The sequence below is a fragment of the Salvelinus namaycush genome, chromosome 15, assembly GCF_016432855.1.
Source record: "Salvelinus namaycush isolate Seneca chromosome 15, SaNama_1.0, whole genome shotgun sequence".
Taxonomy (NCBI): Eukaryota; Metazoa; Chordata; class Actinopteri; order Salmoniformes; family Salmonidae; genus Salvelinus; species Salvelinus namaycush.
In genome coordinates this window covers 28,618,551-28,762,729 of record NC_052321.1, presented here as the reverse complement: position 1 = coordinate 28,762,729, position 144,179 = coordinate 28,618,551, and the positions used below count along the sequence as shown (strand labels likewise).

The 144,179-nt window shown below is 42.2% G+C and overlaps 3 protein-coding genes and 2 pseudogenes across 3 annotated transcripts; all 5 read left to right on the top strand.

The window, feature by feature from the left end:
* The first annotated feature begins 25,441 nt into the window (after positions 1-25,441).
* LOC120060033 (uncharacterized protein C14orf132-like) lies at positions 25,442-51,854 on the top strand. Its single transcript, XM_039009097.1, has 2 exons — positions 25,442-25,519; positions 51,621-51,854. Exons 1-2 carry the CDS (start codon positions 25,442-25,444, stop codon positions 51,852-51,854), a joined length of 312 nt encoding a protein of 103 aa, XP_038865025.1.
* A 10,624-nt stretch (positions 51,855-62,478) lies between these two features.
* LOC120060031 lies at positions 62,479-119,279 on the top strand (annotated as a pseudogene).
* A 5,600-nt stretch (positions 119,280-124,879) lies between these two features.
* On the top strand, positions 124,880-125,917 carry LOC120060030 (B2 bradykinin receptor-like). Its single transcript, XM_039009096.1, has one exon. The coding sequence runs from the start codon at positions 124,880-124,882 to the stop codon at positions 125,915-125,917; it is 1,038 nt and encodes a 345-aa protein (XP_038865024.1).
* A 4,322-nt stretch (positions 125,918-130,239) lies between these two features.
* LOC120060029 lies at positions 130,240-131,848 on the top strand (annotated as a pseudogene).
* A 4,876-nt stretch (positions 131,849-136,724) lies between these two features.
* Positions 136,725-137,699, top strand: LOC120060028 (psychosine receptor-like). Its single transcript, XM_039009095.1, has one exon. It carries the CDS (start codon positions 136,725-136,727, stop codon positions 137,697-137,699), a length of 975 nt encoding a protein of 324 aa, XP_038865023.1.
* Positions 137,700-144,179: the final 6,480 nt, after the last annotated feature.

The window sequence follows — 144,179 nt, the reverse complement described above, 5'->3', positions numbered from 1 at the left end:
TAACGCTGACAAGAACTTGTGAAATCAATTAGGCTTTTAATACAAAGTATATCAAAGCCGGAATGGCCCGCGGAACACACACCCCGTTTCCCAGCCCCGGCTACAGCATTTATACACAAATAGCATATGGGTCCACCCCATATGCAAATAAGCATACTTCCCCTAATTCTTCCTGCCATCATTATCTTTTTAGTTCAGGCTTCCTGCTTGTTCACGCCTACTAACGCCCATATCTGCTTTCAGTTAGATTATAATAGTGGCCAGACCCGTGCTTGTCTTAAAAATAATATATGTCCATCTATCCTATAGGCCTATGACTTAGCCCTGTATTTAACTCAGTGCCTCAGCATGTTCTCTGGTATGTGTGCCCTTATTGGAATCGGCAAACTATGTGTCTCTTCTATCATTAGTGTGTCCAGTTGCCTTAGGCGCCTATTTCTCTGGTATGTATGCTCTTAGTGGAATGGGCAGACTATGTGTCTAGTCTGTCCAGTTGCCCTAGGTGCCTATTTCTCTGGTATGTGTGCCCTTAGTGGAATCAGCAGACTATATGTCTAGTGTGTCCAGGTGCCCTAAGTGCATATTTCTCTGGTATGTGTGCCTTTAGTGGAATCAGCAGACTATGTGTCTCTTCTCTTCGTGTGGTCTGTTTTTTAATGTTCAGCTGTCCTATGCCTTTATGTGTCTCATTTACTCCTACAAATCCCTCCTCTGGGGCTAATTAGCCACATACATTATGCAAATATGACTTTGGAATGGTAAATGAGAATACCTATGAAAATAAACAAACAAAGTAAAACATATAAACCAACTGGACCAAACATCTCCAATTTGTTAATGTGAAATAGGAGTAAAAGATCCAATCAGAAACATTAAAGAAAACCTAACTAGACCAAACATTTCAACATTATCCTCCCTTGCAGACACCTACCAACCTTAGATGATTAAAGACATGGTCCATAGACACTTGTAACCGGAATACCCTCTGTTACCTAACATGTTTTTGTAAAATGATCCTATTTTTAGAAGGCAAAACTAACTTTAATTAAAAGAAAATATATATGTTCATCGATATATATCTAAAAATTCAAAGAAACATACAAAGAACACAAAGCATTAGGAAAAATAAAAATGCTAAAACCCCATTATCTAGGAGCACAGTCCTCATCCTTACAAATAAGACAATCTCCTCTTTGACACTTGGCACAGAAAAAAGGTTCTGGGTGATGGTTATGACCATCCTCATGAATTTTTGTACACCACTTGCAATTGTGACGCAAATGACACTTTTTGTGGACATGTATAAGTAAACATTCATCTGAACTGGGTAATTGAACATATACATGGAAACCATCCTTACGAAAATCGTGACACGCATGACCACCCCCCCCCCAATCACTTCATAGAGACAGTTAGGGTTACCAAAGGGGCAGTCAAGAGGTCCTCCAACCGCATTGCAAGGCTTTCCATACTTATTGGTATAATTGCCTGGGCTTCCCGGTACAGGATCAATCACCACAGGAGGGTCATCTCTCCTTACAGACATCTTTTTAACTGTTGTCTGAACCACAATTGACTTTACCAGGGGTATAACACAACAAAATGCAATACCCAGAGCCAATAACCCTCCTCCCAACATGATGGCCATCCTAGCAAACATGGCTCCCCACTTTCCTAACGCTAGGTCCAACCAATCCCATACATGAGAGTCTAAACCAGCATTAGCCTTTACTTCTGCTCGTAATCCTTTGAGTTTGGCCATAGCAATATTGGGAATAAAGGTGCAACAGTCATCCCCAAACATGACACAAACTCCACCCTTCTCCGCTAAGAGCCAATTGAGAGCCTGTCTATTTTGCCAAGTCTTTTTACTGGTAGCCTGTACCTGTTCCCCCAACGCCGTTAGAGTCAAGTCAGTATAGTTAATGAATCTCTGTTGGTTATAGTATATATAATTAATCCACTCTAAGTTCTTATTTGGTGTTATCCACAAGAATATAGATTCAAATCCTGATTTAACCTCATCTCTGGCCTTGAAATCCCGAGGTACACCTCTAAGCAGTCCAATTGCATTAAGGTATACCTCAAGATCCTTCCCATAAGCCCTTTTAACTCTAGGTTTAACATAGTCATCATGGGGTGATTTAATAATAGTAACCTATTTAATTGCTCTAACTAAGGGACCAATCCATCCATCAGACAATACATTCAACAGTTAGTTTCTGAATGTGTGGAAAGAACAATCAGCAATACCTCTGTCTTGATTTTTCAACATAGTAAGAGATGGTGCAACCTGAGTTATTTTACCACACAACCCTTTTCTATTCATTATCAACCCTTTATCATTATTTCTACGTACTCCCGTAGTCTCTAGCACCCAAATAGTATCACATTCTACAGTGGTGTTTCCTACATCAATTCCTTCGGTGTCATGGCTGTAAAAACATTCATATTTTCCTTTAACCACAGTACTTCTGTCTAATTGAGGTCCATTTGATTCAGTTCTAATGTTATAGGCAGCACAATCATTGTCTCCCAGCATGGTCTCATTCAACATAGTTTTACCCCTAGTGCTTACCCATAGCAATCCTACATTCTATGTCACACAAGGGAATAGAATACTTTCTATTCCCAGCATGGTCTCATTCAACATAGTTTTACCCCTAGTGCTTACCCATAGCAATCCTACATTCTATGTCACACAAGGGAATAGAATACTTTCTATTGGTACAATGGTCATTTTTCCAACTTACACAGTTTTTAAATGATGCTGGTTCAGAGACTATTAAAAGATCAGACAAAGGTGATTTTCTACACAAAATACAATTATCCATTCTGTGTTTGTTTGCCATATACTTAGCCCATTCGTATCACTCATTCGTCACTCCTTCTCGTGTGGTGTCCTTGAGTGGTTCTGATTCTGATATATCTAATTCTGTCGCTTTTTCAATGTTCTTATCTTGAGGTAGATCATTAGAGTTTATCAGAAAGTTCCAAATGTCAGTAAAAAATTCTCCTGACTCTGATGTCTCAGGTTGCTTTGTGGGTACGGTGGTCTGCTTGGTAAGGGAGGTCGATGTCATCTTAGTGGTAGCTACTGTGGTCGTCACAGCAGCCGCCACCCTTGTTGTTGTCACAGGTTCTTCCTGTTCAGGTGCAGGGGTAGGATCAATCTTAATGACCGTGGTGCTACTCCCTTCGGTCACTGTTGTTCTTGTTATTTCAACTATTAATTCTTCACCTTCAACTGGTTCAATCTGATTCATGATGAGCACCCTCTCGTCTTTTTCTTTGATTAATGTCAGGTCACATCCTTTCGGATCCCAAACAACTTGTCCCTTTGTTTGGTAATGGGTCCATCCACAGAGTGCCATCTCCGGTAAGGGTTTGATCCTTATGATTGAGATAGACTTCAGTTCTCCTGCTTCTGTTATAAGTTGAGGTGGAACAGAGATTCTAACCTTGTCAGTCTTTTTGGATTGTTCGGCTGATTCTTTTCTTCTCTTCCTGCTTCCACCATACGTCTTGATTGTGCATGAGTCTGTTGTTTCTATACTAGCATTCACTGTTACTTCTGTTATGTCAATGTCATTATTCTTTTGTTGTTCTAACTTCAATTGTCTAAAGGAGACCATTCAAGAGCCGAAAAGTCAATTGTGGGGAAATCCCCATTTTCTTCAGCTTGCGGGACTTTTCCTCCTCTTTCTTCACCTGAGGCTCCCTCCTCAGGCAGGACTTAGTTTCCATCTGGAAGGGTTTCAATTTTTAGGGAAGAGATGTTCTCATTCTGTTCCTTGTGAGGCCTCTCCTCCTCTTCTGGGTGCATTAGTCGGTGCACCTGTCACATTTTGGCTTTCACTTGATTTGCTGTTTTCTTGGCTCCTCCCTGGTGAATCAGCATCCTCTGTGTCCTCATCTCTATATGGTTGTGTCCTTCTCTCTGTTGGGACTCAGGTGCAGTGGTTCAGATGGTACCACGTCTGGCTTCCTTTCACTTGGACGGCCGTTCTTGTTGCTTTGGCCACCTCATAGGGTCCTTCTCTCCTCGGTGGATCCCACTTCCTCCGGAACACTCGAACGTGGACTAGATCTCCTGGTGTCACTGGGAGAGGTCCTTCTGGTCCCCTTGGATCATCAGACGCGGAACCTCTCGTCCTGGTTCAGGTTTCTGCCTTCTTTCTGTGAGGCATTCATACTTAGAGACTTATGGCCTCTGTTCTATGATTGCACCATACGTCCTCTTACTTCCATCACTCATCACACAACAAACTGACATTCCAGCTGAAGCTGACGAACCCCTCTCCTTCTTGTTTCCTAAACATAAGACTTGGAAAACAACAGCCAAAGCATAACAGTATTGACAATGTTATGTGTTATGCATAAATATATTCATGAAAACTGAAATCTGAGACCATGACAATTCCCACTCTCTCTTCACCTGACTCTATGCCTCCAGGATACTTTTCTGCTGGACTCCACAAAAATAAAAGCCCTAAAAAGCTTCCTCATGCTTCCACCCAGTCTTCCCCTTTTGGCCCCAGGTTCTGAGAGGTGTTCCCAAATCATGTCATTTTTTACTTAGTTTCCCATCTGCTCCATTTCAACTGATAATCATGTGCATAACCTTAATCAACATTATCTCTTCTTGACGTAATTCAACACTGTATATGCTTTCACATCAATTCCTTTAACATGTTTGTTTAGAGTATAATATCCTATCATCTATTCTTTTTCACATGATGCATTAAAAAATGAAACAAGTAGCCCCCAAACTCAACCCAGTATGTCTATAGTGGAATCTAGTCTCTCTCTCTCTCTCTCTGTTCCACGTCCTCTGTCATGGTGTTTTCAAGCTCACCCATTATTCAGCTGGACCTCACTTCTCGTGAGACTTATGCACCCACCAAAGAGAGACATGAAGATCTTTACCACTGCAGTGTTGTAAGAAGTATACCACCAGCCTGGTGTATCTTGATGTACACTCAGTCTCCAGAATGCAGCCCAAACCCTTCCATTTCTGGCTGTTTTTTCCTGAGGACATACACACTAACACATGGGTTATTTCCTGACAACAGACTTTCTTCTTATAGCAAGATCACTAAATCTTAATTTTTAATAACAACCCTATGTAAACATTCTGCCTCAATACCTGGCCTCCTGCCACAGAAATATTCATAATGATAGTCAAATGATGGTCCCTACAGCAACTGCTGTAAAATAACATGTAATCAGTCAATTGTCTTCCAGTTGGATTAATATCCAATCCTAACAAAACTAAGTCATAAGTTTCTTAAACTTTTGCTCTAGTGTTCAAAATGCCACCACTTATTATTTTTACCATTTTACCATTTTTTACCATTTTATCATTATTTTATTTTTACCATTTTACCATTTTACCATATGTGAATTGTTCTATTTACTTTAGAATTGTCCCTATATTTTACACAGCCAGCTGTCTTTCCTTTTCTGTGAATTATCTCTATTTTTATACATAGTTTCTAGAAATAACACCCCTTCACTACCATTACCTTCATTTATGACTCCCCTCATATCCCCAATGTAGTCACACTTTTTCTAACCCATAACAGCCATTGTTTGATACATACTTAAAACATTCTTAAATCAATTTATATATCATTTATATCAGTATCAGTCCCTCCTCAGGAACATATACACAACCTTATGTTCCTCAAAACAAAAATAAATTGACCAAACGAGAAAAAAATAAAAAAAATAATAATAATAATTGCACATTTGCAATATTACCACTATTTGTAATGTAATTAAACCTGGGGAAAACGTCCATCCGTTTCATTCTATGCCAATGTTATTGTTGGTCTCTTTCTTCTTCATCATTGGGTATCATCGCACAACAGACTACCTTTTTATTCAATTATATTATTACATTTTTATCATTACAATTCCAATGACATTATAAAACAAAAGAAACAAAAAACCTTATCTAATATTCTGTAAGTTTTGTCAACCACCTTGTCTCAGGATTAGTTTCCAGAGCTTCCCTAGGCCTATTAAATTTAAACAGTTCTATATCCAAATAACTAAACAGTTCTTTTTAAATACATTTTCCAACCCAATATTCAGGATAACAGTCCTTAGTGTTTACTTTAACTCAAATTTGACCTTATCTATTCAATACACTTCATCCCTTTAATAATTAACATTTATACTAAACACTTTTATTACCAGTATTATCTATTTTCCCAATAGCCCTTTTGTCTCAGTTTTTCTCTCATGAGTGGCCTGGTAATAAAAGGTCAGTACCCCAATTCCTTTAAGTCATTATTCTCCCAACAAATATAATTTTAGCATGTCTATTTTTAGATACAGTTCACAGGTCATGAGACAGTTGTCCCTCACTATTCAATCGGTTAGGGTGGGTTTGAGCTCCACACCCACTTGTGGTGATATTCTCTCCCATGACTTAAAGCATTCTGACGTCACCTTCCATGATAACTCCCTTATTCTACTGGTGATTTCTCAGACGAATTACAGATGATGTATTTATCAACATAACCCTCACAGAGACCCACACTCCAATAAACCCTTTGGAGTAACTTTCATCACTTTTTATATGCAGAATGAACAAAGCACATTTGTGTATTTACCCAAAGACCATAACCCCAGGGAACTGATATTTTTTCAAAGTAATTATACACTTTGAATAGAGTCTGGTGTTTCTTAATTATTTTATAATTAAATCCCACCTGTTCCAACAATTTCTAGTGAATGTGATCAGTCTTTCACAGGAAATTCTTAGGATTCAGGGCATTTTGACACCATTCAAATGTTTCCACTCCCCTTTCTTTAGAAACAACTTAAATACATTTTTAAAAAATGTTTCCATCCTTCTGCATACCCAATTTGAAACTGAATTGGAAAAAACCCTTCCAATAAATCTACTAATGCATATTCATTCCCAGTACATGGTGTACTTACTAGTGAACCATAGGCCAATATCACAAAGGGACTGGACTCTCTTATCCAGAACTCCAATTTTTAGCCTTATCCAGATATTTTTATTTTTAAAGCGGCTGACTTTAACTAACTGCTTTCCACAGTAATGCAGTCTCCAATGACATTTTGACCAGAGAAGATTAAAACCCTTTTTTTTTTTTCTGGAAAAGAAAGTGTACATATCGTTAATATTCACAATGTTACCTTTTAATCAGCAAAACAATAGTATTACTTATACATAGATTTTATTCTATATGCGTCTTAACCGTTCCAGAGAATGGCGGTATAGAATGTCTAACAATTAAAATTCCATCGATACTCTACTAGAAGTTAGGTAAAAACATGATCTAATACTTTTTTCATCACATATAAACTGTAATCTCTATAAACCACTCATTGATCAATCAGAGACTATACACCGCCAAGTGAAAATTCCATACCTACTAACCTCAAACCAATTAGTTGTTTGTTATTTTGACAAGGATACAAACTCTTGTATAGCGTCATTTCCTGCTATTGCACTAAGTTCTAGTGTCACCTTACACTAATTTTCCCCATACGCGAGATCACCATATGCAAAACAGGGAGCTATTTTCTTATAGGTTCTTAGATATTGTCAATAGTTCTGCTAATCACCCGCACGTCTGCGAGGACGAGTGGAACCACATTTGTCTTTTATAGTAATGTATTTTCTGATGATAGAATGTTACCGGGTAATGGCGTCCCCCATTATCCAGTTTTTTCATATTCAATCCGAATTCGGTAGAACTAATGTGCGCTTCTTTCAGTGACTCCATGGCTTTTTAAAAAATCCCTCATCTCTCTATGCTATGGAGAAACAGTCCTTTTGTTTTCATGCCACTATTTATTTATTTTTCCTAAATACTCCCATGTATTATACACCTTTTATTTACTATTTTTCCGAGGTAGAGCTAATCCCCTTTCCAATTAATAATTCATTTGTCACATCACTTAATTTCTCTTATCAAAGCCTACTCTATATAGTACAGACATTATTTCTGAATACTACAGATGACTTAATGTCTTATTCTAGTACAGTACTTCAAATATCACTGTGTTTTTCCCTTTACAGATATCATTATTTATTCATTTTATTCGTTTGGTTTGTTCTGTTATTACAGTTCTAATCAATTTTTAAGATTACATTTACATTACATTTAAGTCATTTAGCAGACGCTCTTATCCAGAGCGACTTACAAATTGGAAAGTTCATACATATTCATCCTGGTCCCCCCGTGGGAATTGAACCCTGGTCCCCCCGTGGGAATTGAACCCACAACCCTGGCGTTGCAAGCGCCATGCTCTACCAACTGAGCCACACGGGACCACTGCCCGCTCCGTTAAGATCTCTATCTAACGTCTTACTTTTACCTTTATTTATTTATTTTGTCTATACTTTCTTACCTCTACTCTATATTCTTATTGTTTGATCCTATGGTCAATTTAGTAGTGAGGCAAGCCTCAGTATTTTTTACACCCCTCTCTGCCCTTCAGACTATTTTTAGACCGTAGTTTCTGTGACCACAGAGTGACTAGCGCCTGTTTTTTCCCCTTACTCCGTTTACACTGTTTATGAATTCTTAATGTGTCCTGGATTTTACCTATTTATCACTCTTTATCTTAGCTAACCTAGATTCGTTTTAACGTTATAGTACAATTTCAGTTTATTGGCGATTCTGTTTTCTCTTTTGTTACCCACTGCTCTATCCGTATTATACTATTCGGTTAACGCCTTTTTAAGTATTTTTATTTATTATTTGTTTTGACACCTTTTTGTTATTCTTACCGCGGTCTCTTACCACTTTATCACATCATTGTTTTTACCTCAAAACAACTTACAGTCTTTCTTTCTTGACTTAATTCACTTCCTCCACATAAGCCTAGACTGCTAGGATTTCTACAATATGACGAGACTACTGTCTAATCGGATCAGCCTGTCTTCATATCATATTCACCCACCCCGTACTGATCTCTATTTTATATTAGAGCAATATCGTGGCGTGACCTACTGAATTACAAACCCCCGTTTAGCTAGACGGAGCGTTTCTTATTCGTAGGATTTCGCTTGCAGTTGAACGCCGCACAATCGGGCCAACGTTCTTCCTGCCTTCTAAATATTCATCCGTTCAGTCCCCCTGTTTGGGGCGGTAGCCATGAAATATTTATTTACTAAATATTCACCCACAGACCGTCCTGCCGTGAATATCCCACCCAAGCAGACCCCTTTAAAAATGTTCCTTTTTTAAAGGGCGGTATCGTGGCTTCCTAACTACTTATTTATGCAGTTCTCTATTATTTTTAGAGCCGTTATTCATAAGTAACCTGTCCAAGCATTCCTTCTACTAATTTTATTGAAGAGGTATCACAGGATTTTCTACCTACATTATCTGTTTTGACCGTATGGGCTGTCCCACATTATAGCCAGCCATCTCAGCCAGATAGCGCAAACAACCGCATTATTTAAGCTACACATTCGAACGATCCGATCAGAACGAGCACCTGCCCGCTCCGTTAAACACCCCAACACAAGCAAAGTTCACAGCGCCTATTCACTCAGTCTCTATACATGCGCATACATTTATATTTAATACAATTCCCTAAATTACACATACATGCAAATTCATTGAATTCAAAAGTTCTTTAGTATTTACTGGTTTCTTTTTAGGAAATTTGAAAGAGAGACTTACATGGCGCCCCTCTCGCTGAGACAGGATCTCTGAAGCAATCCATACAAACATTTCAACTATGTAAGAACAAGCTTACCTTTTTATAGTTGTGGCCATATTGTTTGCAAGATTGTCCAAAGAAACTATCTCCAGCCCTGAACGCCATTCCGCAGTCCCTGTCCCTCCTGGCTAAGCTCGCCAAATTATGTCGTAGACAATCGGTTCAAATATAACGCTGACAAGAACTTGTGAAATCAATTAGGCTTTTAATACAAAGTATATCAAAGCCGGAATGGCCCGCGGAACACACACCCCGCTTCCCAGCCCCGGCTCCAGCATTTATACACAAATAGCATATGGGTCCACCCCATATGCAAATAAGCATACTTCCCCTAATTCTTCCTGTCATCATTATCTTTTTAGTTCAGGCTTCCTGCTTGTTCACGCCTACTAACGCCCATATCTGCTTTCAGTTAGATTATAATAGTGGCCAGACCCGTGCTTGTCTTAAAAATAATATATGTCCATCTATCCTATAGACCTATGACTTAGCCCTGTATTTAACTCAGTGCCTCAGCATGTTCTCTGGTATGTGTGCCCTTATTGGAATCGGCAAACTATGTGTCTCTTCTATCATTAGTGTGTCCAGTTGCCTTAGGCGCCTATTTCTCTGGTATGTATGCTCTTAGTGGAATGGGCAGACTATGTGTCTAGTCTGTCCAGTTGCCCTAGGTGCCTATTTCTCTGGTATGTGTGCCCTTAGTGGAATCAGCAGACTATATGTCTAGTGTGTCCAGGTGCCCTAAGTGCATATTTCTCTGGTATGTGTGCCTTTAGTGGAATCAGCAGACTATGTGTCTCTTCTCTTCGTGTGGTCTGTTTTTTAATGTTCAGCTGTCCTATGCCTTTATGTGTCTCATTTACTCCTACATAAGGCGCTACAGAAGGTAGTATGTACGGCCCAGTACATCACTGGGGCCAAGCTTCTTGATCTCCTATATACTAGGTATGTCAGAGGAAGGCCCAAAAAATGATCAAAGACTCCAGTCACCAAGTTATAGACTGTTCTCTCTGCTACCACATGGCAAGCAGTACCAGAGCGCTAAGTCTAGGACCAAAAGGTTCCTTAAAAGCTTCTACCCCCAGGCCATAAGACTGCTGAACAATTAATCAAATGGCCACCCGGACTATTTACATTGACCCCTCCCCTCTCTGTTTTTACACTGCTGCTACTTGCTGTTTATTATCTATGCATAGTCACTTTACAAATTACCTCAACTAACCTGTACCCCCACACATCAACTCGGTACCGGTACCGACTGTATATAGTCTCATTATTGTTACGTAATTTTGTTATGTTACTTTCTGATTTTATTGAATTTTTTTACTTTAGTTTATTTAGTAAATATTTTCTTAACTCTATTTCTTTAACTACATTGTTGGTTAAGGGCTTGTAAGTAAGCATTTCACGGTAAGGTCTACACCTGTTGTATTCGGCGCATTGTGACAAATACAATTTGATTTGATTTGATTCAAATAAAAGTTTGTCACGTGCACCGAATACAACAGGTGTAGACCTTACAGTGAAATGCTTACTTACAAGCCCTTAACCAACAGTGCAGTTTTTAAGTAAACAATAGGTATTAGGTAAACAATAGACAAGTAAAGAAATACATTTTAAAAAGTTAAAAATAACAGTAGTGAGGCTCATAGTCCGGGTAGCCATTTGATTAGCTGTTCAGGAGTCTTATGGCTTGGGGGTAAAAACTGTTGAGAAGCCTTTTGGTCGTAGACTTGGCGCTCCGGTACTGCTTGCCATGCGGAATATGACTGAGGTGGCTGGAGTCTTTGACAATTTTTAGGGCCTTCCTCTGACACCACCTGGTGTAGAGGTCCTGGATGGCAGGCAGCTTAGCCCCAGTGATGTATTGGGCCATATGCACTACCCTCTGTAGTGCCTTGCAGTCAGAGGCTGAGCAGTTAGTTGCCCTGCCATGCAGTGATGCAACCAGTCAGGATGCTCTCGATGTTGCAGCTGTAGAACCTTTTGAGGGTCTGAAGACCCATGCCAAATCTTTTTAGTTTCCTGAGGGGAATTGGCTTTGTCGTGCCTTCTTCACGACTGTGTTGGTATGTTTGGACAATTCTAGTTTGTTGCTGATGTGGACACCAAGGAACTTGAAGCTCTCAACCTGCTCCACTACATTACAGCCCCTTCGATGAAAATGGGGGCGGGCTTGGTCCTCCTTTTCCTGTAGTCCACAATCATCTCCTTTGTCTTGATTACGTTGAAGCATAGGTTGTTGATTCGATTTTGGTGATAGATGGGGGTCATTTACTCCTCGTCGTAGATACTGAGCCTTCCCTTTCCTGCATCTTCTCACTGGTCCTGCGTGGCGTGCTGGTACGAGCCTGTGTCACTGGAGGTTCAGCTGGCTGAGCTCCTGCTTGGCCTCAGGTCAGAGATGAGTCCTTTGCATTGACAGCTCACGGAAGTGAGTGTTTAAGAAGAACTATTAGAATATGGGTGATGAACAGTGTCTTCAGAAAGTTTTCACACCCCTTGACTTTTTCCTAATTTTGTTGTCTTACAGCCTGAATTTAAAATGGATTAAATTGAGTTTTTTTCTGTCACTTGCATGCACAAAATACCCCATAATGTAAAAGTGGAATTATGTTTTTCAAAGGTTTTACAAATTAATAAAAAATGAAAAGCTGAAATATCTTGACTCAATAAGTATTCAACCCTTTGTTATGGCAAGCCTAAATAAGTTCAGGAGTAAAAATGTGTTTAACAAGTCACATAATGGCCTCCCGGGTGGCACAGTGGTCTAGGGCACTGCATCGCAGCGCTAGCTGCGCCACCAGAGACTCTGGGCCGCGACCGGGAGGCCGCGACCGGGAGGTCCGTGGGGCGACGCACAATTGGCCTAGTGTCGTCCGGGTTAGGGAGGGTTTGGCCGGTAGGGATATCCTTGTCTCATCGCGCACCAGCAACTCCTGTGGCGGGCCGGGCGCAGTGTGCGCTAATCAAGGGAGCCAGGTGCACGGTGTTTCCTCCGACACATTGGTGCGGCTGGCTTCCGGGTTGGAGGCGCGCTGTGTTAAGAAGCAGTGCGGCTTGGTTGGGTTGTGTTTCGGAGTACGCATGGCTTTCGACCTTCGTCTCTCCCGAGCCCGTACGGGAGTTGTAGCGATGAGACAAGATAGTAATTACTAACAATTGGATACCACGAAAAGGGGGTAAAAAAAAGAAAAAACACATAATAAGTTGCATGGACTCACTCCGTGTACAATAATAGTGTTTAAAATGATTTTTGAATGACTACATCATCTCTGTACACCACACATACAATTATCTGTAAGGTCCCTCAGCTAAGCAGTGAATTTCACAAAGACCAACCACCAAGACCAGGGAGGTTTTCCAATGGCTCACAAAGAAGGGCACCTATTGGTAGATTAATTAATCAAATAAAAAGCAGAATTCAATATCCCTTTGAGCATGGTAAAGTTATTAATTACACTTTGCATGGTGTATAAGTACACCCAGTCACTACAAAGATGCAGGCCTCCTTCCTAACTCAGTTGCCGGAGAGGAAGGAAACCGCTCGGGATTTCACCATGAGGCCAATGGCTGTGATAGGATAAAACCACAGGATGGATCAACAACATTGTAGTTACTCCACAATATTAAAGAGTAAACATCCTAGAGGAAACCTGGTTTAGTCTGCTTTCCACCAGACACTGGGAGGTGAATTCACCTTTCAGCAGGACAATAACCTAAAGCACAAGGCCAAATCTACCATGGAGTTGCTGACCAAGAAGACAGTGAATGTTCCTGAGTGGCCGAGTTACAGTTTTGATTTAGTCTGCTTGAAAATCTATGGCAATACCTGAAAAGGGTTGTTTAGTCATGATCAACAACCAATTTGACAGAGCTTGAATAATTCTGAATACAATAATGGGCAAATGTTGTACAATCCAGGTGTGGAAAGCTCTTAGAGACTTACGCAGAAAGACACAGCTTTAATCGCTGCCAAAGGTGATTCTAACATGTATTGACTTAGTGGGCTGAATACTTATCTAATCAAGTGTTTTATTGTAAATGTATAGTGAGAATTGGTGTTCCACTTTGACATTAACTTCTTATGGCTGGGGGGCAGTATTGAGTAGCTTGGATGAATAAGGTGCCCAGACTAAACGGCCTGCTACTCAGGCCCAGAAGCTAAGATATGCATATTATTAGTGGATTTGGATAGAAAACAATCTGAAGTTTCTAAAACTGTTTGAAAGATATCTGTGAGTATAACAGAACTCATATGGCAGGCAATAACCTGAGAAAAAATCCAACTAAGAAGTGGTAAATCTGAGGTTTGTAGGTTTTCAAGTTGCCTATCCAATATACAGTGTAAAATGTGGTCCGATTGCACTTCCTAAGGCTTCCACTAGATGTCAACAGTCTTTAGAACCTTGTTTCAGGCTTCTACTGTGAAGGGGGAGTGAATAAGAGCTGTTTGAGTCAGGTGTCTGGCAGAATGCCATGAGCTAAGTCTCGCGCGCGGCCGTGAGCACGAGCTCTGTTCCTTTTCCTTTCTAAAAACAAAGGAATTGTGCGGTTGGAATATTATTGAAGATTTATGATAAAAACATCCTAAAGATTGATTCTATACATGGTTTGACATGTTTCTACGAACTGTAATGGAACTGTTGTCTGAACTATGTGCCTGCGCCTTGTGAATTTGGATTTGTGAACTAAACGCACGAACAAAAAGGAGGTATTTGGACATAAATGATGGACTTTATCGAACAAAACAAACATTTATTGTGGAACTGGATTCCTGGGAGTTGTTTCCGATGAAGATCATCAAAGTTAAGTGAATATTTATAGTGCTATTTCTGACTTCTGTTGACTCCACAACATGGCGGGTATCTGTATGGCTTGTTTTGGTCTCTGAGCGCTGTACTCATATTATTCCATGGTGTGCTTTCGCTGTAAAGATTTTTTGAAATCTGACACAGTGGTTGCATTAAGGAGATGTATATCTTTAATTCCAAGCATAACACTTGTATTTTCATCAACATTTATGATGAGTATTTCTGTAAATTGATGTGGCTCTCTGCAAAATCACCAGATGTTTTGGAAGCAAAACATTACTGAACATAACGCACCAATGCAAACTGAGAGTTTTGGATATAAATATGAACTTTATTGAACAAAACATACATGTATTGTGTAACATGAAGTCCTATGAGTGCCATCTGATGAAGATCATCAAAGGTCAGTGATTAATTTTATCTCTATTTCTGCTTTTTGTGACTCCTCTCTTTGGCTGGAAAATGGCTATGTTTTTCTGTGACTTGGCGCTGACCTAACATAATCGCATGGTATGCTTTCGTCGTAAAGCCTTTTTGAAATTGGACACTGTGGGATTAACAACAAGTTTATCTTTAAAATGGTGTATAATACTTACATGTTTGAGGAATTTTAATTATGAGATTTCTGTTGTTTGAATTTGGCGCCCTGCACTTTCACTGGCTGTTGTCAAATCGATCCCGTTAACGGGATTTCAGACGTTTAAAGAGTATTTTGTGTAGATGATAAATAACATTTAAAAAAAGACAATTAAATATATTTTAATCCCACTTTGTAACACAAAAAATGTGGAAAGTCAAGAGGTGTGTATACTTTCTGAAGGCACGGTAACTGCTAAATAAGAGCAGGTCTTTTTAACAATGCTCTTCACAGACTCATTGGATATGGTAGTCAATCATGGCTGAGATGTCATGCCTTGACAAATGCATTGGGCTGAGATTTGTCATCCATTGTCTCTGGCCTACTGCAGTACATATAACCATGATATAAGATTCTATATAAGATTTTCCTCATCATCCAAATCCAGGCTTTGCTATATTCTGCCACCAACATCTCATCTCTCAGGCTGCCTGCCCTGTTCATGCTGGCTATGGGAATTTATCATTATAGTACTGCCTGCATGGAGACTGTGCCTGTTTCTTGTCCATTTCATTGTACCTTATGGAGTCTCTCCTCCCATTACTGAGTCTCAGCAAATTAATATCTGATTCATATCTGCATCAGCTTGCAGAATGGAGAGAGGAAGGGCTGACTATCACTTCAATATTTACCCTCAGCGAAATTATATGACCACCTCTCTCCCACTGTCACTATCATTATTAGCCTTGTATAAATATAGGACAATGCATCATTTTCAGAGATATAAACACCACATTTGGGAGTTGTTGATACCTAGCTCCCCTCTCTGTACCATCTAGCAGGGTACTGGTAAAATGATCCAACAGGTATGTGACCTGTGAAGGACCCCTCTAATGGAAACAGCATCAGAAGAAGATAAACCAGAGAAAGAGGACTGAATCGCTCAGTGATATGTGATAATTTTCCTATTACCCGGAGACAGAGAGAGAGAGAGAGACACCAGGTGTCTATCTCTTCTTGATATGATATAATTCTGTCTTTCTTTCTTTTCTTACTTTTACCCCCTTTTCCCCCTGAATTTCGTGATATCCAAATGGTAGTTACGAGCTTGTCTCATTGCTGCAACTCCCCTATGCACTCGGGAGAGACAAAGGTCGAGAGCCATGCGTCCTCCGAAACACGACCCTGCCAAGCCGCACTGCTTCTTGACACACTGCTCACTTAACCCGGAAGCCAGCTGCACCAATATATCGGAGGAACACCATCTAACTGACAACCGGAGTCAGCTTGCAGGCGCCCGGCCCACCACAAGGAGTCGCTAGGTCACGAGACAAGGAAATCCCGGACGGTCAAACCCTCCCCTAACCCGGACGATGCTGGGCCAACTGTGCACCGCCCCATGGGTCTCCTGGTCACAGCCAGCTGTGAAACAGCCTGGGATCAAACCTGTGGCTGCAGTGGCGCCTCAGCACTGCGATGCAGTGCCTTAGATCGCTGCACCACTCGGGAGGCTAATTCTCTCTTTCTATTGCATATATAATATGCAATCCCTTTGCGTAATCGTGTTAATGCAACGTGATGTCTTCACATGCAGAACGTCTGGATTTCAAACTTCCGAGCCATTTTTCTGTCTATGCTTAATGGCAGATTTGAAGGAAGTAATAATGGGTATTCTGTACTTTTTCCCTACAAATCACTTTCCCTCCAGTCCTTTTCCCTGACTCTGTGCAGACAGGCACCTTTCTTTGAAGTCTGTGATCCTTAGGAAGAACATGTTCAGCAAACCTCAGTATAGCAACTTATCTTTCAGTGTAAGACTTTTGGCATGGCACAATTGACTTAATTTGAACATCGTTGCAGTCCTTTTGCAAACATCATAGTGGATATCAAAGTCTGACTTATCACAAAATATAGCGATACTTAAAAGGGGGATATCAAACACTTAAACTCTTTCCTCTCTTGGTTTGCACAACAAATCTGATAACCTAGCCAAGGCGATCAATCTGTTGAGCAAGGTGAAGGATTCAACCCATATTCTTCTGCACTGCCTCTGTTGTGGAAGGCAAACTGCAGGTCGGAGTGGTAGTAAAACTCATGCCGCCCAGTGTTCTCATTTCACTATTTCATGAAGCTCTCCTCATAGGCTACAGCAGCTCACTCTTTTATGAGAGTGGAGGAGGTGGCAGCTGATGCCGGGGTATTGTTAATGAAGAAGAAGACAGCGAGAGCTCTAGAGTGATTCCTCACGAAACCAGGACATACAGTAAAAAACATGATTTTTTTTTGTATTTTAAATAAATGCAATCCATAGAATGTTCCAAGTTTGGATGAAATTATTTTTAACATGTACAGTATGTGACATTGGTATCTAAAAGCATAATTGAGAAATATGAATTAAAGTTGGTATATTTATGACATTTTGGCCTTACCCAGGCCTCCTTTAAGACTATAATGTTTCATCTGTAACAACCGCTTGTAGAACTATTTTTGTTTGTTTAAAAGATCCTTCACGTGTGATAGTTTCTCTATCAGAGCAGAAATATTAAGCTTTACTGCTTGCTCAGCAGTATGAGTAGTATTTTGTTTTCAATAACAATTTTGTCACACGGAGCGGAACAGGTGAACCCAAGAGCAGACGAGGAGACTGGGATGAGATAACCACGGTATTTATTTAAACACATGGAGAAGATGGGGTGCAGGCCAGGGGAAGGTCGGCGGTTTGCAGGAAGCCCGGAAGGAGGCTGAGGCTGGAGCGAGGGGAGTTGGGACTGGGTAAGCAGGTCCGGAGAGGAATCCTATGACGCAGAGGAGTATGTGTCCAGGATAGAGTAGCAGGACTGACGAGACGTGGGCCAAAGTCCGAGCAGGCAGAACTGTAGCGGAGAGGAAAACAGCGTCAGGCAAGGGAAAGCAGGCATATCACGACAACAGGATCTAAGCAGGAACAAATGGCTAAAAACCACAGAACGACTGAGCATAGGTTACGATCTGGCAGCGTGGAAGTGGCAGGGCTGAGTATTTGTAGAGGTCTTGATTATGGAACAGGTTGCAGCTCGTGGGGATCTGCTCTGCCTCCAGCACACCTGTCTCCGCCCACACAATCATGCACACACACAGAGAGGAAGAGGGAGAGTGCACTGGGAGAGTGGCGGCAGGTTAGGGAGACTCAGGATGAGAAGTAGAGGGCGTGGCAGGAGCAGATGTAACACATTTTCTTACATTAATATATGAAAATTGAAAAATAGTAACATGAATATTGGAAATATACATTTTTAATTTGGCATATTTGTCAATACATTGTTCAACAATATACTATAATATCATTCCCCTCACTCGTCACTTCCTGTCGTCACTTACAAGCTAGCTACCATTTGAGTTTGGATCCTGCGACGCGGTTGGTATCAGTTGCTGGGACCGCTACTATCTGTCCAGTGATCCTGCTGACCAAGGCTGGGTCTGAGGAGCTGTTTTGCGTAGGAGCTAGCCTAGCTACTAGCTAGCTGCCTATCAAGCTAGCAGGGTTTTCTTGAAGGCTTGAATGCAGCCTGCAATGTGGTTAGCCATTATGGCTGGGACTGCGGATTGTCCGGGGCTTGTGGCTGTTTAGACCCCTGCTGTTTGTTGTTGTTGTTTTCAATCTTGCCTGTGACCTGCCCTGTCTGGAACTGTGAGGAGTAACAGCGTAACCTACTGTTGTTACCATGACAAACACCAAAGCCGGCGTGAGTACCGTTGAGGACAGTGGTGTTTCTCTATCACAGGTGAAGGATCTTTTAAACGAACAAAAAGAGTTCTACATGCAGTTACAACAACAAGTAAATAGCTTCAAGTGTTTTGTCCAAATACTGGTGGAGTCCACTAATAAAATAATGGATGACCTGACCAGAGAGGTCCAGGACCTGAAGAACAGTTTGTAGTTCTCCCAGAGTTAGCTCGATGAGTTTAAACAGGAGAACGGCAAGACAACATCAATATGTAAGTCATTTGAGAGAGGACATCAGTTCTGTATGTGAATTCATGATAACAACGATGGAGACATCAGATTATCCTGTCTGGGAACGGGGTTCCCCAATGAAATTGCAGGCGCCAAATTCAATCAACAGAAATCTCATAATTCAAATTTCTCAAACATACAAGTATTCGACACCATTGTAAAGATTAAATTCTCGTTAATCCAACCACAGTGTCCGATTTCAAAAAGGCTTTTCGGCGAAAGCAGAACATATCATTTTGTTAGGTCAGCAACTAGTCACAGAAAGCATACAGTGATTTTCCAACCAAAGAGAGGAGTCACAAAAAGCAGAAATAGAGATAAAATGAATCACTAACCTTTGATATTCCTCATCAGATGACACTCCCGGGACAACATGTTACACAATACATGTATGTTTTGTTCGAGTTCATATTTATATCCAAAAACCTCAGTTTACATTTGGCTTTGCCTCCAAAACATCCCGTGAATTTGCACAGAGCCACATCAATTTACAGAAATACTCATAATAAACATTGATAAAAGATATACTTCTCCTTAATGCAATCGCTGTGTCAGATTTCAAAAAAACTTTACGGAAAAAGCAAACCATGCAATAATCTGAGTACGGTGCTCAGACAACAAATCAAGCCAAACAGATATCCGCCATGTTGTGTAGTCAACAGAAGTCAGAAATAGCATTATAAATATTCACTTACCTTTGATGATCTTCATCAGAATGCACTCCCAGGAATCCCAGTTACACAATAAATGTTTGATTTGTTCAATAAAGTTCATCTTTATGTCCAAATACCTCCTTTATGTTCGCGCGTTTAGCCCAGTATTCGAAATTCATGACGCGCGATCACTAGGAGCAGACGAAAAGTCAAAAAGTTCCGTTACAGTCCGTAGAAACATGTCAAACGAAGTATAGAATCAATCTTTAGGATGTTTTTAACATAAATCTTCAATAATGTTCCAACCGGAGAATTCCTTTGTCTTCAGAAATGCAATGGAACTCAAGCTAACTCTCACGTGAATGCGCATGGTCAGCTCATGGCACTCTGGGAGAGACCTTAGTCAATCCCCTCTCATTCGCCCCCACTTCACAGTAGAAGCATCAAACAAGGTTCTAAAGACTGTTGACATCTAGTGGAAGCCTTAGGAAGTGCAATATGACCCCATAGACACTGTGTATTTGATAGGCCAAGAGTTGAAAAACTACAAACCTCAGATTTCCCACTTCCTGGTTGGATTTTTCTCAGGTTTTTGCCAGCCATATGAGTTCTGTTATACTCACAGACATCATTCAAACAGTTTTAGAAACTTCAGAGTGTTTTCTATCCAAATATACTAATAATATGCATATGTTATCAACTGGGACTGAGTAGCAGGCAGTTTACTTTGGGCATGCGTTTCATCCAAATGTGAAAATGCTGCCCCCTAGCCCAAACAGGTTATCTCGAGGGACAATCAAGGTGGAACAACATCTTTGTGGATGGAAAATGATCTTGGAGAAACTGAAGACGCCTACAGAACTGGAAAACCCACCACCGGCCCAGGTGACAGGCCCAAGCCGATAGTGGTCAAGTTCCTGAGGATCAAGCAAGGGCGCAACTTTCACTGGGGACGGGGGACGGGGGCGCTTGGGGACATTGCTTAAATCCACTATGACAGGCTCATTGTCCACCCTCCCTCCAAAAAGCCTGGAAGGGATGAGAGAGCCAAGCCTATGGGTTTCGTAGCTTCAACCCCACAGCACACACACACACACTTACACAAACCAACTGATTAATGGACTGCTGAGTACAGTGGCTTCGGAAAGTATTCAGACCCCTTGACTTTTTTAACATTATGTTACGTTACAGCCTTATTCTAAAATTGATTACATAAAAAAATCATCAGCAATCTACACACAATACCCCATAATGACAATGCGAAAACAAGTTGTTAGAAATGTTTGCACATTTATAAAAATCTAAAACATAAATATCTTATTTACATAAGTATTCAGACCCTTTGCTATGAGACTCAAAGTTTAACTCAGGTGCATCCTGTTTTCATTGATCATCCTTGAGATGGTTCTACAACATGATTGGAGTCCACCTGTGGTAAATTCAATTGATTGGACATGATTTTAAAAGGCACACACCTGTCTATATAAGGTCCCAATGTTGACAGTGCATGTCAGAGCAAAATCCAAGCCATGGGGTTGAAAGAATTGTCCATAGAGCTCCGAGACAGGATAGTGTCGAGGCACAGACCTGGGGAAGGGTACGAAAACATTTCTGCAGCATTGAAGGTCCCCAAGAACACAGTGCCCTCCATCCTTCTTAAATTGAAGAACTTTGGAACCACCAAAACTCTTCCTACAGCTGGCCGCCCGGCCAAACTGAGCAAATGGGGGAGAAGGGCTTTGGTCAGGGAGGTGATCTAGAACCCGATGGTCACTCTGACAAACAACCCCCCCCCCCCCCCCCCACACACACACACACACTTATCTCTCCCACCAGTTATGACTGGTTGTAACTCTGCCTTTGGGGTCTGCAATATCAGATTGGAATGTGTGACTATGGAACACAGAGAGACACTTGGCCAAACTTTAACATCAAAAGGTTGAATAATGAAACAATATTTCTGTAATCCAAACAGTTGAAATGGTCTGTGGGTACTTAAAGAACAATCATGTCAAATTCATTACTAATTTGTGATGTAACTCAGGACAGTAGAACAACATAACTGTATCTCTGAATGTGTATATTTCCCAGTGATCAGATTCACATCTAGATGTTGTGGAACTTATATGGTTAAATATGAAACTATTTTGAGAAGATGTAATGTGAGGTTAGCCTTCTAAATGAGAGAATTGTTTTTCATATGAAGTGACCACACCCAAGTGAGCACAGACATTATGTCAGCGGAACGCCCCTTTTCCCAGAGTGCATAAAACCCACTTCTAGCTAAATTAACATTAGACGTGAGGACGTGCGTCCACACGCTGAAATGATTAAGACATTTTAAACTAAAGACCAGCGGGACCGACAGCGTGAGCTGGAAGGTACGCAATGGTTAGACACTGAAACTTTCAACAGAGAAGAAAATCTCTATAGACCAGACAGCGTGAAGCGGTGGCTACATGGCTGAAAAATGGTTTTAAAACTAAAGCCCAAGCAGGCGGATGGTGTGATCCGGACATCACGAATGGTTAAACTCTGCAAGACCAGAGAGCATGGAGCTGTAGCTACATGTTGAAATGGTTGGCAATTTAAATGGCTACCACTCTACAGACCAGTTATGTGCAGCGTCAGCTGAATACGTTACAAATGGTTCATTTTAGGGCTAGGCGTCCCGCTAGCAACTTCCGGTGAAACTGGAGGGCGCACAATTCAAATAAATAATCATAGAAATTAGGGATATTAAACATTTAAGTATATATAAGTGTTTTATATCGGTTGAAAGCTTACATTCTTGTTAATCTAACTGCACTGTCCGATTTGCAGTAGCTATTACAGAGAAAACATGCCATGCCATTGTTTGAGGATGGCACCCCACATCAAAATATTTTTCCACCGGCACAGGTTTCATAAATTCACAAATAGCGATTAAATTTTCACTTACTTTTTGAAAATCTTTCTCTGATTTTTTCATCCAAAGGGTCCCAGCTATAACATGTAGTGTCGCCACTGGTGTGGCTGTTGAACAAGTTGAGGAGACTACATTACTTGGTGTTTCCTTAGATTGTAAACTGTCATTGTCAAAACATATAGATTCAATGGTTGTAAAATTGGGGAGAAGTCTGTCAGTAATGAAGAAATGCTCAGATTCTTTGACACCAGACTCTACAAAGCAAGTCCTGCAGGCTCTAGTTTTATCTTATCTATTATTTTCCAGTCATATGGTCAAGTGCTGCAAAGAAAGACGTAGTTAAGCTGCAGCTGGTCCAGAACAGAACGGCACATCTTGCTCTTCATTGTAATCAGAGGGCAATTATTAATACTATACATGCCAGTCTCTCTTTTGACTAAGAGTTGAGGAAAGACTCCTTGTATATTCAACTTACACACAGCACTGACACACACACTTACCCAACCAGACATGCCACCAGGGGTCTTTTCACAGCTCCCAGCCCCAGAACAAATTCAAGATAACATACAGTATTATACAGAGCCATGAGTGCATGGAACTCCCTTCGATCTTTTATAAAACGCAAGTAAACAGCAAACCTGGTTTAAAAAATAATAATAAAGCAACACCTCACGTCACAACTCTTCTCCCCATGTGACCTACTTGTTGTGCGTATGTATTGACATCTATGTGTAATTAATAGATGCACACACACACACATGTTAATGTTTTTAAATGGATGTAAATTGTAAAGTCTTTTGTCTGTAATGTAGTTTTTGTTATACGTCGGACCACAGTAAGACTTGCTGTCGCCCTTGACGTTGACTAATGGGGATCCTTATAAATCAAATCAAATACTCTACTGGCATATCAAAGTTCCAGAGTGGAATTGATGTAACCCTATTTGGCAGGTCTCCATAAATAGATGATGTTCACTGCAGGGGTTGAGAAGAGGCCGGCCTCTTTACAGCATTGCTTCCTCAGTGTTTACTGGTGCTTGATGTTTCCGCCCTTAGAGGCGAGAACACAGAACGTAACATAGAACACATCAAAGTGGGTGCTGGGTGCTGACTGAGTCCCCGTCGCAATGGATCCTGGGTGATTGTATCTGTCTTTGCGAGTCAATGGGACGTAGCCATAGGCAACCACTGCAGGTCGTAAAACGTGGGAGTATCGAGCAGCCTGATGTTTAACCCATTTCCTGACAAACTGCGAAATCTTTATCGTCCTTGCATGGTGTCAATCGACCCTCCTATATATTTGGATGCTCATTCTGATGGATGAATAATGCATTCATATTAATATTCTACTTCACACCTATTGTTTTTATTTATTTTTTGCTGCACCTTCAACTCTTCATTGATGCTTTTTAGAGTAACATTTTACTGTGTAATGGAACATAGGTCATCCACAGCAGACTTAGTGTTGTGAGGTTTTCTCCACTTCTTTCAAGGATGTTTTTGCTTCCTTCAGCTCTGCCTTCACTGACCTCCAGCTGTACCTGCTTTTCCCTGTAACGTCGGTGCACAATAAATACTGTATATGGTATACTGTACTTTGATACTGACAAATAAACACTGAATAGCTAAAGTGAAGTGGGTATTGTATGAGAGAAAAATAATGCTCAAATCCTGGCAACTGAGCTAACTATATTCTTTATCGTGAAATATCCTCAATTTCAACAATAACCTTGACGATTCAATAAAACCAGCATTTCAGAATTAGTGAGCAAACCCCTTTTCTCCCTCCACCATAGATTTACAGAGTGAAGCAGATCCTTGAACGCGACCTTGGAACTATTCAGAGACACTTAGCCTAAAGCTGTAGAGAGAAAAGTTAGTTTGGTATTCCTAACTAACTCTGTTCTATCTGAACAAATGAGGTGGGAACAGAAGCTTGTTTACTGTTTGCACAGCATAGCCTCTCATTCTTCAGAGTCCACTCACAGCCCAATGTACTGGTGATGATTGCAGTGTGAAATGGGAAGCCAATGCTTTGTTCTGGTATTGTTGTTTTTACTGAAGTTCTGAAAGCAAAACCTTTGGTGCAGGCCTATGATTGAAACAGAGGGTTTTTTCTAGAGCAGTGGTCACCAATCGGCGATCGCGATCGACTGGCCGATTTCCAAGGCATTCGTAGTCAATCACCAAACATTTCAGTTCCAAATTGTTTTTTGGTTTAGCGCTGTGGGCGGTAGGTGCATTTGATTTAGCAGCTCTAGCGCCGGGAAGGCAAAGTGTTCCCATTTTGATCCATTTCATGTGTCTGAAGGTAGAACTCTGCATATCCGGCAGGCCCAAAGAGCAAATCTAGTGCACCAATAGGCCGAACGCTGGCCAATCAGATAGCTCAGATCACAGTTTCTTCGAGCCATAGGCTGTAAAAATGAAGCCTCAAGCGCACAATAAAGTTGATACTGTGAGATTTCCAAACTTTTAAAATCATGACTAGAGAGACTCAATGAATACAACAAATAGGTGCTGTTTTTAAAAGTAAGTTCATGTTTAAGTTGTTATTCATCACTGTCAACAGTTTGTTTAACTCTTTTATAAGCCATAAAACGTGTGCTCCCTACTTCCACACACACTACAACCAGCACTGCAGCTGCAATGAATGAGTATAGAAAAGTGTTTCGATAAGCTTGCTGATTGTGTCTTTTGTAATATTAAGGAATATTTCACTTTCTCTGGTCATAGAAGTAACAACAATGAATTGGTGCATGAAGCAGAAATAATGCAGTGTGACTTGAGTTTCGCCATCAGTTGGAAGAGAGGCAGCCTCACCTCGGCTTCCTCCCTCCCCATCAGTCCGGTAAAGTAAAAGAATAACAAATGATTATGCTCACTCAGCGGTGCCTCACAAGTAACACAACAAATGATCTATTACCAGCGTGATCATATACAATTTAAAAATATATATAATTTCAAAATTTCAGGGCAATTCGAGCATAGCCAATATGCAGCGATAATGTATTGGGCCAATAGCCTACTGCACAAACCTCATTGCTACAGAACTGTTTTTAATAGGTTAATGTTGCAAAGGATTTCGTTTTTTAAGTCATGTTTTTAAAACGCGATTTGGACTCAGTATTTGGTATCTGAAAGCCTGTTTAATTTCCACTCAGTTTGACCATAGCTAGGCCACAGTCTAGACTTGTGGTGTGGCTTATCTCCTTCTTTTACTCAATCTGTCATTGAGTAAATAAGTCACTTCCTGTGGCTGAGGCAAACTGAGGGAACATATTGTCCTTCCTACACTCCTAGAACTATAAAGGCTTCTTTGGATTTCCCTGAAGGAGATCCCTAGGTAGAACCGAAGAACCAAAGAGACAGCCCTAAAGGAACCCTTTATGAACCCTTTTTTTCTGCAAGCGTAGTCTATAGATCTACTTCTCCCATAGCACCGCTGTGTTGATCAAATAAATAAGACCCACCTTTGTTTACTTCGTTTAGTCATTTTTATTGTAATGCTAACTGACACAAAACATTTTGCCTTCAACACAACTCATTCTATGATGCAGAAACTATGTAAATACTGTCAGTATGAACAATTTATTATGGAAATCATTTTGAATGCCACATACTATGTATACTGTGTGAGCTGATGTTCTTCACTTCAGCTGAAATATCACAATAAATGACAGTAGGCTATTTTATTTCCACCCAAAGACTTGTAAATATTTATATGGATTTATTAGGGACACAGTTATTAGCCAAAGCTTATCTTTGTAGACATATGCCTCCACTAAATACCCAATATTGTACCAAAACTCTACTTTCACTTTCTTGTCTCCCTAGCTGAGCCGGTCTGGGCCTATGAGCCTCAGCTGGCACAACTCGCTCATCTTATCTCTCTAGGTTGGATTTCATTACAATTCATATCTTTCTCGTATATTGTATTTCTTCCATCTGTTTCACTGTTCTGCCCTCCAGCTATTTATAGGAGTAGTTCTGCCAGCGTTTTTCATCGAGCCTTTAGGCGTTTGGCGGTCTAGGTCTTGTGAAAATGTTGTTTTCATCCTTGGATAGAGCTCTCTCTGGCACAGTGAAGGCTCCTCAGAGGAAAAAGGGGAGTACCATCCTACTCAGTGAATTGAATACAAATTTAAATAGTGAAACATGAAAAGAAGTTTGGCTAAAACTATGCCAAATATTTTCACATCACCAGGTCTACAGTAGCCTCAACAGCACTTTCTTGGGTAGCACAATGGTGTAGCCCGGAGGACAGATATTTTTCAACCTCCTCTGGGTACATTGACCAAGGAGGCTCATGGTTCTCACCCTTACCATAGACTTACACAGTAATTTTGACGACTTCCAGAAGACTTATCAGAGCTCTTGCAGTATGAACTAATATCTTGTCCACCCAATCGAAGGATCAGAGTATTAATTTAGTACTGAAAGCATAAGTTACAGCTAGCTAGCACTGCAGTGCATAACATGTGGTTAGTAGTTGACTCAGAGAGAAAAAGACAATAGTTCAACAATTTTGAACAAATTCATTTCTTCAAACTTTAAAGTATCAGCAGTGATATAAATATGATATAAATACAGTTGAAGTCGGAAGTTTACATACACTTAGGTTGGAGTCATAAATACTACACAGTATATTTGTGCTCTGTCAAATAAGCTGTGTAAAAAGGAACTTATTCTAAAAATTAGTCCAAACTTTTTCTTACTTTAGAGAACATTATTTAAGGTTGATGTCCGCGACCCTGTGGAAATCTAATTAGCATAATGAAAAATACCCATAAAAATCTGTCAGTTAGAGTTAGAAATATCTGTTATTTTGCTTTCGATCCACCGCAACGGTTTTGCTCTAAGACCTCCACAAGTGTCAGAAGATTCGTCTGAAGTCGGTACAGCCGATCTGCCAACATAGCATCTAAACTGTTGGGGCTACTCAATGATATGTACATGTCGGTTGTACATGTACATGTCAGTTGTTGTGCTCTAGGACGCCCACAGGCCTCTCAAGACTTGTCTGAAGGGCTCCCTGTACCAGTTGAAAAAGTACAGTATATGGAGACTGTTTAATACCAAAAATATGGTGTTAAATACATGTTTAAAAAAGTATAATTATCCCGCTCTTTCTTACAGTTGAAGTCGGAAGTTTACATGCACTTAGGTTGGAGTCATTAAAACTCGTTTTTCAACCACTCCACAAATTTATTGTTAACAAACTATAGTTTTGGCAAGTCGGTTAGGACATCTACTTTGTGCATGACACAAGTAATTTTTCCAACAATTGTATCCAGACAGATTATTTAACTTATAATTCACTGTATCACAATTCCAGTGGGTCAGAAGTTTACATACACTAAGTTGACTGTGCCTTTAAACAGCTTGGAAAATTCCAGAAAATTATGTCATGGCTTTAGAAGCTTTTGATAGGCTAATTGACATCATTTGAGTCAATTGGAGGTGTACCTGTGGATGTATTTCAAGGCCTACCTTCAAACTCAGTGCCTCTTTGCTTGACATCATGGGAAAATCAAAAGAAATCAGCCAAGACCTCAGAAAAAATTGTAGACCTCCACAGGTCTGGTTCATCCTTGGGAGCAATTTCCAAATGCCTGATGGTACCGTGTTCATCTGTACAAACAATAGTACGCAAGTTTAAACACCATGGGACCACGCAGCCATCATACCGCTCAGGAAGGAGACGCGTTCTGTCTCCTAGAGATGAACGTACTTTGGTGCGAAAGTGCAAATCATTCCCAGAACAACAGCAAAGGACCTTGTGAAGATGCTGGAGGAAACAGGTACAAAAGTATCTATATCCACAGTGAAACGAGTCCTATATCGACATAACCTGAAAGGCTGCTCAGCAAGGAAGAAACCACTGCTCCAAAACCGCCATAAAAAAGCCGCCATATCGACCATTGTTATGTTTGGAGGTAAAAGGGGGAGGCTTGCAAGCCGAAGACCACCATCCCAACCGTGAAGCACGAGGGTGGCAGCATCATGTTGTGGGGGTGCTTTGCTGCAGGAGGGACTGGTGCACTTCACAAAATAGATGACATCATGAGGAAGGACAATTATGTGGATATATTGAAGCAACATCTCAAGACATCAGTCAGGAAGTTAAAGCTTGGTCGCAAATGGGTCTTCCAAATGGACAATGACCCCAAGCATACCTCCAAAGTTGTGGCAAAATGGCTTAAGGACAACAAAGTCAAGGTATTGGAGTGGCCATCACAAAGCCCTGACCTCAATCCTATAGAAAATATGTGGGCAGAACTGAAAAAGCGTGTGAAAGGAAGGAGGCCTAATATCCTGACTCAGTTACACCAGCTGTGTCAGGAGGAATGGGCCCAACTTCACCCAACTTATTGTGTGAAGCTTGTGGAAGGCTACCCGAAACATTTGACTCAAGTTAAACAATTTAAAGACAATGCTACCAAATACTAATTGAGTGTATGTAAACTTCTGACCCACTGGGAATGTGATGAAATAAATAAAAGCTGAGATAAATCATTCTCTCCACTATTATTCTGACATTTCACATTCTTAAAACAAAGTGGTGATCCTAGCTGACCTAAGACAGGGAATTTTTACTGGGATTAAATGTCAGAAATTGTGAAAAACTGAGTTTAAATGCATTTGGCTAAAGTGTATGTAAACTTCCGACTTCAACTGTATATATGTTTTGTTGTATTTTTTTTCTTAGTTTATCACTTTAACTTACTTAGCTAATTTATCCTACTCAACAACCTGATACAAACGGAGATTAATGCTACTTATGCTAGCTAACTGGCTAAGGCTATACAACATTGCAACTCTTCCAAGTCAAGGTAAGCTTTCGGTTGTAAATGTATTGCCACCTGCATAACTTACATTACTATGAAGCGGCAGCCGTGGAGAAAGACTTTAGGCTACTATCAACAAGAGGGCATTGTGTTGGAGCTTATTTTTAACTATTCAAGAAATTAGAGATCAAATCAAATCACATTTTATTTTTCACATGCGCCGAATACAGGTGTAGACCTTGCAGTGAAATGCTTACTCACATTCCTTAACCAACAATGTAGTTTTAAGAAAAATACCTAAGAAAATAAGAAATAAATGTAACAAATAATTAAAGAGCAGCAGTAAAATAACAATACCAAGGCTATATACAGGGGGTACCAGTACAGAGTCAATGTGCGGGGGCACCGGTTAGTCGAGGTAATTGAGGTAATATGTACATGCAGGTAGGGATAAAGTGACTATGCATAGATAATAAACAGAGAGTAGCAGCAGCGTAAAAGAGTAGGGGAGGGCAATGCAAATAGTTTGGGTAGACATTTGATTAGATGTTCAGGAGTCTTATGGCTTGGGGGTAGAAGCTGTTTTGAAGCCTCTTGGACCTAGACTTGGCTCTCCGGTACCGCTTGCCGTGCGGGAGCAGAGAGAACAGTCTATGACTAGGGTGGCTGGAGTCTTTGACTAGGCATACCTGTTTGACAAGCTAAATTATAGTCTACTATCCATAGATTTTGTCAGCCAATTCCTTCAGTCACCATGCACTCCTTATCTCAGTATCAGAGAGGGGCTTGGTGTCTTAAGTGAAAACCAGGGCTCGAATTCAGGGGGGTATTTGTATTTGTATTTATTATGGATCCCATTGGCAGAAGCTACTTACTCTTCCTGGGATCCAGCAAAATTAAGGCAGTTTATACAATTTTGAAAACATTACAATACATTCACAGATTTCACAACCCACTCTGTGCCCTCAGGCCCCTACTCCACCACTACCACATATCTAAAGTACAAAATCCATGTGTGTATAGTGCATATTTTATTGTGTGTGTATGCATGTGCCTATGTTTGTGTTGCTTCACAGTCCCCCCTGTTCCCTAAGGTGTATTTGTTGTATCTGTTTTTTTAATCTAATTTTACTGCTTGATGTTGAATAGAGTTCCATGTAGTCATGGCTCTATGTAGTACTGTGCACCTCCCATAGTCTGTTCTGGACTTGGGCACTGTGAAGAGACCTCTAGTTGCATGGCTTGTGGGGTATGCATAGGTGTCCAAGCTGTGCGCCAGTAGTTCAACAGATAGCTCGTGCATTCGACATGTCAATCAATACCTCTCATAAATACAAGTAGTGAGAAAGTCAATCTCTCCTCCAGATTACAGCCAGAAGAGATTGACATGCATACTATTAATATTAGCTCTCTGTGTACATCCAAGGGCCAGCTGTGCTGCCCTGTTCTGAGACAATTGCAATTTTCCCAAGTCCCTTTTTGTGGCACCTGACCACACGACTTAACAGTAGGTCCAGGTGCGACAAAATTAGGGCCTGCAGGACTTGCCTTGTTGATAGTGCTGTTAAGAAGGTAGAGCTGCGCTTTATTATGGACAGACTTCTCGCCTTCTTAGCTACTGTTGTATCAATATGTTTTGACCATGACAGTTTACAATCCAGGGTTACTCCAAGCAGTTTAGTCACCTCACCTTGCTCAATTTACACATTATTTATTACAAGATTTAATTGAGATTTAGGGTTTAGTGAATGGTTTTTCCCAAATACAATGCTTTTAGTTTTAGAAATACTTAGGACTAACGTATTCCTTGCCACCCACTCTGAAACTAACTGCAGCTCTTTGTTAAGTGTTGCAGTCATTTCAGTCACTGTAGTAGCTGACATCTATAGTGTTGAGTCATCCACGTACATAGACACACTGGCTTTACTCAAAGTACTCAAAAGTAAGGGGTCTCGACAGCTGCCCTGGGGAATTCCTGATTCTACCTGTATTATGTTGGAGAGGCTTCCATTAAAGAACACCCTCTGTGTTCTGTTAGACAGGCAACTCTTTATCCACAATATAGCAGGGAGTGTAAAGCCATAACACATTTTTCCAGCAGCAGACTATGATTGATAATGTCAAAGGCCGCACTGAAGTCAAACAAAACAGTCCCCAAAATCTTTTTATAACCAATTTCTCTCAGCCAATCATCAGTCATTTGTGTAAGTGCTGTGCTTGTTGAATGTCCTTCCCTATAAGCATGCTGAAAGTCTGTTGTCAATTTGTTTACTGTAAAATAGCGTTGTATCTGGTCAAACACAATTTTTTCCAAAAGTTTACTATGGGTTGGTAACAAGCTGATTGGTTGGCAATTTGAGCCAGTAAAAGGGGCTTTACTATTCTTAGGTAGCGGAATGACTTTTGCTTCCCTCCAAGCCTGGGGGCACACACTTTCTAGTAGGCTTAAATTTAAAATATGGCAAATAGGAGTGGAAATATTGTCTGCTATTATCGTCAGAAATGTTCAAGACTAGTGTCTTGTCATCCACACTCACTTTACAGAATTCAAAATTACAATGCTTGTCTTTCATAATTTGGTCAGTTATACTTGGATGTGTAGTGTTAGCATTTGTTGCTGGCATGTCATGCCTAAGTTTGCTAATCTTGCCAATTAAAAAATCATTAAAGTAGGCAATATCAGTTGGTTTTGTGATGAATGAGCCATCTGATTCATTGAATGATGGAGCTGAGTTTGCCTTTTTTCACAAAATTTTATTTAAGGTGCTCCAAAGCTTTTTACTATCATTCTTTATGTCATTTATCTTTGTTTAATAGTGTAGTTTCTTCTTCTTTTTATTCAGTTTAGTCACATGACTAAACTGAATACTTTTGCAATACTTTTGCCAAATTATTTGCAATACCTTTGCCAATCGGTTCTGCAGCCAGACTTATTTGCCATTCCTTTTGCCTCATCCTTCTCAACCATACAATTGTTCAATTACTCATCCATCCACAGGGATTTGTACAGTGATTTTCTTAATGGGTGCATGCTTATTAGTAACTAGAATATGCAATTTCATAAATGTGTGAAGTGCAGCATCTGTTTGCTCCTCATTACACACCACGGACCAACAAATATATTCTTTACATCAACAACATAGGATTCACTGCAAAACTTATTGTATGACCTCTTATACACTATATTATTGTGATCACTACACATGGATCTGGATACTGCTTTCAAGCAAATTTCGGCAGCATTAGAAAAGATGTGATCAATACATATTGATGATTTAATTCCTTTGCTGTTTGTAGCTACCCTGGTAAGTTGACTGATAACCTGAACCAGGTTCCAAGCACTGGTTACAGTTTGAAGCTTTTTCTTGAGTGGGCAGCTTGATGAAAGCCAGTATATTTAAATCACCCAGAAAATATAACTCTGTTGTCATGACTGTCCACAAGACAGTCGGGGGGGGGGGGGGGGGGGGGGGGGAGAGAACTAGTGGGGATTAACAACGTCCTGTTGTAAATCAAGGGGAGAAGATTCAGGTCTCCCTCCCCAAGATTCACACAAGATTCACACATTCAAGGAATGTGCTTTGCTGCAATAGACTTTTCCAGATGAAATTCTAACACGTTCAAAAGTGAATACTGGAACAATATTGCTAACCTAGAACGTGAGGAATGGTCAGAAGTGATCTATATAACACTAATGTAATTTGTTTGTTATTTTGTGATGTCATGAAAAATGTTATTAAGTAAATACTGTAACTTGGAAAGTAAACCCACAACACGCCCCTGAGTGAGGTCAGAGTGTCATCCTGACAGAACCGCCCCTTTCGAACAAACTGTATAGATGATGGGTTATGTCACGTTCTGACCATAGTTCTTGTGTGTTGTGCTTGTTTTAGTGTTGGTCAGGACGTGAGCTGGGTGGGCATTCTATGTTGTGTCTAGTTTGTCTGTTTCTGTGTTCGGCCTAATATGGTTCTCAATCAGAGGCAGCTGTCAATCGTTGTCCCTGATTGGGAATCATATAGAGGTGGCTTGTTTTGTGTTGGGATTTTGTGGGTGGTTGTTTCCTGTCTCTGTGTTTTGTCTGCACCAGAAAGGACTGTATCGGTAAGCCACGTTTGTTATTTTGTAGTTTGTAAGTGTTCACGTTTTCGTCTGTCATTAAATATGTTGAACACGGAATACGCTGCGTCTTGGTCCGATCCCTGCTACACCTCCTCTTCAGACGAAGAGGAGGAGGGCTGCCGTTACAGAACCACCCACCAAACTCGGACCAAGCAGCGTGGCTACGGGCAGCAGCAGCAGCAGCGGCCCACTACACAGGACTCCTGGACATGGGAGGAAATTCTGGAGGGAAAAGGACACTGGGCTCACATTGGAGAATATCGCCGCTCTCGTGAAGAGATGGAGGCAGCTAAAGCCCAGGAGCGGTGGTATGAGGAGGCAGCACAGTAGCGTGGCTGGAAGCCCGAGAAGAAATCCCAAAAATGTATTGGGGGGGGCTAAAGGGTAGTGTGGCGAAGTCAGGTAGGAAACCTGCGCCCACTTCCTATGCTTACCGTGGAGAGCGGGAGTACGGGCAGACACCGTGTTATGCGGAAGAGCGCACGGTGTCTCCTGTACGTGTGCTTAGCCCGGTGCGGTACATTCCAGCTCCACGTATCGGCCGGGCTAGAGTGAGCACTGAGCCAGGTGCCATGAAGCCGGCTCAACGCGTCTGGTCTCCAGTGCGTCTCCTCGGGCCGGCATACATGGCACCAGCCTTACGCATGGTGTCTCCAGTTCGCCAACACAGCCCAGTGCGGGTTATTCCACCTCCCCGCACTGGTCGGGCTACGGGGAGCATTCAACCAGGTAAGGTTGGGCAGGCTCGGTGCTCAAGGGAGCCAGTACGCCTGCACGGTCCGGTATATCCGGCACCACCTTCCCGCCCCAGCCCAATACCACCAGTGCCTACACCACGCACCAGGCTTCCAGTGCCTCTCCAGAGCCCTGTTCCTCCTCCACGCACTCTCCCTGTGGTGCGTGTCTCCAGCCCAGTACCTCCAGTTCCGGCACCACGCACTAAGCCTCCTGTGCGTCTCCAGAGCCCTGTACGCACTGTTCCTGCTCCCCGCACTAGCCTTGAGGTGCGTGTCTCCAGTCCGGTACCACCAGTTCCGGCACCACGCACCAGGCCTACTGTGCGCCTCAGCAGGTCAGAGTCGGCCGTCTGCCCAGCGCAGTCTGAGCTGCCTGCCTGCCCAGCGCCGTCTGGGCTGCCTGCCTGCCCAGCGCCGTCTGAGCCGTCCGTCTGCCCAGCACCGTCTGAGCCATCCGTCTGCCCAGCGCCATCTGAGCCATCCGTCTGCCCAGCGCCATCTGAGCCACCCGTCTGCCCCGAACCGTCAGAGCCGCCCATCTGTCCCGAGCCGTTAGAGCCGTCCGTCAGTCAGGAGCCGCTAGAGCCGTCCGTCAGTCAGGAGCCGCCAGAGCCGCCTGCCAGTCATGAGCCGCCTGCCAGTCATGAGCCGCCCTCCAGTCATGAGCCGCCCTCCAGTCATGAGCTGCCCTCCAGTCATGAGCTGCCCTCCAGTCATGAGCTGCCATTCAGTCCGGAGCTGCCATTCAGTCCGGAGCTGCCATTCAGTCCGGAGCTGCCATTCGTCCAGAGCTACCTCTCTGTCCTGAGCTACCTCTCTGTCGTGAGCTACCTCTCTGTCCTGAGCTGTCTCCTCAATCTAGGGGGGACCTTTGTGAAGGTTCCTAGACCAAGGTCGGGGGCGAGGGTCCCCACTCAAAGGACGCTAAGGAGGGGGACAAAGACAATGGTGGAGTGGTGTCCTCGTCTAGCGCCGGAGCCGCCACCGCGGACAGATGCCGACCCAGACCCTCCCCTTGAGTTTTAGGGGGTGCGTTCGGAGTCCGCACCTCAGGAGGGGGGTACTGTCATGTTCTGACCATAGTTCTTGTGTGTTGTGCTTGTTTTAGTGTTGGTCAGGACGTGAGCTGGGTGGGCATTCTATGTTGTGTCTAGTTTGTCTGTTTCTGTGTTCGGCCTAATATGGTTCTCAATCAGAGGCAGCTGTCAATCGTTGTCCCTGATTGGGAATCATATATAGGTGGCTTGTTTTGTGTTGGGATTTTGTGGGTGGTTGTTTCCTGTCTCTGTGTTTTGTCTGCACCAGAAAGGACTGTATCGGTTAGCCACGTTTGTTATTTTGTAGTTTGTAAGTGTTCACGTTTTCGTCTGTCATTAAATATGTTGAACACGGAATACGCTGCGTCTTGGTCCGATCCCTGCTACACCTCCTCTTCAGACGAAGAGGAGGAGGGCTGCCGTTACAGGTTAAGAAATTTACATACCAGACCAGAAAGACGTGAAGCTGCAGCTGCACATTTAAAGTGCTTTGAACTTTGAATCTCAACACTAGGTAGAGACGATAAACTCACTTTCTGGACAATCACTGGTACGTCTGATTAGCTGTCCTAAGTAAAGTATCTCGAAAAGCAAATTTAAGTAGGACCATTCTGTTACTCTGCTCAAATCAGCGTATTACGCTATCAACCTGTAGCCATATTACTTCAACAGTATTTAACATGAGATCCTCTCTAAGCGTTACGGGAATGTGGTTCTGAATATAAACAGCAACACCACCACCATTGGCATTGTTGTCTTTTCTGTAAATGTTATAACCTTGTATTGCTACCACTGTGTCATCAAAGGTATTATCTTAGTGAGTTCCAGAGTTAGTCCGAATATAAATGTAATCTGTTACTAGCAAATTATCGATTTCTTGAACCTTGTTTCTTAAGCTACATACAGTATCAGTCAAAAGCTTGGACACACTGTAACGATGTATGCTGAGAGTTGGGAAGTAAGTTCAGGGAGAGAATACATTTAATTAATACATGAACAAAACAAGAAACACAAACAGCGCACCGACAAGAAACAGAAACAATGATGACTGGGGAAGAAACCAAAGGGAGTGTAACACTGGTGACAGGTGTGCGCCATAAACGAGCAGCCTGGTGACCTATGGGCCGGAGAGGGAGCACACGTGACACACACCTACTCATTCAAGGGTTTTTCTTTATTTTTACTATTTTCAACATTGTATAATAATAGTGAAGACATCAAAACTAGGAAATAAGACATAGTAACCAAAAAAGTGTAAAACAAATTCTTTAGATTCTTCAAAGTAGCCACCCTTTACCTTGATGACATCTTTGCACATTCTTGGCATTCTCTCAACCAATTGTCACCTAGCATGCTCAGCACTTGTTGGCTGCTTTTCCTTCACTCTGCGGTCCAACTCATCCCAAACCATCTCAATTGGGTTGAGGTTGGGTGATTGTGGAAGCCAGGTCATCTGATGCAGCACTCCATCACACTCATTCTTGGTCAAATAGCCCTTACTCAGCCTGGAGGTGTGTTGGGTCATTGTCCTGTTGAAAAACAAATGATAGTCCCACTAGGCGCAAACCAGATGAGATGGCGTATCGCTGCAGAATTTTGTGGTAGCCATGCTGGTTAAGTGTGCTTTGAATTTGAAATAAATCACTGAAAGTGTCACCAGCAAAGCACCATCACACCTCCTCCATGCTTCACGGTGGGAATCACACATGCGGAGATCATCTGTTCACATGCTCTGTGTCTCACAAATTTGGACACATGAGACCAAAGGACAGATTTCCACCGGTCTAATGTCCATTGCTCATGTTTCTTGGCCCAAGCAAGTCTCTTCTTCTTATTGGTGTCCTTTAGTAGTGGTTTCTTTGCAGCAAATCGTCCATGAAGGCCTGATTCACGCAGTCTCCTCTGATTGATGTTGAGATGTGTCTGTTACTTTTTTGGTTACTACATGATTCCATATGTGTTATTTCATAGTTTTGATGTCTTCACTATTACTCTACAATGTAAAAAATAGTAGTGTGTCCAAACTTTTGACTGGTACTGTATGTTAACATGGGATGTTTTAAGCACTTGTCTTCTGGGATGCTTACTTATTTTCATTGCTTCACTGGGAAGCTTAGCAGAAGCAGATATGCTCACATTATTGATGTGAGTGGAGGGTGAGCTGCACACAGTGGACTTTCTCCTAGGGCACACCAACTCAGTGCTAACAGTATACATCTGGTTCGTAGACACATGATTACTGCATACAATAGCCGTAGGATCAGCAGAGGCATTCAGGGAAGTTAAAGGGACATACTGTACATTAAGTTATTTACATTTGGGTGGATCCCATCCTCCTTATAAAATGTGTTTTGTTTCCAAAAGGTATCTAAATTGTCAAAAAAGGTTACACCCATTGAGCTGCAATAATCACATAGCCAGTTGTTAAGAGAAAGAATCCTGCTAAAGCATTCAATGCCACAATTCAGAGAGGCCACAGGACCAGATATGATGGATTTTTTGTTAGTGCCTAGCAGATAGTCAATCATCTCTTTAAAATCAAGTTTAAACTCTTAAGAGCTGCCCTTCATAATGTCATTAAAACCCACCTGGACTACGATAGAATCGATTTCCATGTCCTGCGTAGTACATTCAGGAGCAGCTTAGTAATGTAATTTACTCAAGCTCCGGGATAGGACATTGATTTTGCAGCAGGAATGGTCACATTTCTTAACATGGACCTGCCGAAAATCACGGGTGGCTAGAAGGTCGAGGAAATCCGCCCACTCCCACTCTTCACAGGATTCGGAGAACCCTTTATGGACGTGCGAGATGCAGGATAACCTGTTGCTCCCTGTGCCTGGTGCAGGCCTCCGATAGATGGAGAAGCACCACTCGATCCAGAGCAGGGACGGAAGGTTGCCTACGTCGACTTCGAAATAGGAGTAGGAGTAGGAGTAGGCACTGCAGCCGCAGACACAGGCTCCCCCAGCGACAAAGGTGCAGAAAGATCAGGCTATGCAGATCACGCAGTGCCTTTGAAGTCACTTTAAGAAACACGATCCCATAACCCCCCCCCCCCCCCCCAAAACAATATATAGTATTTTGAGGTCCCCTTTAAGGTAACTCACGGTCAATTCATAATTTTATTTTAACCACAGTCCCTTAGAAATCCTGAGTTAAATCACATGTCACAGAGCACAGCCCAGCCGCACTGCTGAGTCTGATTGTTTCCCTTAACGCCAGGAGTCATTTGACTGTGGCAGAAATATTAGGCTGCATTTTGTGTGTAGGGGGTCTGCTCAATACGGTAGTAATAGCTTATCTGTCAAACCTGCGTACACAGCACACTGAACATTTAAACACTATAATGCAGGGTGGCAGGTAGCCAAGCGGTAAAAGCGTTGGGCCAGTAACCAAAAGGTCGCTGGTTCGAATCCCAGAGCCTGCAAGGTAGAAAGATCTGGCCTTGAGCAAGGCAGTTAACCCCAAACAACAACTGCTCCCCGGGCGCTGATGACCTGGATGCCGATTAAGGCATCTCTTATTCAGAGGGGTTGAGTTAAATGCAGAAGAAACATTTTGGTTGAATGCATTGTGGTGCCCCCCCCCTAATATTTGTCTTTGGACTATGGCCATGTTGTGGCTCTGCAGTCCAACTGTCTATTAACATGAAGATCATTGCTGCTACTTGTCATGGAGTTATGGTTTCAGGCATGATAGCCTGATCACAAAAGTAGCAGTAGAAAAATGTTGTCATTTCATGTGGAAAAGCATAACCTTCACATTTCAGAGAGGGGACAGATTTGGTTGACATCAGAGAAGTCGCTAGTGTCTACAATGTCTCAATGTTATAGGACTTGCCAACTTCATGAGTGGGTGATAATGTGAAAGGTTTACAGTATGTCCCAATCTGTCAAAATACTGACCACGTTAACGATTACAGATCAATGATGAAAATAATGAATACTCAAGCTGGACAGAATACTACTGTGAGTCACAGAGCTATACAGTAGTGGCTTAAAAGCTATTTGTCATACTATTCTCTTTGACGGTGGTAAAGGCATTTCTTGCTCCTATATTGCCTTCTAACATGCAACGTACTGTGGATGACGGACTCTAAGTCTCGTGCTGCTTTTCGACTGTAACTCCAGTGGTACATTAGTGTATACACCTTTGTGTTAAACTAGGGAAATTGTATTTCCACAGCTATGGCTGACAGTGAGGACTTGTGAAGAGCAGAATCAACCTTTGCCTAAACAAAACTGCTCTATGAGAAGTTGTTAAAGTTCACAGTTAGCCATTGTTATGTAAATGACAGCTGAAAGTACCAGTGTTCTGGTTTTGACCCGAAGTGAGAACAGGTCCGCTGGTGAGACACAGGTGCTGGCCTGCGTAGATGGAAACAGAAAAGTCTAAACCTTTTGGGTTTATTGTCCAGATGGGTGTCCAGGTGGGATAGAGCAGTGTGTAGTGCGATGGTGATTGCATTGTCTGTGGATCTATTGGGGTGGTATGCAAATTGAAGTGGGTCTAGGGTGTCTAGTAAGGTGGAGGTGATGTGATCCTTAACCTCTTGTGGCTGAAGGGGCAGTATTGAGTAGCTTGGATGAAAGGTGCACAGAGGTGTCCAGAGTAAACGGCCTGCTCCTCAGTCATAGTTATATGCATATTATTATTAGTATTGGATAGAAAACACTCTGAAGTTTCTAAAACTGTTTGAATTATGTCTGTGAGTATAACAGAACTCATATGGCAGGCAAAAACCTGAGAAAAAATCCAAACAGGAAGTGGAAATTCTGAGGCTGGTCAAGTTTCAACCAAGATCCCATTGAAATCACAGCGAGATATGAATGAGTATTCACTTCCTACGGCTTCCACTAGATGTCAACAGTCTGTAGAACTTTGTCTGATGACTCTACTGTGAAGGGGGGCCGAAGGAGACAGGAATGAGTCACCACTGCCATGAGGTGACCATTCTTTGACCATGCGCGTTCAAATGAGGGAGCTCCGTTCCATCGCTCATCTGAAGTCAATGTAATTCTCCGGTTGGAACGTTATTCAAGATTTATGTTAACAACATTCTAAAGATTGATTCAATACATCGTTTGACATGTTTCTGCTGACTGTTACGGAACTTTTGGACATTTCGTCACGTTTTAGTGAACGCGCTTCGTGACTTTGGAATTGTTTACCAAACGCGCTAACCAAAGTAGCTAGTTGGACATAAATATCGGACATTATCGAACAAATCAAGCATTTATTGTGGACCTGGGATTCCTGGGAGTGCATTCTGATGAAGATCATCAAAGGTAAGGGGATATTTATCATGTAATTTCTGGTTTCTGTTGACTCCAACATGGCGGCTAATTTGACTATAGTTCTGAGCGCCGTCTCAGATTATTGCATGATTTGCTTTTTCCGTAAAGTTTTTTTTAAATCTGACACAGCGGTTGCTGAGGTATATCTATAATTCCGTGTGTATAACTTGTATTATCATCTACATTTATGATGAGTATTTCTGTTGAATAGATGTGGCTATGCACAACAACAAGATTACCTTTAAAATGGTATAAAACACATGTATGTCTGAGGATTTTTAATTATGAGATTTCTGTTGTTTTGAATTTGGCGCCCTGCTCTTTCACTGGCTGTTGTCATATCATCTCGTTAACGGGATTGCAGCCATAAGAAGTTAACTAGCCTCTCAAAGCACTAATGACAGAAGTGAGTTCTACGGGGCGATAGTCATTTAGTTCAGTTGCCTTTGCTTTCTTGGGAATAGGAACAATGGTGGACATCTTGAAGCAAGTGGAGACAGCAGACTGGGATAGGGAGAGATTGAATGTCCGTAAACACTCCAGTCAACCGGTCTGCAGCCTTGTGAGAGTTAACACGCTTAAATGTCTTACTCACGTCGGCCACGGAGAAAGAGAGCCAACAGTCCTTGGGAGTGGGCCGCGTTAGTGGCACTGTGTTATCCTCAAAGCGGGCAAAGAAGGTGTTTAGCTTGTCCGGTAGGAAGACGTCGGTGTCCGCGAAGTAGCTGGTTTTCCCTGCCACATACATCTTGTGTCTGAGCCGCTGTATTGCATCTCCACTTTCTCTGTACTGACATGTTGCTTATTTGATTTCCTTACTGAGGGAATAACTACACTGTTTGTATTTGACCATATTCCCAGTCACCTTGCCGTGGTTAAATGCGGTGGTTTGCTCTTTCAGATTTGCGCGAATACTGCCATTTTTCCACTGTTTATGGTTTAGGTAGGTTTTAATAGTTACAGTGGGAACACATCCCCTATACACTTCCTGATAAACTCAATCACCATGTCTGTGTATACGTCAATGTTATTCTCAGATGCAACCCAGAACATATCCGAGTCCACGTGATCAAAACAATCTTGAAGCATGGATTCGGATTGGTCAGACCAGCATTGAATCGACCTATTGGGAGGGAGGAGCAGAAATGGAGTCGTGATCTGATTTGCCGAAGGGGGGGCGGGGGAGGGCCTTGTAGAAATCCTGGAAGGGAGTAACAATGGTCGAGAGTTTTTGAAGCGTGAGTACTACAGGAAATGAGTTGATACAGTGCATTTAGAAAGTATTCAGACCCCTTCACTTTTTCCACATTTTGTTACGTTACAGCCTTATTCTAAAATGTATTAAATCCATTTTTTACCTCATCAATCTACACACAATACCTCATAATGGCAAAGCGAAACAGCAATACCTTATTTACATAATTATTCAGACTCTTTGCTATGAGCCTCAAAATTGAGCTCAGGTGCATCCTTTTTCCATTGATCATCCTTGAGATGTTTCTACAACTTGATTGGAGTCCACCTGTGGTAAATTCAATTGATTGGACATGATTTGGAAAGACACACACTTGTCTATATAAAGTCTCACGGTTGACAGTGCATGTCAGACCAGAAACCAAGTCATGAGGTCGAAGGAATTGTCCATAGAGCTCCGAGACAGGATTGTGTCTGGGCAGAAATCTGGGGAAGGGTACCAAAAACATTCTGCAGCATTGAAGGTCCCCAAGACCACAGTGGCCTCCATCGTTCTTAAATGGAAGAAGTTTGGAACCACCAAGACTCTAGAGGTGGCCGCCCAGCCAATCTGAGTAATCATGGGAGAAGGGCCTTGGTCAGGGAGGTGACCAAGAACCCGATGGTCACTCTGACAGAGCTCCATAGTTCCTCTGTGGAGATGGGAGAACCTTCCAGAAGGACAACCACCTCTGCAGCACTCCACCAATCAGGATTTTATGGTAGTGGCCAGACAGAAGCCACTCGTCAGCCAGCTTGGAGTTTGCTAAAAGGCACCTAAAGGACTTTCAGACCATGAAAAACAAGATTCTCTGGTCTGATGAAACCAAGATTAAACTCTTTGGCCTGAATGCCAAGCGTCACGTCTGGAGGAAACCTGGCACCATCCCTACGGCGAATAATGGTGGTGGCAGCATCATGCTGTGGGGATGTTTTTCAGCGGCAGTGTCTGGGAGACTAGTCAGGATCGAGGGAAAGATGAACGGAGCAAAGTACAGAGATATCCTTGATGAAAACCTGCTCCAGAGAGCTCAGGACCTTAGACTGGGGCGAAGGTTCACCTTCCAACAGGACAAAAACTCTAAGCACATAGCCAAGACAACACAGGAGTGGCTTCAGGACAAGTCTCTGAATGTCCTTGAGTGGCCCAGCCAGAGCTGGACTTGTACCCGATCAAACATTTCTGGAGAGACCTGAAAATAGCTGCTCAGCTTAGCTCCCTATCCAAACTGACAGAGCTTGAGAGGATCCATAACTCTCCAAATACAGGTGTGCCAAGCTTGTAGTGTCATACAGAAGAAGACTCAATGCTGTAATCGCTGCCAAAGGTGCTTCAACAAAGTACTGAGTAAAGGGTCTGAATACTTATGTAAATGTGATATTTCAGTTTTTTATTTTAAATACATTTGCAAAAATGTCTAAAAACATGTTTTTTCTTTGTCATTATGGAGTATTATGTGTAGATGGAAAAAATAATTTAATCCATTTTAGAATAAGGCTGTAATGTAACAAAATGTAGAAAAAGTCAAACGGTCTGAATACTTTCCGAATGCACTGTATGTGTGTATGTATATATATTTTTTCATTTATTTTCAGTTATACTATTTTAATATTGATTACTGCACTGTTGTTGGGTAGAGCATGCAATTTAAGCATTTCACTGTACTTGTGACAATAAAACTTGAACTTGAACTAGTTAAACTAGACTCAGACCAGATGGAATTTCACCTCAGTCCACCACGGTTCTGTTCTGCCGTCTAGATTTACAACTCCAGTCTTATCGATTTTCTTTCTCTCAACGGCCCAGCAGCGTTTCATAGTAGATCTTTCACCTCAATAGAACGTGTGTAGCAGTGTTTCAGCCCAGCCACCTGCATCATATTCACAGTCAATCTTGTACCTTAATATATAATGTTTATGCAGCTTCATGCACCTGGTTTTCTAAAACTTTACTATGTAATAAATGTATTATACTGTATCTTTCTCTTGTTCCATAAGCTTTGGCTCTGTAATGTGCATAATGTACACATGATTTTCCATTCTAGTCAGCTGAGAGGAATGCCAATGCCTGACTTAGTACATAAAGAAGATCATCTTTGATTAAGAGTTCACTGTGAGTGCAGTGTGTGTGTGTGTGCGCGCTATGTGTGTTCAGTGTGTTTGTGTGTGTGACATCTGGCCATCTGACCAGCTCTCCTCATTCTAGTGTCTAACTCCTGACGTGTGTTACTCTGTGTCTGGTGCTCTGGTCCATGACTCCCTCTGCTGCACGACACACTCAGTCAACAGGCAAACCAAATGAAAACCCAAACATCTGACACCCGAGGAGAATTCAAGGTTTTACAGGTAAAAACGATGTTTGTTAGTCAGAATTTCATCATTAATCATTAATTCTTCAATCTCTTCAAAATGCAGGATTTAGAGAGAACGGCTCAGAAAGGCAGTGGATGAGAAAGTGTATATTTGCTTTTTTTTAAACGGTTTCTTTTCTCAGTCGTCTGAAGAAATATTAATTGTTATGAATGTATAAAAAACCTTAACAAAGATCTATTTTCATCAGCAGTATACTTGAGCATTATTATGATTAATAATGCATCTTTGTAGGAAGAGGTCTGCCTAGCTGACTATTTGACGTTGGGTTATATTGGGTAATAAGCAGGGCATTCTGAAATATCTGTGTCTGGAGGTCCTTCATAAAATATCTTCTTGTGGTATTTTACTCTCTTTAAGTGAGCCTCATACATTTAACTAAAATGTCTCTCTGTCTACAAACTGTTCCAATGGGAATAGCCCTGACTCGGCCTCTCACTGGAGCCGTGTTGGTGTTTGGACAGGGTATAAAAATGTGCTGGCAAGTTATGGATAGCGATAGCTCTGTATTTTGATATAGAACAGTAGAGCTGGTTGATGTCAGACAACTTTCTTCTCTCCTCACTTTGTTCATTTGGTTTGAGTGCTGTGATTGACTATTTTCCTGTGCTGTAACACATTGTTGTTGAGTTCACGATAATATTCTCATAAAGCCACTGGATACCGTAGAATAAGTAATCCATAACAATGGCCACATACAGTACATGCCTAAGTCATACTGCCAAGTACAAGTATAGCGTCACATTGCGTAATGCTGGTGTTTTTACGATGTTGATGTAATTTTTAGGCTTTCGACAAGAAACATATAACTCTTCACAGTGTCAAAGTCCTTTGTTTCACAAATTCTGAGCGCTGAAGAAAAAATATTAACATGTGTTTTTTCCTCAGTCTTTCAATGAGCTTCCTCAGTCTCGTTACAGTAATTACAATTGCAGCTATGCACAGTTTGGGAACTGATTACATGTTTTGTTCTTAATCATGAGATAGCTTTAGACTGCAATCTATGAATGATTTATAAAAGCATATATTTTGATTATGTATGAGCCAGATTAAATGTGTAGCATGTTTTTTAAAGTATTGTTTACACCCCAAAACACATGTGCTTTTCTCCCACACATACTTGGCATTTCTTGCAATGTAGCACAGTATTCCCATGTTTCTATATGTGGATGTTAGTCATGCATTTTTCATATGAGTATTCTCAATTCAGATACACTCACTGGAATCACTTCTCACTGGCCCTGATAAACTGGGGAAAAAATACCGTGAACACTACTGAGAATTTCCTATACACCTAGCCATTTGGTGAGAGAGAGTGTTTGGTCATTTCCAGATCATACATACTCTACTTGTGTATATAATTAACACACTTAGGTGCATACTGATGGCATTTATTTACTAAGAGTTTGCACATGTTAAAATGACCAGAATCTCGTTCCTTCTCTTGACCCTAGTTTGTACTCCTGTCTGAAAACCACTGCTGCAAAATGAACTTCACACCAGTGAAAATCTATAATATACCAGGCTGTTAGTGTGTAGCAAGGACCTGCTGAGATCCTGCACTTCCACTAAAGAATGCATGCAAACTATGTGTCCATATCAGCAAACTGAATGACAGGGAGCTCTGTGTCCATCTTCTGCCGGCGGGATGTGCTTCGCAACAAATAATGTATTTTCCTGACAACCACAGGCAGCTGACAGATGTGCAGCTTCATCTCTGAAGCGGAGCGTTTGCTCCTCTCTGATTGGGCCATGCAGGGTATTAGATCATATTGCCATGTCCCTTCCACACGTCTATTTAACTGTCAGTCACATACCCCATCTATCTCTGTTAGGACATGCTATTTTAACAGGACCTAAGGTCTACTTAAAAGGCTTTGAATAATCGTGGGAAAAAGGCAGATCAGGCAGAAAAATAGAATTTGAACACCAAAAAGATGTGTGGGGGGAAAACGACGCGCAAAACCAGCCAAGCTAGTAATTTTATATTGTGCTTGCGTCATTTTTATATTGTGCTGGCGTTATATTGTGCTAGCGTGGCGGGGGGGGGGGGGGGGGGGGGGTTGAACCCCTTAATTGAATCTCCACTCAAGTAAGACTTTGTTTTTGAGGGGGCAGCTGTGCTTTGAGCTTATTTGAAATCCAAAGAACAGACAAAAACACCTTTGGACCATTTCCATACAAGATTTACCCCAGTGTTTTACCCAAAAGGCTCAGACTTTTCTGTTTCCATCTACGCAGGCCAGCACAAGTGTCTCACCAGCGGACCTGTTCTCACTTGGGATCAAAGCCAGAACACTGGTACTTTTCTGAAATGGTCCACCCACACAGACAGTGTGGTGAAGAAGGCGCAAACTTTTATAGATGCACAATTGAGAGCATCCTGTCGGGTTGTATCAACGCCTGGTACAGCAGCTGTACCGCCCACAACCGCAGGGCACTCCAGTGGGTGATGTGGTCTTCCTAACGCATCACCAGGGGCACACTGCCTTCCCTCCAGGACACCTACAGCACCCGATGTCACAGGAAGGCCAAAAAGATCATCAAGGACATCAACCACACGAGTCACGGCCTGTTCACCCTGCTAACATCCAGAAAGCGAGGTCAATATAGGTCCATCAAAGCCGGGACCGAGAGACAGAAAAACAGCTTCTGTCTCAAGGCCATCAGACTGTTAAATACCCATCACTAGCCGGCTTTTTTTTACAACCTGTTTTACTGATTTCATATGTATATAAATTGTATTCTACTGTATTTAATCAATCCCCCCTACATTATTTATTTATTAATTCCATACTTTTAAATTTGTGTGTATTGTTGTGAATTGTTCGATAGTATGTATTTACATAAGTATTCACACCCTTAGCTATGAGACTCGAAATTGAGCTCAGGTGCATATTGTTTCCGTTGATCATCCTTGAAATGGCTCTACAACTTGATTGGAGTCCACCTGTGTTAATTGATTGGACATGATCTGGAAAGGCACACGCCTGTCTCTATAAGGTCCCACTGTTGACAGTGCATGTCAGAGCAGAAACCATGAGGTCGAAGGAATTGTCCGTAGAGCTCCAAGACTGGATTGTGTTGAGGCAGAGATCTGGGGATGGGTACTAACACATTTCAGCAGCATTGAAGGTCCCCAAGAACACAGTGGCCTCCATTATTCTTAAATGGAAGAAGTTTGGAACCCCCAAGAATCTTCCTGCAGCCGGCCGCCCTGCCAAACTGAGCAATCAGGGGAGAAGGGGCTTGGTCAGGGAGGTGACCAAGAACCTGTTGATCACTCTGACGGAGCTCTAGAGTTCCTCTGTGGAGATGGGAGAACCTTCCAGAAGGACAACCACCTCTGCAGCACTCCACCAATCTGGCCTTTATGGTAGAGTGGCCAGACAAAAGCCATTCCTCAGTAAAAGGCACATGACAGCCAGCTTGGAGTTTGCTAAAAGGCATATAAAGACTCTCAGACCATGAGAAACAAGATTCTCTGGTCTGATGAAACCAAGATTTAACTATTTGGCCTGAATGCCAAGCGTCACGTCTGGAGGAAACCTGGCACCATCCCTACAGTGAAGCAAGGTGGTGGCAGCATCATGCTGTGTGGATGTTTTTCAGAGGCAGGGACTGGGAAACTAGTCAGGATCAAGGGAAAGATGAATGGAGCAAAGTACAGAGAGATCCTTGATGAAAACCTGCTCCAGAGCACTCAGGACCTCAGACTGGGGCGAAGGTTCACCTTCCAACAGGACAATGACCCTAAGCACACAGCCAAGACAACACAGGAGTGGCTTCGAGACAAGTATCTGAATGTCCTCGAGTGGCCCAGCCAGAGTCCAGACTTGTACCCGATCGAACATCTATGGAGAGACCTGAAAATAGCTGTGCAGCAACACTCCCCATCCGACCTGACAGAGCTTGAGAGGATCTGCAGAGAAGAATGGGAGAACCTTCCCAAATACAGTTGTGCCTAGGGTCTAGCGTTATACCAAGGAAGACTCAAGGCTGTAATCGTTGCCAAAGGTGCTTCAACAAAGTACTGAGTAAAGGGTCTGAATGCTTACAGTATGTAAATGTATTTTTCAGTTGTTTTTTTTTAATACATTTGCAAAGATTTTTAAAAATCTGTTTTTGCTTTGTCATTATTTGGTATTGTGTGTAGATTGACAAGGAAAACATACTATTTAATCAATTTTAACGTCAAAAAGTCAAGGGGTCTGAATACTTTCTGAAGGCACTGTATATTAAAATTGTGTCAAATTATTGAGCATATCCTCAAAACTCAAATATGCATCAGCATATCAAATGCATTTCTAGATCCTTATATGGACCTCAGTCAAGACCATATGCATTGTATGTGCTGAGAAAATATACTATATAGGCCTACTGTCAGTATTTGTCATCATATAGAGAAAAAAAGATCTCAGGATATCTAATGAATCAATATCCGGCCATACCATGTATGATAGAAGGAATCCAAAAATGATTTGTGCATGAAAGAAAAATATGGATTTCATATTTGTAAAATGATTGAGCATGTGCTGAGAACTCAGAAATGCATACGAAATCCTCCTTATTTTCAGCATATTGAAAAGCATTATATGTGATGTATACAGTCAGTATTTGTCAACATGAAGAGCGAAAATACGATGTCACATATCTCAGGATATTGAATGAGTCCATATTCGGCCATAGGATATGTCTTCGTGTGATATTTGGAGTAATCCCAATATCATATACATGTATGTCTAAAGGACACATCTAGATTCAGAATTTATCAGGATATGGTGCATATCCACAAATCTCAAAAAAGGGATTGGAAATGGTCTGTATTCTCTAAGAATATCAAAAATGTGTCATGTCAGACATCCCCTGATATAGACCCTTTTCACCCAGTGTTATTTACATATTGTAACTATCCCAACATTGGTTTATGCATAGGTTCTTGAGGAACTCATACACTTGTGTAAGCATTTCACATTTTAATAATTTAGCAGATGCTCTTATCCAGAGAGACTTACAGCAGTGAGTACCAACATTTTCCTACTTTTTTTCCTACTGGTCCCCCATGGGAATCAAACACACAACCCTAACATTGCAAGCGCCATGCTCTAGCAACTGAGCCACACGGGACCTACAGTAAGCCTCAATAAAGCTACAAAAGTGGCAGTGTTGATAAACCTTAACATGTTATAACAATAAAACAGAACAGAACAGGAATAACATTCACTTTCATTGGTGGCCAAAAATAACTATCTGAAAGCCACGCCCCTACTGAGCCACGCCTCCAGTCTTCTGATCTGACCCACTGACTCATATCTCAATAACCCAGCATCGATAACCCAGCATCAACAACCCAACCTTGCTCTTTTTAAAGAAAACAACCCAACAAGGTAACCCAATGCTTGCAACCCAGCAGTTGGGTCATCCAAACAACCCAGCATTTTTTAGAGTGTGCAAACTTTGCATGTTCCATCTAATCCAATATAGCACCAATAAACTGCTTGCAATGTTAAAATAGATCCACCTATAGCCGTTTAGCCAGCAGATCCGCGAGATCTAAGCCGACCCTGGTCAGTGACCAGATGACTAGCGCTATTAGGCAGCCACTCACCCATGCAAGTTTACTGGCATCGGTTTCCTGACATTGATGCATGGGAGATGGCCCTCATTGCCCGCTTAAGTGCACAGCGGCCTGGGGATGCCCTATACCAGGGTTTCTCTCTTTCCATTCCATTAACCTTTTACTGCAGTGGGCTAAATCAGGGTCACACAGAATGTTTCTTGGTAGTCTTAAACAAATCTACTTTGAAACCAAAGTAGTATACACCTCACACACATTGTTATGGGCTTAAAAAAATAAGACACCTGTACCATGTCAGATATAAAGTTGAAATCTATTCAATTTGGAGTTTGCATCCAAATATTACACTTTATAAACATCACAGAAGACTGAAATATAACAAAACCTTTTGACATAGAAACACCAGATTTTCTGTGGGTTTTTCAAAATCATGTTTATTAATTATTAAATATTAATAACATTCCACCCATGAGGTGGATTTTTAATGCTTACAGCTAGCTGTGCTGACCTCGTGCCGGTGCACTGGGAAATAATGGGTTCAGACAAGGCCCGGGGGAACAAGTGATACCAGATTACTAATGTTTTTCCAAAGTTACTACCTTAACAATTCTTGCATGTTATGCAAAGCTATGATGTGGATGTTTTTATGGTGAAATGAGTCATATAGTGGTGTTTATGTTAGATGTGTCTAAATGTAGATTTTTGTCACTCCTCTATAGGCTCTATTCAGCTAAACCTACTACTACTAAAAAACCTTTAGCTACAGTACATGTGGAGTGTCCATACATAGCATACACCCCTTCTAATGCGATCAAAGCATTCTAGATCAGCAATCCCCTCATCCATCCATCCGTCAACCCTAGTCTTTACTTCTGGCTTAGTGATCACTAGGTGAGGGGAGCCCCAGGTCACTGTCCCCATACATAGATATCTGCTCCCATCATGCCCAATTGGATATGTCATTACTCACCACCAGGGGCCAATGGCTGGAGAGCAGCAGAATGCTATAAAAAAAAAAATCTCTCAGTGAGAGATACGACCTCAAATGAGACTGTGTGCTCTGTGTGTGTTTTTTCTCTCACTGTATTAGTGTGTGTGTGAAAGAGAGCGAGCAGAAAGAGTAAGAGTGTTTTGGTGTATATAGTGTGAGTGCTCTACATCCCTCAAGTATTTTTAGCATTGTTTTTTTGACAGCCCTCAGAGGAGAGGAATCTGTTTTCTAATTTGAGAGCTAGCGTTCGCAGGAAGCAAGTGTTCTCTCGTTTTCAGGCACTCCTTAGCTTCCTACAGTACATACATTACATATGAGATGATGCACTCTCTCTCTCTTCTTCTGCTCTGCTGTCCAGCCGCCTTCTCAGCAGCCTTCTAATTGTCCCAAGCAATAAATCACTCTCACTTCCCACTCGTTAAATATTTATTTAATGTTAATTAAGCCCTAGTTGCAAGGGTGGGAACGCACATGTGTGTGTGTGTGTGGGGGGGGATCCACACCAGAAGTGAGAAACCTTGTTCCCACAAGATGCCGTGATACGTTCACTATTTAATTTCAACTTTTAAATTGCTAATGCAGGACCCAAGAACATCTCTCACTCACAGGAAAGAGAATGTTACTGTAATGTTAAATCAAATCTTCTGTACCTACTGGCAAAGAGCTCTACACTGCATATGAAATAAAAATAACTCCTTTTGGTTTTGTCAATTCAATTCATATCTTATCTAATCTTCTCTCTCTCTCTCTTTCTCCCCCTCCCTCCCATCCTCCATCCTTCTCTGTCCTGCAGATCCCAGTCATGACGGGGGCCTTCATGGACTCCTCACCCAATGACAACTACAGTGCCGACCACTCGCTCTTCAACTCCTCGGCCAGCGTCCACGCCGCCTCTGCGGCCGCCTCAGCCCAGGCCCAGCAGGACGACCAGTCCTCGTCCAGTGATGCCATCTGGCTCTGGATTGCCATCATCGCAACTATCGGCAACATTGTGGTGGTGGGAGTGGTCTACGCATTCACCTTCTGATCCATCTTGCCTTCCTGTCCACCAAGCCAAACATTAGTGAGCCTCCCCATGGGGGAACGTGATAAAAGACAAAGGATAAATATCACATCATGTATGACCAAAGGGCTCCGGGATGCAAACGCTGACTGTGGTGTGGGGTTTCTTTAGTTGAAGCTTCAGCAACATTCACTTTCAATAAAAAAACTCTACGTTTCAGGATAGGAACAATATACGCAGTACGCACAAGTTCAACTGAAGTCTGAATGGTATTTTCAACTTTAGTCGCCTAACTTTGAGTAGAAACCACGCTCCTGGATGTTGTTGTGTTGCGTTGTGGTGCTGAAGGGGATAAGATACGGACAGGGTGAACCGGACCATCTTAAATGTCCCCCAGATAGATGAGGCAATTAATAGGAGTGCTGCTTAATTATTTGGATGAACAGAGACGTGAATCTTAAAACATTTAAGTAACGCTGGGAATACTTCTGCATTAGCCATGGGCTCAGCTTCTTACAGTTCGTTATCTGTTCTGCCAAAAGAACGCTCAAATTATTATCTTTCCTTTGTAAATCGACAGAAAATGGACCAATGGATATGGTCTTTAATGAAACATTCCTGAAACCCTACAACTGTTTTTGCTTCTCCGTTTCTGTAGCAATGCCACACCAGTTTATGGTCAAATAAAGAAAATCACTCCACCATCTAATTTACTCTGCTAAATCTGCATCTGAAACATTATTTATTACACCACAGTACATCTATCATTGACATTTCACTTTTTTATAACAAATTTCTCACAAAGATATTAAAGTATATGACCAAGGTAGACCTGAAAGATATAAGCACACTTTACATGAGCAGAAATAATGTACAGCTTTAGGTTGTCATAGCCTAATTGTTATTTAGCTACCCTCTTTGGAGTCTTCATGTGCTGTATAAGCTAAATAAGCTGTGATCCATCTGTTTCTATCAAGCTGGTCTCTTTAAATGTAGAACTGTTCAGTGAATTTTATTTTTGCTGCCATGCGGTCCAGGGCCAGTTGAGAATATTAACAGGCTCTTTTCAAGACATTAGCGAGGACCCTGGTGTCAACACAGTGGGTGTTCTCAAGTCCCCAACTCTCTCCAAACGTTGTACCAACACACAGATTCTATTGTACATGTACATGGATGTCAGGGGTGATCATTTCTTAAGGTTGTCACAGTGTTATGAGCTTTATTATTGAGCTTAATTATTGACTGCTTTCTGTCTAGAAAGGAACTGAAAACAAGGTTGGTAAATGTGATGGATTGATAAAAACATGTTTAATCTCAGCCCCAAAGCGTTCTGTTCAGCTGAAAAGAGCTGATACAGGAAGGAGCCGCTCCCTTTTTGATTTGATTTTGTCTTCTCTCTAGGAGACCGTTGTTCTTGAATGTTGGCTGGCTTGCCCTAACAGCTGCAATTGTATCTGAGAGAGTGATAAATCAATTTGGTCCAAGTTCCCCATTATAATAATTAGGTGGGTGCTTAAATTTGTCCTACACCACACGTACAAGTGCAAATGTGTTTTTTTGCATATCCCACTCCCCCTCAGAGTGCGGCAGAGCCAGAAATCAGACATTATTGGCAGCAACCCTGGAGCAATTAGGGTTAAGTGCCTTGCTCAAGGGCACATCAACAGATTTTTAACCAAGTCAGCTTGGTAATTGAACCAGTGACCTTTCGGTTACTGGCCCAACACTCCTAACAGCTAGGCTACCTGCCACCAGTGAGTTGTTATATCAGACACATTATATAATGATTTATGAATAGCTTTACACATGCATTGCTGAAGTCAATAGCAATTTTCTTGTGTATACATCCCCCGCTCTTGAGTTGATGCAGAGGGTCAACATTGATTCCATCGACCTTTTTGACATATTTTTGTGATATATGATATAGAATTTTAAGTTACAGGGCATCATATAAGCTATATATAAGCTAGAAAGAGAGTAGGGGCTGTTTGTATTCAATGACGTTTCTTATGTGACCTTGATAAAATAATACTTTGTAGTAAGACTCTAGAAGGTTGTAGAGGGTTTCTCATATCTTGGTATATGTATACACTGTACATATTGGTATTTATATAACATACAGTAAGTACTTACTTACATTAACCAATTACGATAGAATTTCCAGCAAATTGTATTATTTAAATCCCCAATAAGAGGTAAAATGTGTAAGTGTCTAGCAATGTTGTAATTAAAATACACAATATTCTTTTTTGTAAGAAAATGTATTACATTAAAGTTTCAGGATTGCTGTATATGTCTCTATAAATACTTATTAAGTGAAAAATGTCCCATTCAATCCAACAGGGAAATGCATCAACAGAAGTTGTACTTTAAAACTGTACAGTGGGACGCATGTGTACATTGTGAAAGTGTTAAACGTAACACTTTCTGAGCTAAATGTGCACTTGGGGAAAAGTCTGAAATCTCACTATAAGACTTAACAACACAATATATCACATGAGTAGAAATTGACCTTTTCAGTTTGTGAGACAAGCTCCTCGCACTGCTTCCTACTGAAGGTACAGTACCAGTCAAAAGTTTGGACACACCTAGTCATTCAAGGGTTTTTCTTTATTTTTACTGTTTTCTACATTGTAGAATAATAGTGAAGACATCAAAACTATGAAATAACACATAAGGAATCATGTAGCAACCAAAAAAGTGTTAAACAAATCAAAATAGATTTGAGATTTGAGATTCTTCAAAGTAGCCATCCTTTAATGACAGCTTTACACACTATTGGCATTCTCTCAACCAGCTTCATGAGGTAGTCACCTGGAATGCATTTCAATTAACAGGTGTGCCTTGTTAATAGTTCATCTGTGGAATTTATTTCCGTCTTGAGCCAATCAGTTGTGTTGTGACAAGGTAGTGGTGGTATACAGAAGATATCCCTATTTGGTAAAAGACCAAGTCCATATTATGGCAAGAACAACTCAAATAAGCAAAGAGAAACGACAGTCCATCATTACTTTAAGACATGAAGGTCAGTCAATGCGGAATATTTCAAGAACTTTGAAAGTTTCTTCAAGTGCAGCTCTATGATGGAACTGGCTCTCATGAGGACCGCCACAGGAAAGGAAGACCCAGAGTTACCTCTGCTGCAGAGGATAAGTTCATTAGAGTTAACTGCACCTCAGATTGCAGCCCAAATAAATGCTTCACAGAGTTCAAGTAACAGACACAATTCAACATCAACTGTTCAGATGAGACTGCGTGAATCAGGCTTTCATGGTCGAATTTCTACAAAGAAACCACTACTAAAGGACACCAATGATAAGAAGAAACTTGCTTGGGCCAAGAAACACAAGCAATGGACATTAGACTGGTGGAAATCTGTCCTTTGGTCTGATGAGTCCAAATGTGAGATTTTCGGTTCCAACCACCGTGTCTTTGTGAGACGCAGAGTAGGTGAACAGATGATCTCCGTATGTGTGGTTTTCACCGTGAAGCATGGAGGAGGAGGTGTGATGGTGCTTTGCTGGTGACACTGTCAGTGATTTATTTAGAATTCAAGGCACACTTAACCAGCAAGGCTACCACAGCATTCTGCAGCAATATGCCATCCCATCTGGTTTGCGCTTAGTGGGACTATCATTTGTTTTTCAACAGGACAATGACCCAACACACCTCTAGGCAATGTAAGGGCTATTTGACCAATAAGGATAATGATGGAGTGCTGCATCAGATGACCTGGTCTCCACAATCACCTGACCTCACCCCAATTGAGGTTTGGGATGAGTTGGATGGCAGAATGAAGGAAAAGCAGCCAACAAGTGCTCAGCGTATGTGGGAACTCCTTCAATACTGTTGCAAAACCATTCTAGGTGAAGCTGGTTGAGGGAATGCCAAGAGTGTGGAAAGCTGTCATCAAGGCAAAGGGTGGCTACTTTGAATAATCTAATTTTGATTTGTTTAACACTTTTTTGGTTACTACATGATTCCATATGTGTTATTTCATAGTTTTGATGTCTTCACTATTATTCTACAATGTAGAAAATTGTAAATAAAGAAAAACCCTTGAATCAGTAGGTGTGTCCAAACATTTGACTGGTACTGTATATGCACTGGCATTGATTACTAGTGGATGCTGTGCTCCCAGGTGAGATTGATACAAGACAAGCTTTGTACCATCACTCACTCTGACACAGGCACAGGTTGTATATATCTCTGTCTGGATGTGAGCCGATGTCATTCCTTCACTGAAACCAGGAGAAGTTGCCTCGTTTTACTTTTGAGATTTAAAAAGGCTTCTGAAGTTTGTAATTTCCACTTTGAAATGTCAGACTTGACTTTCCCTTCTGCAAAAAGTATTAACCCCTACAAAAAATGTCCATTAACTTCACTAGGGTAGAGGGCAGCATTTGGAATTTTGGATGAAAAGCTTGCCCAAATTAAACTGCCTGCTACTCAGCCATAAAAGCTAGAATATGCATATAATTGGTAGATTTGGATAGAAACACTCTGAAGTTTCTAAAACTGTTTGAATGATGTCTGTGAGTATAACAGAACTCATATGGCAGGCAAAAACCTGAGAAAAAATCCAACCAGGAAGTGGGAAATCTGAGGTTTGTAGGTTTTCAAGTCATTGCCTATCGAATATACAGTGTCTATGGGGTCATATTGCACTTCTCCATCAAAATCCGTCAGATTAAGCTAGAGCAGTGGTCACCAACCTTTTCTGAGTCACGATCACTTTCACAGTCAAAAAGCAAGCTGAGATCTACTGCTCAGATTTTTTGTTGTTGACATTGACCTCACACAAACCGTTTTGTAGGAATGACGTTTGGGCAGTAGGCCTAATACATTATCACAGCATATTGGCTAAATGATTGGCCTGCCAATATTGTTAATCAGACCATATTATATTTCAAAACTCGAGCTTTGATAACAAAATAGATCAGTTGGTTTAGCACTTGTGAGGCACTGTGGAGCATGAATTTAAATAATTAGCTTTTTTATTTTACTGGACTGATGGTACCTGCATCTGATGGTCAACAAGGTCAAATCACGACGTCAGTGATTTTCAGGTCGAAAAGTCGGATCTCTAGAAAGATGCCAGAGTTTCCGACTTGGAATTCTGAGTGGATGACCGTTCAATTTTTTTCCCCCAACCTCCTCTCACAGTCCCTGCTCTCTCCTTCCTTTCCTCCGGTGAGGCTGACCAGAGAGAGGGGACACCGTCTCCACATGATGGCGAAACTCAAGTCGCACCACATCTGCCTCATGCACAAATTCATGTTGTTCCTCTGACCAGAGAAAGTTAAATATTCCTTAATATTAAAATCAATACGACGAGCTGCTAATAATAATGAAATGCAGGGCTATCAATACTTGGCTATTCATTCATTGCAGCTGAAGCCCGAGCGGAAGTACGGAGAAACGTGTTTTGTAATAGTGTTGAATAAAAACAGTGACAGTGCTGAATATAAACTTAAACATGAACTCACTCATAAAAACAGCAGCTCTTTGTTGTATTCGTTGACGGTCTCTCTGTGGTCATGGTTTTAAAAGCTATTAAATCTTACATAGGCTAGTAGCCTATTAAACTTGGCTGTGGCCAGGGTCATGGAAGCTCTGTAGTCACGGTGGGTTGAGCTATCCGATTGGGCAGCGCAGTAGGTGCACTCGATTTAATCACAGATTTGCCGGTCCACCGGGTAGGCGGAGTTTGTCTCATGGGAACACTTTGCTTACCTGGTGCGCAGGACTTTTGAATCAAGTGCACCTACTGGCAACAGCTCAACACGGTTTTAAAAAAGGAGCGCAAGCCTTTATCGTTCGTTGGCTTGTCTACAGAAATATTTGGTGATCGACTAGGAATGCCTCGAAGATCGTGATCGACCGGTTGGCGACCACTGAGCTAGAGATATCAGTTTTTGCATGGGCTGCATCTCAATCCACCACATCCGCCTATGTCGGTTTTCTGCATTTGAGGTGGAAATGGCCGAGCTACACCAGTGTTTGTGAGAGTATCCTTAAAATCGGTCTTACGAAAACGTCTGTAATGTCCAAACGGTTTGGACTACAAACAAATACCACTCTATGGAAAGAGGAGATTCTCAGTTTTGCCCTATGATCCCCACAAGTGTCACGGGACTCTGAAGGTAACCGGTACTGGTTTATTAAAATTAAGAGAGTTTTGTGCCCAAAAAAAGGGCTTAAATATGTGTCCAAAAAACGTTTATATTTCCTCAGCTTTCTTATACAGTATCTCCTTGATATAGGAATGACACTTCAAAAACTTTTTCCTTATGATTTATGTTTTGATTGTCTGTTTTTCCATTCATGAATGTGTTATTCAATGCATTTCTATGGGATATACTACAGGCGTCCTTCCTAACTCAATTTCCGGAGAGGAAGGAAACAGCTCAGGTATTTCACCATGAGGCCAATGGTGACTTTTAAACAGTTACAGAGTTTAATGGCTGTGACAGGAGAAAACGGAGCATGGATCAACAACATTGTAGTTACTCCACAATACTGACCTAATTGACTTAGGGAAAATAAGAAAGTCTGCACAGAATAAACATTTTCCAAAACATGCATCCTGTTTGCAACAAGAGAATAAAATAATTATCCCAAAAAATGTGGCAAAGCGATTAACTTTTTGTCCTTAATACAACGTGTTATATTTGGGGCGAATCCAATATAACACATTACTGAGTGACACTCTCCATATTTCCAAGCATAGTGGAGGCTGCATCATGTCATGGGTATGCTTGTAATCGTTAAGGACTTTGGAGTTTTTTTAATAAAAAATGTATGTAATGGAGATAAACACAGGCAAAATCTCAGAGGAAAATCTGGTTCAGTATGCTTTCCACCAGACACTGGGAGATTAATTCACCTTTCAACAGGATAATAACCTTAAACACAAGGCCAAATCTACACTGGAGTTACTACCAACAAGACAGTGAATGTTCCTGAGCGACTGAGTTACAGTTTTGACTTAAATCTATTTGAAAATCTATGGCAATTTTGAAAAGAATAATGGGCAAATGTTGCACAATCCAGGTGTGGAAAAATCTTACAGACTCACAGCTGTAATTGCTGCCAAAGGTGCTTCTACAAAGTATTGACTCAGGGGTGTGAATACTTATGTAAATGTTTTTCTGTATTCCATTCTCAATAAATTTCAAAAAAATATGTTTTTGTCATTATGGGGTATTATGTGTAGACAATTCAGGCTGAATCAGGCTGTAACACAAACAAATTGGAATAAGTCAAGGGGTATGAATGGGGCTGTTATGGTGACCGTATTACCTCCACCCCGGCGGTCACGAGTCATGAAGGCGACGGTTTAGTCACTGTAATTAGGCTTCTCCAAGCTCTGCTGCTGCTTATGGCCATTAGTAGCCTACCAAACTTGATCACTTTTATTTATATTTATTTAACTAGGAAAGTCAGTTAAGAACAAATTCATATTTACAATGATGGCCTACCAAAATACAAAATGCCTCCGGCGGGGTCGGGGGCTGGGATAAAAAAATATATATATAATAAATATAGGACAAAACACACATAATGACAAGAGAGACCTAAGACAACAACATAGCATGGCAGCAACACATGACAACACAGCATGGTAGCAACACAACATGACAACAACATGGTAGCAACACAACATGGCAGCAGCACAACATGGTAGCAGCACAAAACATGGTACAAACATTATTGGGCACAGACAACAGCACAAAGGGCAAGAAGGCAGAGACAACAATACATCATGCAAAGTAGTCACAACAATCAGTAAGAGTGTCCATGATTGAGTCTTGGAATGAAGAGATGGAGATAACTGCCTGGTACCACGCACTCTATAGTCCCTCTAATCCCTCTGACATCAATGCAAATGTGATTGAAAATCAAATCAAACACTTCATGAGAGCCCATGAGCTGATGGTGGCAACATTTCTATAGGCTATGCAATTGCGTGAGAAAATAGGCTATTGCGTGAGATGGCCTCTATTAAAAAGTGGAGGCTCCCATCAGCTTTCAGGCCTACTATATTTATTTATCAACTTTCCTAATATTAATCACATTGTTTATATTTACGACAGGAGTATAGCCTACCTGGCTGGCATGAAAATGAACCACGGGAAAAGCGTCCTCCATTTGCTACTTAAGTGCATAGATGACATGTCTTTTTTTCCACTGCCCCTGTTCTGAGACAGGTGCATGATAATGATCCATTCTAAATCAAAACAAATTTCACACATATATTATTTAGTATATATAAAGACAAGGTTAAATCAAGAATGGTGTGATGGGTTATTTAGCCTATCACTTGTGAATTAAATATCATCACTTGTGAATGATTCCCAGCTTAAGGGAAACAGCGCATGCTTTTTTCTCTCCAACTTTTTCAAATCATAGTCGCACACCTCATGTAGCCTAGCCCATAGGCCTATGTGTTTCGATAAGGTTTGTATGACAATTAATGTGTCCAAATAACTTCTTAAAAATCCGCTTTACAATGGGTGTAGAGCCAAACTAGCATACGTGAGTTTCAAGTTTGGGGAAGATAATTTTCACCATAAAAATGCATCTTTATAATACAATCATTACATGTATAATCACATTTGTGGTCATTTTTGAGAATGGTGTTTTCCTGCTATTGGAACATACTGAACATGCTTATAGCCTACTTCCATGAGCACATTGCTGCGCTTATAATGTGAAAAAATAGCCTAATGGTTTATTAACATTTTAAGCTAAACGTTCTCTTATGTTGCGTCAGGCTCATTGCTTAAACCCGTTTTTTTTTATGCTAGTGGTTGTATTAATTTGGGATCTATCGCATCCCACAACTGTCCCAGACTATGTTTGGAATATTTATTTCTCGCACAGAATAGGTCAACTTTTGCACTTTGGGGAATAGTAGATTGACATAGGCTATTGCTTTTGCTGTTCGTTAGGCCTACTCATCTTGTTGGCTGACGAAAAGTAAACGTGGACAGTTCTTCCAATATCTTCAATATGCGCCTCGGAATTGGATAAGGACGCACGCAGTTGCATCCCCGATGTGTCTGTCTTCACTTGTAGCCTGTGAGAAAGATGTTTTGGGATGTCTCCTGGTCTGACAAACAACACTGTAGCTCTGCCACTTTCCACCACAGATGTGGAAGGCGGATGCGGTGGGGTGAGATGCAAAACATATATCTCTTGCTTAAACTGACGGATTTTGATGTAGATTTCCTTGTTTGCTTGTGGCCTTATACAGCTCTCTGAGTGCAGTCTTAGTTCCAGCATCGGTTTGTGGTGGTAAATAGAGAGCTGCTAAACATATAGTTGAAAAATCTCTGTAAATAGTATGGTCTGCAGCTTATCATGAGGTATTCTAACTCAGGCGAGCAAAAACTAGAGACTTCCTTAACATTAGAGATCAGGCACCAGCTGTTGTTGACAAAAAGACACACCGCTTCTCCCTTCACATCTTTTTCGAGTCCCGGGGATTAGTGCCATGTAAAGAGTAACAGAAAGTCCAGAGCTGCCGACTCGTTGATCGAGGTTAGTGATCACTGTTCTGATGTCAAGAAGCTGTTTTCGGTCATAGGAAATGACGGTGGAGACATTATGTAAAAAAAATCTAAGCTAAGATCAGAGTAAAAATCACACAAAATTGCAGAATTGGTCAGGAGCCTGTAAGACGGCTACTATCCACTGCAGTGCAATCTTTACCACGGATGCTCCTCTTTACGTCTTTCTGCCTCTGTCTGCTGCTCGTATCAGCCAACCAGACCGAATAGTGATGATGATGTAAATCAAGTGTTATCAAGTGTTAATTAAATGTTTGGCTGCTGTCGCAGTTCTGTTGATATTTAAACTAGGTATCTACACTCTTAGAAAAAAGGTATCCAAAAGGGTTCTTCCACTGTCCCCATAGCAAAACCTTTTTTGGTTCCAGGTAGAACCCTTTTGGATTCCACATGGAACCCAAAAGGGTTCTTCCTGGAACCAAAAGAGTTCTACCTCGAACCAAAAGGGTTCTACCTGCAACCAAAAAGGATTCTTCAAAGGATTATCCTATGGGGACAGCCAAAGAGCCCTTTAAGGTTCTAGATAGCACCTTTTTTTAAGAGTGTAGCTACACACACCGCAGCTCAAGCCACGCATGTTTAGATATGGGTGTGCGCAATCTCCGTACAGGGCAGACTGGGAAACAGGCATGACCGAGGCACGCGTGAGCTCTGTACAGGGCAGACTGGGAAACAGGCATGACCGAGGCACGTGTGAGCTCTGTACAGGGCAGACTGGGAAACAGGCATGACCGAGGCACGCGTGAGCTCTGTACAGGGCAGACTGGGAAACAGGCATGACCGAGGCACGCGTGAGCTCTGTACAGGGCAGACTGGGAAACAGGCATGACCGAGGCACGCGTGAGCTCTGTACAGGGCAGACTGGGAAACAGGCATGACCGAGGCACGCGTGAGCTCTGTACAGGGCAGACTGGGAAACAGGCATGACCGAGGCACGTGTGAGCTCTGTACAGGGCAGACTGGGAAACAGGCATGACCGAGGCACGCGTGAGCTCTGTACAGGGCAGACTGGGAAACAGGCATGACCGAGGCACGCGTGAGCTCTGTACAGGGCAGACTGGGAAACAGGCATGACCGAGGCACGTGTGAGCTCTGTACAGGGCAGACTGGGAAACAGGCATGACCGAGGCACGCGTGAGCTCTGTACAGGGCAGACCAACAGGCGCAACCAACTGATGGGGTGGAGGGTGACGAACTTGATAATATCACGACAACTTGCGGGCAGTTTCAGAAGAACTAAGACAAAAATTGTAGGCTAAACAAAAGGAGGGAAAAGGGTTATGTGCTCGGCACAGGCAGAACCCCTATCTGTGCACTTGCCTGTTGTCAGGGAAACTGGGGAAAAAGCAAAAAAGTAATGTACACACTGCAAATCCACACACTTCCACAGCACAGACAATACACTCCCTCAATTCTAGGTCTCATACGCACATGTATAGTAGATATGTAGACCATAGGAGGCTGCTGAGGGGAGGAAGGCTCATAATAATGGCTGGAATGGAGTGAGTGGAACGGTATCAACCACATGGTAACCATGACTTGGATATGTTTGATACCAATATATTTATTCCGTTCCAGCCATTACTATGAGCCCATCCTCCCCAATTAAAGTGCCACTGGCCACCTGTGATGTAGACAGTATACTGTACAGGTACAGTATACTGTATGTGCTACTTCTTTAGCAGATATAAGGAGTATTGATTCAAAAACGAACTCGTTAAGTGCAATATTACAGCATTGCTCGAACTGGCTGTGGTGGTGGAGAGCTCTGGCTGGAGAACCTGATTTAATGGCAGCCCCAGGTGAGTAGAAGAGGACAGGAGTTCACCTCAGCCCATGTGCTCTTGGCTCCACCATTAAAACACTGGGAGAATAAGGGAATGAGGTAAATGGTTCTGGTTTAATGGCCTGAGCAAAGTAGCAGAGTTCGCCTGTGGCCCAAATGCCACCCTATTCCCTATATAGTGCACTACGTTTGACCAGTACAAGCCATGATCAAAAGTAGGGCAATAAATAGGGAATAGCGTGCCATTTGGGTCACAACAACCTTCCCCTCTCGCTCTCTCTCTCTGACCTTTGACCTCCTTGACCTCCCCTCCCTGAGCATACTTGATGATGAAGTAGAGTGGGGATTGAGAGGAGAGGTTTGGGTGGGTGGATGGATGGATGAATGACAGAGCTGGACTTTTTTTCAGGTGTGGTGCCATAGCAACAGTGAGAGGTACGGTAATAGAGTTAGACTTGCACCTTGGGACTTTGGCTGTTATTTTCAAACCTCCACATTTTCACCCACACAAATGGCACTTATCATTACCATTACCACGTCAAATCTCATTCATGTGTTATGGAAATAGAACTGTAGCCTCCGCTGCTGCCTTGAAAATGTTTTATTACCATGGTGATAAACATAATTATTAATGATTAGATTACATACTTTGCAAAGTTGGACATGGAGCAGTCAACTGAAGATGTGTTACCCCCTGATCTGTTTCACCTGTCCTCGTGATTGTCTCCACCCCCTCCAGGTGTCGCTTATTTTCCCCGGTGTATTTATCCCTGTCTCTTTGTGCCAGTTCGTCTTGTCTTGTCAACTCAACTAGCGTGTTTTTCCCGTGCCCCTGCTTTTTCTATTCTCTCTTTTGCTAGTCCTCCCGGTTTTGAACCTTGCCTGCCCTGACTCTGAACCCGCCTGCCTGACCTTACTGCCTGCCCTGACCTCGAGCATGCCTGCCACTCTGTACCTCCTGGACTCTGACCTTGTTATGATCTTTTAGCCTGTCCACGACCATTCTCTTGCCTGCTCCTTGGCAACTAATAAATATCAGAGACTCGAACCATCTGCCTCCCGTGTCTGCATCTGGGTCTCGCCCTGTGCCCTTATAAGATGTGTGTTTTCAGTGAGATCCAATTTGGTATTTTATCCCTCTGAGACGTAGCCTACAGTAATTGAAAGATTCTCCCATGATGAATTTGTCTTGGGACAGATTTTGTACTGTCATTAAAAACACACATTAAGCGCTCCTTCCTTTCTCCCAAACTAACAGAAGTGTAAATAATGTGCCTGGTCTAACTAAGAGAGGGAAAAGGAGGGAATGGAATAGGAGTATGTGTCGTATAGCCCAGGGCCACTGTAGCCATTTCATTCCCCCATGCCCATTGAGAATGCATCATAATTAGTCATTGATAGTAGCTCAGAAATGTCTGTCAGTCACTCAAAAAGGCAAGGCCATATTCTTAGAATGTGAATAGGAATATGAACCTGGTTCTGGTGGATGGCTGCGGCCCTCGGCTCTCAGGGTTGAGAAGGTATCTGTCTCTGTCTGTCAACCAGAACAGCAAATGTCCTTAGAAAGAGAGGTGGATTTATGACAAGGCTTCCCTTTCAGAAAATATGAATGTGACCTAGGGCTGTTGCGGTGATCATATTATCGCCACACCGGCGGTCATGAGTCATGAATGGAGTCAAATTCCACGTGACCGTTTAGTTGCGGTAATTAAGCTTCTCCAAGCTCTGATGCTGCTGATCTTCATTAGAAGCCATTCCAAACTTGCTAACTGCCTGGTACTCGGCACTCTATTGTCCCTCTAATCACTCTGACATCGATGCAAATGTAATTGAAAATCGAATCAAACACTTAACGAGAGCCCATGAGCTCATGTTGCGCAACATTTCTATAGGCTATGCAATTGAGCGAGAAAACAGAGTTATGGCCTCTACTAAAAAGAGGAGGATCCCATCAGCTTTCTATAGGCTAGGCCTACTATATTTATTTATCAACTTTCCTAATATTAAGCACATTGCTTGTATTTACAACAGGAGTATAGCCTACCTGGCTGGCATGAAAATAAACCCCGGGGAAAAGCTTCCTCCATTCGCTACTTAAGTGCATAGACGACATGTATTTTTTTCCTGCTGCCCCTGTTTCAATACAGGTGCATGATAATGGTCCATTTTAATCAAAACAAATTTCACATATATTATTTAGTATATGTAAAGACAAGATTAAATCAAGAATAGTCTGATGGGTGACAATATTAGCCTATCACTTGTGAATTATTTACATTTACATTTAAGTCATTTAGCAGACGCTCTTATCCAGAGCGACTTACAAATTGGTGCATTCACCTTATGATATCCAGTGGAACAACCACTTTACAATAGTGCATCTAAATCTTTTAAGGGGGGGGGGGGGGGGGGGGGGTTAGAAGGATTACTTTATCCTATCCTAGGTATTCCTTAAAGAGGTGGGGTTTCAGGTGTCTCCGGAAGGTGGTGATTGACTCCGCTGACCTGGCATCGTGAGGGAGTTTGTTCCACCATTGGGGTGCCAGAGCAGCGAACAGTTTTGACTGGGCTGAGCGGGAACTGTACTTCCTCAGAGGTAGGGAGGCGAGCAGGCCAGAGGTGGATGAACGCAGTGCCCTTGTTTGGGTGTAGGGCCTGATCAGAGCCTGAAGGTACGGAGGTGCCGTTCCCCTCACAGCTCCGTAGGCAAGCACCATGGTCTTGTAGCGGATGCGAGCTTCAACTGGAAGCCAGTGGAGAGAGCGGAGGAGCGGGGTGACGTGAGAGCACTTGGGAAGGTTGAACACCAGACGGGCTGCGGCGTTCTGGATGAGTTGTAGGGGTTTAATGGCACAGGCAGGGAGCCCAGCCAACAGTGAGTTGCAGTAATCCAGACGGGAGATGACAAGTGCCTGGATTAGGACCTGCGCCGCTTCCTGTGTGAGGCAGGGTCGTACTCTGCGAATGTTGTAGAGCATGAACCTACAGGAACGGGTCACCGCCTTGATGTTAGTTGAGACCGACAGGGTGTTGTCCAGGATCATGCCAAGGTTCTTAGCACTCTGGGAGGAGGACACAATGGAGTTGTCAACCGTGATGGCGAGATCATGGAACGGGCAGTCCTTCCCCGGGAGGAAGAGCAGCTCCGTCTTGCCGAGGTTCAGCTTGAGGTGGTGATCCGTCATCCACACTGATATGTCTGCCAGACATGCAGAGATGCGATTCGCCACCTGGTTATCAGAAGGGGGAAAGGAGAAGATTAATTGTGTGTCGTCTGCATAGCAATGATAGGAGAGACCATGTGAGGATATGACAGAGCCAAGTGACTTGGTGTATAGCGAGAATAGGAGAGGGCCTAGAACAGAGCCCTGGGGGACACCAGTGGTAAGAGCACGTGGTGCGGAGACAGATTCTCGCCACGCCACCTGGTAGGAGCGACCTGTCAGGTAGGACGCAATCCAAGCGTGGGCCGCGCCGGAGATGCCCAACTCGGAGAGGGTGGAGAGGAGGATCTGATGGTTCACAGTATCAAAGGCAGCCGATAGGTCTAGAAGGATGAGAGCAGAGGAGAGAGAGTTAGCTTTAGCAGTGCGGAGCGCCTCCGTGACACAGAGAAGAGCAGTCTCAGTTGAATGACTAGTCTTGAAACCTGACTGATTTGGATCGAGAAGGTCATTCTGAGAGAGATAGCAGGAGAGCTGGCCAAGGACGGCACGTTCAAGAGTTTTGGAGAGAAAAGAAAGAAGGGATACTGGTCTGTAGTTGTTGACATCGGAGGGATCGAGTGTATATACTATCAGAGTGTATATACTATCGAATTATATACTATCAGTTATATACTATGATGTCCAGCATAAGAAACTGCCTTTTTTGCGACTTTTTAAAATCATAGAAGCATACCTCATGTAGCCTAGCTCGTATGCCTATGTGTTTCGATAAGGTTTGTATTACAACTAAAGTGGCCAAATAACTTCTTAAAATTAAGCACATGAATCCACTTTACAAGGGGTTTAGATCCTAACTGGCATACATAAGCACATTTACATTTTCCCGAGTTTCAAGTTTGGGGAAGATCATTTTCACCATAAAAATGCACCTTTATAATAAAAGCATTACATGCATAATCGCATTGGTGGTCACTTTTAATAATGGTGTTTTCCCGCTAATGGAACATGCTCATAGCTTACTGACATGTGCGCATTGCTGTGCTTATAATGTGAAAAAATTGCCTAATAGTTTATCATCATTTTAAACTAAACATTCTGATCTGTTGCTTCAGCTTTTTTTTATGCTAGTGGTTGTATTAATTTGGGATTTACTGCACCTCACAACTGTCCCAGACTATGTTTGGAATATTGATTTCTCACAGAGAATAGAATAGGTCGACTTTTGTACTATGGGGGATAGTAAATTGACATAGACTAGTGCTTTTGCTGTTCGTTAGGCCTACTCATCTTGTTGGCTTACGAAAAGTAAATGTGGACAGTTCTTCCAATATCTTCAATATGCACCTCAGAATTGGATAAGAACGCGCGCAGTTGGGTAACCGATGTGTCTGTCTTCACTTGTAGCCTGTGAGAAAGACCAGATCAGGTGACAGAGAGCCATGTGAGTGAGAGGCGCTTCAGATTGCACAGCACTCAAGGAGAAGGGCACAACGCAGCACTCCGGGCCACAAAAGGCATGGATATTGGAGTGTGTACAGCCTGCGCAGGAAACAAAGCAGAGCTCAAGCAACTTTTTTCAAATCATCATTAGAGTCTCATCATGCAGCCTTACAATGTATTAAAAGTCAAAACATATAGCCCAACATTTTTAGAACAACTAAAGTGTCATCTATACTCCCTCTCCGGCCTCTAGGTCATCAGGCTGCTGATTATCCCACACACCTGTCAGCATCGTCTCACACACCAGCGCCTCATGACACTCACCTGGACTACATCACCTCCTTGATTATCTTCCCTATATCTGTCATTCTTCATACTATAAAATAATGCCACAGAATTATAAGCAAATCTTGTCTGCTAAATGAGCTAGTGTAGCCCACAGCCATTTGCCATAGCCACATCAGGACCTAACTGCTTCTTTAGACCTTTCTAAAATAAATAATCAATTTATTGTGAAGATGTAGGCTATATTATATGGATTTATTAGACTTTATAACATGTAGATGTTCAAATGTCTGCATCAGTGTGGAAGCAAGGACTTGCTAAATGTGTTTATGTTAATTAACACTCAATTACCGTGAGACCGACAGTTATTTGCTTGACAATCACCGGCTGACAGAATTTCATGACTGCCACAGTCCTAATGTCACACAAATTATCAATGAACCTACCAGGTACCACCCCAATTCCGTAAACACGGGTACCCTCATAGATATCATCCTAACAAACTTGCCCTCCAAATACACCTCTGCTGTTTTCAACCAAGATCTCAGCGATCACTGCCTCATTGCCTGCATCCGTAATGGGTCAGCGGTCAAACGACCTCCACTCATCACTGTCAAACGCTCCCTGAAACACTTCAGCGAGCAGGCCTTCCTAATCGACCTGGCCGGGGTATCCTGGAAGGATATTGATCTCATCCCGTCAGTAGAGGATGCCTGGTCATTTTTTAAAAATGCCTTCCTCACCATCTTGAATAAGCATGCCCCATTCAAGAAATTTAGAACCAGGAACAGATATAGCCCTTGGTTCTCTCCTGACCTGACTGCCCTTAACCAACAGAAAAACATCCTATGGCGTTCTGCATTAGCATCGAACAGCCCCCGTGATATGCAACTTTTCAGGGAAGCCAGAAACCAATATACACAGGCAGTTAGAACAGCCAAGGCTAGCTTTTTCAAGCAGAAATTTGCTTCCTGCAACACAAATTCAAAAAAGTTCTGGGACACCGTAAAGTCCATGGAGAATAAGAACACCTCCTCCCAGCTTCCAACCGCTCTGAAGATAGGAAACACTGTCACCACCGACAAATCCACTATAATTGAGAATTTCAATAAGCATTTTTCTACGGCTGGCCATGCTTTCCACCTGGCTACCCCTACCCCGGACAACAGCACTGCCCTCCCCTCTGCTACTCGCCCAAGCCTTCCCCATTTCTCTTTCTCCCAAATACAGTCAGCTGATGTTCTTAATGAGCTGCAAAATCTGGACCCTTACAAATCAGCCGGGCTAGATAATTTGGACCCTTTCTTTCTAAAACTATCTGCTGAAATTGTTGCCACCCCTATTACTAGCCTCTTCAACCTCTCTTTCGTGTCGTCTGAGATCCCCAAAGATTGGAAAGCAGCTGCGGTTATCCCCCTCTTCAAAGGGGGGGACACCCTTGACCCTAACTGCTACAGACCTATATCTATCCTACCCTGCCTTTCTAAGGTCTTCGAAAGCCAAGTCAACAAACAGATTACCGACCATTTCGAATCACACCACACCTTCTCCGCTATGCAATCTGGTTTCAGAGCTGGTCATGGGTGCACCTCAGCCACGCTCAAGGTCATAAACGATATCGTAACCGCCATCGATAGGAAACAATACTGTGCAGCCGTATTCATTGACCTGGCCAAGGCTTTTGACTCTGTCAATCACCACATCCTCATTGGCAGACTCGACAGCCTTGGTTTCTCTAATGATTGCCTCGCCTGGTTCACCAACTACTTCTCTGATAGAGTTCAGTGTGTCAAATCGGAGGGTCTGTTGTCCGGGCCTCTGGCAGTCTCTATGGGGGTGCCACAGGGTTCAATTCTTGGACCGACTCTGTTCTCTGTTTACATCAATGATGTCGCTCTTGCTGCTGGTGATTCTCTGATCCACCTCTACGCAGACGACACTATTCTGTATACTTCTGGCCCTTCTTTTGACACTGTGTTAACAACCCTCCAGGCGAGCTTCAATGCCATACAACTCTCCTTCCGTGGCCTCCAACTGCTCTTAAATACAAGTAAAACCAAATGCATGCTCTTCAACCGATCGCTGCCTGCTCCTGCCCGCCTGTCCAACATCACTACTTTGGACGGCTCTGACTTAGAATATGTGGACAACTACAAATACCTAGGTGTCTGGTTAGACTGTAAACTCTCCTTCCAGACCCACATCAAACATCTCCAATCCAAAGTCAAATCTAGAATTGGCTTCCTATTCCGCAACAAAGCATCCTTTACTCATGCTGCCAAACATACCCTTGTAAAACTGACCATCCTACCAATCCTCGACTTCGGTGATGTCATTTACAAAATAGCCTCCAAAACCCTACTCAATAAATTGGATGCAGTCTATCACAGTGCCATCCGTTTTGTCACCAAAGCCCCATATACTACCCACCACTGCGACCTGTACACTCTCGTTGGCTGGCCCTCGCTTCATACTCGTCGCCAAACCCACTGGTTCCAGGTCATCTACAAGACCCTGCTAGGTAAAGTCCCCCCTTATCTCAGCTCGCTGGTCACCATAGCAGCACCTACCTGTAGCACGCGCTCCAGCAGGTATATCTCTCTAGTCACCCCCAAAACCAATTCTTCCTTTGGACGCCTCTCCTTCCAGTTCTCTGCTGCCAATGACTGGAACGAACTACAAAAATCTCTGAAACTGGAAACACCTATCTCCCTCACTAGCTTTAAGCACCAGCTGTCAGAGCAGCTCATAGATTACTGCACCTGTACATAACCCATCTACAATTTAGCCCAAACAACTACCTCTTTACCTACTGTATTTATTTATTAATTTATTTTGCTCCTTTGCACCCCATTATTTCTGTCTCTACTTTGCACTTTCTTCCAATGCAAACCAACCATTCCAGTGTTTTTTTAGTTTTTATTTTACTTGCTGTGTTGTACTCACTTCGCCTCCATGGCCTTTTTATATTTTTATTTATTTATACATATATCTGTTTGCCTTCACCTCCCTTATCTCACCTCACTTGCTCACATTGTATATAGACTTATTTTTTTTCACTGTATTATTGACTATATGTTTGTTTTTACTCCATGTGTAACTATGTGTTGTTGTATGTGTCGAACTGCTTTGCTTTATCTTGGCCAGGTCGCAATTGTAAATGAGAACGTGTTCTCAATTTGCCTACCTGGTTAAATAAAGGTTAAATAAAAAAATAAAAAATAAAAAAAATGTGACCTCTAATCCACCTGAGCCCACAGCTGCATCTCTACAGTAGCATACCAAGCGCACAGAGGGACACAGAAGTGATCAGGATTCATAAATAGTTGTTCCTGAGATTTTGCCCATTTTCCCAATGAGTCTTGTGACTATATATATTGTATGTGGAGTGACAACGTCATAGTAAGACACCTGTCCACATGTCAACAGAGCCCTGTCAAGACCCTGTTACTACCTACTAGGGATCTGATTGGATATCAGCATGCAGGGCAGGTCTCCTGTCACCATGGCGACTGACGTGTATCAATCTTCTAGCTGGCTCATCCAGCCTTGCAGGCAGTCAGCCTCCATGGAGTATCTCTTTCAGGGCTGTTGGCCAAAATCAAAGGAGATGCCCCTCTAGGGCCATGTTTTATGCATGATCTGTTGAACACACACACGGAGAGAGAGAGAGAGAGAGAGAATCATGCTCAACATGAGCTCCTGATATATTTGATTTTTTTTGGTTTTTAGAATGAGATAAACACTCTAATCGAAGAAGAATTCCAGACAAGAAGTGATGAACAACAACTCTATTCATTCAGAATAGAAAAAAAAGTAACTTTGCGCCTCAAGTTAAGAAGTTTTGATTCTAGCTAGCTAGCTACACAACAAAGACCTAGCCAGCAGACTAACAAGCTAGCCAGAAGAAACGAGCTAGAACAAACCTAGCAAGGGCAGTTAATACAACTACGTCAAACGACCAAACGGAGTGAGAAAACCAAAAAGGAGCACGGACTAACTGTAAACATATCTTCAGTTTTTTGTGTGAGGATTTTTCACTCTTTTTGCTGTTTTTTGAACTAAAGTAGCGCGAACAGCAGACGAACAAATCGGTTGCCATGGCAACGGGGCAGCAGAACAGCGCAGCAGCAGCGGTAGTAGCAGAGCGCACAGACACCATGTCCCCACTCCCCCTCAGCGCAGAATCCATTCTCTACCCAAAAAAGGCCAAAAATGACACAATGAGGAAAGCTTTCAAACAGAAACTACTAGAGGAGAGGCCAGAAACCCTTTTTGCAGACCTCTACAAAAACGGTGACGTGAGTAATCTCATCTTTCTCACTGACCAGCCAAATGCATGGCGCTCAGCAGTCTGCTCTCACTACCCATCCATAAAGAAAGAGGGAATCTGTAATGGGTGGAAGCTGAAAATCAAAGAGACAGACGACCCTGACAGCACCATGATAACAATCAACCTCTACAAGACTGGGACTGTCATGGTGCAAGGTAACACCAGGCTGTTTGAAACAGACTTTCAGACCATTAAGGAAAGAGCGGAGAGAGAGAAGAACACCACCAGTGACATGCCCTCCCACAAGACAAACTCCCCCAGCACCACCCTCACCCCTACCCTCCCCACCCAAAAAGGCACATCCAGCACCTCTCTTCCCACCATAGTGGAGGACACGCCCCAGGAGGAGAGCGACCCCCTCAGTGCAGAGCAGGCTCAGGCCCTCCTCACCACCATGGCTGCCATGAGGGATGAGTTCACCAAACTGGAGGGGGAGGTGGTCCTGCTCAGGGAGAGCGTGAGCAAGCAGAAACCAGACAACCACACCTTAGAGGAGCTCCTAACCAAGATGAGGACAGAGCAGGACAGCAGCCTTGCAACACAGCTGAAAGAGGTTCAGCAAGAGAGAGACGGACTCAAGAGAGAGCTGGCTGATCTAACACAGGAGGTGAGAGAGCTCCAAAAAGACAGGCAGAGCAGCAATAAGGAGCTGACCACACTAAGAGAGGAGCTGCAGGAGAGAAAGAGAGCAGAGGACAGGCTGCAGGAGCAGATAGATCACCACCCTATGACCTGCCCTCACACAGCAGAGGAGCCCAGCTCAACCAGCCAGACTTCCCCAACCCTGGCTGCTGCACCCCTCCTCCCCAACCCACAGAACAGCCTCCCACTGACAGTGGCACCGACACAGACCAGCCACACCCCAGCTCCAACACCCACCAGCCCCCACTCTGCCCCCCCCCCAGTCCAGAAGAAACACTGGCTGACATCGTCCTGTTAATGGACTCAAATGGGAAGTATGTCCAGGAGAAGAAACTTTTCCCTAGACACAAAACGAGAAAGGTGTGGTGCCCAACAACGCAGAGTGCCATGGAGCTGCTTGATAAGGCCCATCTCGGGTCGCCAAGCCACATAATCATACATACCGGAAGCAACGACCTGCGTGCTCAGCAGGAGAGGGTGGCGACTTCACTACGGGGAGTGATTGAGAAGGCCTCCGCAATCTTCCCCAACTCAAGAATCATAGTGTCAACCCTTCTACAGAGGAGGGACTTCCACCCTGCCACAATCCAAAGAATAAACGCCAGCCTATCCCGGGACTGTGCCCTGCGACCCAATGTACACCTGGCCCACCATCCCACCCTCGATCTGGACTGTCTCTATGACCATGTTCACCTGTACAGGGAGACAGTCCCCATCCTTGCCAAGACTCTCAAGGACGTCGCTTTAAACCGCAGCCCGACCTCTCCACCCAGGAACAGCGGAGCAATCTCCACCCTGCCGAGATCACCGAGACAACATCCCGGACCAGCACCCTGGACCCCCCAGCCACGACCACAGCACCACCAACCTCAATGCCCACCACAGCCAGCGCAGCACAGACCACCCCAGCCCAGCTTCAGAGCCACCCAGACGAGGCCTCCCACCCCCCTGCCCCCCACCGCAGATCCACACCTGAAGGAGCCACAGCCCAGCAGGCAGAGCTACGCACAGGCTGTGAGAGGAGCAACTGGCCCAGCCCCCACCAACCAAATGAGTGACATTAAACAAATGCTGAGTCTACTATGCTCACATGTGATGGGCCGAGGGTCATGGTAAGATGAGCACAAGAACACCACCATCCTCACACTACATCCACCCAAGTGGCATGACACAAATTCTATCTTAAATGATAAACAAATCACATTTGCAAAATAAGAGTTTACTTTAATTGAAAAATCCTGTTTTAATGGTTCTTCTTGGATTGTGAGTGTTTGTCTCATTTTGAAAGGTAAAGAAAAGAAAAATAAAAAAAAGTTATGAAGTCTTTTTACGTTGCATGTTGGAACATACAAGGATTGAAGTCCTCTGCTTTTGGGCTAAAGAGCAGAAACCCAGACTTCCTGAAAGAAATTGATGATGTTGATATTGTAGTACTACAGGAAACATGGTGCAGAGGTGATGTTTCCACTGGCTGTCCACTAGGTTATAGGGAGATAATCATACCATCCACTAAATTAAAAGGAATCAAACAGGGCAGAGACTCAGGGGGAATGTTAATATGGTATAAATCTGAACTAATTAATTCAATCGAATTGATCAAAACAGGAGAATTCTTTATCTGGTTAAAAATCAACAAGGAGGCTATCTTGACAGATAAAAATGTCTTCCTCTGTGCCACATACATTCCCCCCTCAGAGTCACCCTACTTCAATGAAGAGAGCTTCTCCATTCTAGAGGGAGAGATTAGTCACTTTCAGGCCCAAGGCAACGTACTGGTCTGTGGAGACCTGAATGCTAGAATAGCAGAAGAACAAGACACTATTAACAGTCATGGGGATAAACACCTACCAGGAAGCAATAACCTTTCCCTCCCCACATACCCCCACAGAAACAACTATGACAAAGTGAAAAACAAACACGGAGTACAGCTCCTGAGGCTCTGTCGAACACTGGGTCTGTACATAGTCAATGGCAGGCTGAGAGGAGACTCTTTTGGTAGGTACACCTACAGCTCATCCCTTGGCAGCAGCACTGTAGACTACTTCCTCACCGACCTAAACCCAGAGTCTCTCAGAGCCTTCACAGTCAGCCCACTAACACCTCTCTCAGACCACAGTAAAATCACAGTGTATCTGAGAAGAGCAGAACCCCACCATGAAGCATCACGGCCCAATAAATTACATGGTACTAAACAGGCCTATAGATGGAGTGCAAACAGTACAGACATCTACCAAAAAGCAATTAGTAGCCAAAAAATACAATCTCTCCTGGACAACTTTTTAGCCTTAACATTCTCCTTCAGCAATGAAGGTGTAAATTTGGCCGTTAGGAACATAAACTTTATATTTGACAAATTAGCCTCCTTGGCTAATCCAAAGAAGCATAAGAGCAAACCAAAAATAACAGATAATGAAAAATGGTTTGATAATGATTGCAAAAATCTAAGAAAGTCATTGAGAAATATATCTAATCAAAAACACAGAGAACCAGACAACAAAAATATACGCCTTCAATATGGGGAAACACTGAAGCAATACAAACGCACCCTAAGAACAAAAAAGGAACAGCACATTAGAAATCAGCTGGATGGAATTGAAGAATCCATAGAATCAAACCACTTCTGGGAGAATTGGAATAAATTAAACAAACCTCATCATGAGGAATTGGCTATCCAAAATGGGGATATGTGGAGAAATCACTTTGCAAACCTCTACAGCAATATAACAAAGAGCCCAGAACAAAAAGATATACAAGAAAAATTACAAATCCTTGAATTAGCAGTCAAAGACTATCAGAATCCTGTGGATACCCCAATTACAGAAGAAGAATTATTGGAAAAACTATGCAATCTCCAGCCCAAAAAGGCCTGTGGTGCTGATGGTATTTTAAATGAAATGATCAAATATACAGACCACAAATTCAAATTGGCTATACTCAAACTCTTCAACATTATCCTCACTGCAGGTATTTTCCCCGATATTTGGAACCAGGGATTGATCACACCAATCTATAAAAATGGAGACAAATTTGACCCAAATAATTACAGAGGAATTTGCGTTAACAGCAACTTGGGGAAAATTCTCTGCAGTATTATAAATAGCAGACTACATCATTTCCTTGACGAACACAACGTCCTGAGCAGAAGCCAGATTGGATTTCTAAAAAATTATCGTACAACAGACCACATTTACACCCTCCACACTCTAATTGATAAACAAGTTAACCAAAACAAAGGCAAAATCTACTCGTGTTTTGTAGATTTCAAGAAAGCATTTGATTCAATTTGGCACAAAGGTCTTTTTTATAAACTAATAGAAAGTGGTATTGGAGGGAAAACATATGATTTTATTAAATCAATGTACACTAAAAACAAATGTGCGGTTAAAATTGGCAACAAGCAAACAGACTTCTTCTCTCAGGGGCGGGGAGTGAAACAGGGCTGCCCAATAAGTCCAACATTATTTAATATCTACATTAATGAATTGGCAAAAACATTAGAAGAATCGGCAGCACCTGGTATCACCCTACACAACACTGAAATCAAGTGTCTGCTGTACGCAGATGACCTGGTGCTGCTGTCTCCCACTAAAGAGGGGTTACAGCAGCACCTAGATCGTCTTCACAGGTTCTGTCAGACCTGGGCTCTGACCGTTAACCTAAAAAAAACAAATATAATGATATTCCAAAAAAGGTCGGGAAATAAGGATGACAAATATAAATTCTATTTGGACACAGTTCTATTAGAACACACCAAAAACTACACATATCTAGGACTATATATCAGCAACACAGGTAGCTTTCACATGGCTGTGAATGAGCTGAGAGACAAAGCAAGAAGAGCATTCTATGCCATTAAAAGGAACATCAAAATTGAAATTCCAATTAGAATCTGGCTCAACATTTTTCAATCAGTTATAGAACCAATTGCTCTATATGGCAGTGAAGTATGGGGTCCACTCTCTAATAATGAATTTACTAAATGGGACAAACATCCAACTGAAATATTGCATGCAGAGTTTTGCAAGACTGTATTGCAAGTACAAAGAAAAACTCCAAATAACGCATGTAGGGCAGAATTGGGCCAATACCCCCTCCTCATTCGAATAGAAAAAAGAGCCATCAAATTTTACAACCATCTAAAAACAAGTGACCCTAAAACATTCCATCACACAGCTCTACAATGTCAAGAGATGAAACCAGAGAAGAGTCCCCTCAGCCAGCTGGTTCTGAGGCTCAGTTCACCAACCCAAACCAACCCCATAGAGCCTCGGGACAGCCCTCAGAAAATCTGGCCCAACCAAATCATCACAAAACAAAAAGAAAAATATATAACCTATTGGAAAGACACCACAAAAAATCAAAGTAAACTTCAATGCTATTTGGCTCTAAACAGACAGTACATGGTGGCAGACTATCTGACCACTGTGACTGATAGAAAACTGAGGAAAACATTGACTAGGTACAGACTCAGTGAGCACAGTCTGGCTATAGAGACCGGTCGTCACAGACAAACCTGGCTGCCCAGAGAGGACAGGCTGTGCTCACTCTGCTCCAGGGGAGAGGTAGAGACAGAGGTGCATTTCCTACTACACTGTGACAAATACTCAGACCTAAGAGCATATTTCTTTCCCAAAATTATAACTCAATACAAAGAATTTGAAACTATAAAAGATGAAGAAAAAATCAAATATTTATTGGGTGAAAAGCCAAAATGTGCAGTTTTGGCAGCCAAATATGTGTCCTCCTGCCACAGCCTGAGGGACAGCCAGTGAAAAATGCAAAGTAATGTTGATAATATTTCCCATTTGTTTTGTCTTTCATACCAGGTCATATGTCTTCTCAAGTCATGTTGACACTGGTCTACTACCATTGTGTCACGACTTCAACCGAGGCAGGCTCTCCTTCCCGTTCGGGTGGCGCTCGGCGGTCGTCGTCACCGGCCTACTAGCTGCTACTGACTCTTTTTCCTCCCCCTCCTTATGTGTTTATGTGTATCACCTGGTTTGAGGGAATTGGCAATCAGGGTGGCTTTATTAGTCAGCCAGCCTGTCTGCTTCTTTGTGCGGGATTGTTCGTCTGTTTCTTTGGATTTCGGGAGTGGTTCTTGTTTGTGTACTGGTTTTGTCTTCATGTTTGAAGACAGGTGTTTATTTGACACCCAGTAGTCCGGTTTGGACATTTTTGGTTTACGGGTTGGGAATTAAACTCAACGTATTGAAGCTCTGCTGTTCCTGCGTCTGATTCCACTACACCCCGACACCTAGAGCGTTACAGAATCCCGCACCTACATGGAGTCAGCAGGAGCAGCAGCTAACCCTCTCCCATCGATGGAGGAACGGGTTCTCCACCACACCACCGTCCTCCATCGGATCGGATCCGCCATGGACCAAATGATGGAGAGAATGGAGCGATGGGAGAGGAGTGGGCTCCTCTCTCCACCTTCGGCTCCCCCTCCCCAGGATTCTCCATCCCCCGGCTCCAGCGCGCTCCGTCTTACGCTCCCGAGGGATTATGATGGAACAGCGGCAGGTTGTCAGGGGTTTTTACTCCAACTGGAGCTATACCTGGCCACTGTTCGCCCCACTCCCTCGGGAGCGGAGAGGGTGAGTGTCCTCGTCTCCTGCCTAACGGGTCGTGCTCTGGAGTGGGCCAACGCAGTCTGGAATGGCCCGGACTCCGCGAAGGAGTACTACCCGGAGTTTACCCGTCGTTTTCGTGCCGTGTTCGACCACCCCACAGACGGCCGAGCGGCGGGTGAGAGACTATTTCATCTAAGGCAGGAGAGGAGGAGCGCACAGGATTTCGCGCTGGAGTTCCGGACCTTGGCCGCGGGATCAGGGTGGAACGACAGGGCCCTTATTGACCACTACCGGTGTAGTCTCCGGGAGGACGTCCGTAGGGAGCTAGCGTGTCGGGACATCGCTCTGTCGTTGGATGAGCTTATCGACATGTCCATCCGACTGGACAATCTGCTGGCTGCCCGCGGGCGTTCGGAGAGGGTCCTGTGCGTTCCACCACCCAGCGCCCCGGCTCCCATCCCGATGGAGTTGGGAGGGGCCGCGCCTAGGGGTATCGGAGGACGAGGCCTCCCCTGCACCAACTGTGGTCGGAGAGGACACACGGCCGATCGGTGCTGGGGGGGTCTGTCTGGGAGTCGAGATGTCAGGCGGGACGCTTCTCGATCACCCCAGGTGAGTCAGCACCAAACTCACTCAGAACCTCCTGTCGGTCACATGTTTGTCTCAATTTTTTTCCTTGATTTTTTCCCCTCTTCTCAGCATAGGGCACTAGTCGATTCAGGTGCAGCTGGGAACTTTATGGATCGCGGACTCGCCCGAGAGTTGGGCGTTCCGCTTGTGCCGATAGATTCTCCCTTTCCCGTGCACTCCCTAGATAGCCGGCCATTAGGGTCAGGGGTGGTCAGGGAGGCCACAGTTCCCCTGGACATGGTGACGCAGGGGAATCATAGGGAACGTATCAGTCTATACATTATCGATTCGCCTGCGTTTCCAGTGGTGCTGGGTATTCCCTGGTTGGCCCGGCACAATCCCAATATTTCGTGGAGACAGGGGGTTCTCCAGGGGTGGTCAGAGGAGTGTTCTGGAAGGTGTCTGGGAGTTTCCATTGGTGCCACGTCGGTGGAGAGTCCAGACCAGGGTTCCACGGTGCGCATTCCCCCCGAGTATGCCGATTTGGCAATCGCTTTCTGTAAAAAGAAAGCGACGAAATTACCACCACATCGACCGGGTAGGGATTGTGCGATAGATCTCCAGGTTAACGCTGCGCTTCCTAAGAGTCACGTGTACCCTTTGTCCCAAGAGGAGACGTTGGCTATGGAGACATATGTCACGGAATCTCTGGGACAGGGGTACATTCGGCCCTCCATCTCACCCGTCTCCTCGAGTTTCTTTTTTGTGAAGAAAAAGGAGGGAGGTTTGCGTCCGTGTATTGATTATAGAGGTCTAAATGCCATCACGGTGGGGTTTAGTTACCCACTACCTCTCATCGCTTCGGCGGTGGAATCATTTCACGGAGCGCAGTTCTTTACAAAACTGGACCTCAGGAGCGCGTACAGCCTGGTGCGTATTCGGGAGGGAGACGAGTGGAAAACCGCATTTAGTACCACATCGGGCCACTATGAGTACTGCGTCATGCCGTATGGGTTAAAGAATGCTCCAGCCGTGTTCCAATCCTTTGTAGACGACATTCTCAGGGACCTGCACGGGCAGGGGGTAGTTGTGTATATCGATGACGTTCTGATCTACTCAACTACTCACGCCGCGCATGTATCTCTAGTGCGCAAAGTGCTTGGCAGACTGCTGGAGCATGACTTATACGTCAAGGCTGAGAAGTGTGTGTTTTCCAAACAAGCCGTCTCCTTCCTGGGTTATCGCATTTCCACCTCGGGGGTGGTGGTGGAGAGTGACCGCATAAAGGCCGTGCGTAATTGGCCGACTCCGACCACGGTAAAAGAGGTGCAGCGGTTTTTGGGTTTTGCCAACTACTACCGGAGATTTATCTGGGGTTTTGGCCAGGTAGCGGCTCCCATTACCTCACTGCTGAGGGGGGGTCCGGTGAGGTTGCGGTGGTCAGCGCCGGCGGACGGAGCTTTCAACAGGTTGAAGGCTCTGTTCACGGAGGCTCCCGTGTTGGCGCATCCGGATCCCTCTTTAGCATTCATAGTGGAGGTGGACGCTTCCGAGGCTGGGGTGGGTGCCGTGCTATCACAGCGCTCGGGTGCGCCACCAAAACTCCGCCCCTGCGCTTTCTTCTCTAGTAAGCTCAGTGCAGCGGAGCGTAACTATGATGTGGGGGATCGGGAGTTGTTAGCGGTGGTCAGGGCTCTGAAGGTGTGGAGACACTGGCTTGAGGGGGCTAAGCACCCTTTTCTCATCTGGACCGACCACCAGAATCTGGAGTATATTCGGGCAGCTCGGAGACTGAACCCACGTCAGGCAAGGTGGGCCATGTTTTTCACCCGGTTTAGGTACACGTTGTCCTATAGACCCGGTTCAAAAAACGTAAAGGCAGACGCACTGTCCCGCCTTTACGACACGGAGGAGAGGACCACTGAACCCACTCCCATCATCCCCGCCTCGAGGCTGATCGCGCCAGTGGTATGGGAGGTGGACTCGGACATCGAGCGGGCGCTACGGGCGGAACCCGCGCCTCCTCAGTGTCCGGCGGGCCGTAAGTACGTACCGCTTGGTGTTCGGGACCGCCTGATTCGGTGGGCTCATGTCCTACCCTCCTCGGGTCACCCTGGGGTGACGAGGACAGTGGGGAGCCTTCGGGGGAGGTATTGGTGGCCTACCTTAGCTCGAGACGTTAGGGTTTATGTCTCCTCCTGTTCGGTATGCGCTCAGAGTAAGGCTCCTAGGCACCTTCCTCGAGGGAAGTTGCAACCCCTCCCCGTTCCACAACGGCCATGGTCTCATCTGTCTGTAGACTTCCTGACCGATCTGCCTCCCTCTCAGGGAAACACTACGGTTCTGGTAATTGTGGATCGGTTTTCTAAGTCCTGCCGTCTCCTCCCGTTGCCCGGTATCCCTACTGCCCTACAGACTGCGGAGGCCTTATTCACTCACGTCTTCCGGCACTACGGGGTGCCGGAGGATATTGTTTCTGATCGGGGCCCCCAGTTCACGTCCCGAGTGTGGAGGGCGTTCATGGAGCGTCTGGGGGTCACGGTCAGCCTGACTTCCGGGTATCACCCCGAGAGTAATGGGCAGGTGGAGAGAGTGAACCAGGAGGTGGGTAGGTTTCTGCGGTCGTATTGTCAGGACCGGCCAGGGGAGTGGGCGAGATACATTCCCTGGGCTGAGATGGCCCAGAACTCACTACGCCACTCCTCTACTAATGTGTCCCCCTTTCAGTGTGTGTTGGGGTACCAGCCGGTCCTGGCACCATGGCATCCGAGCCAGACCGAGGCTCCTGCGGTGGAGGAGTGGGTACAGCGCTCCAAGGAGACCTGGAGGGCCGTCCGGGAGTCCCTTCAACAAGCTACTGGAAGGCAGAAGAGGAGCGCTGACCGCCACCGCAGTGAGGCCCCAGTGTTTGTACCGGGGGAAAGGGTCTGGCTCTCGACCCGAAACCTACCCCTCCGCTTGCCCTGCCGGAAGCTGAGGCCGCAGTGTGTAGGGCCATTCAAAGTCCTGAGGAGAATAAACGAGGTGTGTTATCGATTAAAACTCCCTTCCTATTATCGTATTAACCCCTCGTTTCATGTGTCTCTCCTCAGGCCGGTGGTAGCTGGTCCCCTGCAGGACGGTGAGGTACCGGAGGTCCCTCCTCCCCCTCTGGACATCGAGGGGTCCCCGGCGTACACGATACGGGCCATTCTGGACTCGAGACGCCGGGCGAGGGGCCTGCAGTACCTCGTGGACTGGGAGGGGTACGGTCCGGAGGAGAGGTGCTGGGTACCGGTGGAGGACATGTTGGATCCATCTATGGTAAAGGATTTCCATCGCCTCCATCCGGAGCGCCCTGCGCCTCGTCCTCCGGGTCGACCTCGAGGCCGGTGTCGGCGCGCTGCGGGAGCCGCGCGTCAGAGGGGGGGTACTGTCACGACTTCAACCGAGGCAGGCTCTCCTTCCCGTTCGGGTGGCGCTCGGCGGTCGTCGTCACCGGCCTACTAGCTGCTACTGACTCTTTTTCCTCCCCCTCCTTATGTGTTTATGTGTATCACCTGGTTTGAGGGAATTGGCAATCAGGGTGGCTTTATTAGTCAGCCAGCCTGTCTGCTTCTTTGTGCGGGATTGTTCGTCTGTTTCTTTGGATTTCGGGAGTGGTTCGTGTTTGTGTACTGGTTTTGTCTTCATGTTTGAAGACAGGTGTTTATTTGACACCCAGTAGTCCGGTTTGGACATTTTTGGTTTACGGGTTGGGAATTAAACTCAACGTATTGAAGCTCTGCTGTTCCTGCGTCTGATTCCACTACACCCCGACACCTAGAGCGTTACACATTGCTTTAATGTATTGTTGTTCTGATTAATATTGTTGTTGTAGTTGTTGTTAATGGTAATCCCATGTCCACTACTACTATTATTATTACTGTTGGTCCCACCATTTATTTATATATAAATATATATATATTTTGTATATATATACATATATATTTTATTTTTCGATATGTATACTTTGACAATGTAAGTAATAATGAACTTGCCATGTCAATAAAGTCAATTGAATTGAGAGAGAGAGAGAGAGAGAGAGAGAGAGAGAGAGAGAGAGAGAGAGAGAGAGAGAGAGAGAGAGAGAGAGAGAGAGAGAGAGAGAGAGAGAGAGAGAGAGAGCTCACCAGTGGTATTACCAGTGGATGTTCTGTCCCTTTCTGTCCTCTGTGATTAATGTCTGAGCTGATGCTGACACAGAGAGCATGTGAAAGATTGATTGTTTGTGATATCAGTCATTTCTGCCTAATGAAGCATTAGCAAGTCAACCAAGGTGACTGTTTTGTGTTTTCCGTTCCGATCTCATTCTTTTGATGTATTAGAGTGTGAGTTAATTTGTTTGCAATAAAAGCACAGCTCATTTTTCCATGTAGCGTTACAGTTTGTTGTTTTGTCACAGTTCGTTGACGCCACCAGCAGAACAAATATAATCTGTTCACTTAGTTGACCATATCATGCTCAGTCATCACAAATCACACTTCAGCATCTTGAAATAAATGAAATCACTGCTGACAGTTGACCAGGCAATTTGTGTGTGTGTGTGTGTGCACTGTGTGTGTCCACCGTGTGTGTGCATGTGTATATGTGTACAAACAGATGTATGTGTTAATGTACATGAGGATGTGTATGCAATTGACTATTTCACCAGTAGAGGGCACTGAATGTTATGAAATATGTTATGAAATCTATGCACATTTACAGTGAGAATTTTTTGGGGGGAACTATTTATATAATATAACATAAGAAATAACACAATATGTATCAATACACTCAACATTTTAGCCATTATCTCTCGCTCGCTCTCTCTCTTAAACATTTTAAGTGTGTGAGGGTATGAGGAGAAACAACCTGTCAGTATTCATCTACAGTTGAAGTCGGAAGTTTACATACACCTTAGCCAAATATATTTAAACAAAGTTTTTCACAATTTCAGACATTTAATCCTAGTAAAATTCGCTGTTTTAGGTCAGTTAGGATCAACACTTGATTTTAAGAATGTGAAATATCAGAATAATAGTAGAGAGAATGATTGATTTCAGCTTTTATTTCTTTCATCACATTCCCAGTGGGTCAGAAGTTTACCTACACTCAATTACTATTTGGTAGCATTGTCTATAAATTGTTTAACTTGGGTCAAACGTTTCGAGTAGCCTTCCACAAGCTTCCCACAATAAGTTGGGTGAACTTTGGCCCATTCTTCCTGACAGAGCTGGTATAAGTGAGTCAGGTTTGTAGGCCTCCTTGCTCGCACACTCTTTTTCAGTTCTGCCCACAAATTTTCTATAAGTTTGAGGTCAGGGCTTTGTGATGGCCACTACAATACCTTGACTTTGTTGTCCTTAAGCCGTTTTGCCACAACTTTGGATGTATGCTTGGGGTCATTGTCCATTTGGAAGACCCATTTGCGACCAAGCTTTAACTTCCTGACTGATGTCTTGAGATGTTGCTTCAATATATCCACATCATTTTCCTACCTCATGATGCCATCTATTTTGTGAAGCGCACCAGTCCCCCCTGCAGCAAAGCACCCCCACAACATGATGCTGCCACCCCCGTGCTTCACGGTTAAGATGATGTTCTTCGGCTTGCAAGCCTCCCCCTTTTTCCTCCAAACATAACGATGGTCATTATGGCCAAACAGTTCTATATTTGTTTCATCAGACCAGAGGACATTTCTCCAAAAAGTATGATCTTTGTCCCCATGTGCAGTTGCAAACCGTAGTCTGGCTTTTTTTATGGCGGTTTTGGAGCAGTGGCTTCTTCCTTGCTGAGCGGTCTTTCAGGTTATGTCGATATATGACTCATTTTACTGTGGATATAGATACTTTTGTACCTGTTTCCTCCAGCATCTTCACAAGGTCCTTTGCTGTTGTTCTGGGATTGATTTGCACTTTTCACACCAAAGTACGTTCATCTCTAGGAGACAGAACGCATCTCCTTCCTGAGCGGTATGATGGCTGCGTGGTCCCATGGTGTTTATACTTGCGTGTTATTGTTTGTGCAGATGAACGTGGTACATTCAGGCGTTTGGAAATTGCTCCCAAGGATGAACCAGACTTGTGGAGGGATACAACATTTTTCTGAGGTCTTGGCTGATTTCTTTGGATCTTCCCATGATGTCAAGCAAAGAGGCACTGAGTTTGAAGGTAGGCCTTGAAATACATCCACAGGTACACCTCCAATTGACTCAAATGATGTCAATTAGCCTATCAGAAGCTTCTAAAGCCATGACATAATTTTCTGGAATTTTCCAAGCTGTTTAAAGGCACAGTTAACTTAGTGTATGTACACTTCTGACCCACTGGAATTGTGATACAGTGAATTATAAGTGAAATAATCTGTCTGCCTTCCAAACTCACATTAAGCATCTCCAATCCAAAATTAAATCTATAATCGGCTTCCTATTTCGCAACAAAGCCTCCTTCACTCATGCCGCCAAACATACCCTCGTAAAACTGACTATCCTACTGATCCTTGACTTTGGCGATGTCATTTACAAAATAGCCCCCAACACTCTACTCAGAAAATTGGATGTAGTCTATCACAGTGCCATCCGTTTTGTCACCAAAGCCCCATATACTACCCACCACTGCGACCTGTATGCTCTCATTGTGACTGGCCCTCGCTACATATCCGTCGCCAAACCCACTGGCTCCAGGTCATCTATAAGTCTTTGCTAGGTAAAGTCCCGCCTTATCTCAGCTCACTGGTCACCATAGCAAGACCCACCCGTAGCACGCGCTCCAGGTGGTATATTTCACTGGTCATCCCCAAAGTCAACACTTCTTTTGGCCGCCTTTCCTTCCAGTTCTCTGCTGCCAATGACTGGAACGAACTGCAAAAATCTCTGAAGCTGGAGTCTTATATCTCCCTCTCTAACTTTAAGCATCAGCTGTCAGGGCAGCTTACCGATCACTGTACCTGTACACAGCCAATCTGTAAATAGCGTAAATAGCACACCCAACTACCTCATCCCCATATTATTACTTACCCCCTTGCTTTTTTGCACCCCAGTATCTCTACTTGCACATCATCATCTGCACATCTATCACTCCAGTATTAATGCTAAATTGTAATTATTTCGCCTCTATGGCCTATTTATTGCCTACCTCCCTACTCTTCTACATTTGCACACAATGTACATCTATTTTTATTTTCTATTCCGTTGTTGACTGCACGTTTGTTTATTTGTAACTCTGTGTTGTTGTTTTTGTCGCACTGCTTTGCTTTATCTTGGCCAGGTCGCAGTTGTAAATGAGAACTTGTTCTCAACTGGCCTACCTGGTAAATAAAGGTGAAATCTTTTTTTTTGTCTCTGATCGTGGTCCTCAATTTGCGTCCTGATTCTGGAAGGCGTTCACCCTCATTGGGTCGTCAGCCAGCCTGTCCTTCGGATTTCATCCCCAGTCCAATTGCCAGTCTGAGCGTGCCAATCAAGGCCTGGAGACAAAGCTTAGGTGCCTCGTCTCGACCAACCCCACCACCTGGAGCCGACAACTTGTGTGGGTGGAGTACGCCTGCTCGGCCACTGGGCTCTCTCCCTTCGAGTGCTCCATGAGGTATCAGCCCCCGATCTTCCCGAAGCAAGAAGAAGAGGTCAACATACGCCGGCGGACGAACACCTGGACTGAGGGTATCTGGAAGAGAGCTCGGTCTGCTCTCCTCAAGACTACCTCTACCTCCACTCTGGCTCCCCGCTATCGTCTCGGGCAGAGGGTATGCTGTCTACGTGGAACCTGCCCCTCCGAGTGGAGTCCCGTAAACTTTACCCCCTTTTTATTGGTCCTTTCCCCATCTCTAAAGTCCTTAGTCCCACTGCTGTTCGTCTTCTGTTGCCCTGTACCCTTCGTATACATCCCACTTTTCATGTGTCCAGGATTAAGCCCTTGTCTCACAGCCCTTTGCCTCCTGTTTCCAGGCCCACCCCTCCTCCCGTCTCATTGCCGGCCATCCGTAATTTGGCAGTATGTCCAACCGGCCTCACAACCGCAGACCACGTGTAACCATGCCAGCCCAGGACCTCCACATCCGGGTTCTTCACCTGCGGGATCGTCAGAGACCAGCCACCCGGACAGCTGATGAAACTGTGGGTTTGCACAACTGAAGAATTTCTGTCAGAAACCGTCTCAGGGAAGCTCATCAGCATGCTCATCGTCCTCACCAGGGTCTTGACCTGACTGCAGTTCGGCGTCGTAACCGACTTCAGTGGGCAAATGCTCACTTTCTATGGCCGCTGGCATGCTGGAGAAGTGTACTCTTCACGGATGAATCCCGGTTTCAAATGCACGGAGCAGATGGTAGACAGCATGTATGTCGTCGTGTGGGCGAGCGGTTTGCTGATGTCAAAGTTGTGAACAGAGTGCCCCATGGTGGCAGTGGAGTTATGGTATGGGAAGGCATAAGCTTTGGACAACGAACACAATTGCATTTTATTGATGGCAATTTGAATGTACAGAGCTACCATGATGAGATCCTGGGGCCCATTGTCGTGCCATTCATCTGCCGCCATCACCTCATGTTTCAGCATGATAATGCATGGCTCCATGTCGCAAGGATCTGTACACAATTCAAAATGTCCCAGTTCTTCCATGGCCTGCATACTCACCATACATGTCACCCATTGAGACTGTTTGGGATGCTCTGGATCAACGTGTACTACAGCATGTTACAGTTCCCGCCAATATCCAGCAACTTCGCACAGCCATTGAAGAGTGGGACAATAGCCTGATCCTATGTGAAGGAGATGTGTCGCGCTGCATAAGACAAATGGTGGTAACACCAGATATTCTCTGGTTTTCTGATCCACGCCCTTAATTTGTTTCTGTGATCAACAGATGCATATCTGTGAAACCCATAGATTAGGGCAAAATGCATGTATTTCTTTGAAAATCTTTGAAATTGTTGCATGTTGTGTTTGTATTTTTGTTAAATGTATTTTGGAGAGGGAGGAGGTGATAGGGAATTGGCAACAGCTGTCTCAATGTCACTTTCATCCATGCCAATCTGTGGAATCACAGCACACCATGCAAGCAAGCAAAACAGTCCATGCGATTCAATTCGATTTCACATGTGAGAATGTAAGAAATTACGTGAAAGGCAATCGTTGTAAATGACACACAGCATACGTGATTAAAAGGCACTCATAAATATGATTTCAACAAATAAGACATGCTGATACGTAATATAAAGACAATGGCAGTCTCTAGTTTAGTAAGAGTCAGTGTCAGTGTGACATCAGTGAACAAATAAATTTTTTACTGAAACAGGAAAGGGCCTTCCCCAAACTGTTGCCATAAAGTTGGAAGTACAGAATCGTCAAGAATGTCATGTAGCGTTAAGATTTCCCTTCACTGGAACTAAGGAGCCTAAACCATGAAAACAGCCCAAGACCATTATTCCTCCTCTACCAAACTTTACAGTTGGCACTATGCATTCGGGCATGTAGCGTTCTCCTGACATCCGCCAAACCCAGATTTGTCCGTTGGACTGCCAGATGGTAAAGTCATTCCAGAGATCAATGGCGGCGAGTTTTACACCACTCCAGCCGACGCTTGGCATTGCGCATGGTGCTCTTAGGCTTGTGTGTGCTCGGCCATGGAAAACCATTTCATGAAGCTCCCGATGAACAGTTATTGTGCTGACGTTGCTCCCAGAGGCAGTTTGGAACTCGGTAGTGAGTGTGGAACCCGAGGACAGATGATTTTTGATCACTACGCGCTTCAGCACTCGGCGGTCCCGTTCTGTGAGTTTGTGTGGCCTACCACTTCGCAGCTGATCCGTTGTTGCTCCTAGAGGTCTCCACTTCACAATAACAGCACTTACAGTTGACCGGGGCAGCTATAGCAGGCAGAAATTTGACAAAACTGACTTGTTGGAAAGGTGGCATCCTATAACGGTGCCACGTTGAAAGTCATTGAGCTCTTCAGTAATGCCGTTCTTCTGCTAATGTTTGTCTATGGAGATTGCATGGCGGTGTGCCAAATTTTATACACCAGCAATGGGTGTGGCTGAAATAGCCAAATCCACTCATTTGAAGGGGTGTCCACATGCTTTTGTATACATAGTGTATCATGTGTCTATATGTGCAACTGCTTGCAATTGGTCTGTATGAAAGTATTGCATCTCTATAGCAGTGTCAATGCATAGAGTTAGAGTCCACTATCCATGGAAGTGCACCATTTACCTTGTGGCTTCTGCCATCTGTTTCAAACAGTGTCTTGATAAAAGGGTAGCACTTCACAGGAACAAGGTGTTTGAGTCACCCTTTGATGTTTTAGTGCAACAGTGTGGTGTTTGAGACATGCACTCTCTAGGACATTGTTATTCAGACAATGTTTTCCCCAGTTGATACATGCAGTGTTTAAGTGTTTTTTCCCCCACCACATACCATATGTGTGTTGTTTTATTACTGTGTTACTCATGGACACCATATGGTCACCTGCAGAGCGCAAACATAAATATAATTTGATCATAATGCACATGGAAGACTTGTTAGCCATTACAGATGTGCTCGCAGTTCCAAAACAAACAACGTAACATAAGGGGGCTGACAAAAAGTCGCCGGTTGATCTCAACAAAGATTGCTAATTCCTTTTTAAGTGGGACTGATAAAGGGAAGTGGCATGCGGTTGCTGCATTTGTCCAAATCTGAGAATAGATGTGGAAAGAATAGACGGGACAAATGTTGAAGGGAAATGAGTGTCCGTTCCCTTGCAAGGTGGAGCATTTATTGACAGCACCTTAAGCACGGTGCTCCAATGGGTGTTTGTGATGCACTGAGAGCATGCACTAAGCACAGTTGATTGACTTGTCTTGCAATGATGAAGAGTGTTCGGTATTGTGGTCATTTTGAAAGTCAATGGATGAACTGATTGAAATTCACTACTTGAGAAACCCTTAGACAAAGATTGGCAATTTCCTGAGTCTTAAGAGGATTTCCAATCAACTCACTGGAGTTGCTGGCATAAAATGTGAGAGTTTGATTTTCAGGTTTCCGTCAACTTTTGTGATGATCTCATTTTTGAAAGGAAAGGGCTGAGAAAAGTGGAGGAAATGGTTGCCAGACCAGGAAGTCTTGCATGACACCAGTGAAATATTACATTGTTGGATGATGGGTTGAAGCCTACTGTGGGCCCACCACATGTAGGACCTGTCATATGAGACAGGAGCAATGTTCCTTCTAAGCTGCACGATGTGCTCGAATCAACGCAATATTAGCCAATTTCAATGTAACATACCGAAACACTATGCAAGACTTAGTATGCAAAACTCACTGTGCAAGAGATTTTTCTGTAGGCAATGCGCATTGGAGTAGGATTCTATTCCATTGACATGCAAGACTTGGTGCGCCATAACCAAATCAGAGCTGCAATAGGACTATATGCAAATAAGTGATAGATGTGCTTGTTTTGAGATCAAAGCGAGAACTGCATGTAGCCACCTGTGCAAATTTGTTCATTTTCTTTAGTAGTTTGTGAGTTATTAACCCAGTTATAGCTATTTTTTGTCAACAATGGAGGAGTGGTTGCTTTCTACAAGAGCACAAAATGTGTGCATTTCTAGCCATCTTTGAAAAGCAAGTCAGGTGAAGAGTTTTTTTTTATGTCTTAAAAAGGACGTTTCCATGTTAAAATGTTAGGGGATGCATTTTCTCCATTGTTTTTGATGGTAGGTCACTCTGGTAGGCCTACATTATGATCAAATAGCCACAGTAGCCTGCTTGGCCACTGTGAAAACTGTAACTTAAACCGGGTACTCAGTGTTCATAGTAAACAAGCGCCGGAAATTGCACAGATTTTCCGATGTTCAAGTTTGCACGCAGCAGACCTGAAATGAGCTCAGTGCCAGAAAGAAATTGAGGAAACATTGGACAGGAGGAAGGGAAATAAGGTCCCACTGGGCACACCACGTCATTTCAATGTGGAAAATTGGGTCATATTTGGTTGATATGTTGATCAATGAGATTCAATCAATCAAACGTATTTATAAAGCCCTTCTTACATCAGCTGATGTCACAAAGTGCTGTGCAGAAACCCAGCCTAAAACCCCAAACAGCAAGCAATGCAAGTGTAGAAGCACGGTAGCTAGGAAAAACTCCCTAGAAAGGCCAGAACCTAGGAAGAAACCTAGAGAGGAACCAGGCTATGAGGGGTGGTCAGTCCTCTTCTGGCTGTGACGGGTGGAGATTATAACAGAACATGGCCAAGATGTTCAAATGTTCATAGATGACCAGCAGGGTCAAATAATAATAATCACAGTGGTTGTAGAGGGTGCAACAGGTCAGCACCTCAGGAGTAAATGTCAGTTGGCTTTTCATAGCCGATCATTCAGAGTATCTCTACTGCTCCTGCTGTCTCTAGAGAGTTGAAAACAGCAGGTCTGGGGCAAGGTAGCATGTCCGGTGAACAGGTCAGGGTTTCATAGCCGAAGGCAGAACAGTTGAAACTGGAGCAGCAGCACGACCAGGTGGACTGGGGACAGCAAGGAGTCATCAGGCCAGGTAATAGATTACAACCTATTTTCACCTACTCAAAAAGACAGTTAAAAGTTTGTTGAAATGTGAATGTGTTATCACTATGCTTTCAACCATCTAAAAGCACAACCAAATTACAATGGAAAATCAATGTCAGATTCTTTGTTTAATTGTCACCTAAATGTGATGTCACTTCGCTTTCAACCGTTTAAAAGCATAACAAAGTTCAAATGGGAATACAATGCTAGATATTTTGTTTATTTATACAACTTAATGTGTTATTACTGTGCTTCATGTACTAGCACAACCAAATGACCTGGATTGCAATTGAGATTATTTAAGTACATGGTGCAAGTGATCAATGCCATTTGAGATTCTGCGCAGATTGTTATAGCAATTGTGAAAATCTCCACAGACGTGTGACATTTGCATGCTATCTTGAACATGCACACTTTCTATGATTACATAAGACATGTCTTGTTACAGTAACCTCAAAATGTGGATAGGGATGTGTTACTGATTTTTAAATTGAATAAATGCTATTAAAATGTAATGTAGTGAACATTATGCCATAATCCAGTCCGTGTATTCGCACTGTGGGATTCCAGTTCCGCGTTTTACAGTAGCCAGACAGCGGGAGTGATATGCGATGTGAACTATGTAATACCAGCATACTTCTGAGTAAAGTTAAACTAAAGTACACGGGCGCCCCGACCTCAGTTCTTATAAACATAAACAATCTAAACAGTGGGACATTACATACATTAGGTTGTAGCCTAAACTTTAGGCTACTTACTGTATTACAAAATGTAATGTTGAATTGTGTTTGGTTGACAACGCAACCAAATATCAACATTTAAAGGAGATATATCTACTGCTTGGATAGTTCCACATGAGCCACTGGCTTAATAAACGATTAAATCAGGGAGGGGACTGTGGATCTGTCTCTTTGTCACACGCAATATCCCAGACAGCACTGGCCCGATTTTGATGAAACGTGGGTGAATAATGTGTCTTGTCATAGAGATCCGGCATTTACAAAATGACACTGATTGGCCCAAGGTGGGAGCTATAGTAATTAACTGAAATATGTTAGTCACACGCTATCTCTTAATTGGCCCAATGGGGTGCACTGCATCATTCGTGGGGGACGACATGTTTACTGTTAACTTGTTTTTTGTTGAGACGGAAAACTGAATCCAACATATAATTTGTTAACTGGTCGAGAAGCAAAAGTAAATTGTGTTTGGTTGTCAATGCAACCACATACACACATTTTAAGGAGATGTATCCTGTCTTTAATTCCAGCTTGTCCACAAATGAATAACTGATTTGTTGGATTCACATCTCCACTTCAACCAAAATTGTAACTTAATTAGTAGGACTAAATCAAATCAAACTTGAAAGGTTTGGACAACAAGTTTCTCTATGAAGTTAAACTCAGACATGTCAAAATTCATGAAGTCAAACACCGACTACGCATCTCGCCCACTTGACACATCAAAGTAGCCCAAGAAACGTTCCTGAATAAAGCCCTGATCATCCACATACCTGATCACAACTGACAACTGCAAGCAGACTGGTGGCACCATAGGTCCCAGAGCGGCGGGGCAATTTTTACACCCTGGGCCCTGGAGTTTTTCCTTATATGTTAACCTAACTAGGAAAACACTGGACCCTATAAGGTATGACAGTGATTCATCAGTTATAAAAAGGTTTTATATGGGCTATGATGGGACCAGTGTTTCCTAATCAGGTCACATGGTTTTAAAAAACTCCTGAAAAAAAACTCCTGTCCCTAGGGGGGATGAAAACCCTGTCAAACTGCAGCTACCTTACATTTGTTCATATCAATTATATTTCGACTAGATTAGGAGGGGGATTTCCTCTACCCAGACACAAACAACTGATAGACAATAGAACTCACAGGGCTAAGCTTGCTTTACGCATGTTTGCGTCATGCAGGCCTATGCAACTAATTAATTCCAGTTAATCATATTGGATAATTCCAGTTAATCATACTGGACGTATAGGCAGCCTAGCCAGCCCAATTTTGAATATAAACTAAATTGGATCACATTCACATTTTCTCCTGACACACAAATGGACTATAAATACATAACGTTATCAATTAGTTTATCCTGACCAGATGGACAGGGCGCATAGGCTGTATGCAGCTGCTCTTAATAGTAGCCTACAGTTGTTCAGACTGAAAACTAGTCCTGTTTTCATCCCATACAGCATGCCAGATCTCTAATGTTTAGGTGTAGGCTAGGCTGCTGCAACACTTATGTCATGAGTTTTTGCTTGTGTCTGTCTGGAATGATTGTGTTATCATCTTTGCTAAATAAATACCGGAGGAAGGTGGAAAGCCTATTTGAGCGCACAAGAAAAAATGCACTGCGTCAACCTCTCTCTTTAATCTAACTTTTATTGGATGATGCAATGGAAGCTATCAAATCATTCGGAATTGTTTTCAACATCCCAGAAAAGACAGTAGAAAGTTCCATATGTTCAGCAAGTAAAGCGCTGTAACGCACAATTACCTCTGCAAGCTCCTTGTAATTGCCCTTATTGGCAGAGCTTTCCCTCTCGCCATGTCCTCTAAAAGCAAATTATTGCATGCCCAAAAACGCAGTGGTGTTGATAAGCAGCTTGGTAGCAGTTTGAATATGCAGACCTTCGTCATGATCGATGCAGCTTTTTCCCCAGAAGCTTGAATCTGATGTGGGCATTTATATGCTCCCTACATTTGTTTTGCAGTTTAGCTATGTAGGCCTAAATGCATAATTGATTATATATGATTGATACATATATCATCTATCATCATATATCATATATGATTGATGATATATGATGGTTACATTTCATTTGCTCTGTTGAACCTTCCCTTTGGAATGACTTTGATAGCAACAGTGAATCTATTAAGTAGAGATTTCTCAACAATCATTCTCACAATAAAAGGTAAAGGGGATACCTAATCAGTTGCACAACTAAATACATTCAACTGAAATGTGTCTTCTGCATTTTACCCAACCCCACAGTCAGTGACGAATATCAAAACTAAGCTGGGCTTGGTTAAAACCCTGGAGGGGAGACCAAAGGGTGCCTCTAGATAGATCAACTCTCCAGTAGGAGGTGCTTCCCAGCCTACAGTTTTTTTCTTACAGTGGATATTACACGTTGAAGATCTGACATTGTTTCAAAGGTACAAATTCAACATATTTTATACAGGGTTTGTCAATGTTGAAAATGTGTTACCATGATGACATAATCCTGTGGTTGAAATTTCACCCTCATAACAACAGTTTACATTGGTGACTTTACATTGGTCACAAAATGTTGACAATTTAACAATGTTGATTTAACCAGTTTGTACCCAGTGGGGTGGTGCCAAGATCCCTGGTGATGTGACAGAGGAGCCGTTAGTGTGTTAGCATCACCATTGGCCACATGGCTACCCTTCCCATGTAGAGGACAGCACTCAGAGGTTAATGCCCACTCTCTTCTGGCACTGATCATTACTCACACTGACCACCATCTCACATTGGGGAAAAAAACAAGGCCATTCTTGCTCAAGGTCTTGTGTTATTGTTTAACGTCAAAAAAGATTTACGTCAGGGGTACATGTTCTTCAACTGGTGATTCAATGTACTGTAAAGTACATGTGCCTTGTATTGGGTGACACAATAGGTCTTCCATCTATATAAATGGCATCTGACATTTTTATTTGTTTTAAACCCACCCATAAATCATTGTTTTCTTAGAGACCACTATCAGACAATCAGTGGTTACGTTAATTGATGGCTATATTTGCACTAAGTGCTGCAGCAGCATTGGGGCAGAGAAATACCAAGGTCACTTTGCTTTGGGTCAATATCAAACCTATTTAGTCTTAGTCTGCTTGGTGCCCATGCATGGATAAAGAACAGCTCAAATTCCATGTGGAAAAGCACTTACGGCTCTATTCAATCCGCATCACAGAAGTTCAGCTGTACAGCTTGATTGAAATTTAAAGGCAATGTTCCCGCTTTAGCGGAGACTGCGTTCACGGTAAACGCTGCATGTCGGCTCAATCGGAAATCACCTTTACATTTCTATTGCGGAATCTGTAATACTTAAACATTACATATTTAACTGAGCCCTTATTATTAGATTAATGGGAAGCGTTATGACAATTGAATTCTGCTGCTTTATTGATCGCGCCATACAGAGAAGAACGTTAGCGGGCGTGGTGTTTGGGAAATGTTTGAGTCCTGAGCTAACATAAGGAATTGTTTTATGATGGTCATACCAAAGATCATTTAGCTATTTGATTTAGAAGGGCCCCTTTAGGTATCAAAAAAATACACAGTACCAGTCAAAAATTTGGACACACCTATTCATTCAAGGGTTTCTCTTTATTTTTACTATTTTCTATATTGTAGGATAATAGTGAAGACATCAAAACTATGAAATATCACATACGGAATAATTTAGTAAGCAAAAGAGTTAAACAAAAATATAATTTCTATTTGAGATTCTTCAAAGTAGCCACCCTTTGCCTTGATGACAGCCTGGCACTCTCTCAACTAGCTTCACGAGGTAGTCACCTGGAATGCATTTCTATTAACAGGTGTGCCTTGTAAAAAGTTGATTTGTGAAATTTCTTTCCTTTCCTGCGTTTGAGCCAATCAGTTGTGTGGTGACAAGGTAGCGGTGGTATGAAGAAGGTAGCCCTATTTGGTAAAAGGCCAAGTCCAAGCCTTAGAAAGTTGGTTGCAATTTCAGTTTAATCCACCTGAAAAGACAGAACAAATAATACAACAAATATTGTGGTTAAACTCAAATATACTAATTGATAAAAATAAAAAAATAAAAAAATTGATGAAATGTTTAAAAAAAGGTATAATTTTAGTAAATTATATCATAAATAGGACTGGTGGAGTTATGTCACACATGCAGCTAACACAGACACATGGAAATGTCTGCTCTACCCAAAATGACAACCAACTAATTGCAGCATTACCACAAAAATGGAAGAGGCAAGTAGAAGGGTAAAAAAGTGAGGAACTTGTCTGTAGGCCCTGCATTAAAGAACATAAATGGTTAAAGAAAGTGTGATAAATAAAAACATATACCAATTTCATTTAAGGACAAAAAAATTGACAACTGTGCCATATAAATTGCAAAATAGTTGGGAAGAGATTTTTGATGTACCCATTCCATGGCACATGGTTTATGAATTGATACGCAAAACAACGCCGGATTCAAAACTTTGAATTTTTCAATTTAAATTACTATACAAAATTCTTGCAACCAATAGAATGTTATATATATGGGGGATACAATCTTCCCACCTCTGCAGATTTTGCTGTGAGGAGACAGAGTCATTAGATCATTTATTTTGGTACTGTCCATATGTAGCTCGTTTTTGGTCACAGGTCCAGGAATGGCTGAAGAATTGCAACATTTGCCTAGAACTAACGTTGCAGATTGCAATACTGGGTGATTTGAAAAGCCATAGTCAATCAATCAATAATATAATAATTATTTTAGCAAAAATGTATCTTTAATTTACAATCTGTAGAAGCTATGAGAATAGAAAGGTTCAGTACTTTTGTGAAGCATCACAGCACAGTTGAAAAATATATGGCAAATAGAAATCCAAAATGGATGGTGTTAAGAGATAGATGGGAGGGGTTGAATCGAGCTGAAGGGTGAGACTAATAACAAGATAACCAATGTAAAACGTACGGGGTCTGTAAAATGTATATAGGTTCAGAAATGTTGTGAAATAGCACAAGTTACAAATAGAAATCAAACTGGATGGACATCAGAAATAGAGGATGGACTAAAAACAAACAAAATATAACTATTGTAAAATAGATTGTGTCTGTAAAATGTGTACAATATGTATAAACTGAAGGTAGAAGCCTAAGTGTTATTGTTTATTAGTTTACTCCAATTGAGGTAAGGGTGGTAGGGATTGTGGGGAATAATAAAGGTATATTCTAAAAAAAAGTATGTCAATCTATACAGGTATGTATGTATGTATGTATGTATGTATGTATGTATGTATGTATGTATGTATGTATGTATGTATGTATGTATGTATGTATGTATGTATGTATGTATGTATGTATGTATGTATGTGGGATTGGAAATGATGCAGACAATTACATTGATAGAAGCAACAATCTTTCCACAATATTAAGCTGATCCACCCCTTTAAAAAAAAAAGGCCAAGTCCATATTATGGCAAGAACAGCTCAAATAAGCAAAGAGAAACGATAGTCCATCATTACTTCAAGACATGAAGGTCAGTCAACGTGGAAAATATCAATAACTTTTCAAGTTTCTTCAAGTCCAGTCGCAAAAAACCATCAAGCGCTATGATGAAACTGGCTCGCATGAAGACCAACACAGGAAAGGAAGACCCAGAGTTACCTCTGTTGCAGAGGATAAGTTAATTAGAGGTAACTGCACCTCAGATTGCAGCCCAAATAAATGCTTCACTGAGTTCAAGTAACAGACACATCTCAACATCAACTGTTCAGAGGAGACCGCGTGAATCAGGCCTTCATGGTCGAATTGCAGCAAAGAAATCACTATTAAAGGACACCAATAAAAATAAGAGACTTGCTTCGGCCAAGAAACACGAGCAATGGACATTATATCGGTGGAAATCTGTCCTTTGGTCTGATGAGTAGGTGAACGGATGATTTCCGCATGTGTGGTTCCCACCGTGAAGCATGGAGGAGGAGGTGTGATGGTGTGGGGGTGCTTTGAAGGTGACACTGTCAGTGATTTATTTAGAATTCAAGGCACACTTAACCAGCATGGCTACCACAGCATTCAGCAGTCATACGCCATCACATGTGGTTTGCGCTTAGTCGGACGATCATTTGTTTTTCAACAGGACAATGACTCAACAAACCTCCAGGCTGTGTAAGGGCTATTTGACTAAGAAGGAGAGTGATGGAGTGCTGCATCAGATGACCTGGCTACCAGAATCACCCGACCTCAACCCAATTGAAATGGTTTGGGATGAGTTGGACTGCAGAGTAAAGGAAAAGCAGCCAACAAGTGCTCAGCGTATGTGGGAACTCCTTCAAGACTGCTGAAAAAGCATTCAAGGTGAAGCCGGTTGAGAGAATGTCAAGAGTGTGCAAAGCTGTCATCAAGGCAAAGGGTGGCTACATTGAAGAATCTACAATCTAAAATATATTTTGATTTGTTTAGCATTTTTATGGTTACTACATGATTCCATATTTGTTATTTTACAGTTTTGATGTCTTTACTATTGTCTTCATTATTCTTCAATGTAGAAAATAGTAAAACATAAAGAAAAATCCTTGAATAAGTAGTGTAGGTGCATCCAAACATTTGACTGGTACTATATATATATATATACATTCATATGCACACCAAAAAAATATATATGGGAGATTGGAAATGATGCAGACCATTACTGTCACGCCCTGACCTTCGAGATCCTTTTAATTCTCTATTTGGTAGGTCAGGGTGTGACTAGATTGGGAAATCTATGTTTATATTTCTTTGTTGGCCGAGTATGGTTCCCAATCAGAGGCAGCTGTCTATCGTTGTCTCTGATTGGGGATCATACTTAGGCAGCCCTTTTTCCCGCCTTCAGTTGTGGGATCTTGTCTTTTTTGTTGCATGTGTTTGCACTTCTAGCTTTACGTTCGTTGAGTTGTTTATTGTTTTTGGTGGAACATTTAAAATTAAAAGAAAATGTACGCCTACCACGCTGCACCTTGGTCTTCATTTAACAACGGACGTAACAATTACATTGATGGAAGCCACAGACCATCTGCAATATCAAAGCTCATTTACACCCTAGAGTAAATTCTGTATTTTTTTTATTGGAATTTATCCGCTCACTTTACCATCTTTGCTTTGTGTAGACGCAAGAAAAAATTCACTTGCTTTCTAATTTGACGGGCATGACGCCGTTGGCGGCTTTGACTCTCACGGCCGTCTGTTTTCTCTCATTCAATACCGTGCATTCTAATTCCAGTGTGAACACTCTCATTCACGCCCATAAAAAAAGCATTGTTTGATTTGGCCTTTAAATTGTCGGCATAAACTATATATCGTCTCCAACATTTATTGACAACGTAAATACATTTGCACAACTTATTTTCTCTCAAATACATCGTTACAGTTGTTGGTTAGCTAGCTAGCAAATTTTAGCCACATGAAATCCGTCAAAACACCTCAAAACAAGACATGCTATCAAGAACGAGATGAAACTAGCAAAAACAAATCACTTACGATTCCCTACATAGCAGTTTCTGGTCATTGTTGGCATCTATCTGTGCATCCAGATTCGCAACAACTTATGGACTTCTGCCCTATTGAAGCATGCACATCATTTTTGTTATGACGATCTAGGGGGATTTTTATTTAGTTGAACCTGCTAACTAGCTAAATGTTTGCTAGTGTTTATGAAGCCTTGATGAAGCCTTTATAAGCTCACATCATTTAAAGCTCGACTGAAATGTTCAACAAGACAAACCAGGTAATTTCAAGTGTCATCATATTTCACACTCAAGTGATCTTGTTTGAATTTAAGATGTAAAAAAAAAGGGAAAAAATGGAAGAAAAAAGTGCACAGATGGAGTGACACCATTATGGACTCCTTCCTCCTTTAAGAGAGTGAGTTGGTGCCGACCACAGGGTAGAGGAGCACTGTGCGGAAACGTCTTGACTGGACTGACCAGACGCACGGCACTTCTGGATTTACACATAGTCTAGAGGACTCTCGCTCCAGCCGACAAGGTTTGTAAGATTAAGTACTGTAAATTTATATGTCAAACATAGGCTAGTGTTTTTCACTAGTGTAAGAACATTTATAAATATTGAAGAATTGCTTATATAATCACAATAAATTGTTAGTTCAGATTATATTTAGGGTAAACATCATTGAATTGCTGCCTCTCATTTTAAAGCACATCTTACAAAAGAGAAGATTACTGTGTGAATGTTAATTTTGTCCGACTTTTCTTTTACTTTTGTCTGTTTTGTCATAAGTCACTGCTGATGAGGATACTGGTATGTGAAACAATGATAACAGGATAATGTATAAGCCTACTAGCTGCTTGTATCATAATGCTTAGGAGAATTATTGAACAATGTTTTATCTCCCAAATGTTTCCAAAACAAGATATATTGATCATCAAATAAAATTGTATTGTCACATGCGCCGAATACAACAGGTGTAGACTTTACCATGAAATGCTTCCCCATCAATGCAGTTAAAAAATAAGAAAAGAGTAGCAAATTTTTTTTTAAGGAAATAGTAACACAATAAAATAACAATAATGATGCTATATACAAGGAGTACCTGTACAGAGTGAATGTTCAGGGGTACAAAATAGTTGAGGAAATTGAGGTAATATGTACATGTAGGTAGGGGTAAGAGTGACTAGGCAATTATGATAGATAATAAACAGAGTAGCAGCAGCGTATGTGAAGCGTGTGAAAGTGTGTGTGTGTGTGGCGTCAACATGCATGTGTGTGTTTTGTATGCGTGAGCATATGTTGTGTGTGTGTCAGTGTAGTACAGTGCATTCAGAAAGTATTCATACCCCTTGACCTATTCCACATTTCGTTGTGTTATTGCCTGAATTCAAAATGGATTACACAGATCACCCATCTAATGTACACACCAATAACCTATAATGACAAAGCGAAAACGTGTTTTTAGACATTATTGCAAATGTATTAAATTAAATACAGAAATATTGAATTTAGATAAGTATTCACACCCCTGAGTCAATACTTTGTAGAAGCACCTTTGTCTTCTTGGTAAACACCTCCAGTTTAGATTTGGCCTTGTGTTTTAGGTTATTGCCCTACTGAAAGGTGAATTCATCTCTCAGTGTCTAGGTGGAAAGCAGACTGAACCAGGTTTTCCTCTAGGATTTTTTCCTGTGCTTAGCTCCATTCCCCAGTCCTTAATGATTACAGGCATACCCATAACATGATGCAGCCACCAATTAGGTTAGTATTGTGGATTAACTACAATGTTGTTGATCCATCCTCAGTTTTCTCCTATCACAGCCGTTAAACTCTAACTGTTTTAAAAGTTGCCATTGGCCTCATGGTGAAATCCCTGATCGTTCCTTCTTCTCCGGCAATTGAGTTAGGAAGGACGTCTGTATTTTTGTAGTGATTGGGTGTATTGATACATAGTTATTGACTTGACATTTCAACTTTAAATTTTTATTAATTTGTCAAATGTAAAAAAAACTATTTCACTGTGACATTATAGGCTATTGTGTGTAGGTCAGTGACTAAACATCTCAATTGAATCCCTTTTAAATTCAGGCTGTAACAACAAAATGTGGAAAAAGTCAATAGGTGTGAATACTTTCTGAATGAATTGTGTGAGTGTGTGGGTAGAGAGAGTCCAGTGACTGTGCATAGAGCCAGTGCAAAAAAAGTGGGTCAATGCAAATAGTCTGGGTAGCCATTTGATTAACAGTTCAGCAGTCTTATGGTTTGGAGGTAAAAGCTGTTCAGGAGCCTTTTGGTCCCAGATTTGGAGCTCTGGTACCGCTTGCCATGCGGTAGCAGAGAGAACAGTCTATGATGGCTGGAATCTTTGACAATTGTTAGGGCCTTCAGAGGAAGTATGCTTGGGGTCATTGTCCATTTGGAAGACTCATTTGCGACCAAGCTTTAACTTCCTGACTGATGCCTTGATGTTGCTTCAATATATCCACATCATTTTCCTACATCATGATTCCATCTATTTTGAGAAGTGCACCAGTCCCCCCTGCAGCAAAGCACCCCCACGACATGATGCTGCTACACCCGTGCTTCACGGTTGGGTTGGTGTTCTTCAGTTTGCTAGCCTCCCCCTTTTTCCTCCAAACATAACGATAGTCATTATGGCCAAACTTTTCTATTTTTGTTTCATCAGACCAGAGGACATTTCTCCAAAAAGTACAATCTTTGTCCCCATGTGCAGTTGCATACCGTAGTCTGACTTTTTTATGGTGGTTTTGGAGCAGTTGCTTCTTCCTTGCTGAGCGGCCTTTCAGGTTATGTCGATATAGGACTCGTTTTACTGTGGATATAGATACTTTTGTACCTGTTTCCTCCAGCATCTTCACAAGGTCCTTTGCTGTTGTTCTGGGATTGATTTGCACTTTTTGCACCAAAGTACTCTCATCTCTAGGAGACAGAACGCGTCTCCTTTCTGAGTGGTATGACGGTTGCGTGGTCCTACGGTGTTTATACTTGCATACTATTGTTTGTACAGATGAATGTGGTACCTTCAGGCGTTTGGAAATTGCTCCCAAGGATGAACCAGACTTGTGGAGGTCTGGTCAGGTTTTTATGATCTCTTGGCTGATTTCTTTTGATTTTCCCATGATGTCAAGCAAAGAGGCGCTGAGTTTGAAAGTAGGCCTTGAAATACATCCACAGGTACATCTCCAATTGACTCAAATTATGTCAATTAGCCTATCAGAAGTTTCTAAAGCCATGACATAACTTTCTGGAATTTTCCAAGCTGTTTAAAACGTCTTACTGCAGGGGCAGTATTGAGTAGCCTGGATGAAAAGGTACCCAGAGGTGCCCAGAGTAAACTGCCTGCTCCTCAGTCCCAGTTGCTAATATATGCATATTATTAGTCTATTTGAATAGAAAATACTCTAAAGTTTCTAAAACTGTTTGAATGATGTCTGTCAGTATAACAGAACTCATATGGCAGGCAAAAACCTGAGAAGAAATCCAACCAGGAAGTGGGAAATCTGAGGTTTGTAGGTTTTTAACTCATCGCCTATCGAATACACAGTGGGATATGGGTAATTTTGCACTTCCTATGGCTTCCACTAGATGTCAACAGTCTTTAGAACCTTGTCTGATGCTTCTACTGTGAAGAGAGGGCGAATGAGAGGGGATTGAGTAAGGTCTATCATGAGCTGAATATGCGCTGACCATGCGCGTTCATGTGAGAGCGAGCTCTGTTCTATCGCATTTCTGAAGACAAAGGAATTCTCCGGTTGGAACGTTATTAAAGATTTATGTTAAAAACATCCTAAAGATTGATTCAATACATCGTTTGACATGTTTCTACTGACTGTTACGGAACTTTTTGACATTTTGTCTGCTTTTAGTGAGCGCGCTTCGTGACTTTGGATTTGTTTACCAAACACGCTAACAAAAGTAGCTATTTGGACATAAATGATGGACATTACTGAACAAATCAAACATTTATTGTGGAACTGGGATTCCTGGGAGTGCATTCTGATGAAGATCATCAAAGGTAAGTGAATATTTATAATGTTATTTCTGACTTCTGTTGACTGCACAATATGGCGGGTACCTGTATGGCTTGATTGGGCTCTGAGCGCCGACCTCAGATTATTGCATGGTTTTTGCTTTTTCCGTAAAGCTTTTTTGAAATCTGACACAGCGGTTGCATTAAGGAGAAGTGGATCTAAAATTCCATGTATAACACTTGATCTTGCTCAACGTTTATTATGAGTATTTCTGGAAATTGATGTGGCTTTCTGCAAAATCACCGGATGTTTTTGGAACTACTGAACATAACGCGCCAATGTATACTGAGATTTTTTTATATAAATATGAACTTTACTGAACAAAACATACATGTATTGTGTAACATGAAGTCCTATGAGTGTCATCTGATGAAGATCATCAAAGGTTAGTGATTCATTTTATCTCTATTTCTGCTTTTTGTGACTCCTGTCTTTGGCTGTAAAAATGGCTGTGTTTTTCAGTGGTGACCTAACATAACATAAGTTTGAATTTGGTGCCCTGCACTTTCACTGGCTGTTGTTGTATCGATCCCGTTAACGGGATTGCAGCCCTAAGAAGTTTTAAAAGCACAGTCAACTTAGTGTATGTAAATTTCTGACCCACTGGAATTGTGATACAGTGAATTATAAGTGAAATAATCTGTCTGTAAACAATTGTTGGAAAAATTACTTGTGTCGTGTATAAAGCAGATGTCCTAACCGACATGCCAAAACTATAGTTTGTTACCAAGAAATTTGTGGAGTGGTTGAAAAACGAGTTTTAATGACTCCAACTTAAGTGTATGTAAACTTCCGACTTCAACTGTATATATATACAGTACCAGTCAAACGTTGGGACACAGTTACTCATTCTTTATTCTTTAAAAAAATATATATATTCTACATTGTAGAATAATAGTGAAGACATTAAAACTTTTTTTTAAAACACACATGGAATCATGTAGTAACCAAAAAAGCGTTAAACAAATCAAAATATACTTTAGATTTTAGATTCTTCATTGTAGCCACTCTTTGCCTTGATGACAGCTTTGCACACTCTTGGCATTCTCTCAACCAGCTTCACCTAGAATTCCAGGTGACTACCTCATGAAGCTGGTTGAGAGAATGCCAAGAGTGTGCAAAGTTGTCAAGACAAAGGGTGGCTAATTTGAAGATTCTCAAATATAAAATATATTTGGATTTTTTTAACACCTTTTTGGTTACTACATGATTTCATAGGTGTTATTTCATAGTTTTGATGTCTTCACTATTATTCTACAATGTAGAAAATAGTAAAAATAAAGAAAAACCCTTGAATGAGTAGGTGTTTCCAAACTTTTGACTGGTACTGCATCTCGAAATTCAATAAGAGGGACGCTCACATTTTCATCCCTGATGTGTCTGTCTTCATTCACTTTTAGCCTACTTCTTAGTTGAAATGCCTGTGAGAAGGACCCGATCACGTGACAGCTACGTCTAAGAGAGCCATGTGAGTGAGAGGGGCTTTGGAGCACTACAGCTGGGAGAAGGGAATTATATTTAGCCTGTAATATTCAGCCCAACGGCCACACATGTTTTTAGGGGGCATTACGGCCACACAAGGGAGATGCCACAGGGAAATTCGAGGCCTGGTGAGAATAATATCAAGTGCTTGTCAAATTCTGAATGAGAAACTGATGATGTGTGTGCAGCTTGTGAATTTTGTCATATCATCATTAGAGTCCCATCATGCAGTCTTAGAATGGATTAAACATCAAAACATAATTTTAAAGATTAGTTATGTTAGTTTAAAGGTTTATAGTAATCACAATGACACAAAATCATTTGCTTAAAACAGATCAATATCATTGGTTTTGTACCATTGATTTTGTCATATGTGCCAGTGGTTTTAGGATTTACAATTCTAATATAATTTTCAAACTCAAATGGCAGAGAAAATTAGGTGTGCACTCTTTATTAACGTAACTGGCCTCACAACATGGATTTAAGAGTATTTTTTATTTAAGGGGCGGATCAGCTTAATATTGCGGAAAGATTGTTGTTTCCATCAATGTAATTGTCTGTATCATTTCCAATCCCCCATATATTTTTGGGGTAAATATATATATATATCCATATACACACACGTATACACACATATACATACACATACCTATATAGATATACATACTTTTTTAAGAATGCTTTTATTAATACTAATACTAATATTTAATAATACCTTTATTATTCTCCGCAAACCCTACCACTTGGGGAAGGGTGGTACAGACACAATACAGACACAATCTATTTTACTACAGTTATATTTTGTTTGTTTCTAGTCCTTCCTCAATTTCTGATGTCCATCCAGTTTGATTTCTATTTGTAACTGTGCTATTTCACAACATTTCTGAACCTATATCCATTTTACAGACCCCGTATGTTTTACATTGGTTATCTTGTTATTAGTCTCACCCTTCAGCTCCATTCAACCCCTCCCATCTATCTCTTAACACCATCCATTTTGGATTTCTATTTGCCATATATTTTTCAACTGTGCTGTGATGCTTCACAAAAGTACTGAACCTTTCTATTCTCATAGCTTCTACAGATTGTAAATTAAAAACAATTTTTTTTGCTAAAATAATTATTATATTATTGATTGATTGACTATGGCTTTTCAAATCACCCAATATTGCTATCTGCAGCGTTAGTTCTAGGCAAATGTTGCAATTCTTCAGCCATTCCTGGACCTGTGACCAAAAACGAGCTACATATGGACAATACCAAAATAAATGATCTAATGACTCTTGTCTCCTCACAGCAAAATCTGCAGAGGTGGGAAGATTGTATCCCCCATATATATACCATTCTATTGGTTGCAAGAATTTTGTATAGTAATTTAAATTGAAAAATTTGACGTTTTGAATCTGGCGTTGTTTTGCGTATCAAATTCATAAACGTGTTCATCAAAAATCTCTTCCCAACTATTTTGCAATATATATGGCACAGCTGTCAGTTTTTTGGTCCTTAAATGAAATTGGTATATGTTTTTTTTTCTTTAACCATTTATGTTCTTTGATGCAGGGCCGACATACAAGTTCCTTACTTTTTTCCCCTTCTACTTGCCTCTTCCATTATTGTGGTAATGCTGCAATTAAGTGGTTGTAATTTTCGGTAGAGCAGACATTTCCATATGTCTGTGTTAGCTGCATGTGTGACATAACTGCACCAGTCCTGTTTATGATATCATTCACTAAAATACCTTTTATTTTATTTTTTTCCTTCAAAAAATATGTTTTTTTTTAATCAATTAGTATATTTGAGTTTAACCACAATATTTGTTGTACTATTTGTTCTGTCTTTTCAGGTGGATTAAACTGAAATTTTAACCAACTTTCTAAGGTTTGTTTAAAAAATAACAATATTTTGGAGATCATTTCCTTTTCAAACAACTGAAAGTGAGCAGGTGTAATCTGAATAAGGGTAAAAGGCCATTCTTGAACATAGGATGAGACATTCCTACCAATTTACTAGAGAACCAGTTTGGATTTAAGTATAACTTTTGTATGACTGATGCCTTTAGTGAGAGGTCTAATGCTTTAATATTTAATCATTTCTTCCCCCTCGAATTCATATTGGTTATATAAATAGGACCTTTTCATTTTGTCTGGCTTGCCGTTCCAAATAAAATGGAATATTTATTGTTCATATAATTTAAAAAGTAGGTCACTAGGTGTAGGCAAAACCATAATCAAATAGGTAAACTGTGATGTGACTAAAGAGTTAATCAGTGTGATTCTTCCACAAATAGACAGGTATTGTCCTTTCCATGGTAGCAAGATCTTATCTATTTTTGCTAACTTTCTATTAAAATGTATTGGAGTGAGATCATTTCTTTCTTTTGGGATTTGTATACCGAGTATGTTCACATCTCCGTCAGACCATTTAATTGGTAAACTACACAGTAATGTAAAATATGCATTTTTTTAGTGATCCAATACGTAATATAGTACTTATCATAATTTGGTTTTAATCCAGAGAGGATAGCAAAAGTATCTAGATCCTCTATGAGGCCGTGGAGAGATTCTAATTGTGATTTTAAAAGAAAACATGAATCATCAGCGTACAATGACACCTTAGTGTTATGCTGGTGAATGAGGACCCAAAAGCGACGTAATAGTAACAGAGTCTTTATTCCAGTAATAAACAAATAATGATTCTCCTGGATATTATCAATGGTCAATCCAAAACAGGAACTGAAATCCTCTCGTCAATAGAGAGGAACGACTGGAGACGCGACCACAGACTGCAGGTCGCTTCAGGAAGGCACTGGCCGTAGCTGACATAGACACCTGCTCACACGCAGCATCTGAAGAAGGCAAAGAACACGACAGGGCGGAACAAGGACACAGGAACAGCAAACATCAAACAAGAATCCGACAAGGACAGAAGCGGAAAACAGAGGGAGAAATAGGGACTCTAATCAGAGGGCAAAATAGGGGACAGGTGTGAAAGAGTAAATGAGGTCGTTAGGAGAATGAGAAACAGCTGGGAGCAGGAACGGAACGATAGAGAGAGAGAAAGAGGGAAAGAACCTAATAAGACCAGCAGAGGGAAGCACAGGGACAAGACATGATGAAAGACAAAACATGACACTTAGTTTTTAAGCCACGGATTTCTAATCCCTTAATATTATTTTTTGATCTAATTTTAACAGCTAACATTTCGATGGCAATAATAAATAGATATGCCGATAGTGGACAACCTTGTTTTACTTCCCTAAATAGTTAAAAACTTTCTGAGATGTAGCCATTATTTACTATTTTACACCTAGGGTTACTATACATAACTTTAACCCATTTTATAAGAGATTCCCCAAAATTGAAATTTTCGAGGCATTTATATATAAACTCCAGTCGTACTTTATCAAAAGCCTTTTCAAAATCAGATATGAAAACCAAGCCTGGTGTCCCTGATATTTCATAGTATTCTATTGTTTCCAGTACTTGTCTTATATTATCTCCAATGTATCATCCATGTAAAAAACCTTTCTGATTAGGATGAATAATATCTGACAATACTTTTTTAATTCCATGCGCCAAGCATTTTTCTAGGATTTTTGCATCACAACACTGAAGTCTAAGAGGTCTTCAATTTTTTAAATGGACTGGATCATTATATATATCACTTGGGTCCTTTTTCAGTAATAATGATATAAGACCTTCTTGTTGTGTGTCTGATAATCTACCATTTATATAGGAGTGGTTAAAACATGCTAATAATGGTCCTTTGAGTATATCAAAAAAAGATTTGTATACTTCCACTGGTATGCTATCCAGTCCTGGAGTTTTCCCAGCCTTAAAGGCCCCAATTGCATCAAGAAGTTCCTCCTCTGTAATTTGGCCTTCACATTAGTCTTTCTGTACAGATGTTAATTTTACATTATTATTAGGAACAAAATCCATACAATTAGTTTCAGGTAGTGGAGATGGAGGAGACTGAAACGAAAACATATTCTTAAATACTTTACTTCCTCTTTCAAAATATCATTGTGAATCATGCGTGACTCCATCATTTGTGACAAGTTTCAATACATTTTTTTGGTAGCATTTCTATATTGAAGATTGAAAAATAATTTGGTGCATTTTTCAACATATTCCATCCAGTTCGCTTTATTTTATAATATATTACACTGGATCTTTCTTGAATAAGTTCCTCCATTTCTTTTTGTTTTTCCTCTAACTTATTCTGTGCCTCTATGGTACAGTTTTTATTGCTATCTAACTGTACTGTTACTCCTTCAATTTCCTTGTTAATATGGACTCTTTTGATCTAAATTGCTTTTGTTTTATAGACGAGTACAGAATTGCATGGCCTCTCAAGGCACATTTAAAAGTGTCCCATACAATAAGGGGATCTGCTGTACCTATGTTATGTCTGAAAAAGTCAGTTATAAATTCTTCTTTCCTAGTTCTAAACCATTTATCATCTAGTAGGCTTTGATTAAATTTCCAATATCCTCGCCCACGTGGAAATTCTGTAAGAGTAATATATATGCCAATTATGTGATGATCCAACCGCATTCTGGATTTGAGAGTATTTGATTTAGAATTTTAGGAGCCCTTTTAGGTATAAAAAAATGTAATATTGGATTTAGCCTTTACTACTATAGCCCACAGAAACACATTGAATAACACATTCATAAATGGCAAAAAAAAATATTGAAAAAATAAATCATAAGAAACAAGGTTTTGACGTGTTTGTCCTACTATATATATATATATATATACTGTATATATATATATATCTAAGCTCAGGAAATATATATATTTCTTACACATATTTAACCCCTTTTTGGGTAGGCGCAAAAGTACATTCATACTTCCATTCATTTTGTAATGGGGGTCGTAGAGCAAAACAGAGAACACCTTCATTTTCTATTGAGAATCTCCCCTTTCCACATTGGGGTCACATTAGTTTGTAGCCAAACGGTTCGGATGCTACAAACAGACGTTCGCAAATCAATGCTACCGACTTCAGATGAGTCCCCTGACACCATCGTGTTTGTGAGAGTCTCCCCTTTCCATAGAGTGGTCATAATAGTTTGTTCGTCATGAGAATACCTATTTTCATGGTCTGACAAAACTGCTCTGCTCAGCCACTTTTCACTGCAGATGCAGTGCGACATCCGCAGATGCAGTGGATTGAGATGCATCCAATGCAAAAAAACATATCTCTAGCTTACATTGATGGATTTTGATGGGGATTTTTTTATTATGTTACTTAAATTGACTCATCGGTGCGTCAATCTACTCTAGGGAGCTAAACTAGCAAATCTGTTTGTTTGCTTACCACGGCAACTACTGTAGTATCTAGTAAACTTGCTAGCTACTTCAGTGGATGTTGAACACATTTCTAGCAGCAAATGTGTTAAATTATAGCCATATTATATTAAAAGGGATAATCAACTCTGCATTCTCTGGAAAATAATATAACTCCGTTGTCACGCCCTGATCCGTTTCACCTGTCCTTGTGATTGTCTCCACCCCCCTACAGTTCTCGCCCATTTTCTCCATTATCCGCTGTGTATTTATACCTGAGTTCTCTGTTTGTCTGTTGCCAGTTCATCTTGCTTGTCAAGTCAACCAGCGATTTTCTCAGCTCCTGCTTTTCCCCAGTCTCTCTTTTTCTTGCCCTCCTGATTTTGACCTTTGCCTGTCCTGACCCTGTACCCGCCCACCTGACCACTGCCTGTCTCTGACCCTGAGCCTGCCTGCAGTCCTGTACCTTTGCTCCACCTCTGGATTACCGACCTCTGCCTGACCTGACCCTGAGCCTGCCTGCCGTCCTGTACCTTGGCCTCTGCTCTGGATTATTGACCCCTGCCTGCCTTGACCTGCCCTTGTGGTTACAATAAACATTGTTTCTTCACACAGTCTGCACTTGGGTCTTACCTTGATTCCTGATATCCATGGAAGGTCAGTTCTACTCCGCTAGCACATCGTGGAACACACCTTCCACGTCATTCATTATTTTCCACAGAACGCATAGACCCTTGTTGATTATCCCTTCTTGTTGTATTGTACTGGAATGTATGACAAACTATCATTTATTGGGATCAATTAAGAAAAATGTTCTAATATAATTCTGATTGGGGTGACAAAATCCTACAAGATTTAGCAAAAATCTGTAGGATACAATTGGATTACCTTTGTAGTCCAAAAGTAGTCCAATAGAATTCTGATAGCAGTGACAATGAATCCTATAGGATTATGAGAATCATATAGGGTCCAATAGGATTACTTTAGATTCCCAATACAGAAAAAGGAGTCCAATAAGATTCTAATACAGGGGACACAAAATCTTATAGGACTGCTAGAATCCTATGAGATCCAATAGGATTATTATATAATTTCCAATAGGAAAAAAGTAGTCCAATAGGATTCTGATAGAGGTGACACAAAATTCTATAGGATTCTATTGGAAAAATCACTAATCCTATAAGATTTTTTGTTTAGGGCACCTCCAATCTGTCCATGCTCCCAGGGTTCTGTGGGAATGCCCCTCGCCAGAGAATGCCACAAATAAGGTGTGTTTGACCCCTGTGTTAGCCAACAGATGGCCGACCATCCAAACAATGTCATAAATCGGGATTGAGTCATCACACTGGGCCTCAGCGCCTGCAAATCACCTTCTATCATTCTTCCACTACACCTCTGACACCGCCTGGTATAAAGGTCCTGGATGGCAGGGAGCTCGGCCCCAGTGATGTACTGGGCCGTACACACTTCCCTCTGTAGCTCCTTGGGGTCGGATGCCAAGCACTTGCCATACCAAGATGTGATGCAGCCAGTCAAGATGATCTCAATGGTGCAGCTGTAGAACTTTGAGGATCTGAGGGCCCATGCCAAATCTTTTTGGCATCCTGAGGGGGAAGAGGCATTGTCGTGCCTTCTTCACGACTGTGTTGGTGTGTTTGAACCATGATAGGTCCTTAGTGATGTGGAGACCGAGGAACTTGAAGCTTTCGACCCGTTCCACTACAGCCCCGTCAATGTGAATGGGAGTGTGCCCTCCGCTTCCTGTAGTCCACATAGATGTTGAGGGTGAGGTTGTTGTCCTGACACCAAACTCCCAGGTCTCTGACCTCCTTCCTTTAGGCTGTCTCCTCGTGTCGGTGATCCGGCCTACCATCGTTGTGTCGTCGGCAAGCTTAATGATGACGTTGGTGTCATGCAATCATGGGTGAACAGGGTACGCGCCCTGGTGACTTCCATGAATACTTTCATTTCTTTCTCTACCTGTGTTTAAGTTCCTGTCCATATGATATTTACAAGATACGCACATAAAGAGATGCATAAGGAATAACACACTGAAGCGACGACTTAGCCACTTGTACTGTTCTCTAATAAGACGACTTCCTGATGAAGACATTCAGACACAGCATCTCTGAGTAAATCATTTTAAAAAAGGCACAGAGAACAGCAAAGTTCAATATTGTGCTGAGTTATTAAAGAGTGACTCCCACTAAAAAGCAAGTAATCCCTTTGAAAACGGCCTATGTGGCATCGATATGAGTCAGAAACATTTATTTATTAAGTGTAAAAAGTATAATTTTGGTCATAAAGTCAGTTTTGTCTAAAACGAAGTTTGGAACCAGTAAATGAAGGTTGGGTTTGGATCAAAATTATGTCAACAAATAATATCATGCCCCCTTTTGCCAAGTTCCATGTGTAAATTGCCTCTCCGCTTCCCTTCATTGAATGGGGCTCTGTTGTTTCATCATTCCCAATGCGTTCAAAGGAAAGCAGACTGAAAAGCCCTGTAAGGTTTGACCATGCCTCCACAGCCAAAGTTCTATGGTTTTCATTCTTTGCCGAAGGACCAGAGTATGCGGAATGGCTTGTAGGAGTTCGTCGGTCCCAATGTTTGCACCAGTAAGGCTAGCTTGGTGTGCAATGACCGGGGGTGGTGAGTATAACCAGAGATACTGGAATATAATGACCTCTGGTATAACTTACCTAAAAACGTTAGATAACGTTATTGCTGGTTATATAGGTAGACAACTTTTGATAAAGCAAGGCAGGCCAGCTAACGTTTTAGCTAACTTTAGCATACCTCATTAAAACTTAGGTCATAGCGCATACAAGTTGGTGTATTGTCTAGATACTGCTGGTTATGTCACGTTATCATTTGATAATGCTAGTGAGGCAGGCTAGCTAGCTAGCTAATGTTAGCCTACAAGTTGGATTTGCAAGTTAGTTCGTAGCTCATGCAAGTGTATTCTGTATGGTCTAGGCCAAAACGAAATAATGGATGCAGTTATGGTAGTAGCGAAATCATGTCTGAGTCTAACTAATACAGTAAACTAGGAGCAACAAACCGTAGCGGCGTCACCGGCCTGAATCTAATCCAATCTGGAGCACAGGAGGCTGCTGAGGGGAAAATGGCTTATAATAATAGCTGGAATGGAGCAAATGGAATGTCATCAAACACCTGGAAACCATGTGTTTGATGTATTTGATACCATTCCACTTACTTTGCTCCTGTCATTATCATGAGCCCGTTCTCCCCAATTAAGGTGCCACCAACCTTCTGTGATCTGGAGCTACAGTCAGTCTACATCTGTAAAGCATAGAATTAGGGGTTTCCACTAGTTACCACAGCCTCAAAGTCTTAAATGGGCTATATTGTAAAAATTCATGAAAACAAAAATGTACTTTTAAAGGTTGCTGGATTGAATCCCTGAGCTGACAAGGTAAAAATCTGTCCTTCTTTCCCTGAACAAGGCAGTTAACCCACTGTTCCCTGGTAGACCATCATTGTAAATAAGAATTTGTTCTTAATTAACTTCTTGCCGCACGGATCCCTTTTACGGGATCATTTTCGTAAACAACCGCTGAATTGGCAGCGCGCCAAACTCAAAAATATTTAAAAAAATATTTATAATCATGAAATCACAAGTGAAATATAACAAAACACAGCTTAGCTTGTTGATAATCCACCTATCGTGTCAGATTTTGAAAATAGGCTTTACAGCGAAAGCAATCCAAGCGTTTGTGAGTGTATCAATCACTGCTAGAAAAGCTAGCCTTAAATTAGCTTGGTCACGAAAGTCAGAAAAGCAATAAAATGAATTGCTTACCTTTGATAATCTTCGGATGTTTGTACTCAGGAGACTCCCAGTTACACAATAAATGTTCTTTTTGTTCGATAAAGATTAGTTTTATAACCAAAAATCGCCATTTGGTTTGCGCGTTATGTTCAGAAAACCACAAGTCCGTTCTGGTACTGAAGGGCAGACGAAAATTCCAAAAAGTATCCGTAATGTTCGTAGAAACATGTCAAAGGTTTTTTATAATCAATCATCAGGTTGTTTTTAACATACACAATCGATCATATTTCAACCAGACGGTAAACTGTTCAATTCTACAGAGATAGAAAATGTCGAGCCAAATCTCTTCTGCGCAGGAACCAATCAAAGGACACCTGGTCATCCACTGACGCGTTTTGATAAATCTCGCTCATTTTTCGAAATAAAAGCCTGAAACTATGTCTAAAGCCTTGTCACAGCCTGAGGAAGCCATTGGAAAAGGAATCTGGTTGATACCCCTTTAAATGGAAGAGGGACAGGCAATAAAACAGGGATAAAAATGTAAAAAAGGCACTGGATTTCCTCAGGTTTCGCCTGCAAAACCAGTTCTGTTATACTCACAGACAATATTTTGACAGTTTTGGAAACTTTTGAGTGTTTTCTATCCTAATCTGTAAATTATATGCATATTCTACAATCTGGGCCTGAGAAATAGTCCGTTTACCTTGGTAACGTTATTTTTAAAAAATAAAAAATTCTGCCCCCTAGCTTCAAGAGGTTTTAACTGACTTGCCTAGTTAAATAAAGGTTAAAAAAAATCACTTTGTGGCTGTCGTAACTAGTGACGACCTAGAATTAGCTTGACTCAAATTACTGCCCTGATGACACAGATGGCTACATCAACAATGTGTGTTATGTGAAAAGTTTTATTAAAAAACACCTGGTTTGATAATCTAGTAGGTTAATTACCCAGCAAAGCAGATACAAGTAATATAGTCATTTTGGTTGTGAAGTGCATTATCAAAAAGCTTTGTCCTTTCTTTTCAACAAAATGCAGTTTACCACTTGGCTGCCTATTGTATCACCCTGTCACAGCCCCTCCCAGTCAACACCACCTCATAATATGAGGAAGTACATTGTTTATAAGGATTGCCTGCTGCAGTTGTTTGAGAGAGATTCAGTTTGCAGCTGAACATGCAACAAGGGGACCCTCAGCATCACGCAGATATGCCCTCACTTTGAGCATTGCTATAAATGTAACAGGAAGGACACTTGAATCAGGTTGGTGACGTTTGACCTGGTCATAGTTTGTCCCAATTCACCTTCTGATCGCTATGTTTACCATTCTCATTTCACATATCATGAGAACTGAAGTGAAATAGAAAGGTGAATGCAGCAATCGGGTTGGTTCCACCATGCTAATCATAACCACAATTGATAACGTAAGCAGTGCACTGTGTGTGTGTGTGTTTGTGTGTGACCAACCAGTATCTTTGATGAGGGGCCAGGAGCTGATCTATACTGCCATGCCAATCAAGGGGGCACTGGCAAAGTCCTTACCTCCAGCCTCACCTCCTGGCTGCTCACCAACAGTCGTTGATGGGGAGACCAGAATTAGGTATGTTAAGTCTGACCTGTTCAAACTTCAACGTAGTACATGTTTGTTTGTCAGACATCACCTATCCTACTGCCATTGGATATATAACAGGGACTGTGTATGTGTTTACAGATGCATCTATGGAGACAGATCTTCAAGACCTGCAAGATGATGTGAAGAAGTTCAGACCGACAGACAGGCTTGATATTGATGTCTCTGGATGGAGAGAGACCTGGCATGCAACACATCCACAATATGGGACTGAAGGGGATTACTAAAAATACAGTACAGCAGAAATGTCCAGCATTTGCAACACCCTTTTCATTCTATGTGTCACTGATTAACTTTGCCTCAACTCTGCCTATTTCTACAGATGGAGAGGACTACAGATGCTTTTGCCAAATGCCAGACCTGTTCAAACTTCAACATAGTACCTGTTTGTGTGTCAGATATTACCCATCCTAACTGCCATTGGTAATAGAACAGTGACTATGTGTGTATGTGTTCTCAGAAAAATAAAAAGAGTCAGCACATAGAGACTTTGCAAGATGATGTCCAGACTGACAGACAGGCTTTATACTGATGTCACTGAATTGAGAGAGACCTGGCACTCGGCATTAACATTTTACTAGACACAACTTTTACTTGAATTGTCTTTTTTTAAGTTATTGAATTGAATGGTATCAGTCAATATGGGGAGGGAGACACCCTGTGTATTCTGCACCAGGATCAGGGAACTGTTGTATACAGGACACCACACAGGAAGGTATGGCCACTGACATGTTTGCCAAGGTAGCCACCTAAACACCTAACAAAATGCCGATGGGCACAGTATCTGTATCGGCTGGGAATGACAATGAAACGTGAAAGGTCACTTTGTTAAATTAGCAGAACACTGTGTCTATGGTATTATGTAAAGGGTTGTTTGTTCTACATGGACCTGTTACTACATTTGAAAGTTATTAAAACACTTAGTTTATAATACGTACATACATTCAGGAGGCTACTGACCTATTCAAAGCATCTCACCATACATCTGCCTGTAGTTATTGAACTCAACCTGCAGGAGGTATCCCACTGGGCACAGACGCCAGTTCAACGTCTAGTTTTTATTTACATTTGGTTGAGTTGTCAACTAATGTGAATTCAACATTAAATCAACAAAACATTTCACCATGTCATTGGATTTAGGTCAAGAAAATACAAAATTCCCTTATGTTGATGACTTAAAAAAAAAAATCTCATCAGTTTTCCACATAGAATTTTTTGTTGTTGAAATGACAAGGAAACAATGTTGATTCAACCAGTTTTTGCCCAGTGGGTTGTTTGTTGTGATTGGGTGGGGGAAAACAGCTGCAGGCAAGGTTCTGACAGGTGGGTGTGTCTTGGTGGTGGCAAGGACACACCCAAGAAACACCCACATCCAACCACACTCCCAACCCAACTCACGTTTGGCTTCTGTCATGCCCGCCAGCATTTCTTGAGGAGGAAGACAAAAAAAGAGGCCAAATTAACAGGTGTAGTTCCCTTTTAAATCCATGAATAATTGTTATTTTACTGACAATGTTTTGTTTGTTTTCTAAATATTCTTGCCGCCTTTCTTTTTTTAAATTATTGACCGCTGGAATATTCCCCATGTATCTAATAATATACAGTTGAAGTAGGAAGTTTACATACACCTTAGCCAAATACATTTAAACTCAGTTTTTCACAATTCCTGACATTTAATCCTAGTAAAAATTCCCTGTTTTAGGTCAGTTAGGCTCACTACTTGATTTTAAGAATGTGAAATGTCAGAATAATAGTAGAGAGAATGATTTATTTCAGCTTTGATTTCTTTCATCACATTCCCAGTGGGTCAGAAATGTACATACACTCAATTAGTATTTGGTAGCACTGCCTTTAAATTGTTTAACTTGGGTCAAACGTTTCGGGTAGCCTTCCACAAGCTTCCCACAATAAATTGGGTGAATTTTGGCCCATTCCTCCTGACAGAGCTTGTGTAACTGAATCAGGTTTGTAGGCCTCCTTGCTCGCACACGCTTTTTCAGTTCTACCCACACATTTTCTATAGGATTGAGGTCAGGGCTTTGTGATGGCCACTCCAATACCTTGACTTTGTTGTCCTTAAGCCATTTTGCCACAACTTTGGAAGAATGCTTGGGGTCATTGTCCATTTGGAAGACCCATTTGCGACCAAGCTTTACTTCCTGACTGATGTTTTCAGATGTTTGCTTCAATATATCCACATAATTTTCCTGCCTCATGATGCCATCTATTTTGTGAAGTGCACCAGTCCCTCCTGCAGCAAAGCACCCCCACAACACCATGGTGCCACCCCCGTGCTTCACGGTTGGATGGTGTTCTTCGGCTTGCAAGACTCCCCCTTTTTCCTCCAAACATAATGATGGTCATTATGGCCAAACAGTTCTATTTGTGTTTCATCAGACCAGAGGACATTTCAAAAAGTACGATCTTTGTCCCCGTGTGCAGTTGCAAACCGTAGTCTGGCTTTTTTATGACAGTTTTGGAGCAGTGGCTTCTTCCTTGCTGAGCGGCTTTTCAGATCTCTGCACCGTAGCAGAGATCTACCTGAGCAACCTGGCTGCCGCTGATCTGCTCCTGGTCTCCTGCCTCCCCCTCTGGGCTGTCAATGTGGCCAATGGCTTCGACAGGGCCCTTCGGCCCCCTGCTATGTCGCCTGGTCAACGTGGGAATCAACATGAATGCCTACAGCAGTATCTACTTCTTGGCTCTGGTCAGCGTGGACCGCTATGTGGCATTGGTGCATACGATGAGCCCCTGGAGGATGCCAAGCTGGCCTGTTTGTTAGTGTGGGGCTATGGCCTGCTGCTGGGCACCCCTACCATGGTCTTCGGAGTGGTGAAGAGGTTCCCAGACTTCCAGGTGATCGCCTGCTTCTTGGACTGGTGTTCGACGTGATGCTCATTGTGTTGGGGAATACCATCCCTGTGTCGATTATCTCCTACTGCACCTGTCAGATCATCCACGCCCTGAAGAACAAGGCCATGGAGAGGTTCAAGGTGGAGGGCACGGAGATGAAGGTCACTCTGCTGGTGGCAGAGTTTTTTCAATGGAAATTTCGCTTAGTCCTAGACTAAAAATTATTTCAGTCCAAGACTAGACTAAATCTGTTTCTGGAAAACTAACCCAAAAGGGAACATGTTATAACTTTTACCTCTATGAATGACATTGACACTGGAGCACTCAGCCCTCAGTTGAGTTGACTGCATTCTATTTAAGTATACTAATAGCCTTGACAGTATCAATGGGCATTCTTCAGTTCAGAATGTATTTATCAACCCTGTATATGTTATCTAGGATGGCTGTTTCTTTATACATTTTGTGCAATTTATATAAATACTACACAGTATATTTGTGTTCTGTCAAATAAGCTGTGTAAAAAGGAACTTATTCTAAAAATTAGTCCAAACTTTTTCTTACTTTAGAGAACATTATTTAAGGTTGATGTCCGCGACCCTGTGGAAATCTAATTAGCATAATGAAAAATACCCATAAAAATCTGTCAGTTAGAGTTAGAAATATCTGTTATTTTGCTTTGGATGCGTCTCAATCCACCGCAACGGTTTTGCTCTAAGACCTCCACAAGTGTCAGAAGACTCGTCTGAAGTCGGTACAGCCGATCTGCCAAAATAGCATCTAAACTGTTGGGGCTACTCAATGATATGTACATGTCGGTTGTACATGTACATGTCAGTTGTTGTGCTCTAGGATGCCCACAGGCCTCTCAAGACTTGTCTGAAGGGCTCCCTGTACCAGTTGAAAAAGTACAGTATATGGAGACTGTTTAATGCCAAAAATATGGTGTTAAATACATGTTCAAAAATTATAATTATCCCGCTCTTTCTAACAGTTGAAGTCGGAAGTTTACATGCACTTAGGTTGGAGTCATTAAAACTAGTTTTTCAACCACTGCAAAAATGTATTGTTAACAAACTATAGTTTTGGCAAGTCGGTTAGGACATCTACTTTATGCAGGATATAAGTAATTTTTCCAACAATTGTTTACAGACCGATTAATTCACTTATAATTCACTGTATCACAATTCCAGTGGATCAGAAGTTTACATACAATAAGTTGACTGTGCCTTTAAATAGCTTGGAAAATTCCTGAAAATTATGTCATGGCTTTAGAAGCTTCTGATAGGCTAATTGACATCCTTTGAGTCAATTGGAGGTGTACCTGTGGATGTATTTCAAGGCCTACCATCAAACTCAGTGCCTCTTTGCTTGACATCATGGGAAAATCAAAAGAAATCAGCCAAGACCTCAGAAAAAATTGTAGACCTCCACAAGTCTGGTTCATCCTTGGGAGCAATTTCCAAACACCTGAAGGTACCACGTTCATCTGTAAAAACAATAGTATGCAAGTATAAACACCATCGGAACACGCAGCCATCATACCGCTCAGGAAGGAGACGCGTTCTGTCTCCTAGAGATGAACGTACTTGGTGCGAAAAGTGCAAATCAATCCCAGAACAACAGCAAAGGACCTTGTGAAGATGCTGGGGGAAACAGGTACAAAAGTATCTCTATCCACAGTTAAATGAGTCCTATATTGACATAACTTGAAAAAGCCGCTCAGCAAGGAAGAAGCCACTGCTCCAAAACTGACATAAAAAAAGCCAGACTACGGTTTGCAACTGCACATGGGGACAAAGATCGTACTTTTTGGAGAAATGTCCTCTGGATTGATGAAACAAAAAAAGAACTGTTTGGCCATAATGATCATCGTTATATTTGGAGGAAAAAGGGAGAAGCTTGCAAGCCGAAGAACACCATCCAACCGTGAAACACGGGGGTGGCAGCATCATGTCGTGGGGGTGCTTTGCTGCAGGAGGGACTGGTGCACTTCACAAAATAGATGGCATCATGAGGCAGGAAAATTATGTGGATATATTGAAGCAACATCTCAAGACATCAGTCAGGAAGTTAAAGCTTGGTCACAAATAGGTCTTCCAAATGGACAATGACCCCAAGCGTTCTTCCAAAGTTGTGGCAAAATGGCTTAAGGACAACAAAGTCAAGGTATTGGAGTGGCCGTCACAAAGCCCTGACCTCAATCCTATAGAAAATGTGTGGGTAGAACTGAAAAAGCATGTGCGAGCAAGGAGGCCTGCAAACCTGACTCAGTTACACCAGCTCTGCCAGGAGGAATGGGCCAAAATTCACCCAACTTATTGTGGGAAGCTTGTGGAAGGCTACCCGAAACGTTTGACCCAAGTTAAACAATTTAAAGGCAATGCTACCAAATATTAATTGAGTGTATGTAAACTTCTGACCCACTGGGAATGTGATGAAAGAAATCAAAGCTGAAATAAATCATTCTCTCTACCATTATTCTGACATTTCACATTCTTAAAATAAAGTGGTGATCCTAATTGACCTAAAACAGGGATTTTTTACTGGGATTAAATGTCAGGAATTGTGAAAAACTGAGTTTAAATGTATTTGGCTAAGGTGTATGTACATTTCCAACTTCAACTATATATCTCTCAGATGTAGGAGAGACACTTCAGAACAAACTTCCTTTATATGTGTTTTTGGGACTGTTGTTCCATGTAGTGAATCTGTTATTCAATGCGTTTGTATGGTCTCAGGCCCAAAATTATTTGATCAAATATACCGTTCAAAAGTTTGGGGTCACTTAGAAATGTCCTTGTTTTCCATGAAAACATACATGAAATGAGTTTCAAAATGAATAGTAAATATATTCAAGATGTTGACAAGGTTATAAACAATGATTTTTAATTGAAATAATAATTGTGTCCTTCAAACTTTGCTTTCGTCAAAGAATCCTCCATTTGCAGCAATTACAGCCTTGCAGACCTTTGGCATTCTAGTTGTCAATTTGTTGAGGTAATCTGAAGAGATTTCACCCCATGCTTCCTGAAGCACCTCCCACAAGTTGGATTGGCTTGATGGGCACTTCTTACGTACCATACGGTCAAGCTGCTCCCACAAAAGCTCAATAGGGTTGAGATCCGGTGACTGTGCTGGCCACTCCATTATAGACCGAATACCAGCTGACTGCTTCTCCCCTAAATAGTTCTTGCATAGGTTGGAGCTGTGCTTTGAGTAATTGTCCTGTTGTAGGATATGGCTTTTTCTTTGCAACTCTGCCTAGAAGGCCAGCATCACGGAGTCGCCTCTTCACTGTTGACTTTGAGATTGATGTGTTGCGGGTACTATTTAGTGAAGCTGCCAGTTGAAGACTTGTGAGGCATCTGTTTCTCAAACTAGACACTCTAATGTACTTGTCCTCTTGCTCAGTTCTGCACCGGGGCCTCCCTCTCCTCTTTCTATTCTGGTTAGAGCCAGTTCGCGCTGTTCTGTGAAGGGAGTAGTACACAGCGTTGTACGAGATCTTCAGTTATCGAATGGAATAGCCTTCATTTCTCAGAACAAGAATAGACTGACGAGTTTCAGAACAAAGGTCTTTGTTTCTGGCCATTTTGAGCCTGTAATTGAAACCACAAATAGTCTAAAGAAGGCCAGTTTTATTGCCTCTTTAATCAGGACAACAGTTTTCAGCTTGCTAACATAATTGCAAAAGGGTTTTCTAATGATCAATTAGCCTTTTAAAATGATAAACTTGGATTAGCTAACACAACGTGCCATTGGAACACAGGAGCGATGGTTGCTGATAATGGGCATATGTACGCCTATGTAGATACTCCATAAAAAAATCTGCCATTTCCAGCTACAATAGTAATTTACAACATTAACAATGTCTACACTGTATTTCTGATCAATTTGTTGTTATTTTAATGGACAAAAATGAGCTTTTCTTTAAAAAACAAGGACATATTTTTTATATTTGATACTTCAAGGGGTCTTAAAATTCGAAATCAAAACCTCTCGAGCCAGCTAGGGCGTGGAACCCCGACAAGCTGGCTAGTCACCCCCGGTTCCATCGGCAGCGTATGATGGCAGCGTATGATGGCTTCGGGATTCTGTAAAAAACGACGCCGGACAGGAGAAGAAGTTACGGGTAGTCAGACATTTATTCGGGAACAGACAAGGAAACAAGACAGGAACAGCGTCAGAACACGGGTAACACGAACATGAAACAATTAATCCCGAAGCAGGGAACAGAGTTTGGGAACAGACAGATATAGGGAATGTAATGACACAAGTAATTGAGTCCACGTGAGTCCAATGATTGCTGATGTGCGTGACGGGGGGAAGGCAGGTGTGCGTACTGACGGTGTCTTGAGTTCGTAATGCTGGGGATCCTGTCGCCCCTCGAGCGCCAGGGGGAGGAAGCGCAGGAGCAGGTGTGACAGCAACGACGAGTCAGCCTATAGGGAGGAGGTAAGTGTAAGTGAACTGGCATTCGTGGTGCCAGGACAACAACCTCTACCTCAACGTCAGCAAAACAAAGGAGTTGATTGTTGACTTCAGGAAGCATCGGAGGGTTTGCTGCAGTGAAGAAAGTCAGAAGTTTAAAAATGTTTAAGACCCCTTTGAAGTATCACATTTTTTTAAATATATAATTTGATGAAAAAAATGTTTTGTCCTTACTGCCCATACAAACACATAGAATAACAGATTCAATACATGGAACAACAGATAGTCCCAAAATAAAATCAGTTTGTTCTGAAGAGTCTGTCCTATATCTGAGACAAGAAATATTATGATTTTTTTTTTACATACATAACACTTGCCCCCCAATCCCCCCTTCCCTTATACATGTGTTGATATTGTACTTTAAAGTGTGCCTTCCTGTATTTTATGGTAAAATGTTTATTCTATTCTACTGAGCCATTTACTTTATGTTCATATTCTTCTCGTTTATTATTTCTTGTTGTTGTTGCATTGTCGAAAAGGAACCTGCAAGTAAGCATTTCATTGTACAGTGTATACCATGTCTATCTTGTACATATGACTAATACAATTTGAAACTGAAATTGAAACCATTGTGTGGGTGAAGTAATTGATGAGGAGCAGAGAGGAAATTATTTTGCTGCCGGGTCCCCCAAAAAACTGTGGTACTCCTAGGTACTTCAGTCAAAAAGAGTGATACTGAGTAACCTACAATAATATTCTCCCCCATTCACTGTAAGGTACCCCATTCTTTTACTTGTGTCTTGATAGAATGAAAACACACTTTTTTGAATTGCACTGAGGCTGTGCTGACTTACAGTACAGTGAGGGAGGTGTAGACAGAGCTCACAGAGCGAGTACCCCATGCACTTTTACTTTTCTCTTGGGAGACTGAAAACATACTCTCTGGATTCCACTGAGTGAAGCTGTGCCGACTTACAGTACAGAGGGAGGGAGGTGTAGACAGAGTCAGTCGACAGAGAGTGTGCTACATGTCAGCCAGATAAGAGAGAAGGACCATCTGTTGCCTGCAGAGCCATTTAGATGACTGTACATCACAGTGGTTTATGTAAAGAGCTGAGTTGTGCTTCACAAGGCAACAGCACGCAGAGCCTGTGTACTCTTACTAATATCAATATTAGCCCTTCCATTCTCTTCCTCCCCAGTCCATTAGCACATTATTAATTTTATTTTGAACCAGAGGGTAGCAGTTTACTTTACTTTGAAATGAGTTAGTCGTGGTACACATGTTCAGTAGCATTGACATAATTAAAAGCTTTTTTGATGTTTTATAATATAAAATTGTGCTCCAACATTGACACACACAATCTCTCTTCAGACAGCTCTCAAAATGGTCTCAAACTGGTCGGTGGACCCTTTAATGGAGTGTAACCACACAGCAGCCTGGGATTGGGTGTACTCCATCCAGCCAGTTTACATGTCCGTCATCTGCCTGCTGGGAATGGTGGGCAACACCTTCGTGCTGTGTGTGTTCTGCTTCCAGAAGAGACACAGCACAGTGGCAGACATCTACCTGGGGAACCTGGCTGCTGCAGACCTCCTCATGGTGTCCTGCCTGCCCTTCTGGGTGGTGGCGGTCATACAGGAGTTCCACTGGCCATTTGGTGAGCTTATGTGTCAGCTGGTGAACATTGTCATTGGGATGAACTACTACTGCAGCGTCCTGTTCCTTACGCTGGTGAGTGTGGACAGGTACCTGGTGCTGGCCCGTCCCCTGTCGTCCCAGGGCAGGGGAAGAAAACCAGCCTGGGCCAGCGGGATCTGCCTGGTTGTCTGGGTGGTGGGCGCTCTTCTCAGCCTCCCAGCCCTGCTCTTCCGATCCGTCCAGTTCTTCCCCCACCTGGGGGTGGAGGCGTGCTACATGGCATACCCCCACGACGGCTGGAGGCTGCGCTACAACCTGACCGTCAACATAGTGGGCTTTCTGGTTCCTATACCCATTGTGTCCTTCTGCAGCTACCACATCATCAGTGTCCTACGGGACAACCAGGCGAGCAGGGGGAGGAGCACGACGGCGGCAGGCACGGAGAGGAAGGCTGCCCAGCTGGTGCTTATCGTCCTGGCCATCTTCATCCTCTGCTGGCTGCCCTACCAGGTCGTCATCTTCCTGGATACCCTGTATCACTATGAGGTCATCTCTGGCTGCGGCTGGATGGATGTATTAGAAATCAGCACTCAACTGGCTACCTACCTGGGCTACAGCAACAGCTCACTGAACCCTTTTCTGTATGTGATTGTGGGGAAGCACTTTAAGCAGAGGGCAAGAGGGGTATGTAGACAGATGATGTGCCGTGGAAAGGGAAGGAAGTCCTATCATACTGTCAATCTCAACTCCACCATTAAGTACACAGACTCCACTAAGGTATGATTTATAAACCCCAAATAACCATGTCATTTTAAAGCACATACTTCTGCACTAGCATCACTGTTTTGTGTAACAGCAACTTGTGAATGTGTTTTGTGTTTACATTGTATTTAGCTTTGCTACTGTGTGTTTTCTTTAAATCAAATCAAACTTTATTTGTCACATGCGCCAAATACAAGTGTAGACCTTACCGTGACATGCTTACTTACAAGCCCTTAACCAACAGTTCAGTTAAAGAAGAGGTTAAGAAAATATTTACCAAATCAACTAATGTAAAAAATAATACAAAGTACCACAATAACATAACAATAACGAGGCTATATACAGGGGGTACCGGTACCGAGTCAGTGTGCGGGGGTACAGGTTAGTTGAGGTAATTTGTACATGTAGGTAGGGGTGAAGTGACTATGCATAGATAATAAACAGCGAGTAGCAGATGTGTACAAAACAAATGGGGGGGGGGGGGGGGGGGGGCAATGTAAATAGTCCGGTGGCCATTTGATGAATTGTTCAGCAGTCTTATGGCTTGGGGTAGAAGCTGTTAAGGAGCCTTTTGGTCCTAGACTTGGCGCTCCGGTACCACTTACCATGTGATAGCAGAGAAAACAGTCTATGACTTGGGTGACTGGAGTCTCTGACAATTTGATGGGCTTTCCTCTGACACCGCCTATCATATAGCTCCTGGATGGCAGGAAGTTTGGCCCCAGTGATGTACTGGGCCATACACACTACCCTCTGTAGCGACTTACGGTCAGATGCCGAGCAGTTGCCATACCAGGCGGTGATGCAACCGGTCAGGATACTCTCGATGGTGCAGCTGTACAACCTTTTGAGGATCTGGGGACCCATTCCTAATCTTTTCAGTCTCCTGAGGGGGAATAGGCGTTGTCGTGCCCTCTTCACGACTGTCTTGGTGTGTTTGAACCATGATAGTTTGTTGGTGATGTGGACACCAAGGAACTTGAAACTCTCGACCCGCTCCACTACAGCCCCGTCGATGTTAATGGGAGCCTGTTCAGCCCTCCTTTTCCTGTAGTCCACAATCATCTCCTTTGTCTTGCTCACATTGAGGGAGAGGTTGTTGTCCTGGCACCACACTGCCAGTTCTCTGACCTCCTCCGTAGAGGCCGTCTCATCGTTGTTGGTGATCAGGCCTACCCTTGTTGTGTCGTAAGCAAACTTAATGATCCTGTTGGAGTCGTGTTTGGCCACACAGTCGTGGATGAACAGGGAGTATAGGACACACCCCTGAGAGGCCCCAGTGTTGAGGATCAGCGTAGAAGACATGTTGTTGCCTACCCCCTACCCGTCAGGAAGTCCAGGATCCAGTTGCAGTGGGAGGTGTTTAGTCCCAGGGTACTTAGCTTAGTGATGAGCTTCATGGGCACTATGGTGTTGAACGCTGAGCTGTAGTCAATGAACAGAATTCTCACATAGGTGTTCCTTTTGTCCAGGTGGAAAAAGGCAGTGTGGAGTGCGATTGAGATTGCGTCATCTGTGGATCTGTTGTGGCAGTATGCAAATTGGAGTGGGTCTAGGGTATCCGGGAGGATGCTGTTGATGTGAGCCATGACCAGCCTTTCAAAGCACTTCATGACTACCGACGTGAGTGCTACGGGGCGGTAATCATTTAGGCAGGTTACCTTCGCTTCCTTGGGCACAGGGACTATGGTGGTCTGCTTGAAACATGTAGGTATTACAGACTCAGGGAGAGGTTGAAAATGTCAGTGAAGACACTTGACATTTGGTCTGCGCATGCTTTGAGTACAAGTCCTGGTAATCCGTCTGCCCCTGCAGCTTTGTTAATGTTGACCTGTTTAAAGGTCTTGCTTACATCGGCTACCAAGAGCGTTATCACACAGTCATCCAGAACAGCTGATGCTCTTGTGCATGATTCAGTGTTGCTTGCCTCAAAGCGAGCATAAAAGGCATTTAGCTCATCTGGTAGGCTCGCGTTACTGGGCAGCTCGCGTCTGGGTTTCCCTTTGTAGTCCGTAATAGTTTTCAAGCCTGACCACATCCAACGAGCGTCAGAGCCGGTGTAGTAGGATTCAATCTTAATTGTGTATTGACGCTTATCATGTTTGATGGTTCGTCTTAGGGCATAACGGGATTTCTTATAAACGTCCGGATTAGTGTCCCGTTCCTTGAAAGCGGCAGCTCTAGCCTTTAGCTCGATGCAGATGTCGCCTGTAATCCATGGCTTCTGGTTTGGATATGTACGTACGGTCACTGTGGCGACGATGTCGTCAATGCACTTATTGATGAAGCCAATGACTGAGGTGGTATACTCCTCACTGCCATTGGATGAATCCTGGAACATATTCCAGTCTGTGCTAGCAAAACAGTCCTGTAGCGTAGCATCCGCGTCATCTGACCACTTCCTTATTGAGCGAGTCACTGGTATACCTGTATCTCAAAAAGGTTTCTCAGTGATTTTAGATTTTATATGGTTTAGACATTTTTATTCATTCATACAAATAAAACATCTGTAAAGTCCTTGATAATAATCTATTTTATATGATAAGTGAATGTTTTTCTGACCAATACTGTGGAATAGTTATTGAATAGCTAAACTGCACAATAAAGATTGCAATGACTTGTTTGGTACTTACCATGCACAATTCCATGTGAAATGATTGAATGTAGTTATTGACAGGTCAGAGTAACAATCCAAATATACCCTCACATTGTCATAATGTGTGAGAAGGGGATATAGAGTACATTCTTATTCAACTCTAAGATGATGTCTAGCCAGCAAACAGACATTGGTTGTTGTGATGAATATCGGCCTTACAGTATAACAGACCAGCCTTTAAGTTGAGAAGCTAAGTATGTTTACAGAGACTATGACTGATGGTTTTTGGAGTGCCAAAGAAGGGAAAGATCAGAGGGGTGTAGTCTGTACTGTATATATCTGTTATGTACACTAAAGTGGATGTTTTGGTCTATGTAGAAATGAACCAGAGTGAAATAAGACAGACACATATTAAGTGGACCTAAAGCATGGGCCTACACTGAGTGTACAGAAAATTAGCAACACCTTCCTAGTTGCACCCCTTTTGCCCTCAGAACAGCCTCAATTTGTGGGGGCATGGACTCTACAAGGTGAAAGCATTCCACAGAGATGCTGGCCCATATCGACTCCAATCCTTTCCACAGTTGTGTCAAGTTGGCTGGATGTCCTTTGGGTGGTGGACCATTCTTGATACACACGGGAAACTGTTGAGTGTGAAAAACCCAACAATGTTGCAGTTCTTGACACACTCAAACCGGTGCGTCTGGCATTTACCATGTTCAAAGGCACTTCATTATGTTGCCTTGCCAATTCCCTCTCTGAATGACACATATACAATCCATGTCTCAATTTTCTCAAGGCTTAAAAATACTTTTTTAACCTGTCTCCTCCCCTTCATCTACACTGGTTGAAGTGGATTAAACAAGTGAGCTCAATAAGGCATCATAGCTGTCACCTGGTTTCAACTGGTCAATCTGTCATGGAATGAGCAGGTGTTGCTAATGTTTTATACACTCAGTGTATAGTACCTATAGAATGTTTCTGTAAAAATATGCATTACCATTACACTCTATAATCCAGAAACATTATTTTATTGTGATGCTATTTTATTTTTATCTATTTGTTAACTTTCTTACTTTTTAACTGCATTGTTGGGAAAGGGCTCATAAGTAAGCATTTCACGGTAAAGTCTACACTTGTTGTATTCGGCGCACGGGACAAATAAAATGTTATTCACTTTGAAACGACTCATGATGAAATATAAACAGAGGCTGTTCAATGATTAAGTTTAAATCTACTCGAAAGAAAGGGGGGACAGAAAGGAAATCATAGATCAAGCCAGCTACTTGGCCCTCGGCCTACAGTTATGTATGTGTGTTCTTACACCTCTGCCAAAAAGCTCCGGACCACTTCATAGAGGTTATAATAATGTTCTAAAATAATTCTAAAAGGAAAGTGGGTTTGTACACTTAAATGGGTTTGTACACTTAAATGGGTTTGTACACTTAAATGGGTTTATACACTTGGCAAACAAGCTGTTCGCTTGACAAAATACATGTTCTCTCTTGAGTATTCGTACATTCTGATCTAACCTTTGGCGCTTCAGGAGGCAAACTGAAAGTGGCTTATAAACAAGTTGACATACACGATGGGACAAGGTTGTCAAAGAATGTTGTATACAGAACCAAACTTTCCAGCAGATCTCTCCCTAACTCAGTGAGTAGCTTAAAGATGAACAACACTACAAAACTCCTTTCAAAACTAAATTAACACTACGTAAGCAATTTATTACATGACATTCAAAAAGATGGCTTTGTGAGCCAGGCATCTGAATAAAGTAATTATATAGAGACTAAAGTAATTTAGTACAAATTAATACTGATAGACCAACACACTGACTGCCACTTTTTAGAGGTTATTCAACTTGACAAGAAGAAAGCATAGTTGTTTGATCAGCCATCTGTATTTTTAAGAATGTTCTACTCAGAGTCGCACATGATAAATCTTTCATGAGTTACTAAATCACATTTTAGAAGAAATAGTAATAAAAAAATGTGTGATCAATTACTCCAAGGACTCCTGTCATGTCTTTATTAAAACATCATGCTAAATCCCTCTTTTGTCAAACAACACCAGAAATACTAAACATGTATGTGGATTCTGCATACTTAAGCAATCACAGCTTAACTGGAATACGGTAACCCTACAAGGGAGTTTTGAAGAGTTTGGACTTCAGCATACATTTTTGAAAGATATCTGGCTACAATGTTCAGGAGATTAATTACAGTGTTTCCCCCTTGGCTTCTATTTCCATGCCAAATACAGTATCCAACTTCAGAGTCACAATATTTACATTAATATTGTTGTTTCTTAGTGAATAATAAGCACAGATAAGATATTTTCCTATGACCACAGAGCTGGTGATCTCCATGGCAATGCTACTGTCAGAAAACATTAGCACAGTACTTCCCACCATCTAGACTCCTCTCCACAACAGAATGGATTCTGGTCTACAGCATCGTCCCTCCCTACATCTTTACCCTGTGTGTTGTGAAGCTGCTGGGTAATGGCTTCATCCTTCTGGTTTTCCATCTCCAGAGGTACCAGAGATATACCTGGGAAACCTGGTGCTGACTGACCTGCTCCTCCTGGCCCGCCTGCCCTTCTAGGACATGAACATCCTCAACAACCACAACTGGCCGTATGGAGACTTCCTGTGACACATAGTCAATCAGTCTATCCTGGTCAACTTCTATACCAGCATCTACTTGTTGGCAATGGTTAGTGTGGACCGCTACTTAGCGCTGGTGAGGACCATAAGGGCCAGTTGGCTGAGGAGGAAGTGCTACGCATTGGTGGTCTGCCTCATCCTGTGGCTGTTTGGTCTGCTGATGGGGGTGCTGGCGACGATTCACAGAAAGGTGATGTTTGTTGATGAACTTCAGACAATGGTGTGTATTCTGGAGTATCCTGACAACTCTGGGGAATCTTGGAAGCTGACCCACAACCTCCTGATGAACATTGTGGACTTTATTCAATCTGTTGTGGTGATTGTTTCCTGCAGTTGTAACATCATAAGAGCCCTGTGGAAGAGGAGGGAGAGTGTTTACATAGAGGATAGAAACCACAGGAAGGCCACAGTCCTCGTTTGCGCCGTGACGCTGCTGTTCCTTGTGTGTTGGAGTCACATTCAACTCTTCACCCTACTCGATATACTGTGTGAATTAGAGGTCTTGGACAAGAAGTGGGATCATACCTTGGATATTGGAACCCAAATTTCAACATACCTAGCATTTCTGAACAGTAGCCTAAACCCTGTGCTGTAAGTATTTTCCGGTCAGTATTTTAGGAGGAAAGTTAGCGCCATCTACAGGAAAACTAAGAATCGCAGGAGCTCTACTACAACTGAAAGCTGAAATGCCAGTGTATCAACCTATTGCCAAAGGGTTGATCAAATCAAACCTGTTGTAATACAGACATGTCTTCCTGCATTTTCCTGCACATTTGTGATTTGATATCAACTAAATGGCATTTTTAATGAATAACGCAATTTATCAAATATATCCACATCAAATGTGTGCAATCTAGAACCACATTATGTAGACCTATCAGATTTAGATTGCACGGAAATGATAGTCTCAAAAGTAAGATAGTGGCGATGTTTCCTGAAGCGTATATTGTGTACTCACAATGTCACAATGTCAATTTTAATGCTAAATATAACTTTTCCAGTCCTTTCTCTGAGACAAGCAAGAGAGATTGTAGATTATAGCAGGGAAGATCATGGGGGTGATAGATTTGAAATGCTACATAGGTGTGTCCGTTTCCATGAGCCTTTGGAGCAATGTTCCAACATTTTTCAAACCAAAGGGAAGAGCGAGAAACTCAATTAAGCCTCCCGGAGTAACAAATGCCATCTTCTGGATGCTGTCAGAGTCCATGGCCAACTGCCAGTATCTGCTCTTGAGGTAGATAGTGCTGAATACTGTTGATCCATGTAAGGACTCCAGTATTTCCTGAATTTGAGGCATGGGGTAGGCGTCTAAAGGGTTCTTTGCATTGATGCCTCTGTAATCAACACAAAACCTTGTTCCTCCATCCTTTTTCTTCACAAGCACTACAAGTGAGGCCCAGGGGGATGTAGAACGTCTGACCTTGCCGCTGCTCACCATGTCCTTGATCTGTCTGTCTATGAACTCCTGCTTCTGCAAAGACACTAGGTAGGCCTTCTTTATGGGGACCTCATCAGCTCCTATGATGCAGTGAGAGACAAGAGTAGTGAGCACAACAGAATTTGTGAAAACATTGGGCCACTCATGCAACAAGCAGTCAAGCTCTGCACAAATCTGTGGGCTGGTGTCCACCACACTAACTAGCTGCTGTATTAGGGCTTCAGATTTCTCACAACGTGACGTGGAGACATTGGCCCACAGCTTCATGCACAGCTTAAAAGCCTGTTGCATGAGTGGCCCACTGTTTGCACAAATTCTGTTGTACTCATTACTCTTGTCTCTGACTGCACCATAACAACTGATAAGGTCCCCAAAGTCACCTTTGAAAAACAACTCTCCTTTTTTGTGTGCTTTATGCACATAAATATGATGTATGAACTGCAAACCACCCATGTTTAATTGTTGAGTTCACCATTCACTCTCTCAGCACACAGTTCTCTCTCACCTGCAGTGCTGATTTCGTGTGACATTCAAGACAAAGAAATGCTAGAGACTAATAATGTTTGACATTCACTTTAGGATGCTAAGTTAAACAGTCACATCCCTGGTGCTTGAGAGAATGCAGGTTCTAGAGCAAAAGCCATGAAATTCCTGATAAAATCTTGACTTTTAAAACCATTAAGGCAAATGGGTTTTTTCTTGGATTTTTGGGGGAGCAGTTGTTCTATTTGTCATTGTGCACAGGGATGATGGTAATTAATATGTAAATACATAAATAGAGTAAAGGACTAATCAAAACATTATTCACAAGAGTACCTCCGTTGAACTTTCACCATTTGAATGAGGGCATTTCTGAGGAAAACCCTTATGCAAATATTTTCCTTGATGGAGACAGAAATTTGGCACCGAAATAAATATTGTGTGAGAGCAAAAGTAAAGAAACACCTAGAAGAACAATATGTTACCAATGTTTTATTTTCATACAGCAGATAAGAGTGCCAAATATTACATCCTAGAAAATTCACGCAGTCTCCTCCCTTTCAGTTTACAATATATTTAGGGGGGATTTTAAATTTAGTTAGGGGTTGACATAATTGCTACGCGAGTGACATTCAATTATCTGCTATATGGACCATCAGGGGTATTAGCCATCTGGGGCTCCAACAGCTACAACAGAGCTAAAACAGCCCTGTTCACACTAATTTCACCTTGTTTACAGTCTACAAAACCATCGGTTTGTGACATCTGCCATTATGTATGATGAAAGCTTTTTCTATTTTCATCCAACGCTATAGAGGAGATTAATATCATAAACATGAAGGAAATTAGGTTATAGTGTCCTGCTTTGTGGTTGAACTATGCCAATAGACAGAAATGTGGAATAATAAATTATGTTTGATGCAAATGTCATCAAAAAAAATCCAGATTATCATTATTTACATTCAAATAGGGTGTCACAATTTTTGTTTGACCATGTTTTGTATCCTAATGTACTTTTAACAAAACATATCTGAGAAATATGTCTACTGTTGGACAGGCATCTGTGTAAGAATACAAGAGCCATCTGTTTTCTTCTCCCAAACTTTTCTCTCCTGTTGTGAGTACATGGAAATGGTTGCAGTGTAACAATTTGCGTGATCAAATGTTGACAGAGGAGACAGAACAGTGGGTGGATGCAGTAAGGCTGTTTGTCCGCTCTACCTCAATGAAACAAAAGAGGAAAACAACATCACATCACCTTCCACAAATACACTCCTAAACAATCCATGCACACCATTATGTTACATTACGTGTGCTTGTGGGGCCGCTGTCTTTTCAGAGGTAAATCAACCAGATAACATTCCTACTTATCAATTTGTCCTTTTCAGGTAAGTCTTCATGGGGACAGGAACAGGGAAATATGCATGTGCTTCAAATGCATACGTAACATTTACAGTATATATTCATATATATTTGGATACCCATTACTCAACTAACCACTAAATTGTCATCTAGTAGTCTAACAATATTCTAAATGTAGAACAAAAAATGTTGTTATTGATTAAAAAAATAAGTAGTGTATGCCCTAAGAACACTGGTAGAGCCATTCTCACAAGTTCCAGAAAACGAATTTGCATGCATAGAATTCACATGGAATAGAGGGGCTCCCAACATCCCTTTTCTCATTGAACCATGTAATTAGAGTAGTTGACTACAGCACAGAACATGCAGAGTCATCTAACTCAGAGAAGGCAAAGACGGACCCAACAGTAGCACCACGCAATCAGACCAATTCTAACCTTCCTGACCCCTGCATTAAAGACAAAATGGGTGGACCGCCACATACTGTATACCCAGCGGCGTACTCCCTCTTCTTCCTCGTAGGCTTCCCCGGCTAACTGCCTGTCTCTCTAGGTGGCCTGGCTGCTAATGAGGAATGGCAACAATTTGGCCGTGTACCTGGTCAACCTGTCAATCTCAGACCTCCTCTACACTATCTCCGTGCTGGTGTGGATGGGGCCGGCCCTGGGTCGGCCCGTACGGGACACCCTCTGTAGCCTGGTGTCTGTGGTGATGTACCATAGTTTCTACATTGGGTCTGATCTCCTCTGCTGCATCTCAGTGGATCGCTAACTGACCTTGGTCTACCCTCTTTACTGGGTCCGGCAGGTGCGTACTGCAGTGGCAGTGAGCGCTGTATTGTGTAGAACTGTCTATCCACATCCACCTTCTTCACCACACGGGAGCGCTGCAGGGCTTCTCCTCCAGCGGCTGTGTAAAGAGGTATTTTGGTATTTTATTAGGATCCCCATTAGCTGTTGCAAAAACAGCAGCTACTCTTCCTGGGGTCCACACAAAACATGAAACATAATACAGAATGACATAATACAGAACATCAATAGACAAGAACAGCTCAAGGACAGAACTACATTAAAAAAAATGTAAAGGCACACGTAGTCTACATATCAATACATACACACAAACTATCTAGGTCAAATAGGGGAGAGGCGTTGTGCGCGAGGTGTTGCTTTATCTGTTTGTTTAAAAAAAATAAAAACTGTAAAAATTGCTTTATGCTAGCATGCTTGTTTGAAATAATTTTTTAGAATTGGGACCTGTAACAAGCTTCTCTTGTATAGGTGTGTTACCTCACATTGTAGACAGTAGCCTCCATGATAGAGTAATTAAGTAACCGTATTTGCCGCAATATATTCAACTGATGCCTTGTGAGGCTATAATAGTACCGTACGTGTGTTGTTTAAGCATCCACTACTCTATAAAAATGTTGTTAAAATGTTTTCTATGCAAATGTATAGCTATTCAAACCCTTACACATATTCCTGTAAAGGTACAATGCTTAAATAGTATCTGTTAATATGAAGATATAGTATCCTATTTTCTACAACAAACTACTTAATATGGAAAACCTAAGTATCTCTATGTACACACTCTGGATCATTACCCATTTTTTGACTTATATATGGAAATTGGATTAGATAAATATCATGAGGAAGTTCCCAATATGGCTTGTTCATAATCCTTTATCACACTGCAAACAATTATGTCAAGACAAGCTAAACTAATATAACCAGTCTATATTGTGAAACCAATACTGTAGGGAGAGACAGCATGTAGTTATTGGCTCAACATAGAGAGTATAACTAAAGCTACAGTGTGGTCCACTAGACCTCTCTCTGTCTGTCATGTTATGGATTGAACTCAATATACATGTATATCTATACGGTAGTAAAGGTCTCAGGAAGCAATGGTTTCTTTTTCCTGTTTGTCTGAGCTCGTTGAGCAATCATCTGAATGATAGTACGTGTTGTGTGGACTGTGTCTGTGTGGAGGGCTATCGTTTGGGTGATACATCAGCTAATGTTATGACTTTAATCTACAGTAGAAATACGGGCCAATCAGCTACTCTCCTGTATAAACCGTGAGTAGGGCTTTTTCTATAAGAAAATCTGACTGATTCTTATTAGCTTTAGAGATATCCTTGCTATGTTGAATATACACACTTCTAGGGGGATGTTTACTTTCTTGGGTAAATAATGCAGTCTTGAAAGGATTGTTGCTACACTTTAGAAATAGAGTCATGTTGTGTTGTATTGCCTTGTTTTCCAAAAGGTGAGGGGCCATGAATTTCACTGCTGGAATGGAGAATTTCAGCCTCACCACCACAAATGACTCAGACAAACTGTGTTATCCAGCTGACTACCCTGAGGAGAGGAAACCCTTTTTCTTTCTGTACCTGGTCATCATTATCATCGGGATTCCATCCAACTCCTTCTCCCTCTATGTGTCCTGGCAGCACATCAGACAGAGGAACGAGCTGGGTGTTTATTTGTTTAACCTGGCCCTGTCTGACCTCCTATTCACCATAGGTCTGTCTCTGTGGGTGGACTTGCATTGGTGCGGTGTCTGGCTTCGCGGGGAGGCTGTGTGCGTCCTCTCTGTCATCCTCCTCTTTACAAACTTCTACACCAGCGATGGGCTGCTTTGCTGTATCGCCCTGGACCGTTACCTGGCTGTGGTCCACCCGCTGAAATACCCAGTCCTGAGGAGGCTGAACACGGCCGTGGTGATCAGCGTGGCTATCTGGGTGCTGGTGATCTCCTTCAACGCGGCCACAATCACCTGGATAGACTCGTACGACTTGGAGGGCAGAAGGGCTGTGTGCTTCGACATGTACCCTCTGAGGGACAGGCTGGTGCAGGTCAACGCGACTCGCTTTGTCCTGGGTTTCCTGTTTCCTGTCCTGCTGGTGTCGTTCTGCTGCCGGGGCATCTGTGTGGCGGTCCGCTCCAACCGGGCCACGGAGGAGCAGGAGAGGAGACGGGTGTCAAGACTCCTGGGGGTGGTGCTGCTCACCCTGGGGCTCTGCTACGGACCCATCCACGTTATTATGCTCCTGCGGGATCTTCTGGAGCACTGTCGGAGCCCCTCCTGGCTTTTCCTGCCTTATAAGATCAGCATGGCCATGTCAGCCCTAAACAGCCTGGCCGACCCCTTCCTCTACTGTTTCATCACCAGACTGGGCAAGGCCAATGTCACACAGGTGGTACACTTCCTCCAGGGGAGGAGAGAGGGGAACGGTCAGGAGGTGGTGTAGTGTAGTGATACTCAACCACAAACCAGAACATTGAAGGAGTTAAGAGAGAGACTCATACTGTTTTGTGAGTGACAAATATTGACTCATGCTTTGTCAAGACTCTGTTCCAAAATGTATTATGTGAAGGACTGTTAGATTATACCAATGTGGATACATACAGTGCTGTGGTTTGGATCATTGTGCCAGGCTATCATTACTAAGACGTGTTTTTCTGAAAGGAACCGTTCAAGGCTAATGTGACTGCGTTCATCCCTCCTCGTGACACTACAGAAGGATGAACTTCATTCCACTTTCACTTCAGGTTTTGTCTTGCTGTTAATACATTTACAGACTAGTGTTTCACAGGAGACCATGTGTACTAATAGCACCAAAAATAGAACTTGACCACTTTACTCGGTCAGCATTCTTATTTGACCAAATCCTTGTCATAACTGTCAATCTTCATGCTGTGCCAGTGTTTTTGCTTATTCATGTAAAATGTAACACTGGCAGTAGAGCAGCGTGTAAACTGTGGTATCAGAAGCCATCAAGTAGCAGCATTGGGAAAGCAGTGGGATCTCTATTTTTATGTATTCTGCACCTTCTTCTTGTCTATATGTGCAGCCACTACACACTGGAGGCAAAGACTCTAAACAAGGTAGCTGCCTGACAGCTGCTTTCTACCAAAATCATGTAATTTAATCTGGATGGATACTGTCCCACAGGTTATAAATTGGCATTTTATTTGTCCCGAGGATATCCTCATACATTGTAGTGGCCGTGACCCCACTCTCCGAGGGTGTCTCAGGAGGAGTTGGGATATGCAAAAAACACATTTCCATTTCAGACATGAGTATAATACACACTTGAAATAGGACAAACACAAGCACCCACCAAATTATTATTATAGTGGCATTGTGGTCCACTATAAGCCCACTATCATCTTGGTATACACTGAGTGTACAAATCATTAAGGACACCTGCTCTTTCCATGACATAAACTGTCCAGGTGAATGCAGGTGAAAGCTATGATCCCTTATTAACGTCACTTATTAAATCCACTTCAATCAGTGTGGATGACGAGGAGGAGACAGGTTAAAGAAGGATTTTTATCCCTTGAAACAACTGAGACATGGATTGTGTACAGTGGCAAAAAAAGTATGTGAACCCTTTGGAATTACCTGGATTTCTGCATAAATTAGTCATAAAATTTGATCTGATCTTCATCTTAGTCACAACAATAGACAAACACAGTGTGCTTCAACTAATAACCCACACATTATTGTATGTTTCTTGTCTATATTGAGTACATAATTTAAACATTCACAGTGTAGGTTGGAAAAAGTATGTGAACCCCTAGGCTAATGACTTTTCCAAAAACTAATTGGAGTCAGGAGTCAGCTAACCTGAAGTCCAATTAATGAGACGAGATTGGAGATGTTGGGTAGGGCTGCCTAAACCGATATAACACCTTCTATTTGTCGGCCAAGATTTGCTGTTTAAAAAAAAAAAAAGAGGAATCCTATTTCCATATACAAACGGTTAAATCAGAAATACTTAAGTGTACTATTATGTAGCTATTCCTTGTTTTTTTATTACTCACAAGGGCAAGCACTGATTTGCTAGTATTATCAGAACCCATTGACAGCTAGCTAGCTAACAAATATATGCTCTGTTTGTAAAGATACTTGTAGAAAGATAATCATCAAGACATATTTTTATTACACAGAGTTGAACTCTCACTGACCCATGAAGAAGTGTTTTCACTGCAAATTCCCAGCAGGGCTGTCTAAATTTTTGTAAACAATGATGTCAACAATAGATCAACGTGATCAACGTGTGCAGTAGTTGCGCGCCTAGTGTGATTTGACACGCTCAAATTTCCGCGCGCAATAATGTCGCGGTTGACGCACGTCTTCCGTTTGATTTGGGTTTAAGAGAAACCTGTAGACCTTCCGGCTCCTGGTACAGACCACTGAAGCCACAGGACCCTGTTGATAAGATCAGGTTCCACACCTTCAGGAGCTGCCTCTCTTTCTCTCCCTCTCATATAGACACACGCACACACACTCCATGATTGTTGTGATAAGGTGATTTATCATGTCTCGTTCGATCACCTTCGGACACTGCGATAAAAGACAGGCTCTATAGGATGATGGATGAAAAGACTGTAATCTTCGCAGGTGATTTTACTAAAACTGCTCTGGATTTCAACAGAGCTGAAAGCTGAGAGGAGTCTAAAGAAGCAATTAGATAATGGTTAAAATACAAGACTGAATATGTGAACTAGCGTTCTATAAACAATTAATAATCACTTGTTTATAAGGCAGCGAACTGCCACTACTGCTGATAAACTCGAATAGCCTAATTCACCACAATTTAAAGTGAATGAGTCTGGCCATTGATGCCTTGTGTCATGGTTCTATTCAGATCATCTCAGATGTGCATCGTCAGGATTAGATTTATTGACTGGCATAAATGTCAAGGCTAAAAGGAGAACCGGGAAAATATGTATTTACTCATTCACCATGGTGCCACTTTTAATGATTTGGATTTCAATTTTGCATCACTTCTATCAGAGGTGGATGACTCAGTTTCTCCACGATCCACGTTTGAGCACAACAGTTGGAGCTGATAGGCATTTTATATGGGGAATAATAACACCCCATGCTTCCATTATCAACTTCCAGTCTCATTGTTGGCCACATTAGCAAGCCAAAATCAGAACCCTGGAGTCATGTTCTTACAAGTAATAATATGATAAATATTATAGTATTTTGTATTTGATTTGGATCCCCATTAGCTGTTGCTGAAGCAGCAGCTACTCTTCCAGGGGTCCACACAATAGAACCAATAAAAGGTACACACATTACTGACAGATTAAACCATTTCTTATCCATCTGCACACAACAGCCCATAATGACAAAGTGAAAACATGATTTTAGAGATTGTCTAATGTATTGAGTCTTTCTGGGTATGTCTCTTAAGAGCTTTGCACACCTGGATTGTACAATATTTGCACATTATTCTATTCAAAATTCTTGCTAGACAGCCGTTTTCAACTCTTGCCATAGATATTCAAGCTGATTTAAGTCGAAACTGTAACTGGGCCACTCAGGAACATTTAATGTTGTCTTGGTAAGCAACTCCAGTGTATATTTGGCCTACTGTTTTAGGTTATTGTCCTGCTGAAAGGTGAATTTGTCTCCCAGTGTCTGTTGGAAAGCAGACTGAACCAGGTTTTCCTCTAGGATATTTCCTTTGCTTAGCTCTATTCCATTTATTTTTATCCTAAAAAACTCCCTTGTCCTTACCGAATACAAGCATACGCATAACATGATGCAGCCATGATGCATGATGCAGCCACCACTATGCTTGAAAATATGGTGTGAAAGTATGGAGTAATGTGTTGTGTTGGATTTGAAAATAACGCTTTTGTATTCAGAACAAAAAGTTTATTGCTTTGCCACATTTGTTTGCAGTATTTCTTTAGTGCATTGTGGTAAATATGTTTAGGAATATTTGAATTCTGTACAGGCGTCCTTCTTTTCACTCTGTCAATTAGGTTAGTATTGTGGATAGGGATGTTGCGTCTCAGCCCCGCACATCAACACACAGTGGTAAATAAAAAAATAGAAGCGGAGTAGGTTGTGGGAAGATGGCGGAAGCAGAAGTGTCGTTTGAAGTTGACAGCACGTCGAGTACAGTTAGCGAGAAAGATGAGTGGACAACAGGGATGTCTGTTGAGTGGAACAAGAATGGAACAAAAATGGCTAAAATTGTTGTGGAAAATGAGTCTGATGAATCGTTGCTTGTTGGAGTATGTTCTTTGGAAAAGGATGTGTATTTTGATGTTTATTTGAAGTCACAAGGATGGTGAAGTAGGTGTTGGGAAAAATGGATGCAGTCAAAGTAACCAGGAGTGGTATGGTGTTGATATCGTGTAGTCATAGTAACGAGGAGTTGTATGGTGTTGATATCGTGTGTATCTAAAGAGCAAAAGGAGAGTGCATTGTGGCTCGCAAAATTATTGACGCATGAAGTGGACAGTTTGATTCCAGGAGTAGTTAATAAACATTGCTTGACCCGTATGGAGAGTGAGAAAAAGGAACCATGTTTATCTGTATTTGTAATGAACACGAGGGCAGACAGAGAGCTGGTTTCAAGCGCAGGGCGCAGCAGGTGTTGATTGCAAAGGACCACAGGAGGAGGCAGGTAGCTGGGTCCAAGGGCAGGCAGAAGGTCATACACAGGGGTCCAAAAGGGCAACAGTACAGGCAGGGAAAAGGCTCGTAACTTAGTCCGGGAGATCAGGCAATAGGTAGATAACAGGAAATCCGATAGGCTAAAGTACAGGCAGGGAATAGGCAAAAGGAGTCGTTAGTGAGGCAGGCAAAACCTATCATACATGGGCAAACCAGAGCTCTGAAAGCCATGTGTCACAAAACAAGCAATACCTCACAGTGATGGGATGCAAAGAACTGAACTAAATAGTGTGTGATAATGACATACAGGTGTGTGAACAGGAAATTAGAATTCAGGTGATTGGGATCTGGAGAGTGAGATGCGTTCAGGGGATCTACGTGTTTGAGGGTGTGAGTTGGAAGCAGATGTTACAGTATTATTGATGTTTGATGAGTATTTACCACCCTATGTAAAGTTGGGATATACAAGATACGCTGTAAGAATGTTCGCGCAAAACCCGATGCAATGCAACAAGTGTAAAAAGTTTGGCCATGTGTCAAGTGTTTGCAGACTGAAGGAATATGTTATTGAAGAGTCTGTGAATGTAAAATGTTACAACTGTGGTGGGGATCCTATTTTGAAATTCCCTGAGTGGCCTGTTAGGATGAAAGAGGTTGAGGTCTCAAGTATCAGGGCTGTACAGCAAATATCCTATCTCCTACAGTTCTGAAGAAGATATGGTGGTGGATGCACCACAACCAGTTGCAAATGTTATATGTCAATCAAGGGATCTGGATACACTTATTGTGAAGAAGGTGGATTTTGTAGCATTTATATAGTCTGTGTAGGGAGCTGATTAAAACCAAAAAAGCAGGCTGATTTAGTTGAATTAATATTTCGTTATTGATAGTTTGTATGGATTTTAATTTTTTTACCCCGCAATTTTTCCTTTTTGGATCTTTATCCATCTGTACAGTAGGTGGCGGAATGCACATATAATTGTTGCGAATGCCATTATACCAAAAAAGAGATGTGGGAGAGCTGGTGAAACGAAAGATGGCGGAAGCGGATGATGAAGTGGATTCTAAAAACAATGGCAGTAGAATCAAGGAGAATTGGATTATTGTCCAAAAGAATGGAAAACGAAGCAATACTCCAATTCTCCTTGATTCTACCACCATTGTATTCAGAATCTACTTCATCATCCGCTTCCGCCATCTTTCGTTTCACCAGCTCTCCCACATCTCTTCTTTGGAATAATGGCGTTCGCAACAATTATGATAAGTGATGAGAATGACCCTTTGTATCTAGTAGGAGTACGGCTTGTTAATGAGGAGCAGCTGAGCAGAGTACCAATCTTGAAGAAACCATTTGAGTTATCTAAACTGGTGGAGAGAGTGCTTGGTAGAGTGAAGGATGTGAGGATCACGAGAGGTAGGCTAGTTTAGATTTTTTGTCCTTATGCGGATCAAAAGGAACATGCGTTGTGTCTTAACCAATTTGATAAGTTTGAAGTGTTGTTTGTGTCTCTTCGGAATAGGGCATCCCTCACGGGGGTTATATCTGGCATCTCGTGGGAAGTCGATTTTGAAGAGATGAAAATTATTCCTGGAGTGATTGAAGCACTTCGGATGAATCGTGTGGTGAATGGTGAAAAAGTGAAGAGTCTATCTGATCTTTTTGTTTTTTGGAGTCTCCCCTACTCAAGTGCAGTTGGGGTATATAAACTACAGAGATATGTTGCAATTGTGGTGGGAACCATGAAGCCACATCTTTCGAATGCACCGCAAGAGTGAAAGAGAATGAGGTGGCCAAAATCAGGGCTGTCAAGAGCTTTTCATATGCAGCAGCTGTGAAAAGGGTTGAGTTTGAATGGTGCACCAGAAGAGTCCATGGTGGTGGATAGGCCTTCACTGCAAGCTGCAGGGGTTGACTTTCACCAGCAGGAGCCAGACATTTTAAAGGTTAAGAAGGTGGCCTTTATAGCTATGGTGATAAATGCCACTGCCAAGATGGAGAGCAGGTCCAGGAAGATAGAAATCATTGTGGATGTGGCGGAGCGATTCCTGGGGCTGAACGATTTCTCGGTGAAGGAGCTACATGGAATATATTCACAAGCAGTACCTCCCTCTCGAGCCCTACAGCCTGAGAAGGAAGATATGGAGATTTGAAAGAAAGAAGGAAGAAGTGGGAGTTTTGTTTTGTCAATGTACTATGTTTATTTGGGTGGATTAAGTTAGTTTCCCAATTACGTATGGATTTTCTTTGTACCTTGTTTAGGTTTCAACCTGTCCAGCTGGTGGCGGCAATACACAT

What these genes read in the sequence shown, in the direction of transcription:
- LOC120060030 (XM_039009096.1), top strand. Translation starts at nt 124,880, where the DNA reads ATGGTCTCAAACTGGTCGGTGGACCCTTTAATGGAGTGTAACCACACA.
- LOC120060028 (XM_039009095.1), top strand. Translation starts at nt 136,725, where the DNA reads ATGAATTTCACTGCTGGAATGGAGAATTTCAGCCTCACCACCACAAAT.
- LOC120060033 (XM_039009097.1), top strand. Translation starts at nt 25,442, where the DNA reads ATGCAGTGTGACTTGAGTTTCGCCATCAGTTGGAAGAGAGGCAGCCTC. An exon ending in CCTCCCTCCCCATCAGTCCG is followed by an intron (nt 25,520 to 51,620) that starts GTAAAGTAAAAG and finishes TCTGTCCTGCAG; the next exon opens with ATCCCAGTCATGACGGGGGC.